The sequence below is a fragment of the Camarhynchus parvulus genome, chromosome 1 (genome assembly GCF_901933205.1).
Source record: "Camarhynchus parvulus chromosome 1, STF_HiC, whole genome shotgun sequence".
In the NCBI taxonomy this organism is placed as follows: domain Eukaryota; kingdom Metazoa; phylum Chordata; class Aves; order Passeriformes; family Thraupidae; genus Camarhynchus; species Camarhynchus parvulus.
In genome coordinates this window covers 83,170,288-83,307,450 of record NC_044571.1, presented here as the reverse complement: position 1 = coordinate 83,307,450, position 137,163 = coordinate 83,170,288, and the positions used below count along the sequence as shown (strand labels likewise).

Genomic DNA, 137,163 nt, shown 5'->3' with positions numbered 1-137,163 from the left:
CTGTAAAAAAAATACTGTCTACTGATCGTTAGGCTTTGAGGCTAAACATACCCTTCTATGCCAAACTCATAACCATGACAGGGGTGTATCTATTTCCCTCCATTTAGGGACATTTTCCCAATTGTTTTCCTTTCCAAGGCAACAGGAATTGTTAGTTAGAGTGGGGATTCTTGTCACAAGGGCCCTAACTGTTTCTACATCTGCCCTCACCACCACGCCCAGAGAAAAATTTAAAAATACAGGAAGCAACAAAGACCATATATTGCTGCTGGCTTATACAGAAACAGATGCAAAATTCATAGCAAGGAGTCAAAATTCTAATTATGCAGAGGATTTTTTTATTTGTTTTCTAAAAGTTGCTTCATTTCGTCATTGTAAATATTTTTGTGACACAGCTCATGGTGACAGCAAAGCATTCTCAGGTGAACCTAACTGTGTCTGTAGCACTTGCAGAGGAAGTTAATTCTTTGACTTTTAGCCATGGAACCAGAGCTCCCCAATACAATCTGTGGTGAAACATAAGCGTGAAATGCACCAGAGAAAACAAGCTCTCCTACCTATACTAGGAAGGACAAATTCGATCCATATTGACATGAAAATTTTTTGGCTCAACATTAAAAGCCTCAAGAAGAACCTGATTTAAAACTGCATTGTGGTAATGCTCTTTATTCATTCACCACCAGATGGAGCATCACCCCAGGAAACAGGACCATACTCTGAGAAGAGAGACCTTTTAAGTGAACCACTGATTTAACAATCGGGAACCTGTTTTCTGTTTCTGCTTCCAGCTCTGGTGCAAACCTTGCTGTCTGTGAGCAAAGTCTCTGCCTAAAAGTTAGAACTGTAGTCCAAGCCTACCTTTTATGCAATTTCTATGTGTCTGAAAGTTGGTAGAATAAGATGGGCTGCCGGATACCTCTACTCTTCAGCTTTTTTTTTATCTCTTCAGGGAAATACTCAGTGTGCAATAACTGATGGAATCAGCAACCTTCAAATTTTAGTATGCTCTTCATGCAAAGTTCATGAAGAAAAGACCTCTATAACAACACTTGCAGCCTCTGAAAGTTTTCTGACTGTTTTGACTGTACTGCAGTTAGACTGTTTCTGACTGTTCTGACTGTACTGCAGTTACTCATCAGCCTGAATTTACCTGTCCCTCACCTGTCTTGAGATGGGGAACAGAATGAGTCAATTATAGAATTTGCCAAAGAACAGACCTAAAGGTGGCCTGAAGACACTGGAGAAAAACACATGTTCTTTCAGGCTATTTTTGGTAGGTTTCTCCAATACTGGGGTTAAACCACACTTCTATTGTTGAAAAATTTAGGCACTGGCGCTCTTAAGGTATGTTTCACAAAAGTATACATTAAAAGGTTAAAAGGTTTTGGAAAATATTAAAGTCTTCTTTAAATTCTTTTGCAATGATTATAACTCTAATAGCTCTGTATCTTCCAGAAGACACACAATAATTTTAATCTTTCTCCTTTTTTTTAGTCTAGAACTAGGCAACTGTAGGAAGAAACCACTCTAATGAAATAAACACAAAAGTCTTATATCCATTTGAGCTTTATCAGTCTGCTTGTTGACAGAGACTTTTCTCCCCTGTTGTGTATTTTCAAAATATTATTAATTCTACATGCAGATGGGGCTGACTGTTGCAAAGAATTTTTTCTCCCCTTGGCATGTTACAGCTTTACTTACACAAGTTCTTCCCTTCATTATCCAATTTCAGCTCCATCCAGGTTTCTCAGGGCAAAGCTCCTGGAACATTTGTCTGCATTTTAAGAGGACAGTCTTCAGCACATTCCTAAGTTAAAACAGAAGTTAAAGCTGACCCTAACTTTGTTAGGCGTCTTTCCAGTCAAGCACCACCCTTCCTTTCCTTCCTCTCCAACAGAGCAGCTCATTTGTCAGAATGTACCACTTATGTCCCAAAACAACACCCATGGCTGAGAAATCCTTACTGCTTTTGTATCCCAATTCACTCTCCGCCCTGGCCATGGAAAACACAGAAGATGGTCTAATGCCATGCTGCTGTAAAGCATTTGCAAAGGCTAAGTGGCAGCAGCCTCCAACCCAAGTGTTCTGAGTATAACTAATTCAAGCAAAGCTCTTTCCTCGAGGCTGCAGGAAGCCTGAGCACTCCCACTGCCTTTCTGGAGTGCTCTCCCAACCACACCCCAGCCCCATAATTTTTCAGACTCTCCCAACCCCTCATACTTTCCACAGAATGACCTATGAGGTCTATGGACCACTGCTGTTGGGTAAACACTGGCTCATGCTATGCCAGAAGTTCTGTAAGTGCAAGAAGTTGCACATTTTCCCCAGGCTCCAGTCTCACCTGTCTCCCTCAGCTGATCTGTGTTCAACTCAGCAGGAATTTCTGTTTTCTCCCTTTGGTACTCAAGCTTCTACATGGTTCTGCCCAACTCTGGTTTTACACTTGGCTTCCGGACCATGTCCTCTTAACCAGACACTCATGGGCACAAGAAAGACCACACTGGCCATTTGGCAAGAAAAACAAGGTCCAAAATCCAGCCCAATTAACCACTAGTTTTGGACAGACCTGTGGTACTACTGCACTTCCCCAGTAGTAAGATCAAGGATTTAAAAGAGGAAAAAGGAAAAAGGAAAACAATCATATATTACAGACTAAAATTTGTAAACTGCTTGTCAGTCAGTTGTTCTGGGCTTCATTTCTTTCGGGTTCCCAAGGACACAAATCAAAACTATTTTAGTCACATGACTTCCAATTGAACAGGTAGTTTATCTAACCAGAGCATTTACAAGCTTTCCCAAACTGTAACAAACAGAAAAAAGCAATATCCTGAAAGATGAAAAGTCAGATATGCACTTAAGAAGTCAGCAGCAGACAGGACTACTTAATCTACTGATCAGAAAGGCACTGCAATACTGACAATGACAGTGTACTTATATTTACATCATAACTCAAAACATTCTTCTCAAGTAATATGCTATGTTAAAGGATAAGGGCAGGGAAAGGGAAAAGAAGTATGTAAATGGTTCGGCCTCAATATATGTTATTTACTTTCTTCCTCATTCAGGTGTACACAGCTACTGAGCAATGTCCTGGACCACTTTCTTAACATAGACATGAGCATTTCAGCTACCTGCTGACAAGAGACACACAAGTGTTTTGAACACAGATTATCACTGCTAATAATTTCTGCCATCTTATCTATTTCCCCCTTTCATTTTTATTAACTGTACACACATTTTAATCCTATATGAAATATGATTGATTTTAGAATTCATTATTCCTAAGGCAAGTAAAAACATTGAGGAGGTTATTTGGGAATACTGACAATAGAGGCAATTAAAATATATTTCCAAAAACTAACTTTTAGATAAATGCAGTAACTAGACAGAATTCAACAGAACAATGTGATCCATAAAACAAAGCCAGTAATGTTTTTACCCTACTAGTCATTAACATACAGGGTGAGAAGCAAATTCCAGTTTGAGATTACAAAAAATTAAATCAATTTCAATCTGCAACTAAATTAAAGAATGAGTTCAAAATATTTTTAGGAATTGTTTAACAATTGTTTATATTATATTCTTAAGGGTAGCATTTCCTTTGTGTTGTCCCTGAATAAAAGCTTCATTAGGTTTTATAAAGAAAGGCATAAAATACAACTGCAAGCATAAATATACCAAATTTCTAGCAAATTAATGTACATTTATGTGTTAACTCTAACAAAGAAATTTCCTAGGCCATAAGTGAAAGCTTCTTGTGGGAAATAATTAATATGGACAATTCAGAAAACTTTACAAAAATACTTCTTTTTATTAAAAGCAGCAATTTCAAGCAGAACAATACACAGAATGTAAACATCACTAAGTCCAGCTCCAGCCTGCCGAACCTTCAAGAAAGTCTACACTAAATGCATCTACTGTACTAGCATGTTAACAGACTATATTATAATTTGAAAATATATTTTCTTCTATGAATTTAGAAAAAGTACTTTATCGTAATCTGTCCCAGCGCCAGATACTGGCATCATCACACACAGCTATAAGGATACTGCTGTCCCTGCTAAAACTGGTCTGTCGGATGGCAGCAACACATTTAGGGTGAGTAAGAGTTGTACACCTAGAAAGAAAAGAAAATTATTCAGCTGCAATGCTAAATCTTCCTACTACCTTATGGAGCACTGTTTCAGTAATCCCTTATTTATGTGACCTAGGAGGAATTGAAGGCAACAGGATTATGGCCTTCATGGTGTATTTTGTATTCCAGATGAGGACTTGGGACAGTAGTTTCCTGTTCACCCACAGTTGTTTCTCATCCACCCAATTTTTATTGAAGCAAAGATTGAAAGCTTATTGAATCACATTGTTTAGTACTTCATAATCAGTGTTATTTCCCAGGGTTAGGAATGAAATATCAGAATCATGTGATTAAAGACTGCCACACTTCCAGGGATTTCATACATTAATGTATTCATTTATACATATTTACATGAATTATATATAAAAATATATAAAGATATGTATAATATATCATATAGGGTATATAAAAAATGCATAAAGTATTTATATATACAGTGTATATCCATTTTATATACTAAGTTTTTGGGGAGCGGGTTTGTTTGGGGCCTTTTTTTGTGTTCAGGCTTTTTTTGCATTTGTATGTTTACAGACATACATATGTACCTATATGTACCTAAGAGACATGCTGTGAAATTGCCTGGCAGCACAGCTGAGGAAGTGGAAAGCCACGGTACTATGCTCATAGCTCACCTTTACACTCTCCTTTTTTACTCCAGTCCTGTCACCTATCTTGCCTTTGTCATGTGCTACACCCACCTAGCACATCTTCTCCTAATGGGTTTGCAAAATTTCCACCCAATTAGCCAACACTCTGTGAGAAATAAATTGCCTTTTATTTTAACTATGCATGGTAGGCAGCACAATCCAACTGGGACCTCTTGGCATTAATATAATATAAATTATAAATCAGTGAGATATAATAAACATTAACCTTCAGGGGCTCACAATGTTTATTTCCCGACTAGTTAAAATGGAAAGTAAGTAGTACTGTAAAGAATTTCTCTATAATCAGGAAAGAAAAAAGGAAAGTACCCCAGGTCCCTGTCTCAGCAAAAAAATATAAAGTACTCACTTGGCTTTATGTGGATCCTCTATTTCTAAATCCCAAACATAAAGTTTGCCAACCTGATTTCCCAGAGCAAGCATCTTAAAAAGAAAGGAGAGAATAAAGAGGCTTTAAAATACTCTCTCAAAGAATAAAGTCAGAATTTTATAAAGGCTTTAGGGCTGATAAGTTGTGTGTGAACATTTAAACATTTAAACATGAATGACTTATAGAGTTTGTTGGAGGAATCAGAAAGGCTGTAGGATTTGCCTCCTTTCTTCCATTTTATCAATCTCTGCAGACAGGGGCTGAAGACATCAGGAAACTTATTTTGGTGGAAAATTAGTATTTCTTTTGTAGAATTTTTTCCCACAGGCAGAACCCACAATGAAAAATCTGGAGCACCTGCAGGTTCATATAAAGCCCCTTACAGCAAACCATTCTGTTTCTCAAACATCACATGAACCAAGACCCTTCCTATACACATAAACGTAATCAATGAAAAGCTACACACCTTCAAATACAGCAAAGTCAGACACATACCTTTTGCCAGAAATCCATTGAAAATCTCATGTACCATATGTCACACTGGCTATAATCAAATCTCCCAAGAATGGTCACGTTTGACTCACTGGGCTTGATTTTATCTATATCATCTTCCATCTTCCCAGGCTTCCAGCAAACAATAGCATTTTCACAAGACTGGAGTGAAACAATGAAAAGAAAAATCACCTGTAATTTATACTGCAGAATCAGTCCAACTAGAAGCAAACATTTCATCTCACATCTTCCCCAATGACCCTATGAAAAGCAGAACTGAAAATCTCACCTCTGCCCTTAGATCACAGCCACATCACCAATAATAATCACTGTCCATCGCTGGCAACCTGATGCCCTCCCAGCTTTGCCAGGTAATGGGACTGCAGGAACCCTCCCTCACCCGCTTCAGATGAAGTCACCCAGATGGCTCAAACACAATTACATAAGCAGCCTAAACATACATTGGTTTGAGGATTGTTTACCCAATCCCTTTGACTAACTCTCATCAGTGCACTCACCAATTGCTGGCATCAAGGCAGTTGGACTGCCTGCTTTAATATCTGCAAGCCAATGTTACAAATGGACACAGTACATTAATCAAAGTTACTCCATTACGATTATTCCTCATCTCACTCTTTAGCAGGACCCCTAAATAGTATCTCGAGATTCCCTTTCCATATGTTCTGTGTAGATCCTGGTTAGCCGGAAACTCTTTACTTGTAACAGAGTACGGCTGTAGTAAGAATTTTGCTTTTTAGTATAAGCTGCTTACCCACACATCCTGACAGGTGACAAAATGCCCAGCATACTCCACAAAATCCTTTGACACAAAATAGCAATTTAACCTAAGACCCGCACGCTAATAAAATTTCTAGGGTTTAGGATCCTCAGGAACAACAAATAAATGTAATGTAGCTGAAAAATGCAGCATTACCTTGGAAAGAATTAGGTCTCCCAGCCACCGTACACAGTCAACATAGTTTCTATGTATGTCCCTTGTAGAAAAGTCAGGAAAGTGAATTTTCTGGGAAACAAAAGGCCTATGGAGAAAATTGCTAAGTGAGGTTCAGAAAAACAAATGCAGAAGCGCAAGTGTAATTTTTAATACACAGTGTTAACATATTTCAATGTTAAAAGAACAAGCCCAGCTTTTCAACAGTTTCATAACAAAGTAGAATTTGTATGCAGTTTGTTTTTCTTTTTAATAGTAATAGGAACAGTCCTTGTTTTCATCCTCATTCCTAATGAAATAACTACGTTTCCCATGTAAAAGACTGTGCAGAGATAGTGCTGAGTAAAACTACTTCTTCAGATGCTGAATACAGTGCCTGTCACCAAATACTTCAAGAACTAATTAAAGCTCAGTCTTCCTGATGCTGCTGCTGCAACATCTAAATTGTTAAATAGAAATGCACACTTTAAAAAAATCATCATTTTAAAAAAAGCACGCTAAAAAGCATCATTTAATATTTGGTAACATTACCAAAAAAAGCCAGAGTATTTTCACAGCTAGTCTCATTGCTGAACATGTTCATTGTGTTTTAGACTCTTCAATTCTCTCAATGGTTTAACTGGAAGTTAAGATCAAAAAGTTGAAGAACTTCATAAAGAAGGATTTATCCATCATGTATCTAATTGCTATGTTTACTTGATAATTTACTCATATCTGACGTCAAACCAGAGAATGATGAAAATTAAAGTTATTAGTATGTAAACAGTGTTTTCCCCACCCCAAAGTAAAATAATACATGATAATTAACTACTCAATGTAAGATTATTTGACACATTTAATTACACAGATTTGACTCCCTTCTAGAAATTTTGAGATGAGATGATATGAAAAAAAGATACTGACATCTTGAAATGCATGAAATACAAGCTTTAAGATAATAATTCTAGACATTTTCTAGTCTAGCGAATAAGAAATTTAAAAATAAAAAATTTGGGAATTTGAATCAGAATTCAATAAAATTCCAGTGAAGCAAACAACAATAAGACACACAATCTAGTGAGATTCAACATCCACGTCACTACCCAAAGACTCCCAATAAGGAAAGGAATTAACCTGGACTATTGATAGGATTATTCATGTGTTGAAAAGACAGATGAGAAGATGAAGACTACATACCTGTTGGTTTTGTTTGGGTTGTACTCATAAGACTCTTTGATAGCATTAATCATTCTCTTGGAATTAATTCTCCAAAGTTTTAGAGAGTGATCCATCCCACAGGACATGATTTTTTCACCAAGAAGATCGTAATCCTATGTATATAAAATAATTTTGAGCACTCCCACCCTAGCCTGCATTATATGAACTCAGATTTTATTCCATCATTTCCATCAAAACATCATTTTATGCATAGAGCATGCAATAAAACTGAATATTTCAAATAGAAAAACACTAAGAATGTAATCAGCTCACTGCAAAGCAGCACAGCATCTTAATAATTTTATTTAATCTCTCTCAAGAAAGAGAGACATATTCAACAGCACTGACAGACAGTGAATCTACAGCTAGTTCTCCTCCTTCACTAAGTTCCCTAGGAGCAACTTTGGCAGAATTCCAGGGTTACAACATGGGTGATTAATACAGGGTCAGGTTTCCTACAGATGCACCCCTCACCTTTCACAACAGGTCAGACAATAGGAATGGAAAGAGTTCTCAAGGACACCATATTAAAAGTCAACTATTCTAGCTGATGTTTGCTGGGTACCAGTGTCTGTTCACAGACACTGAAAAACAATTTAACTCAAACAACTTCTTTCCTTCACCACCATGTCTCTCCAGGTTTATTTGTTTATGCTGCTTTGACTTGATGAGAACTCAAGACCTTCAGAAGTGGGACCATCATGAAATGTTTTTACTCTTTCTAGCCCCACAGAGCCCTATTTTGCTCATTTCTAGGCTGCTCCCTGACTAAACCAGCTACTGAAACACACAGATCCTGTCTGCAAGAGGTGGCCACATCAATCAAACCACCTGACATTTAAAGCTGTCTATCCCCTTAAAACAGTATTTATGCACTTCCAGGTGGTTATTTTTAAGTAGCTATAATATCTAAACAGTGCACAAAAGGATAGAAAGTTGCTTACTACCCTTTGTAAATCTAAATCACTGCCCCACAGTCTTCCACTTACTGCACTTAACACCTCATCCCTGTGCCCTTCTACTCCTCCAAATATTGCAACCAGCGTGTCTGTCTGGATGTTCCACAGTCTCAATGCATGATCTATAAAGAACAAATAGAATTACATGCTGCTTTTTATATGTACATTTGAATAATATATTTCAGCTTAATCACTTTGAGTAACAGGTGTTTAGGTCAACATCAAAAAAGCACTTAATTCTTCTTTTTTTTGGTTAGAAACAAAAGAACTGCATTAACTGAAATTGCTATTATAACTAACTTACTGTTAAAAGTAATTCTGTAATTGAAAAAGTGTACCTACCCTCTCCCCTAGGGACAATTTCTAGCAAAAACACACATGGATCTTTAGATCATTCAAAAAGCAAAGGAAAGTCTGATCTGACAAATATGCTTTTAGTCAATCATAAGAACAATTTTATGTATCAAAAAATGCTAGAATTCCTTTCTGTCATTTTAACTTCAACATTCAGAAAAGTTGTGATTTTCCATTCTTTAACCTTTAGAACATTATTCTTGGTGAACCACAGTCAGTAAGGAAGGGAAAAACTGTACATAAAACTTTACATAAACAATATGTATTCCAAAGTCAATTAGACTAATCCACTTATTTGAAGAAAGTTTTAACAATTTCTAATGAAGAACATCTAGTGTATCTCCCATTTGGAAATGGGAACCTCTAGTGTATTTCTCTGTTGGATTCCACAAGTACACTGCATTGAATTACAGCAACACCCAAAATCCCAGAAGGGAAACAGGTGGCCACGCAGTCCCAAATATTTTCCTCCCTTTTAATAATCTCTCAGTCAAGCAGTTCTAACAGCCCAAATATTCTCCTGCCTTGTGTCTTCTCAGCAATAGCATCTGGTCCAGAGATTGCACATTAAACTTGTAGTACTATGGCTGATGTCAAAACATTGTTACAAAGAGAACCTAAAAAATACACAGAAACTGGATGTTTACAAACTCACAGCACCAAATTGAACATTACAAGCATCAGAGAGCTTCCCAACTCCCAGCTATTCTCATGTAAATTCACCAGTAAGTTCAAATATACTAAAGTCAAAAGTCCCCTTAAGGGAATGTTTCCAACTCAAAAATTCCTCAAGGCTAGCTCGTTGTGGCAGATCATTCCCTTACTTAACAGAACAGTCATGATCAGGAAGTTGTGACTGTTAGAACTTTCTGGAAAAGCCCATAAGACACTACACCAAAAACTTCCTTTACTAAAATGCTTTCTACACAGAGTCCAATTAAAGTTCCCAAGCAACAAACAATCCAAGTTTTTCCCCACGAAGAGGATGGTGAATGCTGTCTGCAACGTTAAGACGTCCCCACTAGATGGCAACATGATTCAACAACTGAAAAATTTGCAATTTAACTGTCAGAAAGCAAAGAGCAAACCCAAGGCTCAGGATTCTTCTTTCCTAAAAAGCAGCACTATTCACAATCCCTTTGCACCATAGCTGGAATTATGGTTGTAGGCCATGGATTTAGTAACTATAAAATATATAGCCATGTAAAAGCATGATTTGCTCTCAACTTTCAAAGTGAACTTTTCAGTGCCATTCATAAAAAAAAAATTCATGAAGGTTTTTGGCCACATTCAAGACCAAACTCCAATCCAAAGTATCCTCATTTATACAAAAAACAACAGAGGTTTTTCCTCACCTTTGCTTACAGATAAAAGAAGATTTGGATCTCTTGGATGGAATTTCAGTTCATTGATTGCATTTCCATGGCCCACGTAGTGCTGGGATAGAATTCAGAGACCAAGTTACCATTTCCCCTCATGTTTAAATGTACTTAGAAGACAAAAGTGTCATACCTTACTAAAAGACAAGCTGTATCTTAAAGTTCTGAACACTCACCTTTATGCACTGCATTGTAATGGGATTTATTATCCTAATAATACCCCTGGATCCTGCCACAGCCAGAAGAGGATGGCTTGTATTGCTATCATATGTCCATGCACAGGTATAGAAATTTTCATCTGCCTACAATGCCTCAAGTTAAGGATCAGAGAACAAATAGGAGATTTTTTTTTAACAACATTTTATTTTAAACAAACTTGTAGCTATTTTATCTAAGTGCCCAGGAGTCTTTGCTGGATCCAATAAGAAAAAAAACACACATTCAGTCATACCCCTGCAAATACCAGCAATGTCACCTCTTCTGCAGATGTTGATTTCCTCACTTCTGTTCCATAACATAAAAGGAACATCTTCTTTTTCACGGCATCACCTTTGATTGGGAATAATGAATCATGACCAAGTTCACAAGTTAATGACTTGTGTATTACAAATGATCAACACTATTAATGCTTCAGAGCATGAAACAAAATTCTTATGCTTTAAACCCATTTCCAATTCACAGAAACACTGTAAAGCAGGGAAACATTATACAAATATTAGTGTTGGGAAGATTAAACTGATGGAGAATCAGTTTTCAAATATTTTAATACAGTCTGGTCCCTGAGTCTGCGTTTTTAACATTTTTTCAATAGGAGGGATTCTAGGATGTGGGACAGAGGCAAGACTTGGACCTAACATAAAGAATGCACCACATGAGCAAAGTATTAAATCACAGACAAAACATTTTCATGTTTTTTCCTCCAAAACCTCTTGATTTTTCATAAAGAAGAAGCAAACACGTGGGTATTTAACTTAAAAGGATACATCAGCATCCACATAAGACTGCAACAGACGGATTTCTCCTTGGGAATGACATTCATATAAAGTAACCTGGAGAAAAAACCACAAAAAATAAGTAAGTGGGAGAGACTGCTACTTAGTTGTGACATTTCAAAAGGAAATCACATGCACCCATCTATTGGCTGCCTGATGAGGAGAGGTAGAGTGCCTCTATGGTTTAGATTTCATCCATCATCCATTTGTTTACCAGGTGGAAATGGTTTGATAAAAGAATGCCCACAGCAGTTTCATTAAAGCGCCATTCCAGGACTTGTCAGCTGTCCTTCCCAGACATTGAAGTCTATTATTTGAATTGCCTTAATAAGATAAACCCTTGCTGGAATTAATTACTGAAGTTATCTCTAATGTGACTTGATCTTGTAATGAGTCATTGATACCTTGCTTAAACTTAGTGTTTCTGGTGACTTGCCAGGCAGAACAAACCTAGAAATGAAACACTTCTCATTTATTCACAACATTTGCACAAAACACACTTCTCAGGGGTTATTTTCAAGACTGAAATGACATCAAACATTGTTCAGAGGAAGTCTATAAATTCCCTCCACAGAGGCCATGAATTTAGCTACTGAGCTGGCTGGCATCAGCCAGCCACTGTTGCAGACAGCTCTCATCCTGTATATATGAGTACATTACTTTTAGATAACAATATTTATGAAGAGTAATTTTATTGAGAAGATACATTTATGTACCTCTCTTCCTTATCCCATATACATCCTACTGTAGGACTTTTTTCTTTATTACATAGCTTAATTACCAAATAGCTAACATGACTTCGTGGAACAATCCAAAGGATGCAGCTCTCCCAGATAACAGATGCTACATATCTTAGAAATACATCTATTTATATTAAGTATTGCATGTCCATACCAAACACAGGTAAAGGCATTGCTTGAAAACAGGAATGCATGCAGAACCACACAGAAGGGCGTATGATGAAAAACAGATTACTCACTCTGTTGCTGCCTACAGTGGCAAAAACAAGAGGATCACCTTCTTTACTGTGCCAGTTAAACTGGACTCCAAACAGAGGCTGGCCATGGTCCTCCTATACGTGTAAAGTAAGTTTAGAGATAAAAAACCCAACAAAACCCACAGACATATCATTGCTGTGAAATTCAACAGTTTCATTGACAATCTTCCCTCCTCAAACTAATGGGTTCACAGCCAGTATAACTTTAGACAGTAAACAATCATAGTTTTGTAACACCACATTTTAACTTGGCCGTCTTAAAGGGAGGTTAAAGGAATATTTTGACAATCACAGCCCTCCCTTTTGATTCTCCACCAACCTTTTTAAAAGTAAATGGAAAGAACAGTTGTCTCAGTCATGCCTAGAAGCTGGCAGAACTCCCAAGCTGTATTTGCAGCTCTAGTATTTTGGTTTACAATTTTCAGTAAGGCAACCTCTGCATCTAAAGTCATTTTCTATCATAATTACTTATACACACAGATTTGCAACTTCACAGGAAAGAATTACCATGAGAGGGAAAAATTATATTGGTATAAGGATGGAAAAGAGCCACATTTAACTATTACATTACAGTTAGGTCTTGTAACTTTGTCACAGACAGAAGGAACTCTCTCCACTGTGTCACAATACTGCTACAAAGTTCATGTCTACAAAATGTTTTCAGATCGCCTTTACAAATAGTTACCAGAGAAATGCCAAGTATTATTTTTATACAACTTACATCAGTTTGAGAGAAAAAAAGAGGTATGTTTATGAATTGTGATGAATATGGTGGTGCTTGTTAATAATTGATAACAGTATTTTGGCCTGTCCTGACAGGATGTTTTCAGCAAGAATAATGTTCATTAAAGTGCCTCCCCACAGGGGACTGTCTGGGACAGTGCAGGCAGGAAGGAAGTGTCTCATGATGGCTGTTCAGCAGCCTTCAAATGGCAGCACTTCAGAGACAACACAAGAAGTACCAGCCCTGGCAGCTCTGGCCTATCCAAAACCAAAGAATAAATTCAAGGAGGGGGTGTGAGTAGGGAGTCTAACATTCCTTAGAAAAAGAAAAGTAAAGCAAGTCTGGAAAAATTTTAAATAGCATTATTTACTGAGAAAGGCAGTATCTGTTATTAACAGAAATAACTAGAAAAGATAGAAAGAGAAAGTAGAAAATCTTTCAGAGATTAAGGCCCTTCTGTAATTCTTAAGAGAGATAACAACTTTCAAAGCTCAATACAGATTAAAAAGAATTGTTCGAAGCTTAAAGTATTACCCATCAGAACACAAAAGCACAAACTAATGGCTTCATGAGATGAGGGATATAGGATATTAAGAAAGCGAAAAGTAGCAGGGCTCTTAGCAACCCCAGGACAGAAGGAAAAAGCAGGAATTCAGTATCTGTAAAGTATTACAGTTGAATAGAAATGAAGAATGAGGAAAACCATAAGCCATAATATTGTATACACACGACCGTGCTTTTTTGTGTGCAATATATTTATTAATTTTACTTTTTAGCAATAAATTTATTAATTTTACTTGGTAGCCTTCAATTTTGAGTGTATTTAAGTCTTGTTTGAAGAGAATGGCTGAGAGATCAAATTGAAAATGCTTAATAAAGTTTTTCCACTAATAATAACTTGGTTTCAAATTTCTACTTGAAGGAATTCCTGCTTCTGAATAGTGAGTGCTTCTGACATATCACATGAAGACAATACAGGTAAAATGCATGGGCTCCCACTGCTTTATAACAGAGATATATTAGCAGGTTTTGCATTTGTTTTTCTGGAACAACCTTGTTCTCTGTTATATACACTGTTTCTGATAAATTTAACAAAACATGGAAAGTGAAAAGCAGTATGTTTTTTGCTCTCAAGATAGGATATTTTTCCAGCATACGTTGCAATAAGTTTCTGATTTTCTAGGTAGGACTCTGACTAAGGTGATAAGTAGAGCTATATAACAGAGTGCTACACTGTTTCAATATTTTTATACTTGAGTACATATCTAAAGTATTTTGCAAGCTTTTTCAAAGAAAACCTGTTTCCCTGGAAAAAATTACTCTGCAAGACAAAGGTCTTTAGTCTACTTACTTCACCCACTCTACATTTCTCACACCAAGTGCTACAATCTCCAGGAGCCTGACTGTACATATTGCAGTTTTGCTGCTGTTTGATGGATGAAGCAGCCAGGCAGAGGCTCCTGCAGGAAGATACCAGGGTATCTGCAGACGCTCTGCTCCTGTTTAAACTCCCAACATCCCCAGTGGTCAGAGACAGCACACAGCTATTTTGAAAATACTTGTCTGCTCTAATTTTTGTCCCAAGTGCTAAACAATGAAGGAGGTTTTCCAAAACATTGTATTCTAGGTGCCGTACATGACAGTTATGCTCAGATGCCAAGTATGTGACACAAATCTGACATTGCTTTGTACAGACAGAAGTGACCCAGATACCCGTCCAAAAGTAAAATTGTGAAATGCCATCTTGTCCCTGCTATGAATAAAGAGCACAAAACCCAAAGTACCCAGGCTCTTCATGCACTAGAGAAAGAAGGCAGAGAAGAAAACAGACCTATTGCTACAAAAGCAAATAAATAAACAATCAATAATGAGTTCCAGCCTTACTCACTCAACACCGACTTGGGTTCAATCAAAGAGTAAGATCAGATCTGGTTTCAGACAGAAAGCAGTGAAGTCATTACGATGGCAAAAATAATCACCTGCATGAATGCCTTTTAATCCGTGTCACCCACACTGCCAGTGGGGAACCAACAACCCACACGTGCATTTCCAGTTCCCAGAAATGGAAATAAGCCATTGTGGGCAGTGGGTTTAGTGACATTTAGTTTCCATTACACACACCAACAAGCTAGAATTCTGTGTGGCATTACATACCGGTTTCCAGGTCAGGGGACAGCAAGGAAAGGCTGAGACAACACCAGGCTGCTTAGAACTTAAGCACACAGTCTAAGCAGAAGTAAAGGGGAGGGGATATAATTGCATTGCTTTAAAGGGAGCACAACAAAGCAAAAGTTTTCTGCTGAAAGATCTATCAGCAAAATATAGATGGATATATGAGGATGTGCAACTGTGCTAGCTGTGTTAGCTGTATATGCTCATTTATAAACCCTATTTCCATTCAGTCCACAGAAAGCAAAGATTTCATTTTACAAGTAACTTACTACTCTATAAAGAAAAAAAGGTTGTTTTTCACTTCCTGACATTTTCCAAGTTTTTCCATTTTTTCTCCATTATTTTTGTTTTCCTGATGCTTAAATTTCACCCAAAATAACTCCCAAAGTAGTGTTTAAAACCCATATTTAGCAAGCACTGAGTTTTTCAGGCTGAGTCATAACCGTTTAACACTCAAAGAAGACAGTAATGGCCAAATTTCTTTCCCCAAGGAAAAAAACTAAAAACAAAATAAGACGGGAAAACCAAAAGTACGAAAGTAGAAAAACATGTAATTTATATACCCCTAAAGAATATTAATTTCTATGATCTTTAAATCATGTTGACCCTTCATTAACTTCAATACCTGCATCTTACAGCATAGTTCAAAACATATAAACTAGGGGATAACATGTCATAACATGGTACTCAGAGTCAGAAGTGTCTTTCTAAACCCACATACAACATCCAATCATTAGAGTTTTCTCCAGAGTCTCTGCAAAGTTAGTATGGTAGAACAGGAAAAGGAAGAGAGCCTTCCACAGCCATGAAGTAAGAAACAAATTTGGCTGCTACCTAGGTCTTCGTCTTAACATGCACATCTCTTATTATTACCATTCATTTCAGACCAAAGAGAAACAGGGGAAAAAAGCTAATAAAAATACCCCACTTAATTGAAATGTTACATTTACTCCCTCACAGCTTGATTCCACTTGCACAGGAATCTGTTCCCAGCCCTGATCCAAATCCAAGGAAGTCAAGGATTGCTTAGTTTCATAGCTTGGTCTTTTGGATCACCCTGCAGTGGGGTCTGGACTGACATTGGGGTGAGGGAATGTTTTGTTTTCCAAGAAGACAGTTGGAAAGTACTAACCCTTTCTGTCTGCAGACAGAAAATAAGCATGAGTAACAAAGCTCAGAACTTGTTAAAAGTTGGGTGTCCAAAGACTGATGTCTGTGCTTGAAGTAAGACTTGAAGCTGCAAATAGCACCATCCGCGGGGGCGATTCACAGGAACTGCTGCCTACCTTGGTGAAATGAAACAACTTCCCTTCCTCCTACGCCCTCAAAGGCATGGAGGCAATTTTTATACTTCAAGAACACAATAAGATCAATTTGTTTCCCAGATACCTTTGTCATTGTAACTTCGTATCTGCAATTTCTCCAGTGGCAAAGCTCACTTAGAAGGTTTCCATGCTCCAAACCTTTTATCCCCTCCAACTCAGGTACCCCAGCAGCTCACTACAGCAGCCAGAAGACAAAGCTCAGAAACAGACCTACATCAGCACAGCTCCACAGTTCAGCAGAGGGAGAATGAAAAAATACTCTTAGAGCAATTCTGCAGAAAATATTCACTGCTGACCTATCCTGACTGACAGATCCTCACAGAGTTTGCCGTAACTCCCATCTTGCCACATAAATATCCCACAGGAGGCTGAGGAATGAGAAAAAGAAGAACATCCTGACAGAGTAAAATAGTCATGAATGAGAAAACTCATTCAGTCCACCATAGTCTGTCACCAGTGCAGAAGAAAACAGCACTATGCTAAAACAGCAGAACAGGGAGTAAAGACCATTAATCCACATATCTTAAAACACCAGGTGTTACATGGGAAGACACATACTGCCTGAATCAGGTGCTAACACATGATCCCAACACTCACAATAAATTAACCAAACTGCACTACACAGTAGTTATGATATTGCCAGGGGATAGAAAATACCTGATCTGGTTAAGTGTGAGGAAAAAGCTACTCTAAGACTGTTGGGTGGATTTGTTATGGTTTTTTTTCCAACACATAGACAAATCTGAGCAGGTTCTGTACTTTGCATGGAGTTGTCACAGGTTTTGTTTTAGTTCAATTTGTTTATCCAACTTCTTATATTTCACTAGCATCTACAGCTTCAATGAAATACATAATCATAGCATCGCACAAAACTTTGCAAACTCTACAAAAACAAGGTTAACTGCAGCACTATCTACTATTTCCTATTTCTCAGTATCCTTTTTCTTCAAAACTTTGGCTACTCCAAGCAAGAAAGGTAACTGCTTCAAATCAGCAGGAAACATAATTGCTTAAAGATATTTAAAAGTATCTAGCTTGGCGCTGTCTCACAGCCAACATCAACATTGCTGACAGTAAGTGATGCTCAGCATTCCCTGAAGCTCAGGCATACCTACCTTGAGGCTATTTACACATTTGAAGGAATATTTGCACTTCTTTGACTTCCATTTTCCTTTCCCCCAGCTTTTTCTTCCTGGTGCATTAGGAGTGTTTGTTGGTGTATCAGGGCGCTCGGTGTTAGTACCACTTTCAATACTAACAGCATCATCCTGAAAACATGCAAAATTATACAGAATGTCACAGTGAGATCAAAACTGCTGTATAAATTCAACTGATCTTGCAGCACTTGGCCTTTTCACTTTTTCTTGTCATTCATAAGAACAGATCTCCCAGGACTTGGTGTTATTTAGATTCATGTATTTTAATCTAACGCCAGCACAATAGCATTCTTCTCTAGAAACAGAACATGAATCACATGCGGCTAATCCAAGAGGGAGAGATATGAACTGGGATCTAGTGATGTTTCTTCAGAATACTGGTAGCTGCTCTCAAGTAAATGGCTAGAGATAAAGCAGCTGCTTCCCCTAGAAAATATCTTTGATCCAGATGAAATGAGTACTTCTGAAATACTAAAGAAGAGTTGCTTGTATAAAAACATTGGGCTTGACCTTACCAAAAACCAAGCCATTCTGAGGCTTCTGTACTCACAGCACGGTTCTGCAGCGGGTCAGCATCAACATCAGAAGACAAAGTCCCTCCTCTCCCTCCTGCTCTTTCCCACAGACATTTACTTGTTTCCTCTAAAAGCTAAATTCTGATCAGCTAACTAATCCAACTGGCCCTCCAACCATTAGCATAAGATAAGAATGGGGAAAATCGAAAAAAAAAAGGGATACACAAAACACTCTGTCCAGCCGCTGAGAGATTTTAAATCAGCTTTGGACAATCAGCAGAAACTACAAATTCCTGTGTGGTCTGACTGCAGGGCACTGGTTAAAAGGACATTTCCCTGCACCACCCGTCACAGAGCACTTCACTTTCACCTGCATTGTACCTGCCAACCCTGCACTTCCCTATGAGTACGTTCAGCTTGTTAAAAAAACAACTTTCCCCATTTTTTCTGGCAAGATAGTCCATTCGCTTTCCATCACACCAGTGGGGGGAAAACAACTCATCCCAGGCCAGGTAAATTCTAGAGCTGAACTAAGGGAGACAGGCAGACAACAGCCTGTCACTGTAGGGGATTCACAAAGCTGCATTAGGAACTGCACTAGGAAAATGGAATGAGGTCAATTACAAACATTAATACACCAATTCCCTCCAAGCACTTATTCTTTGTGCCGGTTTCATGTCTGTATTATCAGAAGCCTGAAGAGGTGTACTAGTCTTTGTTGCCCAACAACTCTGAAAAATAGGACATTCAGAGGACTAAAAGGAGGAAAGATACCACACAAACCCGTAAGTGTACTGCCCAAATCTGGAGTCATTCCCTTCACACTGGACCCCTAAAAGAGCCAATCCTCCACTATTATTCAAAACCAATTTTACAGTTTTAAGTTTTCCTGTTTCTTCTCCTTTACCCTAAAAAAATTTCAGAGTTTGCCAAATTCTCATCTCCCAAGCACATTTGCCAGAACTTTAATGCTTGACAAGACTGAAGTTTTCTCTGGACTAGACAGATACTGCCAACGTGAGAACACCAGGCAGCAGGTGTGATGAACTATACCAGGTATCTGCAACCAACACATAACGAACAAACCCGCACATAGGACACCGGCAGAGCAAAACACACCCTTGATCCAAATCAACACCATTATGTCAACTTTTAAACAGAATCTCCCATCTTGCAGGAGTAGTGGAGTCCAGTAACAAACTCTTGAAAAAGGAACCCCTTCACCATTGAGGCAACCCACAGAGAATTAGAGAATTGTGTAATCAGAGTGGTTTGTGTTGGAAGAGACCTTAAAGATCATCTAGTCCAACCCACTGCCATGGGCAGAGATACCTTTCACTAGACCAAGCTGTGTAGAGCCACATCCAGCCTGGCCTTAAACATCTCCAGGGATGGGGCAACCTATTCCATGCTCAGTGATAGCCTCCAACTGACAACAAATTAAGCCTGAACGTCTGTCACCAAATTACACTTGGATCCACAAATGCTGCTGAGCTACTAAAAAAAAACAAAGAGCAGCAGTGTGGAACATCTCAAACCTGCCTGTCACTTCACAAGCACCATTTCCAAAGGTTGTGGAGGATGTGGTCCAGATCCCTCACTTGCTGAAAAAGTGCAGGAAAAAAAACTTCCACACACTACAAAATACACACACAGTAACTACACAACCCCTCTCCACACCAGTAACTACATAAAGTGACTGCTCGATACCTTAGGTTAAGTTTACCTTTCAGATATAAAGTTATTCTACATCAATCACATTACCTTTGCTCTGAGCACTAGAATTTCACCTAACTTAGAGTCTATAGACCCCATCCCTGCTGCCTTCTGCTGAGAGTAGTTTTCGAGCACCATCTCCTTCTTCTCATTCACAAAAGGCTGCACACATAAACTTGTGCTGCATGTTACTCTAAAACGTGACAGCGAAGACACACAAAGCAAAACTGCAAGAAAGATGGGAAATGCTGCTTGTTTGCAGGGAAAATTAAAAAAAAAAAAAAAAAAGTCTGACTGTTTGAAGCAGAGTCTGACTGTTTGAAGCAGAGTTCGAGACGGAGCCCGCTCACCGTTTGGGCCTCAAATCCACCTTCACCCACGTGGAGGCAAAGCGGGAGTCTCTCCCCCAGACCCTCCCCAGTCTCTCCCACCGGGGCCTCTCTCCGGCGGCCCCGAGGGGCGGCCACCGAGCCGAGACGGCCGGGCTGAGACCCCCTTCTCCCTCTGCCCTCTCACCCCCCTCCCGTCCGGGATACTCCCGAGGGGTCCCGGCGGGCGATGTCCCCTCACAGCGGGGCCGGGGGGGGGGGGGGCGGCCCCTCCTCCCTCCGCGCTCCCGCCCGCCCCCGGCGCGAGGCCCCGCGCCCGCCGCGCGCGCGCGCTCCCGCCGCACCAGCCGCCCCCCACCCTGTGCCGCCTCCCCCTCGCCCGGCCTCACGTTCTCGTCGCCGGACAGGTCCCCGGGGTTACTGTTCTCGTCGCTGCTCAGCTTCTGCTTCTTCGCCGGCATCTCTCCCGCCGGTGCCGCCGCCGCCGGGGCTTCTCCCCGCTCAGACATCTTCCCCGCCCCCCACCCACCGCCACGCAGCCGCAAAGCGCGGACGGGGAGGTCGGAACGGCTGTGCCGTAAAGCGGGCGCGCTGGCCGGGCCGGCGGAGCGGCGCGTTTCTCGCCGCTGGAACAGCGCCCTGCCCACCGCTGGATGATCGCCTTTCCAGCCGCTGGAAACGCGCCCTGCCCGCCGCCCCGGGGGCTCGGCGGGCGGCGGGCACCCCGCTCGTCCTGGGGACTCAGCCGGGAGTGAGCCCGCGTGGTCACAGCGTGGCGGCGCCTGCCCGGCGCTGCCTGTAGCCCGAGCACGCGTGCGATGGAGAAACAAACCGCCGCTTTCGCCGCGGGTGTCACCGACCTCTCTGCCCTTCTTTTCTTGTGCCCAAAGGGTTTCTGGGGGGTTCTCTTACTCCACAAAAGTCCTTCAGTCTGCAAATAGTGTTTCCGGATAAGAAAGACAGGCTCTTCTCTGCTTCCTACTTCTGTGCTCTCCGCCAAGCTCATTCTGCAGCTATAAATTAAATAACTTCATTTGCAGGTTTTTGTTCGTTCATTTATTTATTCGCAAACCACAGGTGCCAGGGTCATAATAGTTATGAAGAATTAAAAACAAACAAACAAACAAAAAAAAAAAACTTCTAGCAAAGGGAGAAAGTAATCTGCCCACAGGGACAGCATCTTACCTGCTATACTTGTAGAGGTAGAAACAAGTCTTTGTCCCTGAGGGAGACATTCCAGTCTCTAAAAAGCTTTGAGAGCAGTGACAGAAGTGGGCCATGCCTTGTGTATAAAATTTAATCTCACATGAACTTCAGAGATAAAGAGGAAGAAGAGATATACTTCAAATGGTGCAGGTACTATAGTGGTTTTAGCAATAAACAGTCTCAGTTCTGCTTAACTGTAGGCTCTAATGAAGCTTTACACAACATACAGCAAAAGGTGGTGCTTTACAGGTAAAAAGCCCTCCATAGGTCTGTGCTGTAAGTTTGAGGTTTTGTTAGAAGTGTTTGTGGGAAAATATACAGGCTTGTTTCTAAAATACAGCAGGATTTTTCTAGACTGGCGTCTTGTAATTCATGACTGTGCTGCAGATTTGTTGAAAGAAGGGCAGGCACAAAGTTTTCAGCAGAGAGAATTTTGAACTTCTCCCTGTGGGTGCCCTTGAGCTACTGGGGAGAAGACAGCTCCCCTTTGTCCTGCAGCTGTCAGCTGACATGCTTCAGGCCAGCTGAGCTGCAGTTCAGCTCCACCACGTTTCAGCAGCTCATCAGAAAGGGGAAGCCTCAGCCAGCCAGTGCTTCACGGCCAGCGTGCAGAAAGGTTCCTCACCCACTCCCAGAATCCATCAGTTGATCTCCCTCACAAGCGGCCATGGCCTGGCAGGTCTGTGCCTTCTCCTATCTTCTAGATGCTGGGGAAAAGGTGATAGCTTCCATCCCAAGGTGATAGCTCTGCTTCCCTCTGGAGACACATTTTAGTCTAAACCAATTGCTTTTGCTTTCTTGAAAGACATGAAAGACTGGTGTACCAGGGAACTCAGTTTCCAAATGTCATAGTACATTTCATCTAGCTTCTATTTAAAGGGTTTGTTGTGTGGTTAAACACAAGCTTGAAAGTTCAGGGAAATTGCACCAATTTGTGCTCTGCTGAGATTCTCTTTGGAAAGCCTCTAGGCTTTTCTCTGCCTCATTTTCTCAACATTGAGAAACAGTGAGAAACATTTCTTATATCCCAGAGGGGCACTATGAAAAAATATAGTTCATTTTTTTTTAATTAGTATAATACTGCTATATAAATACCATACACATATTATCTAAGAAGCAATAGAGCCTTTGATATAGTATATAGAGGAAAACAGGAGAACAATTTTTTTTTTAAATCTGCAGTCAGTTTTAGGTAGTGATTTAATGGTGGTGGATACTTGGGAGGCTGCATTTAATATATATGGAAAGACTCTGCCAAATATGAGTTCTCATAGGATTGCAATAATAAATGCCAAAAAAACTGGAATGCATTCAAGACATGGGGTCTTAATGGATAGTCTGGTTTTGGATTGTTGGGTTTTTTTAATACATACCACAATATTTCTGGATCATTCAGGGACATTGAAATATTTTTTTTTATATATGGGTTGAAAGTAAATCAGTCTCACACTTTTCATTCATTCTCTACCGGGCAAGATTCTTCACAGAATCGTGGGATCCTGGAGGTTGGAAGGAACCTCCAAAGCTCATCATCTCTATCCCCTGCTCAAAGAAGGGCCAGTTAAAGCCAGTTCCTCAAGGCCTCCTTGAGTCCAGTTACAAATTCCTTCAGCACAAGGTATTTTGCAGCTACTGTGGTCTTCTGTGTTCAGTGTTTAATTACCCTCATGGTAATAGTTTTTTTTAAGTTGTAATTAGTCAGAAATTCACATGTTTCAATTTGTGTCCTTTGCATTTTCCATGTCCTTTGTGACTGTGTCTGCCCTTTGCTCCATAGAGCAGCAGATCTGTATGTTCCTCAGCCTTCCTTTTGCTGCCACTGTACCTACAGAAGCCTTTCCTGGTAAAGTTCCCCTCTCTGACTGGTTTCGTCTCCCAGATGAGCTTTGGCTTTCCTATCACTGGCCCTACCCACTGAAGCAATGTCTCTGTATTCTCCTTAGGCAGTCCATCTGTGCTTCCACTTTCCATACATTTCCCTTTTTGTGTTGGAGCTTAGCTGGGAATCCCTTATACATCCATGCTGGTCTCCTGCCTCACTTGCTTGGTTTTCTGCACATTGGAATGGACTGCTCTTTAATTTCTTAGATGAGCTTCTCCTTGAAGATCAACCAGCTGTCCTGAGCCCCATACCAATTGGATCTTGCCAAAAAGATTCCCAAGTAGGCCAAAATCTACTTTCCTGAAGTCCAGGGTTGCGATTCTGCTACTTGCTTTTCTCATTTCTCTGAAGATTTTCGACTCTACAGTCTTGTGTTTGCTGCAGCCACGTCTTTGACCAGCTCACTTTTGTTTGTGGCAGGTCCAGCAAGACATGTCCCCTGGCATCTTTCTTTCTTGATATGCCTCAGGTACTCCACATACCTTCTGCCTTCTTCTAGTGGTGATTTTGGCAACCAGCTGCTCCAGGTGGCTGAGAACTTTTGTCTCTGAGAGTAGGCAGTAGATGATATGTAAGAAAGAATGTAAGAGACAGTGGTGTTCTAAAGAGCCTTAGAATTAGCTCCAGGTTTCTAACTGTGTGGGTAGCCCTTAATTTTGCCATCTTAAAGATGAAGGAGCTGTGCTGTGCTGGGAATGGAGGATATATGGAATAGTGAGCTAGTGGGCAGACATCAAGGAGTAGAGGCCTGGATAACAAGCTTCTTGTTCCCACTGACACAGGCAGCATGGAGAGTTATTTTGCCCAGGCAATACCTGTTTTCTTCCAGCCTCTCCTGTTACTCAGTGAAGCATCTGAGTCTGGCTTTTTAGAGCTCCTGCATTAACAGAGGGGCCCTGGCCTTTGTGCTGCCCCGACACTATGCTGCCTTATGTAGCATAGTATTTTACCTCTGTGCAGAGATGTGCCCCACAGCTAAATTACCTGATACCAGGATCTGCTTTATAAAAAGTGTTTCTTGATATTGTTACTAACTGGTTTTTATATGTCTATAGATCAGTACTACTGAATAAACTGGATAAAAGTAATTTTTAAAATTGTATTAGCTCAATGGGAAAACATAGCCATGGCAACTGAGGTGGATTCTGTTCTGCTCCGTGTATTGTCAATAGCCCTGTCAGTCCATCCCCAATTACAGAGGCTGTTTTACTGGTATTTTTATTAAGAGTCTGAAAACATGGCTGGATTTTCAGAACACCAGTTGAGTTTTTAAGTCTGACTGCTTACATAGTTTTTGCCTTATGAAAACAGCAACATTAGAAATCAACTGGAAAAGCATCCACACAAAAAACCGTAGCATCCCTTTTGTGTAATGGGAGTGCAACAGCCAGAAAAGGCTGCAGTCTTTTCCCCCCTCTCACTTTTGAAAGATTAATGGGTCAAACCTTTGGCTGACTCATACTCTGAAAGCAAGGAACAGCTCACACATTTAAATCTTGCTGCAGAAGTTCAAGATGATACGGATAAAACTTACATACGCTATCCATCTGCTAGAGCTAACAACCTGCATAAAAATGGAAGATGTATCTGAATCAGAAGACAAGACAGCTGAATAGATCTGACAGCTCAGTGATACTGAAGGAAGGATATCTCACCCACTCCCCTTTCCAAACCTTCTTCATGTTCCTAATTCTGGTTTTCCACCACTGCTCTTCCATGGGCTTTGCTTTTCAAAACACTCTCAATGAGCAAGTTCAGCTCAGTAACCCAGAAGAAAATTGATCAAGCATGAAGTAACTTGATCCTTTGTCTTTAGCTAATGGACAAAACCAGACAAACACAAATTCTCTGATGACACCAGAAAGGAAGCTGCAGCCAGGAGTGAAAGATGGCAGAGAAACAAGATCTCAGTAGTGGTGAGCTTCAGCTCAGCAATGTCCTGAAATCTGCCTGTGTGCCACTTCGGTTCATGGTTTATCTTCCATGTTGAAAGGGTTTGTCCCAAGGTGTAGGATTCTCTATGCTACTCTAACAGCACTGCTGCCATGATGACAGAGGGGTAACGTGCAGTTTTGTGTCAGTAAAGTATCATCTCAGTCTGTGCCTTCATGATCAGCAACAGCGTGGCACAGACAGTCCCATCCCACCCCATCCGCCTAATTTCTCCTGCTTCCACCTGCCCTTCTATTCTCTGCCAAGGACTGATTTACATAGCTGTGTAAAGAATCACACAAGTCAAGTGAACTGGCAGAAGAAAACAAGGAGCACATCTTTATTTTGTTGTATTAGATCAGTTCCCTTGTTTGTTCACAAAGTAGTACACAAACAGCTCTGCTGTCACAGTGCAGGGAGTGGCGCAAGAACAATTGGTGGGAAGAGAGGGAGGTGGCAGGAAAAAAGCCAGAATTACTTAAGCCAGTATTGTCACCAAATAAATCCTCATGGACCCGCAGCTCATGTGAACAGAGCCTTTAGCCTAGTTTAAATTGACCTTTCTTACAGAATAGCTTGTTCTGTATGTGAAGGAGCTCCCACTAAACCAGACAGGCACAATACAGTACATGAAACACATTTCCAAAGGGACTTTGGAGCCCAGTTTATAGAAGAAATGGGGGGACCTACAGTCCCACATACTGGCTGAGTGACAAAGTACAATAAAGATTCTCTGATGAAACCTCTGCCATCAACAGGAATTCAGCTGCTGGTGTGGCCTGAAACAGCAGCAGTCCTAAATATCCTAAATGTCCTAAATGCTGAGGGCTGCTGTCCATGCAATTGGCTATCCCAGAATTAGTCCATAGAAGTGTGAATATTAAAGCACTAAATCATCATAACACCGAAGAATCTGAAAGGCCAGGATAAGAAACTAACATTCAGCTAAACTGTATTTCACTTGTCATCTGTACAGTGAGCAGAAGTATGTGCAGCTACCTCCCTAGGATTTTCTCCCCATCTTCCCAAAAACACTACAAGGATGATCCCCACAAAGCTTTGCTTTCAACTTTGGAAAGATACAACACGTCAGGAGCATCCAGGGAAGCCTCATGCTTCCATTACCAGTTGGAGCCTCTTTGGCAGGCAGTTCTTGGCTTGGGTGTCTCCTTAATATCAGGCAATACTCTTAGAGAAGCCACCCTGCTACACAGCCAGTCTGTAGGGAAAATAGTACAGACTCAGGTCTTGTGCCACATTGTCTGTTCTGTAACAGCATCACTCACCAAAGGAGCAGCTAATGCAATAAATATTTGGATAAATTAATAAAATTTTCAAAAATGCAGCTTCTGCCTTTGCCTGTAACTTTTGCCTTTTTTCCCATGCCACACCCTAGTTTTTCTATGTAGTTCACCATGGCAATACACTTTCCCTTAAATATTTTTCTGTTGAAATAGCCATGCACAAGGCTTAGCCCAAGTGTTTTCCACTGAAATGCACACAGTCATGATGACTGTGTTGACATCATCTTCAGAAGCTACTCACAATGCTAAAACTTCAGTGCATCAAAATGTGATTATTTAGAAACGCCTTAGAGACAGTTATGCATTGTAATTCAGGCTTTCTTTAGCTGTGTGCTGCAGGAGTTATTTGCTGGGGAAAATGGTCCAACACCTATGGTTAATCTGTATTTAAATGAATGCTTTATTCTCTCAGCTCGTATTTCAGTTTCATTTTCCAGTAGTTGTACTGGAAAAACTCCAGAGTAACTGTGAAACCTCATAACAGGGTGAAGGCAGATTTGCCAGCAGTGCTTAAAAGGGCAACAGTCCACACCAGCAGCTGCTGGAACAGCTCCCATGTCCTATCACCTCATCACTTTTCTCTTGTGCTTTCTTTTCCCAAGAACTCTGCTCCTCAGGATCTGCCTGTCTCTGTGGTGACAGGCAGCTTTCAGTGCTAGAGCCATTCTTCTTCTCATGCCAGTTCATGTAAACTTGTTGTCTCTCTACAAAGAGGAAAGTCCTGGGTATTAATATTTATTCCTTCCCACTTCGAGTATGTTTTCACTCTATTCCAGTGCAATGCAGCTGCCATTCCACTGGCACTTTCTGTCTTGCCTCAGCTGTGTGTTCCCTCCCCTCCATTGCACAGGATGGCAAACCCATCAGCTGAACCCATTCATTTAAACTGCATGGAGCTGCACTCTTCCCTGCATGATGCTCCAGGCTGCTATAGGAGGTGGTGTTGCTAGAGCAAGGGAGCTGTCAGGGGATTCCTGCCTTACAAGCCTTTCCTTTGAAAGGGTGTGGTGACAAGTTCACATACACAAATATTGATTAATGGGGCTCAAAGCTGGGGGCATATATTGAAACTAAGTGTGAAAAAAATATCTAGAGAGATTGAGAAAAAGAAAGGGAAAGCTCTTCTACATGGACCGTTGAAAAAAAAATGGGGAGAGGGTCCTCAGAAGGCATCCTCTCCTGGACTTCTCTCCAGGCTGCCCTGTAGTGCTCTTACCATAGCAATGATATAAGGGTTATTGGGACCCACTCAAATGCTATTGGTTGAAACCACTTATGTTGTAGGTGGCACATGCTGGGTGGTTGTTAAGCGTTGTGCCCCCTGAAATGTAAACTAGAAGCAAAGGGTAGGAAAAGAGGGAAAGGAGGGGTGATTCCCACGCTGGTGGCAATCACTTCCCATGGGAACCTGCTGAGAACACTATCAGGGACTTGCAGGTGCAAGGTCATTAGAATAAAAACATGAGAACAACAGAGTAACAGCATGAGAACAACAACATGAGAAAAACAAGGGAAAGATACTGCCCCAGGAGCTCTGGGGAACATTGCCAAGGCAGCCAGTGTGAGAGGACCCAGCTCTGGGAGGCAGGATTGGAGTTGCAGATGGAAGGCCCTTAGCAATACAGAAGGCTGAGGCGCCTAAGGCATGGATGCAGCAGCCCAGGACACACTGCTGGTGTTTGCTGTGCCCTTTTGTCAGTCACACAGCCTCACGCTGAGCTGGTGGAAGGCACAGTAAAGAAAATGCTTCTCTGCCAAAACAGCACTTGCTTGACGACAGCCAGTAATGAAACTACATTTTCAGGAGCCTCTCTCCTTTGTCTAATGCCTGTCTTGTGGTCAGCCAAATCAGGGATCCAACCAAAGTCAAAATTAAGGGAGCCAAAAAGAACAGAATATTTTGAAATATTAGAGCCAGCATCAGAGAGAAAGCAAGGGCAGAGAGGTGCATGGACAATTTCTCCAAGCAGCAACAAGGGCTGAGTCTTCCTTAAAACCATTGTGAGCATACACTTCCAGCAATGCTTTCCTGTCCCTTTCCTTGTATGGGCACAATCTCCACAGTGACCTGGTTCAGAGCAGGCGTCCATCCATGAGCTGTGCATCTTCTCTTTCTACTGTCTTAGTTTTCCCCCAGCCTGGTTTGCCACAAAGGCTGTGCAGGGTACATGTGCCAAAGGGAAGGCAGGAAACAGAAAACGTGAACTTTTGCTTCTTTAAAACATAACAGGTTTAACTATGCCCCAAAATGTCTTTGCATCACTTTTCTACTTGAAGACCTTAAAAGGTTGGAGAAGAGCAATTTGGTCAATCTCTGTTCTGGGTATTACCAGACTAGGACAGTGCTGTCACAACTGCATTGCACTGTTCCTTGCTGCCATCCTTTATTAGTGCAGCGGCATTACCAAGTGGAACTTTCCCTCGTTAAGTCTTTTTCAATTTATTCAATAATAGTTTAGCTGCTGGAATGGAAAATGGGCACATTCCACATGGAAATGACAAAGAGGTGGGAGGGGACTGAAGAAACACTGGGGTATAGGATTAGAATTCCATACGCTCTTGACATATTTATAGAAGGGTCTGAAAATAGCTTTTTAATGGAGGTAAATTTGAGATACTGCACTTGGGCAGCAATGTTCAACTGCACAAGCATAAGGCAGACAACATAAAAGTAAAGACCAGGCCTCAAGAAGGAGGCTGAGGGGATTATAACATAAAGGTTTGAATAATGTCAACTACTGCAGCTAAGGTCTTATCTGTATATCCAGTTCCAGGCACTGCACTTCAAGAATAATTTAGCTCTGTTGGAGAGTGTCCAGAGAAGAACCATCAGGAATGATGATAGGTTTGAAACCATGACCTGCAATGGAAAAACAGAACAAACTGGAACTTCCTACCCTTAATAACAGAAAACTGAGAAGAGAGGTGATAACAGACATGAAAAAAAGGAAAGATCATTGAAGAAATAAATTCTTTTCTTCAGGAAAAGAAGCAACGAGCTTTAATTACAGTAAAGAAGATTCAGATTATATATAGGGAAAATATCCTAATAGATAATTAATAGGAAGAGGTTGTTGTTGAGGATAGTATATGGAAGCTTCAAGGTTAGAGAAATGTCAGTCATTAATATTTTAAGCATAAATGATCCTATATAAGGCCAATGAGGCCAATGGCCTCTCAAATTCTTTTCTATATAGGCATGTTCCAGATGCAGGGCAGACAAGGAGGAAGCACAGAATTAACAGGGATTAGTAGGGAACAAATAGTCTAACAGATTACATTGCAGCAGAATCAGAGGAAAGTCTCGCTGGCCTGTTTCCTTCACCCTTAGTGCCAAGGTAAGATTTGGGCTCAGGGTAGCTACATATTTCTGATAATCTTTGAGAAAGCAAAGAGGTAATATTTCCACAGTGTGCATGTTGGCTTATTGCTGAAAAGGGGTTTCTAAAGTTGGCTGGTAGGAAAAAAAGTTACTATGAAAACTCTGAAGCCTTCAAGTTCCTTTCTGTGTACCATGGCCTGTGCTTGTCTGTATGGTGTGACTCTTTAATGGGTGACAACAATGTTGTAATATTATAAAACATTGTTTTTAGTTCATCCTCAGACTGAGGGCTTGCTTTTAAGAGCACAGACAGTCCAAGACTGTACAAGCTAACTGTTCCCAATCATGATTCCCTGTAAATATGTGGGTGGCGCACAGGCACCAGCTCTGTGCATGCAGAGCAGCTATGCGGTTGTGTGCTGAGTTTCAGGCTGAGCACCAGGCACTTTGCAGCTACTCTTCTCCCACCTGTTGTATCTCTCATTTGCCATTGGGATGCACATTACCCACACTCCTGGCTATGGATTGACTCTGAACATCTTAACTACATCTGAAGAACATGATAAATGGTTGGAAATGTCACTCCAGAGGGTACCAGAAATGCCTACAGCTTTAGCTATACATTATCTGTCGTATGATTGTATTTGACAGAAAATCATCAGATCCAGCTATGACCAAGAGCATCCCTTAGCCCACTTCCTTCAGGATTATTATCAAGACAGCCACAGAAAAGCCTTTAGGAAAATACATTTGGTTTCTTGCAATAAAATACTGTGTACACAGTATTTTATACATATATATACTTCTATATATAGTATATACTTCTAGTATATACTATATATATACTTATATATATATATATATATTTCATAGTATATATTTCTAATCTTGTTGGATGCTCGTCTGACACACACAGCAGGATCACCCTCACTAGTTTCTGACTACCTATGAACAACTCACATTTTTCATTTCCATCTATAAATCTGAAGCAAATAATAATGAAGATTTCCTCACTAATGGACTTTGGGTCCTATTAAGGATAAGTTCACTTTTAAGTATTGTATTATAACTTTCAGGAGGAAAAAAAACCCCCAGCATTTTTAGGGACTTTAGAGATGAGTTGCTGAGAAAATTGCAGATTTAAGACTGCATCAAAAAATTGTTACTCAGATCTCATTCACATGTAGCATCTGTTGTATCTAACTAAATTAGCTTTTTTCTATTTACCTTTCATGTGGTACTAAGCATGCTTCTTTTTCCAATATTATTGTACTTCTGTTTTTATGTAACACAACTTGAACTAGACACAAAGAACATTGAATTGGAGATAGTCATAGCTGAAGGGCTTCAGACAGAGACAGGCTGACCTCAGAAGAGGGTTAAGTAGGAGCAAGATGCTGTCCTGGACACCAGAGGCTGCAATATTCCAGCCAAAACATTGCCACTGACAAGGAAAGCATAGGAATGTGTTCCCTAACCAGTTCCATAGTGGAGTTCAATAGCTGTTTCATTTACACTTCACTGATTTTTAAGAGTAGAAAGAGTATTATATGATCCAGCTTGACCTCCTGTTTAATAAGCACAACTGAGTTTTACTGAATTAGTTAGTGTTGGGCCCAAAATCTCATGTTTATTTAAAGTATTTTCCACAAAGGCATCAAATCCTGAGCTGAAGACTTGAAGAAATGGAAAATCTGTTGCTTCCCATGGTAGTCTGTTCCACAGATTAATCACTCTCACAGCTGAACAATTGTGCCTTATTTCTCCTGTGAAATGTTCCTGGCCCCAGCCGTTAGTGACATTAAGTGGCACCTGGTATTTCTTCCCTGTAAGAATAAGTTTTGTTATCAAGCCACTTCCTAATTTATCTTTGTTTTTTATGGGGATTGTTTTGCTTGGTTTTGCTTTTTTTTTTTTTTTGGGGGGGGGTGTCTATTTTTTTTATTTTTCAAAGTTAAACATAGCTCTTTTAGTGTAGAAACCAGCATACCTATGGTAAACAGCCATGACCACAAGCATACTTGCTGCCAGTATCCTGTGTGCCCAACCCACACCTCTTTCCATGTTTCTCCTCTGGAACTGCCTGTCTCTTTCTGCTGTCAGACCTGTCTCCCAGCCTGTTTCAAGCACAAATAGTTTGGTTTCTTAATTATTTTAATGGGAAGTGTCCTGGTTCACTGTGACCCAACAGGGCAGCTTTGCAAGCAGATGTCAGGCAGCAGCACCTTGTGTTGGGAGGAGGAGTCTGAAAGCAGCAGCAAACACTGCTGAGCACAGCAAAGGATCCCCATCCACAGGTGTAGTTGCCCACCTTTGGTCCCAATTAGGTGACAATTTAAACCTGCCTGATTAGTTCCTGCCCATATCATCCCATCTTGTTCCTAGTACCAGCTCTCCTATTTATATGTCTCTCGAGGACCCCACTCCAAGGCAATAAATCCACAGAAAACTTTCACTTATTTGACTGAAGTATTTTCCTGGCACCTTGGTGCCCAGAACCAGCTCATCAAGGGACTGGACAAATTCCAGTGTCAGCGCAATGGAAGACATTGAAATCTGTGTTCTGTGTCTGTAGGTGTCAGCCCCTACAGACATTTTTCATCTGCCTGTGCCCATGAGTCACAGCCCAAAGCTTCTCTGACCTCATAGCAAAATGCCACAGTTAACACCATCCTCACAATTCATCTGTAGACCTAAAACTACCTTAAAGCTGACAATCTTATGTATAAAGTCAAGTTCAAAACAATACAGACACACGGGAGAGGTAATATTAGGCATGCATTTTCAAACTGTCATTGCAATGAGCCCTGCCTACATCTTGGACTACAGACCACACAGAAAGCTGGAGATCAGCTTATTTTCAAGCTCCCTGAAGATACTCACTGGAATGCAGCCACTGTGTCATATACCTTATAGGAGACTAGAGGTTTAAGGAGAAGGCCTCAGTCAGCAACCTTGATTAAATCTTCAGCAGCTGCACATCAGGATAATGTATAGGCTTCTTCAGAACAGCATTATTTTACTCTTGGCTCAGCAATGAGATGTTTAAATGCTAGAAAATAAAAGAAAGACTGCCTTGTTTTTGTTTAAGAGTTGTTACAATGGTGATCACTTAGTCTAGCCTTTGTTTTGTTTTGCCCAGGGACACATTTAAAGAAAATGTAATATCTTAATGATACTCACGCTCATACATAGATTCCCACAGCAGCTAAACAGGCATTGGCCATCAGACTGCTCATTATGATCATCTGTTTTCCCCTTGTGCATGTTCATTTCATATTCTCTGTAGTTCTGATTCATTGCAATTTGTAAAGTAATAAATTTCTTACCAAAAGCTGGTGTGACATTTCCAGAAAGAGAAGTCTCAAAAGGTGTTGAGTAAAAAAAAAATTGCATATCTCTATTTTCTAATCTAATCCCAGGAATTATTATAGCTCATATTGGCATAGCTTTATTTTTTTAATAGATGTTGGAATACAGGCAGCTGCCACAAACAATCAAAACAGAGTTACTTACCTTGTTTCAGTTTCACTTATAGTTTGGCTGCATTCATGCCATGGAATTTTAGAGTTTAAATCTCTTCCATACCACAGGTTCATTGCTATTCCTTTAAATGAGAATGTTTCCATTTTTCATTAAAATAGACAGAAAATACTAATTAAAAAATAAAAAATTCTCTTTTAAGAACAGCTAGTCTCTCACTCTAGTACCTTGTAAGTCAGTGGGGGTTGTACAGTGTTTGAAATAATATTTCCCTCCTTCCTTTCATGTTCACTGCTATTCTCTTTCTGTGAATGGTGTTCTGTGAAAAGAATATGAATGGAAGAATCCCAATGTGCCTCTTTTAAGTGTTCATTTCATGCAATTCATCATAGTCTCCCCTCGTTGTCCTGCTACTAAAATTAAGTTTTAGTATTTTTCCTTTAATACCCATGGTTTTCCATTCTTATGTGAGTCTTACTGCCCATCTCTCAACCTTTTTCTTTTAACTATATCCTTTATTAGACCCAGTGGCCAAACTGAGCACATTATTTCAGAATATTCCTTCAAAAACTTTCTGCTCTGTCTCCAGGTCTTTCTTTCCTGAAATAATACTGACTAGTCTGCAGGTTTTGCCTTCCTGCTTCTCACCTCTTTCCAGATCAGAAACGAACATTCATAAATATATCCATGGTCACCACTTCAAACAAGGAATATAATATGAGTAACCCCCAGATGGCAATTTTACAGAAAATAATACAAGTTGTTCTTCTTATTACATAGCAAGAGTTTAGTTTGAGTAGATTTTTTTTTTCATTGAAGTGTGTTTTATGATGCTTTTCCTTTGGAAGCATTGTGGTAAGTAATAAGAGCATTTGTTCTCTCCTTTAGTCCTTCCCACCAGAACAGATGTGAGGATAGCATTGCTTCTGGCATTTGTGACAGAATAGGCAACACTGTCCCCACCATCTCGCCAAGTCTATATAACACATGATTTCAGGGGAAATGCTGTAGGACACCAAGCTGCCAGGACTGGAGTGTTGCCTGCTATTTGGCATTGCCATGCTGACTGTTGCAGCTTCTACTCCAAACTTTTGGCTACTCTGTTAACTCTTGGCTGTGATGAACATGGGTGGAGTAATTACTGATTTTTCTCATCTCTGGCCTCTGGTGGTATTTTACTTCTCTTGGATGGCTTAACTATTCAAAGGTTCATTCAAGTCCAACGTTCTGTCTCCTGATTCTTCCTCATTCATTTTATTGATGGATTTAGAGTACTATAATATAAGGCTGAGAAATAAATTTCCTTTTCAAAAGATGTCTAAGGGTTTATCATATTGGTATCATCTTTCTAGGGTGTCATACCATTTTGAATTGTAGCTTAACCTGGGTGTATCCCAGACACCGAAGCATGGTTTCACTATTAGCTGTGTACATCAGCCCTTTCTGAGTGGCACAGTTTCAGTCTGTGAGCTGACACCTTCCTCTAGATTCAGCTGTGACACAGGAAGAAGTTATCACTCCCAAATTTTCTATGTTGCCTCTCTTCCATGTATTCCTGGCCCTTCATATTTGTCAGATGACTTGTTTACGTAGGCACTTCCAAACCCATCTCTCTGGCAAAGTGACCTAGATTGTGAAAATGAATTATTTAAACTTTTTAAGCCAAGTTGTCCCTTTTTCACTTAAGTGAGTCAGAAATGTATTCCTACTGCTTCATCAGGAGAAACCCATGAAGTTGGTATTTTAAAAGAGAAGAAAGAATAGCCACTTTGGTGGGGAGACGTGATGACACAGGCAGCAGTGGCCACTTCTTCCACCACCAGCTGGCTCTGGCAGAGAATATTTTTCTACTTCTGCTTTCTGCATGCAGGGGATCTGCTCCCGAAAGATTACAGTGGATAAGACTGGGAACATCTCTGCTATGTGGATTTGCCAGTATGAATCAGCATTTCCTAAAGGATGTTCTACACTGTGCTCATCTGCACAATACAGACATTCAGGAGGGAGAGAGTGAGCTAGAAAAGCTTCATCTAAATCCAGCCAGGATCTTCCACTAGAGCAACCACTGGGCTGTTTTACACCTAAGAGAGCAGTGAAAGTTAAATGAAGAACATACTGCTGATGTTCCTTTTCAGAGACCAGTATTGAAGTTTCCAGACATAAAATAAATTTTGATTCCCCTGTCCTCTCAATACTAAAACACTGGATGAGCATTCAAGGGTGCTATATAGTTTTATTGGCATCTCATTGAATCTTAAACCCTTTCAAATCTCTACAGTGACTCTACAGAGTTTTTCAGTCATGCTACCATTTATTCTACATTCGTGAAACTTCCTTCCTTAATCTGTGCTGATAACCTCATTTTTTTCTCCCATTCTCTGCATTTCCCAGCATATTTTTGGTAGGAAACTGATGCTAAAAAATAACCTTCTTTCTCTGCACTGTCTTCTCATCCTTTAACATTCCACCCATTCCCTAACTGCACCATGAACAGGATTCACAGGCAATTTACCATTACATTTCCTATATGTCCTATGCAAAACATTATGTATATAGGCTGAAAAGCTAAGCAGATGTTTGATGGAAGGTTGTCCTAATTTATTCTCCCTGTATACTGCACATGTAGAACCATTGTGAAACTTCACCTCTCTGCTTGACTGCTCAGGCTGCTTGAGCTATAGGGACAAACTACATTCATTGGTAGTACAAAGAGGCAATTGTCCTACAGCAACTGTCATCATGCATACTCTGTGCTGGAACACAGTTACATGAGTGCTTCCAGGTATTTTCAGGCAAGTTAGATTGCCCCCAGTGCCCCATGTCCACAGCAGAGGTGACTGTCTCAGCTAATCCCCTTGGGGTCCATGTGCAGTCAGTAGAGGAGGCAGCACCATCTATCCACTCTGGTTTAGACATTTAATTTAGGATGTCCTGATTTTGGTCTTATGTGCCTGGCTATGAGTGTTGTAAAAGGATGCAATGCAATCCAAGACTAATCTTAAAATTGTAAAAGGAAAAAAAAGGAAAAGGTTAACTGAGGGCTCAATAATACAGTCTTTAGTGTTTCTCAGGCCACTTTCATACTTGATGTGAACAGACCCCTGTTGAGTGGATCTTATTAAATAAAGCCTGAAAGTTTCAAGTATAAATTGAAAAAGATTTGCCTTTTGGAACACTGCTGTGTTACATAAAGGTGACAAATTTCGTAGTGTTGCACAGACACTGTATCAAATCAAGACCTTGGTGAAGAGGAGGGAAGTGACAGTCCTGGAGCTGTAATAGATAAAGTCATGTACAGATGTTGCCAAAATGTCAGGATCAACAGACTCGAAGCAGCAACAATCTCTGCAACCAAATATCTTAACCTCAGATAAGTTCACTGCCTCTTGTAAAAGTTGTTCATGTGGATGATAAATCACCAAAGTGAAGATCAGGTGCTCCTCATAGACAAAATAATGGGCAGAGCTGGTGCTGAGCACTACTAAACACTTCCCTGGTCCGTGAGAAAAGGAGGGTTATTTCCACTGCACTAGATACTCTCCTCCCTTTTTCTTCAGAATTGATATTCTTGCATCTGCAGCCCTTTCTTTATCAGAACAAAACATTCCTGCCCATATGCAAAACCTTTCAGGCACCATGCCAGATCAACAGCATTTCCCAGCACACAAGGCATGTTTAGCACAGAGCAGAAAACAGTTATCCAGAGGAACAGGACACACAAGATAAGGCAAAGTTGTTGAGGTGCCTCAGAAAGCTGGCAGATTTCAGAAGGACTGCTGACTGATTCCACTGAGACAGAGCTTTGCATAGACTTTTATTCCTGATGAAACACCTATAGCCATCTATATTCTATTCTAGGCAGCTCCCTTCAGCCAGTCTGTGTGGCCAAATATTTTAATAAGGCATAAATAAGTGCTTAATGGTGACATGCACATGAGATAGTTCCCCAAATGACTGCTCTTTCATCCTGACAGTGACAAGCTTTCATATATTTTGGAAAAACAAGGTCAATGAATTCATAATTCTTGTGTCTTAGAGATATTTGCATTATTATTAATTACTGACATGCAGTAGTTTAATTCTTCTAGCTGTTATCCCCTGACTGAGATTTCACTGGAGATAACACAGAAATGAGACACCACACAAAGCAGACCTGAAGAAACAGTATCTCTGTAAATGACGCCCTGGTTTCAAAGGAAATGGCTGTTTGAGGGAAGGAGGAGGTCTAGAAGAACATTTTCAAAAAAGGATATTTATGTCCTGAGACTGTAATCACAGCTGTTACTGCTCTCTGTGGGCTCCAGGCTAGGATAGCTCTTGTCAGCTACTCCATAGAACCAGTGGAGGTTTTCTTTCTGTTCTGAAGTAATTCCTTATGAGGTGTTTAAACACCTATTTTCAAGCACTCCATCTAGTTAAGTAGAATGGTATTCTTTGGTAAAAAAAAAATACAACATTATTGATAGAGCATTGATTGTGCTCTTTCTAGACCAAGAGAGTTGGTATCTCAGGTCTTGGCTGTATATTACACTTCTCCTACTGTGTTTTACCTGTTTCTTGCTTCTATGGCATGAGGTATATTAGACATTTTATATACATTAAGTTTTGGGACATACAAAGGGGTAATATTTTTGAAAATTGTCTACCTTTTCAAACTATACCAGCTGATCCAACAAAAGACTATCAATAAATCTTGTGTCACCAATGTCCACTTGAAGTACAATCCTTTCTGTCTGAGCAGCAGATGGTAGAAACCTGCTACAGCCTGGAAGTTTTCTGCCTTACTTGAGCAAAATGATGGTGATCTTTTATTCTAAAGCATGGTATTTTACAGACAAAAACAAATTACAAGAACTTTGCCAAAGGGCTGCATGCTTGCAAAAGTGTTGGCTTCAGAACCTAGCTGAAGCTTTTCAGCCTAAAAGTATGAAAGAATCAAAACCAGAAGAATAAAGATTTTCTAACAAAGGAAGCACAGTGTTAGTGTTTATGAAAGAGGACAGTGCAAATCTCCACTGGAAAGCTTTTGTGAAATGTTATTTATTCTTAAGTTTTCAAAATTTTTTTTCAGTGTTATTATTTTTTTTACTAATACCTTAATATTTCTATTCTGTAGTGGCTTAGCAGAAGTTGAGCTCAGTACTGTATACATATGGGCAAATAGCTTTAGAATCTAAATCCAAGACAAAATACAAAAGACCTAGATGGAGAGTGAGGAAGCGATGCAACTGCATTAGCCAGCCAGACAGCATGGATTGCCAAGAATTTTCTAGCCATCATAGCCAAGGAGAGCTGCAAGAAGGAATCTGAATTAGAACAATGAATGGGTCTGAGAGATCATTAATAGGAATACTTTTTTTTTTTTTTAACATGGCAAATACGTGGCAAAAGCAGGAGTCACTCTTTCAGTATGCATGATAGGAAGAGAGGACAGAAAAGCTGTTAACCTGAGAAAAGAGATACAGCTGAGTTTGGATGAACACAGAAGGGGAAATCAGTAAAACCATACAGATGTGGCTATGCAAGTAAAGTATGGATTGTACATAAGGACTGCAAAGAAGTTTCATACTCTTTAGTAGTTGAATTTTAGACAATTTCTGCATCTTGCTCATGCAAAAGACCTAAAACTTGCACACAATTTTTGCTAATGAGATGTATTTTAAAGGAACTTAAACAATTGAATCTGTATTTAAATGAATTCAAAAGAGGGCAAAGAAGTCAAAATTGATATCCAGCATACGGGTCTGACTGACAAGATCGTGAACAGTACACAGTGATGAAAAGAGTACAAATCAGGTTTTGGTAGTGAAGGCTGGAACATCTTCCTTGGTCAGATGGAATATAAATCCATTACACACCCACTGAAGATGTCAAATCAATATGAGGTTTTACTTTGAACAGAAAGGACAAGGCTTGGATGCCACTATAACATATATATATAAATCCAGATCAGTCACCCAAGTTTCCTTCATGAATAGTAAAGATCTACTAAATGAATTTTAGACAAAATCCATTTCATCTAGGTTAAATATCTAACACAGGCCAGTTTTGAATAAAAAGATCCCTAATGTTGGTCCCTGCAAGTGTGTTTTTCTGTCCAGTGACTACAAAAAGCAATTCAGATGCCTGGTTTAGCTGTAGACATCTATGCTAGAGATGCCTAATGTTAGGTGAGATGACTCAGCCATGGAGGCAGATGTGGAGTAGTGACTGTAAGCCTCAAGAACAGAGATGGCAGATTATTATACATGTGAGTGTGAAGCTTCTCAGGGATAAAGGGCAAAAAACCCAAAACTCTGTGTATTTTTGTGTACAAGTGCTACTCATCAAGCTATCATGTATGGAATTGTTGCTTTCAGAATGGAAAGCTTCCTGCTCTGGAGGAGGAGGCTAGAGGTTCAAACTGCATAGCACATTGGCTATGCTAGCATAAGGAAAGCAACAAAGTGATCTCTCTCCCTAATGGTTACAGTTAAGTCTAGTTCCAAGAATACTGTCTGTGTATCCAGCAAACTCTCTTGGACATGTACATTTCCTCTGGCTCTGAAGTACTAGGCTACAAAATACCATATAAGTGCATGAAATGTCCAGACTTTTTTTTTTTCCATGAAAAGAAAGCTTTCAGCATTGGAAAGCCGAGTACAGACATTACTATACATCTTTTTTTACTGCTGGCAAAGACCAGGTGGGAATTCTGTGTACATGGCACATCTGCAAATAAAACAGGTCTGGCATGCACTTCTAAGTTGTCTCTTATTTCCCACCCAGATATCTTGCAGCTGCAAATGAAGGGTATTTGGTGATAAGCATGTTTGGAAAATAATTCTTTGATAAAGAAAGCCAAAGCTCAACATTTGAATTAGAATCTCACCACTGCAACAAACTGAATTGTGCCAGGATGAACCTTTGAATGGATAAATAAGAATTCTGTGGATAAATAAAACAATAAATGCTGCAAGGCAATGAATTTAAACTCTGTGGTCTCATGGTAAATCACTGTATTGTGCCTATATGCAGGGAAAGGATAGAAAACACTTTGTGACATGACATTTGGCCTCTACAAATAAATATTCATAAGTTACAGGCAAAGGGGAGAAACAAGAAACAAACAAAAAAAAAAGAATTTGTAGCTGCACTAATTCCTGTGGTTAGAAATTATTTGGATAATGATGGGATGTCAATAATAACCAGGAAGCAGAACAACAACATAAAAAAGCAAACTCAAAGGCAGTCAGCCTGGAGTTTTCCATCAAAATCAGCTCAAAAAAAAAAAAGACAGATTTTAAATAACTATTGTGGATGAACTCATCACTTTGTTTCTACAGGCTGATGACATGATGACTGCTTTGATTTCAATGTGATGTAAAGCCAAACCAGCACACTGTTGACATAGACCCATTGTCTCATACTAACAGAAACACTTTTCAGTTAATGGGCCAGGTCCTGACTGATTCAGACCAGAATCTGAGACTGGAATAAGCCAACTGAAGCAGATTATTTGATCCTAGTGGAGAACTTTTATCCTCTCTCATCCCCAGGCCATAGATAAAACAAGTATCAAGTAGCCCAGTGAAGGACCAGAACAATGAGTGGCACATGAAGGTTGTAATGAAATCCCTGAGGTCCACAGAATTTTCCCTTGTGCAGAGACAATACAGGATCCATATATGTAAGTCTGCAGGATCTATCCTGTAAGATCATAAGGTTAAATTTGTGCTGATGACAGTGCAGGGCTGGGGTGAAGAAGTGTGCTATAGCAGTTGAATGTGCAGATCATGTAGCTGCTGTGGGGATGGCAACACATGATAATGCAGCCAGAGACAATAGATGGTATCTGGGCAAGGGATCCCCTGTGCCAAGACTCATGTCAGTGATGTCACACCCTTGGCAGAGAGAGCTATGTAGCATCTCTCAAATCTCTGTTTGGGGATGCAGACCACAGCTTTGGCCTGAATCGCCTTCAGTATCACAGGGTCATGAAAATGCCTTCAGATAAAAGAGGTGTTTCATTGCAGCACAGGGGCTGCCCATCTCCACCCAAGAGGGTGCTGTAAAGCAGTAGCCCTCCTTATGTCACATCCCCTCATCAGCTTCTTGAAACAGAAAAGCCCCACATACTCACAAATTAATGTATTTATTCTGTTAGAATAGCAGATCCCCTTGTGGCTTATATTTAAGCACCTACCTATGAATTTGGAAAAATCATAGCAATCTGCCTTTACATGAAATCCTACCAAACAGACGTTTCTTGTTGCATTACTCTCAGTTATCTCTGCCTCTAGGCTGAAACTTAAAGACATTCAACTCAATACAGCATTTTTATTTGTGTATTCTCCTGTATCAAGGCCATTAGCAGGCTATATAAGTACCTAAGTGAGGCCCATGAGCAGTTTTAGCATATTACTGAATCAACATTAAGTAAAATATATTTTATGTTCAACTGCAATAGCCCAGCACCAGAAATAGGATGTTTCTCCCTGTGCATACTAGGAAAGTGCTAGGTCCCTTTCAGAAAGGAAATCTAAATTCATCCTGAGCATCATTTGGATGTCTGAGAAAAGGTTTAGTAACACGTCTAGCCAAGCCACAGAACTTTTTCACATCTGGATGTGTCCCATGTGCTAAACTGCTTCAGTCTGTGAACAATTCCAAAATACACTCGGCTTTATTATTGCAAAAGAATGTAATGTTATATAACCAAACGTGAAAGCACATATTGTGGAATATTTCAGAAAGAACAACATGTTAAAATTGCACTTTTAAAACAAGGTCTGAATTTAATAGAGAAAATGGCCTCAACTGGTCTGCATATGTCAATAGTTTACTTTACGTAATCGGCTGAAGGCAGAGAAGCCTGCCAGGAAAACTGCTTTTAAAAATAAAATCACACTGGTGAAATGGGCTTTCTTCAGAGCAGAGGTGGGCCTCAGCTGCAAATATCGTATCTGGCTTTTTCAGAAGTTTGAAGCACTTAAATTCTAAGGTATTGCCCCACTATGTCTTTGAAACAGATTTAGAAGTTATCCTCAATTAAGAATTAAGAATGTTTCTCTCTTTATACTATGCAAAGACATTCTGAAATATTATAAAAATAGGATAATGGGATGAGGTGGATTTCCTATGAAATATTAGCAATATCAAGATGGACTTTTTCCTGCTTTTACTGAATGGCTCTTTAGGGTCAGAAAATCATCCCGAGTTCTTCTTCATCCTTTATTTGGTTGTGGACTGCCAAAGTAACAACCAAGCTCATGCCACGCCCAGAGATGTAGGTGTGTTAAGAAAGGAGATTGTGGTACTGTGGAAAAATGCCAGCCCAGACCTCCCAGAGACCCTTAGGAAAGGCCTGTCTCAGATTCCTACCTATAAAAGAGTGAACTTCAGAACAGTGCTGTGGGAATATGTGAGAAATATGCCTTTGCTTGCAAATGGCACCACTTACTGACAAGGCACCATGGCAGAGAAACAGAAAGATTTTGTTACTCGTGGAGAAGCAAAAGGTTTAATGTAAAAGAGAGGAGTGGAAGTCCGGAGTGGACTTCTTTTTAATTCTTCAAGATTAATTTCACAGATCATAAAGATTAATTTTACAGATCATAAAGATCACCTACAGTTTGTTTGTCCCTTTGGGGTTTTTTGTCTTTTATTATGCTGCAGAATTGCTGAGTTTCATCAGCTAATCATGATCCTCTCTGTCACTTCTAAGGCTTGATAAAAATAACCTGCGTTTTCTGGGTAAAGAATGGACAATAAACAATGCTCAGGATAACACCACTCCCTATTTCTGCACTGCTGTCATCCAAGGAGGGTAACAGCAAGCTTAATAAACTGGGGGCAAAGCCTGCCTCATGGATATGCAGCTTCTCTTGAGTGCCTTGAAGAGTGTGGATGCAGTTCACCTTGTGCACACATCCCTCACTCGCTGCATTTCAGCAGCAGGAGATCTCTGTAGGGGAAACACAGCAGTCTTTCCCATTCTGTGCCACCAGGATTACACAAAGGAAGGGAAGTGAGCAATACGTCATCCAGCTGAAACTACACAGAAAATCCAGGAAGAAAGAAAAACATCTGAGCTGGAACACAGCCACATCTCAGAGGTTAGCACCCTACTTCTGTGAAAAGTGGCGTAGTCATAACGATAAAAAAGTGGTCAAGTCCTCATGTTTCATACAAAGGGAGGTTTTTCAATTCAATTTCCATTTTAAAAACTCAAAATTCAGAGCAATGCTGTTCTTTCTAGGCACTCTAAAGTTCTGGGTAAAATCTGCTATAAATAGGATGCCTTTTTTGGTTAGGAAATCTTGAAAAATGTGGTGTGTGTCAGAATCCAGTGAGTAAATCAAGTAATAACTCTCAGTCTATGGGTTATTTGTGAATCATTTCTTTGCATACTTTACTTATCCATTACTCATACTGTGTGGCCGCTTCCTTAAGGCTTTATCTTCACTGCAAAAGGGATCCATTCTTCACTACAGGCTACCTGGGCCAGATCAGCTTTGCTCTCTGCAGCTGTATTTTTCTTTGAGTTGACAGAGACAGAAACTGCTGAGCCTCACTTCCATTAGGATTTAAACTGGGATAGCCAGTTGGAGAAAGACAGGGATTTTAATGGAAAAAAAACCACCGAGCTTGTTTTGGGTTTTGTTTGCTTTGCAGAGAACATGTCATTTTTGTCCAAGACATTGTTTCAGCTCCCTAATTGAATGACGGAAATTTTTTGAGCAGAACAATGAAATGGCCTTCTTGTGAAAAAAATTCTGGTTGCCATCCAACAACTTGCAAATAATTCCAATTGTAGAAGTCAGAGTAAAACAAACTCTTTAAATTATTTATGAATACATTTGTATTTTGTATTTTTTCAATAGGTTCTGCTTACTACCACACTTGGGCATTGCTTTGTGAAAAGAAGAGGATCTTATTTCCTGTCCAGCATCACCAATTTCTCACCTATTTGGTCCTACTCAGTATATAAAGTCACACACCACAGCAGCTCAGCTTTCCTTCATCTTATGCTCCGTGAGGCTTTAGCTCATTGTGATAAGAAACAAGATATCTAGAGATAAGCAGGAGGGCCTAGCTAAAAATATAACTGAATTAAAAGCTTGCTTTTTGAATGCCTTTTTTGTTACTTAAGATCTGCCTGTCAAGTGAGGTGACATTCGGCATGAACTGGATCTCAGAATCTCAGCCTTAGTCATTTCTGCTTAATGCAATAACATTTTGAATGAAATAGTTTATTTCCTGGCAAAGGGCTTAACAGCAAAATTAGACTGTGTTCTGGCATGGCACTTAAATTGGCTTCCAGAAAGCTTGTGATTATCTTCTGAAGCTGGCTGAGCCAAGGGTCTGTTCTTTATCAGTGCTTCTTGGTCTGTTCTGCCCTTTTCATTCAAGGTACAGCCTCACCAGTGCTCAGTAGAGGAGGACAATCCAAATTCCTGCCCTGGTCCTGCTGGCCACACTGTTGCTGACACAGGCCAGGATGCCATTGGCCTTCTTGGCCACCCGGGTATACTCTGGTTCAGGGTCAGCTGCTGCTGACAAGCACCCCCAGGTCCTTTTCCACTGGGCAGCTTTCCAGCCATTCTTCCCCAAGCCAGTAGCACTGCCTGGGGTTGTTGTGACCCAAGGGCAGGACTGAGCACTTTGTTTTATTGAACCTCATACAGTTGGCCTTGGCCCATCAATCCAGCCTGTCCAGATCCCTCTGTAGAGCTTTCCTGCCCTCCAGCAGATCAACACTATCACCTAACTTGGTGTCTGCAAACTGACTGAGGGTGCACTCAATCCCCATGTCTATCTAGATCATCAATAAAGATGTTAAAAAGGACTGAGCCCTGGGGAACACCACTGGTGACTGGCTGCCAACTGCATGTAACTCCATTCCCACCACTCTGGGCCATCCAGATAGTTTTTAACCCACAGTGCACCTATCCCAGCCATTTCTCCAGGAGAATGCTCTGGGAAATGGTGTCAAAGGCTTTACTAAAGTATCAATGTGATGGAAGAGATGGTAAAGCTTCCATTGCTGCTGGTTATGCAGTTCTTGTTTCTACAATGTCTAAAATTATTCATTATTCTGTAAACATGAGCTTACGAGGTCTACAGCCTAAAAAATCTGAGTTTACAGGTCAACAGATGTAAAAGAGAAAACAACTTTCATTATCAAGACAATAAATGAATAACAAAGACCTATAAAATTACTTTCTTCTGCCCTTGAGACAAATACTCCACACATAAATGTGTAGGTCATCTCCACACCATTCATTTTTTAGTCCATTATCTTGGAAATGTGAAAAAAATTATAGAAAACACCATGTGGTCTGAGGTTTGTGACAGACATTCACATGTAGGTCAATGGGAACACAAGTGTGAAACATTCTTCAGTGTACCACTGGCTAGTCTTGAAATCACTACAACCTGCAGCCTAGAAGTGAATCTTTAGGAGGTGAATAACTTCAAATCCCTTTTTATTAATCCTTTGAGCTGATCATGCCCTTTCCTCTCTTGGGTATGAATGAAAATATTTATTTTCCAGAACGCTTTAGACAACATGTAAGTATTTTGCATACACAGGCAAAATGTGCAAAACCATTAAAGCAAGAACAGAGAAGTCCAGAAGAATGTGAGCTATTTAAACTTAGGAAGTTTGCTAGAGAAAAAGCCCCTTGCTCTGCTTTGTTCCATGCTCCTGGTGAAGTCTACAACAAGAATACCAAGCTGTCTCATTCTGAAGAGTGATCAATATAGGACAAAGTTCATACAAACTTTTGTTCAGTTGATTAGAATCATGGAATTGTCTAGGTTGGAACGACCTCTAAAATTGTAGTGTCCAACCATTAACCCACTACCACCATGTTCACCATGAAATGTTGTCCCCAAGTCCCACATACACATGCCTTTTGAATACTTCCAGGGACAGATATTCCACCACTTCCCTGGGCAGCCTGTTTAAATGCCTGACACGGGCTATTGAGTTAAGGGAAGGAAATGGCAGGAACTGCTGCTCATATGGTGTCATAAGAAAGATGCTTCAATTTTGATCTGAATTGCTGACAACTCTGAAAAAGTTCATGCGTGGCTGGTTCCAAAGCTGAAGTCTACAGAGAAGTTACTGGCAGTGTGCCAGGAACTTGATCTCCTCTCCCTTGCTTTCCAGCCACTAAATTGCTTTAAAGGAGAACCTAAAAATACATCAAATGCTTCCTGATAAATAATTTTCCACATACACCATTTCTGTATTTGTTATAGAGCTGTTATGAGAGTGAAATGATCTACCAGCCACTCACTCTCTGCTAAGGTGCCCAGTACATAATGACTGTGTTTGAGAGCCTGGGATTTGAATGTCTGTATATCCAAAGCAGAGGAAACCCATAGAACTTCATAGCTCTAATTGGGATGTGGGAAAGCTTCCTGGTTTAAAAAAGTAATAATAATAAAAAAGCCTGTGAAAACTGGTAACTTCACATTTATGCCTGGTGTTATGTGATCCTTCCTCCCTTTGAGGTACAGAGGATACCTTGTTCTACCTTCGGAAAACATCCGGCTCAGTGGAAGGAGGATGTTTGTTCTGTTCTTCTGAAGAAGTTGGAAGCAGAGCCCAGTCTGGGGCCCCTGATGAAAGGCTTCATGATGCCACACTCCCTTGAGGAGATTTTGAAGGAACCTAATTTGCTGTGAGATACAAATGAAACCATTTACAACTAGCAGGTTTTTCCCTTTTATGTGTAATGCAATACTCCTTTTAAGCTGGTGGATTCCTGTCATCCAGTTTTGCTGAGGCACACACTGACTTGTTGTGCGTATCCAGTTATAATGGTAAAAATATTGAGAGCCCTAACTAGCATGGCTGGGTTATTTGCAATTACAAATGACCCTAATTCTCAAATCTGGTGGACAAAATTTTGGTTTTAGCAAGATGTTTCTCAGGTGAAAATCTAGGAAGAGATTTTTAAGCCTGATGTCATTCTTTGTTGTTTCACGATAACTGCGGAAGATTTAAAAAGAGTTTGTCTGGTTTACATTTATGCCAGAAAAGAGATTGGGGAACTTGCGTAGGTCTTACATGAAGTAAACAAAAAATGGGTCTTAACCCATTTTTAAAGAATTTTGTCTACCATTTCAGGTAGAATTTTCATTTATTTCTGTTGTTGCTACACATTAACTCCAGTTTCTGACACATATCCTGAAGAAAACCATATCTGTTCAAGATCCCATGCTGTATATTTATTTTGATGAAACTGCTGAAAAATTCTCTGCCGCAAGAAAGGAGAAAGCTGATTCCAGATTTTTAAAAGATAAAAACAATCAAAAAATTTCCAAACAAATAGATTGTGATGCCTCTAAAAATACACAAGTTAAATCATCTCTGTCTCAGATGCCAGGTTCCTGTACTGTTATAACCATGACAGTTTATCTTTCTACACTGCACTACTGTGAAAAGATTAGTGGTGCTGTGTGTGTATCAAATTCTCCCAAAACTGCAATCTTGTCTTCCTTATCTAATAACCAGACAGCTGAGGCCATGCTTGGCTGCTGTTGACAACAGTGATTCTGATGAAAGAACTAAATAAACAGTTAAATGCCCAAAAGTGCTCATCCATGGCAAAACATCCCAATAGTCAGAACCACTCCAGCTTTACCACAGCAGAAACAGGGTCAGAAACTTGTCTCATATAATTCACATCCTGCTAATGATGAGTTAACTGAAGATGGCAGCTTCTGATTCTAAATGAAGAATAGAAATAAAACAGATATCTAGACTCCTGAGGTTTTTTTCAGACTGTGTTTGGTTTGTAGTGATGGTTCTCATATCTATACTCCACTCTGGTAAGACCACACCTGGAGTACTGCATCCAGCCCTGGAGTCATCAGTGGAGGAAAGGCATGGACTTGTTGGAGCAGGTCAAGAGAAGGGCCACAAAAGTTATCAGAGGGCTGGAGTGCATCTCCTGTGAGGAAAGGCTGAGAGAAGAGATTTTTCAGCCTGGAGAAGACAAGACTTCAAAAAGACCTTATTACAGCCTTCCAGTAAAAGAGGGTTTATGAGAAAGCTTGAGAGAAACTTTTGACAAGGGCATGCAGTGCAGCACAAGAAGAAATGGAGTTTCTGAAGTAGGGCAGGTTTAGATTAGATATTAGGAAGAAATCATTTACTGTGAGGGTGATGAGACACTGGCACAGAGAAGTGGTAGATTCCCTATCCCTAGAAAATTTTAAGGGCAGGCTGGATGGGGCTGGAAGCTGGAAGGAAAGAAGGGCAGGAAGATGTCCCTGCTCATGGCAGGGAGGTTGGAATGAGGTGATCTTCAAAGGTCCCTTCCCACCCATTCTCTGATTCTATTCTTCCACACCTGATCAGCAGGTGCCAAGCTCACTGCCTAGAAAAAAGTCAAACTGTTGACATGCTCCGCTAGTACAGCCTGCTCCTGTAAAGCCACTTCGGAGCAATCTTGTATCTACCACACAGCTAAAAAGGCTTAAGAGCATTTTTATCAACCAAAATCCTTGTTTGTGAACTAGAAAATGAAGTGGACCAGATTGTTTTGATTCCAGCTCCAGTGCATACAGCTGTTATTTGAGCTTGGCATGTTCTTTTCAAGCCTGGCTGTGTCAAAGTGGTGACTTTTTTTTGTTTATTTGCAAAGAGCCCTTTTAAATATATCCACTGCTTTATTTGTGTGTAATTTCACAACGTTCTAACACCTTAGTTTTTTATCCTTCTCTCATTGCAGCATGGGAAGCTACAGAAAGCTAGCTTCACTCCTGGTATATCAAGCAGGAACAGTCCACATCTGGGTCTGAGTTATTTTGATGATATGCAAGAAATTCCATTGCTCAAGGAGTTCTGTGAGGAAGACAAAAATCAACATTTCATAATGCCTTGGTCTGGATGTCTTGGACCAGGGGACCTAGTCAAAAATACTGCCTTTGATATACACAACATACTCAGAGCCCTTGAGCTCCACTGAATTTTGGACTGACAAGGGTGACACAGGTGCATCTCCTCTAAAAATCTCAAGCCCAAAAGCAACTACAGCCAATTTGGCCTCAAAAATAGTATAAATCAAAGCAAACTCGGAGAGACATCAGCTCTGTTGCTCATTACTATATCAATACAACCTTAGAAGCAAATTTCAAATTTGCCTTTAAAAGAGTATTTATAAAGAGTTTAGTCTCATTCAAGTGGTGTAAGAACATCTTGATAATAGCCTCTATACATTCTATAGGATGAAAACACCTGATTAAATACCTTACATAAACATGCTCTTAGCTTTGTGGTTTATCCATTGCAGTATACTGAAAGAAATGCTATGCAAAAATTCACTTTAAATATTTCATTAACCTTCTTAACTCTGACCCAGAATCATGATACATGCTGAGAAACTAACAATGTATTTTACATAGCAAATGTATGTCTCTGTACCAGTAATTTCTGAACAGAGAATAAATAAATGTCGATTTTCCAGCTGTACCAGCTGAGGAAATTATAGACCCTCCTCAGTAAAACACTTAGCATGTTGTTAATTTGAATAGCTCTGAAGGAAAGCTTTAAGCAGAATAAATGACCCTTTCGCTTAACAAGACGTAAGGGGCAGCAAATGAGCAAATTTGCATATGGAAAATACTTACTATTCACCAGCACTAAATGTTTCCTGTTCAAACTGGCAACAGAGAAGAATCTAATTCTCTAGAATATTTTATTGAGGAACTAGGAAGTTAATGGAAGAGGGAAGATACTACCCATGTTTACCTCAGGAAATAAGCTAAAGTCAGCATTGATAATTCTGCTGAAGTGCTCCCAATTTCCATATTAAAGAGGTTCTTATTTGCTTGCTTAAATCCACATCTAAATAAGACAGGTCTGATGAGGCTTCAGGATTAATGCTTGTAGATTCTAATAATTCAAACAAATTTGCAGGGTCTTTTAAACATGCATAATAACTATATGGTCAAAGAATAACTTAGCCAAGATTTTTAACTGTCTGTGATTTTTGTTACTGCCCATTTACTTTGTGACAACTGGAACAGGTTCAGTTTCACAGAAGAGGAGCACAGTTTTTCCAAAAACAGACTTTCTGAGATATTTTGTGGAGGCTACTCAGATATTAGAGATGTTAGTGCATTCAAGTAATCTGTATCTTTGGAAATTCTTAGCTGCAAGGGAACTGGCTTCTCAGCAATGTTGCAAGCTGCATGAGATAACCAGCTTGGCTTTAGTTTTCTGGCTAGCTCATAATCCAGCCCCTTCTGAAAACAAACTATGAAAACACAGTCTGCTTGAAGTATTGCAAGAGGCTGTACCATTGGGGAAGCAGAAAAACCTTATATTCCCCTCACTGCATGACAAAATCCAACTGATAATGCTCAGATGTCCTTTTTAAGCGACCTAAGAAAAGCTGCCTCACCATTTTGGCAGCCATCCAGAGTGTGTATTTTGTGTCCAGAGCTGGGGGAAAAAAAAAGCCATAGAGGCAAATGATTTTGCAGGAAGACTGACACACAAAAAAAAGCAATTGGAGTATTTTTAACAGAAGCAAATGTTTCACACTGTTTTACCTTCAAAGGCCTGACTGTGGCTCTTGTTCAGTTTCTTTTGTACTTGGCTGGATCCCAATGTATGATTTGAAGAACATAATCTGCCTTTCCTGTACCTATGGGTTTTTTGGTAGCTCCAGATTAGCATCCACTGAAAAAAGCATTTTTGAGATCTCAAGGCAGCATATGCAGTTGCACTCACCAAAACCTATGTAAACAAGATCAATAGCAGTGTGTCGTACAACCCAGGGAATAGTTATCTTGGGCACCTCATCAGTCATTAGCAGTCATTGGAAAACCCATGGGATTCCAACTGTGGCTGCAGGTAGATATCAAATTTAATTGCAGCCAGAATTAAGTGTTTCAGGTTGGCAGGCTTTTGTTTTAACAGCTCTGTAAATGGCATAAGACTGGCCCATTACAGCTACATAGCTGTTTCACATGGAGCACTGCATGTAAAAAATACCATAAAGGAAACCTTATCACTCTCTACAACTGAAAGGAGGTTGTAGTGAGGTGGGGGCAAGTCCCGTCTCCCAGGTAGCAAGTGACAGGATGAAATGGCCTCAAGTTGTCCCCGGGGAGGCTTAGATTGGATATTAGAATTATTTTTTAATCTAAAAGGTTAAAAATACATGTAGATGTGGCATTTGTGGATGTGGTTTAGTGCTGGGCTTGGCAGTTCTGGGTTAATGGGTGGACCCATTGATTTTTCCCACCTTAGTGACTCTATGATTCTGTGAAAGTAAATTATCTTCCTGTCAGCTGCTCAGGTTCCCTCCACAGTGCATGTTGGCTGCCCTATTCCAGTGATGCACAGTAGCTACAAATCTGCTGGGATGACCAATGTGACATGAACAGCAAGCACAAGGCAGCAAGGATGTTCTGTCTGAAAGCCTGACTCAGAAAAAGAGGACATATATGCATGCATAAGGGATGTGAAGAGAGTTTGTGTAAATGCTGTGCATTTAAATATGCAGAGAAAGCATCTCTGCATATTTACATGCAGAGTTGTGTAAGGAGTTGGAAATTCCACTACCACTACATCATCGCCGTTCCATCTGTGTCAGCAGAAGCATCCCACTGCACTGGACAGACAGTATGGCCTTGGTGGGGAGAGAGGTGGAGAAAAATGAAGCTGTGAATGGAGTGCAGAGACAAAGAAAATATCTTCACGCCATCCACACCTCTGTTTATTTATTTGAGCATTGTCTTTATCCCCTTCCTGCATTCCACAAAAGCTTCATATTTTTGTGCTCTCAGCAAGGGAACTGTTCTACACTGACTATCCAGCCTAAATCCCACAAGGCCTGACAGCTCCCCAGAGCCTGCCTACAGTTTCTGTGTGACACCAAACAGACACACTCTTTAGGCCACTGCCCCTTTGAGTGCAAGAGGCCATGAGGTAAAGTTAGGAGAGGCCAGGTGTGAAACAAACAACAGGAGATGGATCTTCATTTAATGGTTTGGCCACTGTCCCTTTTGTCCCTGTGTCTTAGGGGATGGGGATTAGTCCAACTCTGACACACCATCAATGCACTCCCTCAGAAACTAAGAAGGGATGAAAAAAGAGAGAAGGCAGAGAAAAGGAGAAGCCAAAGGACTGGAGAGAACAGTGTCTGAAAAGTAAGAAAGACATGGCAACAAATGGTTAAAAAATTAAAAGTAAGGAACTGCAGAGGGACAAAGAGCAAACAACTCCCAACACTTCCAGCATTCTGGTGGGCTGCTGGAACAGCAGCGCTGTTCTGTCCAGGGGCAGAAGGACAAATGAAAAGAAGCTGCATGAATTTAGAGATCAGTGAAGCTCAACCTGTTAATGCAACTGACTGGCTTGGCCAAGGCCAGAAGGAGGTAGGTGAGGAGGTCCAACACTGTGGTGGGAGTCTCAGCTGAGACAAAAGTAAATAAAAAGGTGAGGGGAAAAGTGCAGCTGCAGGGAGAAATTCTATGGGAGTAAAAAGAAGGAACACTGATTGACAAGTCTTATCTAAATGTGTCATCTTACAGAAAAGGCATAATTCTTCTTATGAGCTGCTCTATGAACTTATTTCTGTAATAGAACCACAGAATAATAAAATGGTTTGTGTTGGAAGGGACCTTTGAAGAACCTCTAGTCTAAACCACCTGCCATGGGCAGGGACATGTCCCACTAGACCAGCTTGCTAAAAGCCCTGTCCAACCTGGCCTTGAACACTTCCAGAGATGGGGCATCCACAACCTTTCTGAACAACCTGTTCCAGTGCCAGTTCCACATTTACTGTAAAAAATGCACTGCCTGAGTGGGATTTTTCCACTTTTTGTCCACAGTGATCAGACATTAGATCAGAATATAAACTGAAACATTGGATATCAGGTTAAATAAAATCAGTGAAGAAAACAGGAAGAGAGGAAGAAATCTCATTGTCAGGACAGAACATTTGGACTAATGACTCTCCTGGATATATGGAGTGGAGGCACAGAGCTACGTGAATGATGACTGGACTCTTTGCATCTGTTTTCAACAGAGCTTGACACTGCTACCATTACAGTTCTGGGAGTGCTAAAAAGTCAGAGATCATGGCTGGGATCAGGGCTGTCTGTATATGCCAGCTGGTTTTATTTCTCAAATCTGAACACAAGAAACAAGAAGAGACAGTAGACAGCAGCACTTTGAAAGAAAATGGTAGGTTAAGGAAGGAACACATATCTATCTTGTCATTAACATTTAGAAGACATCTATCACCCTTTTTTCTAAATTCCAAACAAATTTGCAGAATTACAGAGTTCAGAGGAACCATGTATTTCTCTCTTCTCTTCTGGAATGACAGTGGTAAGTCAACTGAGTGTTAAATAGATAATGTATAGAAGCATCTACTTCCTTTTCCAGAATTTAGGGCCCTTCCTGAGACAGTCAGCTGGATGGAGGAAGACTAGTTTGTGGCATAAATTTAAGTGCAAGAACACAGACTTTCTGCTATGTACCAGTGTCTTGGTTTGGAAAGACAGGAGTCTGCTAAGGAAGGCAGGAGCCTCCCCTGAAATTGAGAATGTAAACCCTCCCCAACCCCTCCGAATTGCTACAATTTTAAATTAAGGGGCTCTCAGGCAAAGATATGGGAGCAGGCAATAACAGTTCTTTAATAGGGAAGAAATAAAAAGGATAAAATAAACAATACAGTCCACTGGAACAACACTGACAGAGTCAGAACCCAACCTGACACCCTGTGGGTCCGGGTGTTGGTGGCAGTCCGATTGAAAATGTGGCTGCAGTCCTCTGAAGTATCAGGTGTGGTTCTGTTGGAGCAAGGGGGTTCTGTAGAGAAGGATGTAGTCTTCCTCTGAAGATCCAGGAGGAAAAGGCAGCTGCTGTTCCTCTGGGGAATCTCGTGGAGAACAAAACTGAACTGCAATTTCAGAATCTCAGAGTATATGGGGTAGCAGTGCTTGGCTCCTCCCTCTGGGCGGAGCATCTCACAATGGGATGTTACAGTTCTTATCAGTCATGCACCGATATTCAATAGTCTGTTATCAGCGGAGGTCCCCTCCCGAGGAAGGTGTGAATGTGGTCATTCAAAGAGAGAGATAAGGCAAACTGCTCACTTGACAAGGTAATCAGCCATACAGATGGTAATGGAAAACATCTTGCATGCAATCTTCAACAACCAGTTAGACACTTTTTCAGTTTTGTTTTTTTTCAGTACAGAAGTTCTTCATCTAACATAGAATTCATAATTCTCTTGGGGAATCCTATCCAGATCCCACAAGGAATGTATTGTCCTAAGTGGGTGGGGACAATACTTCTCTATTGCTCTGACATTCCCACTAGGATATAAGTTAGAGGCCCTGTTTTGGCCCCCACCATACTTGGACAGCATATCTTATTCACTGGGAGTCAGAGTCTTTGCAAATGCATTCCAAATTCTCCTTGATTTAATCAGTGGAATTTTCTCTTTCCTAATGGATTGGCCTTTCCCTCTACAAGCCAGGAAAAATTCAGCTGCAGCAAGAGCGGAGAGGGCTCACTGGTATCACAGCAAACCTTCCACCATCCTGCTTTTCATGGTGTTTGTTCCTGATACCTTAACAGCAGCCCCTCCTCTCAAGGTCCACTTCAGCTCAGTGAACCTGACACCCTGTCACTTCTCACAGCCTCCTCACTCTTCTTGTAAATACAGGCTCCTTATAAACTCTCTGTCTCTGCAGTGACAAACTGCAACCTTCAACTCAGACTGATGGAAAATTTCTATCATCACAAAGCTCCCTCTTACCCCTTTTTGTCATCTCCAGGACCTCCCAGAGACCTCATCTCCAAAGGTTGTGGCAGAACTGCTTTTAAAAGGCTTCAAGGAATGGGAGGAGTTTGTCCCAGACCAGTCCCCATATCTTGACTTTCTGCCCCCGCTTTCAGCTAGAATTTAATAAAATTGGCTCTTTTCCAAGAACAAAAACAAAGGAGAGAATATTGCCTTTAATCTCCGTGTCTTGCTTTAATTGTCAGTAAAGGAAGGATAATAAAACACATTTGCATGCTCTGAGGGGAATTGTGAGGGATAAATTAGTCTGTAACATATCTGTAATTGCTCAAAATGCTACAACGAAAAGTGTGAACAGCATGTGAAAAAAGGATCACCTTTAGAGCCCAAGTGATGCTGAGCTGAAGCCTTGCAGCAAGAATAATTTTAAGAATAAGAGTGCTATGTACTGAGCTCATTTTTAATGCTGATGAGAACACTGCAATTGAGAAAAGTGGGGGAAAGCCACCACCTGTGAGATGTGCCATTCACATTGGCCTAAAGCTCTTCCTTTACTTGGAAGGAAATAACTAATTGTGGAGATGCAAGCAGTGCCTACCTGACATGACTTTTGAGAGGTAAGCAGGTATCAGGGAACCTGTTGTACTACTATTAAACAACACAAACTGTGCACTGGGTCTATGACCAGATGTGAAAGAGTCTGTGGGACTATGCAAAAGACATTAAAATAGGACTATCAGAAGCTCAGATCTTAAAACAACATGACTCATATTTCATTACCATGAAATTTGTTTAAAAATATCACCATTTCCTATAGGTAGCAATTATGGACAGGGGCTTCCCTTCCTCCTAACTTCTGAGCCCTGAATTCAGAAGTCCTTTCTTCACAAACCTGAACACTAGAAACCTTTCAAAGAAATAAACAAAAGTTGAATTTCTCACATAACCACTAAATTCCAGGATCTGGGCTTTAATGTAAAATGCAAAGAATAATAAATGTTAACAACAGAGCTATCAGCTTGGCAAACTATCCTCTGTTCTTGGCAAAGGCTCCCTCCAGGTGGCAAGTTTGAACTCTGCTCTGTCTGTGTCTCGCAAGGCACAGAAAGGGACAGGTTGAGGGAAGGGCACCTGTCACAAGATGATCCCTCAGGTGCAGCAAGGACTACTGCTAAGGTATAAAGGCTGCATTGACCTGTACTGATTTGCTGAGCAAGTGAACTTCAGAAGTGGGCATGGCTTCTATCTGTCCTCACATTTTTGAGTCATTAGACTGCAAGGCTGTGAATCAGTTGCTTTTGTGCTACATGGAGAGCAATATTTACAGCACCCAGAAACAGACTGAGGAGGGGAGACACCCCATCAGTATGAAAGGCAAAGAGCTTAGCCACTTCCATAATTATAGTTTTAAGTACATGCAGTCACATCTGGAGAGCAAAGCAGGATATGTATTCTCCTCCCCCTTCCTCCTCCTTTCCATGTGAAAGGTATGGCACTATGATGTACTGTCCAAGGGCTAAGGTCATGTTTGCTTTGATCTGATAACAAATTGTATAATAATAGCTGGTTGGCATTCAAGGAAAAACCTGCTTGTTTTAACTTGTGGTTTATCATCAGAAGTGGAAACAAGGATTACTTCTTTTCAGGGAAACACCAAATGAAGGACAGTTTGCAGGAGACAAATTCCAGAGAGCTGGTCCAGTGTGCAGACACAGCTTAATAAACTCCAGCTTTTTATACAGCTTCCAGCTACCTCTCAGACAGGAAATTCTGATAGTTGTGAGGTGGCATGGGCTTGAATCCCAGCAAGACCCAGTGTCTATTCTTACTTCTGCTACATGTTTGCTTCTCAATGGCTCACAAGTTTCTAGAGGGAAACTGAAGAGCTTAAACGTACTCAGAATAAATTCCAGGGCATATCACATTTAGCAAGCTTCTTTATGGAGATAATAGTGTTTACTCCTTAGCTTTATGAGGGTATTTGAGATGCTATTACAACTGCAGTACTTTGACCATGTAAATGCTACGTTGTCATAATATTCTCTCCTTCGCTCTGTTATGTCTAGAACAGGACTTTGAGATTTATAGGTGTCTCACTCATCCTTCTTTCCTGGGTGTCAAAGACATCAGGAAATCATACTCGCCTGTGACAAAGGCTTGTGAGTCAATATTAAATACAGCTGAGAGTTTGACTCCTTGTTATTACTTCACTAGGAGAACAGGTAATGTAGCCAGAAGCCATAGATCAAGGGTACATAATATATCACCTGCTCTTTGGGTACCAATGGCACTCACAGAATCATCTTCTTGGAAAAGCTGGCCCTCTGACACTGTTGAGTATATTTCAGAGCCAATGTTATGAACAAACCATTATTTCCTCTTTCAGATGCAGATTTTTACTGCAAATAAGTATGCTTTGAATTGTGTCATCTTCAGAATTGTAACTCATATTTTATTGCTTGGAAAAAAAAGGTTGTTATCAGCATTAACAACAAAGTCACTGACGCTTTGACTACAAACTCTCTCCAATGCCATTATATAGAACTATGCAACCTCTTGGATATGGTCAAAAATTCTTATATATATATAAAAAAAATTCAATGAAAAGCTTGCTTAGGAATCCTGGGTTTTAAATGTTTCAAGTCGTTCTCACTGTTTGAAATTTTCTAAAGCCTTAAATCTAGATCACCTTCTTTCTTCCTGAGCACAAGTCCTGCTACTTTTTAGTCATTTTGAAAGGATGAATTCTCACAATTTCATTTAAAAATGGAGGAAAAAGCAGTGGAGTATTCTGTTTTGCATTTGTGAAATACATAAGTGATATGTTCAGCCACTGGGGAGGAAGGAGGGCTGTCAGATAAATTGTAGTGGAAATTCAGTAACTGTGTTTCTCTTTTAAAAGAGGCTTGTTATAGTTTCAAAAGACATTATTTATAGAGCACCATATGCAGTAAGAGTTTAACAGGCAAGGCAGACAGAAGGTATCAGTCCAACAGCATGGCTCAATATTCAGTCACTGGACACCAAAGACCCACGGTTTTCACATCCCTGAACTCCCACTCCCACCTGAACATTCCCACCTCTCATTGTCTTTACTCTGCTGACAGACTTTGGAGCCACACCACAAATTGGAACGGGGAACTCTGATCCAACTGAAAACGTAACACTGCAAAAAAAGGCCAGATAAACATCAGTCATACTTTTCAGTCAGGTAAGTTCCCTGGTCAGATTCATCACCCAGCAGCACAAGAGCTGCAAGAACAAGGGTGGTGCAGGAAGAAGAGGTGGCCATAGTGGGAAAAGAAGAGGAGGGTCACAGTGTCTGTTTAAGCAATGCAAACAGGGTGATTACTAAACTGGTCCTCTGGTGCCTTCACCCTAATGGCTTGAAGGCAGGCTTCACTTTGGATATGGTGAATCACTCCCTTTGCTAAATGGCACTATTCACAGCAAAGAAAGCCTAAGGTTGTCCCCAGTTCTTGTGATCTTTGTGGGAGCCTGGAGTCATGTTAGACATGTGAGAATCTCAGCATTCCTTTGGAAAGGTCAGTTTAACTTGAATACCTCCTGACTGTGGAGGAAAGAGGCATGAAAGTCACATCATAACAGCTAAAAACGTTGAAAGCAAAGAGAAGAATCTCAGTGCCATAACAGCAAAAAATGTAATGGTTCCATAGCCCTTGCTATGCCAAATGATATGATAATGCTCAGATAGCTTCTTTAGGTAACCTAAGGGAAGCTGCCTTACCATTGTGGGATCATAGCTAGATATTCACATGTTCCACATAATCAGTGGAACCCTCTAATTACACAGAGGTGCTTCAACATGATGCTGTGCAAACTTCACTTACAATCATCAAAGCTTGTTCTGTTCCTGTGCTACAGCAAATGCCCTTGCTGCTTCTTAGTACTCAGAGAAGTGTCAGCACAGCTCTAAGGCAGAGCATGTGACTCCTGAGACTTGTGTCCTGCATGGAATCAAAGGTCTGTCAAAAGCTCTTATACTCATGGGAAATCCTCTTCATAATTAGCATTTATGTAACGACTCCTTTGCGAGCCAAACATATGTTTACATTCCTCCAGTCTGTTTTTTTAAGAGACAGTGCTGGCCAGATGTTTTTGCTAGAGCACTGGCATTATGTCTTTGTTTTTAGATCTGCTTCATCTACCCATGCAATGTCTCTAAGTCTCTATGGGGACAAATGCTCCCACACATCCCTTTGTTTACCAAAGAGCATGGATGCATTCTGCTTTTCTTGAGAGTACATATCACGGAGATGTGAGAGAGAGCCTGTGGAGTGACTGAGTCATCCTACCTCCCCCACCAAAGGAGTATGGGTTTGGTAGAAAAGAGATCTTTGAGGAACGATGCCCAAAAATCATGTCTCACCTAAAGAGGTCACAGCTCTTTGGAGTGTTATGCAAAGGGAATCAGTGGCTCTGACTTGAGGAAAAGCAAGATTTCTGCCTCACCATCTAATCTGCAGGGCCTTTCTTGTCTTTGTGCCTCATGTGTTGGTGTTTATTGTCTGTGAAATGGAGGAGCCATTATAATCCTCACCCATTGTGACTACAGAATACATCTCACAGACATCTGAAAGATGGAAGCTGGTAAAAGAGTAAGGTGCAGTCCAACTGGCTTTTCAGTAACTCTTCATTGCAAGTTCCCCTTCAGACTGGCTCACAGCCCCAGGACAATAACTTAATTTTGGTCAGAACCCCTGTTTTGGGAACTGTTGCCTAAGGGTGCTCATGGTATACTGTGGTTTCTGAAGGCAAATTTTTTAACAAGCAAACCATCCATGCAAGGGAAACTCAGTTCTCTGAGAGGATGAGCTGTATTTTCTAGGAAACAAAGTGATCTGGACTAGAGAAACACCAAGGGATGTGGCAATTTAGACAAGTTCTGGAGGTAGCTGTTTCTTCCAAAACCATGAAATATTGTATCTGGGAATGAGACAGTTTTCATAATAAAATTCTTGGGAAAAAAAAATTTCTAAAGACAGAAAATGCCACTAAAACTAAATTTGGTAGCTGTCTGCACACAGCCCTCTCATCCACGGGCCAGTGTTACCCAAGTTGAACTGGGCTGTCTACAGAAAAGTGAATGGGGAGAGCAGCTGCCACATGAACTAATTTAATCCCCCTCACCTTACTCGCAGGAATTTGAACTACAATTTAAAACAGCAAAGCTTTGCAGGGAAGATAGCAATGTCCTTCCTCAAGAAATTTCTCTGGATTCAGTCCTCACTGCCTCAGTGAAACTGAAAAATCAGTTTTACCTTTCTGTAACAGGACTGTTTTGAAAGCCACATTTGACTTCATCAGATGTTTTCTAATTGGGCTTTTCATAAGTTTTTCACAAGAGTTTCTTTGCTTAAGGATGCACATCTGAAAATGACAGAATTCTGCTCTAAAATTTTAACAAGAAAGTATCTGCTTAGGAAGACACTGAAGTTCCATCATACACAGGCAGCTACTACATCTAGTCTAGATTTTGTAAACACTAATGATGTTTACTCAGTTGATGTTTGTTTCTGTTTAATAAAAAATTTATCCCTATCATAATAGTATACCTCTAATCTAATCAAAACCCTTTTAATGCAAATGTGAACATAGAAATTAAAAAGTGGTGGGTTTTAACATCTTGACAATGGAAAATGTTCACTCCAGTTGAAACACCTTGAGATTTCACTTGCCATAAAAGACTGGATTCCCAAATGAACAGAACTGTTCATAGGGGATTATGTTAATCTCTGTCAGTAAGAACACCAGAGTTTGGCTGAAGGACCACTGATTTCAATATGTAAGCAGTATTCTTCAAAATTTTCATGTCACCGATAATCACTTTGTTTCTTTCAGTAACCTACAACTTTAAAATTGTGCTCTTCTGTTCTGTTAAAATATGTGTGCTAATCTCTGGTAAACCACCGTATTTGATTTAGTTGAATATGTTTTTGGTAACATTTTAAGTTAGCACAGTTAGTTCATGTGCCAAGTATTACATTTTTTCATTCCCCACAAAATCAGGACAAACTGTACGTCTCCTGCTGTGTCCGAAGCTGATTTGGCTAACTTTCAGCTATGTTAATTAAAGAATTCAGCAATCCTATTTTTATATGATTTTAAAATACTACAGATACACTGCTGGCAATTTTGCTTGTTTTGATGCAAAATTCCTTCAAAACAAAAAAAGTTCAGTAGTTCATTTTATGCTATTCATTTTCACATCCATGCACAGATACCTGCTATAATGCTATAATCAATTACAAAGATTTATCAAATCCACTTTCAGGATAAGGTTTAAGAATATAGATTTGGATAAACTTCACTAAAGTGAATATCATGCAACAGAGGAGGAGGTAAAAAGAAAGAGAATACAAATGAGAAGGTTCAAAGGTCTTGAGCAAAACTGGCTGCAATATCAAAAAGTTCTGGTTTGAAAAGAATGTTTCTAATGCTTTTGAAAACATTGGTTAGCTATTTAAAAAATTATTTACCAAATAAAGTTTATTTGCAATAATCACTTCAGCCAATGGACTGTAAAATATTGTGGACCAAAAAAACCAATGGTTGATATAATGTTCAAAGAGCAAAAGAGTTTTGTTTATTTGAAAATAAAAGGATTAAGATTAGGCAGGCATTAATTTCCAGCACCAACTCCCTACTCTTCACCCATACAATTTATTTCTATTCTGCATTAGTATTGCTGGCCATACTCATAGCTTAGAGGGACAAAACTTATTCTGTTTGAAGTCAGTGGGCATTTTTCCATAGATTCAATAGCAACAGAATATAGCATCTGAAAGTATACTGCCATGTAATGAAATATGGACCTGCAAAGTATTTGATTTGTGGTTTTACCTGCCCACATTACTCTTTTCTTTACAACTGTTCTTAGTAAAATATTCTTTTAGGCATCTGATCTTTCAGGTCAACAAGATGTTGCACAAACTACTTATCTTCTCCCCTTTCCTCCAACTGTGTTATCTAATCTAAATAAGTTCAATGCATGTGCTATCCATTTTTGCTCTTTATCATTCACTGATTTTTTGGTTGTGAGGGTTAAAAAACACAGGTGCCCAGAATCATCAGCATCTTACTTTTGTAGTTCTTCCTAGGTTTCAGCCGCTATTACAATGCACAAGTCTTCAGCAATGCACAGGCTCTCTTGGAGAATATTAGAAGTGAATACCAACACATGCGGGGCTACTGTTTGACTTGAGAATATCCCAGTGCAATTTGAGAGACTGTAATAATTTCTTTTGGATCATTACTCCTTCTTTACTCCTCTGGTAGCAAGCACTGCCAAGATATCTGGATTTCCGTTGAAGAGGGATGCTGTATGAAAGGCAAAGGCATGCTTAACTGATTACTGAAAGCACATGGAAGTGGTACAGAGAAGAACTGGGAAGGTGGACGCACAAAAACCACAGATCCTCTACTACCCTTTATTACTGCCTTCAGAAAAAAAGTGATCAGTAAAAACTGTGATGATTTTGTGATCCATAGAAAGTGAGTTTGTTGGCCTGCAGCCAGTTGCCAGGGGAGAGATCCACATCAAACAGCTTTCAACACAGTGGGTGACTTATGATCTGAAGTCATAGAAGTTTGTTGCCAGATTCACTTGTAGCTTTAAACTGATATGGATTTATTGGGAGGCTACCAAGGAAATTTTACCCTTCTTGTAGCCCCTCTCCCACTGCACTGGTGTAGTGCTAGCAATTCCCTTGTTCCCAGAGGGGATATCATCTCATCCCCTCTCTGGTACCTCAACACTAGCCACAAGCAGTGGGGAGTTGTAGAGAAAGCACAGCCTGAGTCAGGACTGTGAGTATGCATTCTCCTGCATTTGGCCCTCCACTGTGGGATGTCCTCAAGGCCTTTGAGCTGTCAGAAAGGTGAGTGCCCAACACAGAGTTGTGAAGGGAGTCCTGTGTCCCTGATATTAACATCTGGCCTGCATCTGTCCCTGATTTCAGTAGAGAAGACAAGAAAAACAATTTATCCAATCACTTCTAGACAAGGCTTGTGGCTGAAGCATGTTATCAGACAAGCCTGCTGTGCCACTACTATTAAGAAAGTATTGCTTTTTGAGTTCTAAGAAATAAATCTAGGAAACACAGGATGACAAAGAAGGTGAGAACCTTCATTCCAATATTACTCACAATTCTTTTCTTCTCGGACCTTGAAAAAGAAAGCAACTTTAAATTGCCATTAACTTATTTTTTATGCATTTCCTCCAATTTACTAAACAGAAAGCACTTTCATTTATGTACTTGTGTTTACTGGAATGAATTAGGACAAATCCTCTATGGATTTTAAGATTTAGAATAGCTTATACACCATCAGAATGTTAGGAGGCATTTAGTTAATGTTCTTTTCAGTGCAGTAGTTTGATTTAATCAGCATGAAGTCTTGCCCATGTGTAAATGCAGTCACTGACCCCTGAAGCACAGAGCCAAACACCGATAGCCTGACTCATTCCAGTGGGCAAGACTCAGATCTCACATAAAGACCAGAGAGTGGAACCTACCCATACAGGACTTGAAACCAACTCACTGGCATAAATGGATTTATTTGCTTGAGGAAGAAAATCAGTTTTACTGCACAGACCTGATAATGAGAATACTTTCCACATGTAGGTTTTCTTCTGGGTGAGAAGCCCCATTCAAGTCAGCATTGGCAGGCCCCAGCTATTTACTCTCTATAGCTGGCATTGCCAGCATCAACATTTTTGTTTCAGCTCCACATCAAAATTCATGTGGGTGTAAAGCTTTCCCAGACACAGAGCATGAGCACATGATCCTCAACATTAATGAGGGAATTGATTAAGCTCTGCTGCACGTATATGTGTGCAAAAGTGTGAACATGAGTACCAATTTTAGCTTGGCAGCAGTGCCTGTTCCACTGATACCCTGCCTGTTTGTTTGCTTATATCTTTCCTTAAAAATATTCCTTTGGGGCTGGAGTGTGTTCTGCTTGCTTTTGGCTCAAAGGTGACTGAAGGAAATGATAGGGGCTGCTTCCAAGTTACAGGAGCCCAAAAGGAATGCAGTTCCTCCTGTACTTGCCCTGCTGGCTTGGTGTTTGTGAACTGGCAGGGGGTGAAATGAGAGACAGTGCCCTCTCAGAGGTGCCCAGAGAAGGATTCTTATCAAATACTGTCTCCTGCCAAGTCTCACAAACACTGCCAGCCTGCAATGATGGGGAGAAGCATTTGGCAGCAAGGCCCTAGGTTTTCAACATCAAACTAGGAAGAAGGGATAGGACAAGTGTCACTAGCAGGGATGGGGACACTTTTTTTTCCCTGTATGGAAAATTTTTTTTTCCCTAGATGGTCTACAGAAATTTTGGGCAAGTGTATAGGTGCACTTACCATGCCGGTGATGCTGTGTTGTAAGGTTTGCTTTTCCTTGTTCAGTATCTGAGTGAGTTACTGTGAGAGCGCCCACTGCCAAGAAAGGATGTGTAAAAAACCACAGTAGGAACGAGAGCAGCAGGAGTGCATTAGGAATGTTTGCTGATGGGCAATGCATGGCAGGTGCAGAGGACAGAAAGCCTCTTGCCCTTCAGAGGTGTCAGTGTTTGACACATCCACTGGGAAGTGTGAACAAAATGCAAGGGAGCTCGTTTCCTTTCTCTCTCACACTCAAAGACATTTACTATGTGCATTTGTCAGCCAGGTAGGAATCCTGCTCACAGCATTAATGACATGATCAATCTTGCAGTGTGCAAGTTTCATGTCAGGACAAGGAGAGAAAGGTGTTAGAACACACAAGAGGATTCAGAAGCATCACATTTGTTGTTGGTCTCTACTTAGATACTCTCATGAGGCCTGGGAGCTCCTACATAGATGTCCTGCTCCTAAGTGAAAAAAATTAGTTCTGATTGCTCCCCTCCTGTGCAATGGTACTGACTCACTTTTGTTCCTTCCTACGTGCTTTTATCATGTCAAAATCACATTAGCTTTTGGACAGCTGCTTTCTTTATTGACAAAGTCAGCTTCTTTTCAGGGAACAGCACTGCAAGGGACATTGACTACTAGATAACTGGAGCTGCATGAGAAGGTGCCACAAGCTGCAGAGCTTAGAATACTGTGTATGAGAAAGGAAGTTGGATATTTGCCTTACTGAGAGAGGCACAAAAGAGAGAATGTAAAAGAAACAAAAGAAACATGAAAGATGTCACTATTTCCAGAAAGAGGGAAGAGAATTGGGAAAGAGATCTCTGATTCACTATGGACTTGAGGAAGTTGTCTTTGCAAGGAGTGAGTTGGAATAGATTTGAGGATTGATAGATTTGGAATAGATGTGAGGACAGTGTGGAACTTGAAGAAACATAGGTGATATAAGAGGAATGGAGAGCAAAAACTGAATGTCACTTTCAGCAGGAAAATTCTGGATAGACTCAGGGTGGGTATTTGGATGGAAAAGGGTGATGTATTTGAAACAGGAATTAACATGAAGTAATGATCATTATGAAAGGAAGGAGCTGAATACTTAAAGTATGAAGGACCAGAAACTGGATACAAGTGAAGCAAAAGGAAAACCTGTGGACATTTGGAGTAGTGAAGATGTATATCACTTTAAAATGTATCCTAACTCCACTGTGTTTCATGACTATTTTGAAATATTCCAGATTGCAGTGATAAATGATCTTGTTGCCTCCTTTCCTCCTAGCCAAGCAACGTGGCCACCTAGCCGACCTCTGTTGGCTTCTGGTCTTGTTGGCAGCACGAATGAGTAACAAGAACCATACTCCTGGACTACTTCATTTCATTGTGCCACTAACAAGCATTATTTTAACCATAATTTTTCTTTGTTCCACTTTAATTTACTTCATCTTCTTAGAAGCATTGCTGGAAAAAGTTTATCATTGTCCATAAAATTATTTGTTAAGTTGCTATGGTGATGCAAATTATATTGAATTCTTGCTATAGTCACATAAAAACAACATTGGGTAAATCTTTGCCAAACTCTTTGAACATGGTTTTGAAATTAATACTGGAGTTAAACTGGCACAGTTCTACTAGGCTGGGTAATATTAGGCTACTCAAAAGCACATCACCAACTGTAGATTTCAACTGTAGATATGGTCAGTGAGTAGCCTGGTTCTAGCTGTGCAGCCACTCTGTAGTTCTCTGTTGCCAGAGGTGCACAAGAAATGGGACCATATAGTGGCCACGGACATGGACAAATGTCATAGAGAGCTACATTTGGAAAGCTGGTGTTTTCTATTTCCTGCAGTCTATTCTACATCTTATGTCTACTCAAACAGATGCTGAATTCCTGGAGCTGATATCAAAACCACCTTCCCTGAAAAGCTGGGGAAAATACTATAACCCTTAAGAGCAAATGAACCTGCAGTGATCCTTTAAATGGGTCATGGGAAACACCTGGATTGCAACTTATTTCCAAATCATTTATACAACACTGATAGGGCATTTCCCAACCTTACAGAGATGGCTTTGCTGCCTTTGCTTTTCCTCCCCATTGCTTCCTTGCCCCATCACTCTTACCATTTCCTGTCAGTTGTTCCAGTACCCAGCCCTATTTCAAACTCATTCTCTCTTTTCAACTTCTCTTCACTAGACCCCTTAGCTTCCCAAATTATGGTTGATATGGGTTTTTTTGTTGCTTTAGCAGATATGGCCTCAGATCCTTGGTAATGAACCTGCAACAGTTTATCAGTATATGCTCAGCTTTGTTCCTCGCTAGTTTTGTGGCTCAGATGGGCTGATTTCTAATAGACTTGAAATTCAGCCAAAACGCCTGGCTTAGATCTGAAGCAATTAATAGTGCCCCCAACTCATGGCTCTCCTAATAGTGCTTCCATGAAGCAAGGAGGAAGAGCATGGATGCCAGCAGCACTGGGAACACCAGATCACCCTGGTGGACTGCAGGCATTTCAGTGTGACAGGCCCTCACTGAGTGGAAATGACATTGTGGCAAGAAAATGATATACATAATAAATTACAGAGGTCATGCTGAGGTTAGGTTTTCAGTACTATACAATACACATGGGAAGAAAAAGATCTGTTAGCTTGTTTGTTCTTCCAGGATAGCTGAATACCAGCTAAATACTGTCAATTTTGGGGAGCTTGTGAATGCATGATGCAGCACTTTCACAAGAGCTAGATCCAGATTCTGGAAGAACTTTTCACAAGAGAAAAGAATGTTGTTTAGGTTTGCTGCTTCACTAAATATAGGACTCCTATCTCTGGAGTAGTTTCTCTTTAGATATGTACTCCTTCCTCCTTTCATTCTCAAGCACACCCCGGCACACAAACAAAAACAAATGAGTTACAAGCTAATCAAACTTGTTTTCTCCAGGTTGGAAAGGAAAAGAGATAATATTTTGATTTCAATTTCCAAATCTTTGGGAGGTGCTCAGATATTATCTATCATAGTGCTTCAAGTTTCTTGCTGTAATGGCATCAAGTGCCTCCCAAGCAACAAATAATTATCAAAATAAATTTTGCCATCAGTTCTCTCATCCATTTCTTCTTATGAACAAACATTACAAGCAGAATTTTTAACTGTGGAGTAAAACTGTGAGCTTTCTGTGAACAAGAAGAGCTGCAAAAAAGGCAAAATTTATTTTTAGTTTTGGACTTCTAAGATTGAGGTCACTTTTTGTTCCCTTAGGAATGAGATATTTTGTCCAAATCTGGTCTCAGTAACTCCTAGAGTCACAAGCTTCCTCTGTTTGGATAGTTCACTGCTCCCGGAGAAAGTGACAGGCATCATCTAAGAAGAACTGATGGAGCCTAATTTACTCAGGCCAATTCCATGGAATTTCTCCAAAAATCAGCTTGAAATGGGGTGTTGAAATCCATGCCCTAGCTGACGTTGGCATAAAAAATACCAATGTGTGTTGCTGTATCAGTAGCCTAGAGCAGCCCCTGTGCTTCCATAGTGCGAAGCTTTATGCTAAAGCTGTCTTATGCCAGAGTCTGCTGCTGTATACATCAGTGATTTATTTCCCCAGCTTGGATATTTGGCAGTCCTAAAGCAGCTCAGGAGGAGCTAAGAAATACAAATACAGCAGTATCCTCAAAGAGCTTGGCATTGTGAAGAAAGCAAGTTCTACATGTTGCTAGTCTTCCTTAGAAACACACACACAAATGGCATTATCTGGGTTCAGCTTTCACTAGATGTTCTTCCTCTGACACCAGTTCTCCTTACATATTATAAACAGATAATCCTACTTACACATCCTGTCAAGCAGACAGAGCTGAATACCATTTGTATACTGCTTCTCTTTAAGTTGCCCAATAAATATTTCAGTGGCTTCATGGATGGGGGACACTTACAAAGCAGCTCCTTAGGAGGCACCTCTAGGGGAGGAAGAACTTTGTCAGCTGGAATCCTGTGGTTTTGCCGTGTTATTCACGGCTGTGTGTTCGGGGAGGAGGAGAGGAGCGCTGCTGCAAGGAGCAATGGAAGCTGCAGGGAGCTGGGAGCCTGGGGGGGCTCCTGGGCAAGGGGCGGTGGGAGCTGAGGACGTCAAGGAGCTGCTCCCCACCATCTGTCACACGTAGCCAGGCTTACAGCTGTAGGTACCAGGCGGGGAGAAGGCGCCTTAAGGAACTTTTTTCTGATTTTTATGAACAGAAACCGAGTACAAAATCCCAGGCTGACAAGGACAGAGCTACTGAATAGGTCCAAGAAGCATTAGCTGACTAGCAGAACAGTGGGAGGCTAATCATGAAAGACCTGAAAACCACCAGTGTTTTTATGCTAGCCGTGATGTACATTCGAGAAATTTTTGGCGAGCTTTCAAGTAACAATAACTCCGAAGAGAAGCCCGATCGCAGCAACCAGCCGGCTCCGAAACCTTCGCTGCCTAAGAACAGATTTTTTTCCCTTTGAGCTTTCCCTAGCCTAAGGTGACACCAAAGGAGTTTCCACAAAAACTTTGCAGGCTGAGAAACACAAAACTACTTCCTTCAGGGGCGAAGACACCCCCCACTCGCTCCACGGAGACTTTACCCGGCGCTGAACCCGAAGAGAGGCTCACCGAATCTCCCGAGGGGAGCCTGCCCAGAGGAACGGGAGGCTCCCTATGGGGAGGCTCCCCAAGGGGAAGGGCCGCCGGGAGCAGCGGAGGGTGTCCCGGCCTCAGGGATCCCGGCAAAAGCGATCCCGGCCCGAGGAGCGGCTCCCACCCCCTGCCCCCGCCCGCCGCGCTGAGCGGGGCGGTGCGTGTCACGCGGGCGGGGCGCCGGGCGGTCACGTGACGTGGGAGAGGCCCGGCAAGGCCCGAGGAGGAGCTCGGCCGCCGCCATTTTCCTGCGGCGCCCAGTGCGTGTCCCTGTCCCCGGCCGGGCGGGCGCGCAGGGGGAGGGGACGGCGGCCGGGGGAGGGGGGCGGGAGGAGGAGGAGGAGGAGGAGGGGTCCCTGCTCGGGTGACAGGTCCGTCCCTGAGGGCGGAGCGGGGGCCGCCTGCGGCACGGCGGGGTGAGGAGCCCGCGCAGCTCCATCCCCTCGGCGACTCCTCCCGTCCCGGCCCCTGAGGAGGGAGCGGAGTCGCGCTCGGTTCCAGCGCCGCCAGCGAACCCGCCATGTCCGGCCAAAGCCTCACCGACCGCATCACGGCGGCGCAGCACAGCGTGACCGGCTCGGCCGTCTCGAAAACCGTGTGCAAGGCCACGACCCACGAGGTCATGGGCCCTAAGAAGAAGCACCTGGACTGTGAGTACCGGCAGGGAACGGCGGCCCGAGGATCTCCCCGAGCGTCCCGCCGAGGAGCGGGATTGCCTGGCCTGTGCCAGGGTCCCGCTGCGGGGCTGCCGCCCATCCCACCGGCCTCGTGGGGACGGCAAGCCTCCTCAGGCGGGGGAGCTTGGGGTTTCAGCGTAGGGCATACCCCGAGGGCGGGGGCGTAGGGTCGGGGACGTGGCGATGGAGAGCCTGGGAGAGGCTGTTCAGTATATCTGCTCTCCAAAAGGGGCCTTGCCAGTCTTCCTTATGCACAGGGCCCCGGACAATGTGAGCTCCTGAAGGACAGGACCTGCTCCGTACCCCTTTCATAGGGAGAGAGAGAACCACGGAGGCCAGGCAGAGGAATGGGCTGCAATTTCCTTACTAATTGATCTCATTTGCGTCGTGCTAGGGCAGCACTCCCCCATTCTCTAGAGGAGGTGCAGGAGTTTCAGGAAGGAATAGCTCATCAGTTATCTTAATTATTTTCCAGGTACTCTACCAGGAAAAAAAAATCCTTTAAAAATAATGTAAATCTTCCGTATAGGAAAATATATGAAACGACTGTTTGAGGAGCAGATCTCTCAGTGAGGATGTTCCTAGTCTTCTTTCTATTCTGTCTCATTCACTTGGAAAGATGTATCTAAGAGGACTTCTTTAGAACTTCTGTACCTGGTCTTAACATACCATGCGGGGTCTGGCCATTTTTCAGCTTCTGTTAAGAACAGATCAAAGGTGGGAAGGCTTAAAAGGTTTTCAATCAACTGTGATCTGTCCAGGTGATTATGAGGAGAATGATGAACACCAAAGTTCACATTAGCGTTTCTCCACTAAGCTGTAAGGTCACAGGACTGAGGAAGTTCTTGTTTTTAATATCTTATTGTCTTGCATCTGTTTATTCTGGGCCTTTTAAGGACAGCCTCCTCCCCACCCCTTTCACTTTCCCAAATATATAATAAAAGATACTGGAGAGATTTGTGTGTCTATGCCTTCTATATGTGTGCTTTCTCCCTTCCTCCCACCCACATCTGCAGGAGAAGGTTGAGTCTTCATGAGTCTTGAGTTTGTGCCTTCTGAATTGCTCTGTATCCAAATGAGAACACCAGATGATAGTAGTAGGATTAATTGTATTGTAGTTCTTTCTTCTTTCCACCAAAACGTGTGCATGTTAAAGGTTTAAGAAATTCTTGTTCTGCAAGTACCTGAAAGCAATGTGATTAATTTTTTAGGGTAGTACCAGAACAGCTGCCACTGACTCTTTTTGGTATGCCCTCATTCATTTCATCTTTTGGCTGAAGATGAGAGTAACTGAGTGGTCTTGTTATATTTGGTTAGTTGAGGGTGTCAGAACACTGAGGAAATCTTTGGGCTTTGAGTAACTTATTGGCAGGTAGAGAAAACCCTTTGTCATATGGCATATGTATGAAATCGTGATGTTACTTGATTTCACACAGCAGAAGTGAGGCTTTCTGGAAAACAAACTTCTGTCAGGTTTAGCCTGTAATTGTGCTAAAAGTACGGTTTCAGTAATGAGGCATTTAGGAGCTGAATTATTTTGTGGTATAAGCTTTGTTGAAAAGAATATGAAGCTGGACAGAGAGCTGCTCTTCAGGTGGGGGGGGGGGTGTTTGTGTAGAAGGGTGATGTTCTGGATAGGGCTGCTAGGCAACAGCCGAATGGAGACCTCCAGGGTGCTGCTTCAGAAGGTTGCCTGGACTTCCTTAGAAAGCTGCCTGGTAGTTGCTGGATGAGAAGATCAATTCTGTGCTTCCTTTTTCTACTCTAGACTGTCACGAGTTTTAGTTTCTACCTCTCTGAGAATTTTTATCAGAGAAAAGAAAACTTGGTTTTTTAAATAGTCCCTCTTTTTAGTGGTTGAAATGGATGTTTTGTACCCTAATATATTTATTAGAAGTCTCTGTTCCTGGCATCAGGAAATGACACATGGTCTTGTATTTTGAACTTTTCTTTGTTCATACCCTTTATGGTTGTATACTTTAAAATAAATATTTTTTACACAAGCTGTGACTCAAGCCCCACTTCTGAACTATTTGTACATATCTTCCTTTTCCAACAAACAGTTTCACTTGGTAAAGCCTGTGAACTGACATCTCATTGTAAATGACAATTAATATACCTGTCTTCATAGGCAGCATGCTGCCTTAATATTTTTCTGATTATTGCTTATTATGATAATACAGGTAACACTTACTCTAGGTTGTGTCCTGGTGAGGGGATGAGTTGAGTTTTCCTATACTGTCCTGTAATGAAGTCTTAGTCTTGTAGCATGGTCTGTGACCATGACATACATTAATGTTGCTGTATTTCTTGTACAGATCTCAAGATTTCTGACTGTCCTGTTAGTGAAATTCTTTCTTCATTAAGCTTGAGCTGTCACAAACAGATTTAACTAGCTCAGCCTCATGTTAACTCATAAAAATGGGGGGAAGTCCAACTTAGATACTCATGAACTTAATTATTCCTATTCTTATTTATCTTGCTTCTGACAGTGTGTGGAGTTTGAAAACTGAAGTGCTCTCCATCCTAGGTTACCTCTATTTCCCTGAGTGATGGTTATCTTTATCAAGGAAGTTAAAAAGGAATTTTTTCCTTAGCTCATAGTGGTTAAAATGTAATATATTTCAAAGAATGCTTTCTCTCCCATTACAAAGCTTAGTTGTTTGGTTTGGGGGAGAAAGACTTCTAATTTATAAGTGGACATGGCTTGTGATAGGTAGTAACATCATCTTGAGGCTATATACTTGAATCCATGATACTGGTTTTTTCTTCTATTTTGAAGGTCCAGCCTTAGAGCTTAGAGCTGGGTTAAGGATTCTGTTTGCTGCTCTGAATGCTGTGCTTGTTGTGATGGATTACTTGTTTTACAGAAATCAGGTTTAATAGCCTTGGAACCCTCAAAACATAGTTCATTAATTTCTTTTATGGAAAACCTAGTTTCACTAGGACTTTGTCCCCATTTTTACACCTATCTGAGCAGTGGGAGCTCTAAACTGATTTGTGGGTTTAACTTGCACGCACAGATTGGTACAACCTTTTCTTTCTAGGTAGCTTTTTTGTCCCCACGTTGGATAGTGATGCTGAGAATGAGTGCTTTAGGTTGTTCGAATATAAATGGTGCTGGGAAACTTGTTGCCAGATTTCACTCCTCCTTTATGTGATTCTGGGAGGGAGGTGTGCTTGTGTTGTATGTGTGGTGGATAATTAATATTAGGAATATCTGAAGTTAATGCCTAGTAAATTTCACTGGGTTGGTTCTGTGAAGCTGCTGTAGCAGCAGTAGCTCAGTAGCATAAAAATGTTTGTGTACATGTGTGTGTTGTGGAGTGTGCTTAAAACAGCTTTGTTGTGATACTCGTTTAGGGTTGGCCTCTTGAATGAGTGTGGCATAGTAACCCTATCTGCTTGTAGCTAATGGAGTAGCCCTCTTTAAATGAGAATGTGGAAGGGTGACTTGGAAGGAAGTTGTGATGCTGTAATTACCCATTCTTAACAGGAAATATCTCTATAATTAAGCCAGAGTGTAATTTCCTTGATTTCTTATTGTGAAAGAAAACATGTATTTTTAAGGAAGACAGTAAACCAAAACCCTGCCCTGTGTTGAATAGATGTCTATGAGAAGCTGTGTAAGGCAAAGTAAACTTGAAGGAGCTTGTTGGGAACTTAAATCCTAAATCACTGATGTCAGCTGCTTTGGTTTTGTCCAGAGGCTACTACTGGGATAGAGAAAAGCCCAGCAAGACTTGCTTCATGTCTGTGCTGGGGACAGCTTCTATTTCAAACTGGGATGGTATAAAAGGGTAACTTGGAGAACTGAGTAACAAGGATCATTGGTTTTCTCTGGATCACCCAAGAGATTTGTAGAAAAGCTGGGAAAACCAGCGTTGTGAGGTTTCACTTGCCTTTATATGCTAAAGTGTACCTGGGTGATGAGGTGAATTAACTCCTAGTTCTGTGGGTACTTCTGTGTTCTCCAGTTGACACAGATTATCCACATTCCTTTTATGGTATTTTAGTGCTTCTACTAACTCATATTTTGTCTCTGGTTTTGGCAGAATCACCTGAGGTTTCTTGCAGCTTTGCTTCCTTTCTGTAATTGACTTAAATTTCTAGAGGCAATCCATTGTTATTTTTGCTTAGAAATGTTCTTTGTAACTGTAATTATTTCAAATACAGATAATTGCATTCTTACAACTTTCTTTTGAAGTATTCAGTTTTCTTTCTGAGTTTTTTCTCTGATTCCTTCATAGTTTCTTTCTTTAGCCAACTTTCTTACTTTTTACTGGAATTCCTTTGGAATATTTGTTCGTGCCTTTTAGTAGAGTATGAGAACTATCATACTCCTCCTGGCTGCCAGAGGGACAATTTTCTACTACAGCTGCTCATTTGCAGAAAGAATAGCTGTGTAGCTGTGCAGCTGTTGTTTTATTTTACTTAGCCTGAAGCAGTATTCTGCTTCAGATGAAGTAAGAGGCAGGAGCTAAGGAGGAGAAGCTGTAGGACACCTGCAATCAGCTTCCTGTGACTCTTCATACCACCATTGTTTCCCAGTAGCAGTGATTATTCAGGTCTCATGTAACTTTGGGCTATAGCCCTCGTTGAGATTTTTCTTAATTATTTTTTTTAATGGTGCTGTCATATCTTGCATTTTCTAAAAGGGACACTTGGGAGAAACATTCTTTTGCCGTTCAGCCTGTGACCTAATGATCTATTTCAGTCTACAGTTCCTAATCCTAAAATCAGTTTTTGATTTGTAGACGTGAAAATTTTAAGTTGTCCCTAACGACTTGTCTTACAAAGTCATGGTAGTTTGCATAATAATACAAGAGATGACTTATCCAATGTGGAATTTAAAGCTTCCTGACTTTTGCATTTGTTGCCTTATGTAAAGTACATGATTTGTTGGTGATGGTAGAATTCTGGGAAAGTTCACTTAAAAAACATTACTGGTCTCTCACTCCCTCTGGAAAATGCAACATTATTTCTGAAGCCAAGACACCTTTTGTATTTGAAAGCTTAATTTATTAAACAGCTTTCTTAAATTGAAATTTCTCACTGCTGTTAAAACATTTTCACTCAAAACATCTCACACATCAATTAATGCTTTAAAAATAGCACATAGTAGCTTTACTGCTGGTGGGATATGTCCACTTCTCTGTAAACTGAAGTAGCTCTTTCTCAACACGATAGTAGAAATCAGGTAAGGATTGGAAATGACTTGTATATAAAGTCTTGAAGCCCTCTACTGGGGCAGTTATTTAATATTTTCAAGTAGTTTGCAATACAAGTTTAAAGCAATAATCTCAAGTATGTGTCCTTTTGAGTATTTTAGCAAACTCTTCTGCTGCAAACTTTGCTTTTTATTCATGAGTATGTGAATTTAGCCATTTAGAATTCCTGTGGGTCCAAGTCTTAACTCTGGGAGTAGTTGCAATTTGGAGCTTAATGTTATCTTGCAAAGACTTGGGTACGAGAGAGATTTTATTACTGATTGTATCTGCAGCAGATTAAAAGTAACCAACAAGTAACTAACAAAAAAGAATGCAATCAAGTGGAAAGAAGCTTTTGTTGCTATAAAATTGTTTGGCTTGGTGTTTTCCTTGCTCTTGTGGCCATTTTCTCCGTTGTGAAGTATGATCATGAGTGGGCAGATTATGAACTCTTAGTAAATTCAAAGTAACTTCAAAACTTGAAGGAGAAATATTGTTCTATTTTGTATTTTACCCCTAGTTTATATCAGAGCTTTATCAATTGACTGGTAATTTCTAAACTTAAAAATAATGTTAGTAAATTCAGTGCTAAAGTGTAGTAGTCTCAAATCTACTGACGATAAATCCAAGTTATGAGTAATATGTCACAAATCGGGTATTGGGAATTTAGAAATTAGGGGACTAAGCTGTATTTAACTGTGTGAGAATAACTTAATGAAGTTAAGCATTTCATACAGATTCAGCAAATACGCTGGATTTTCTGATTGTGACTAAAAATCTCCTGTGCTATTTTGCTAAAGGAGCTTTATTAAAGTAATGCTTATCTGGATCATTTGCAACATTATAAAAGGGTAAATTAGGCTTTTATAGGTTTTACCTCAGAAGAGAGGGTGAAAATGAAGAAGATCTACATCAAAAGCATAAGAAAATTTACTGGAGTGAACAGTGGTGGCATAAAGGGAAACCTTGAGACTGTTATGCAGGTCTTGACATAAGTAGTCTAAATTAAAATAAATTAAAAACCTCCAAAAGTGGGGATTATACTCATTCTGAGATCTCCTATGTACTTTCATTCATACCAATGTTAATTTATTGAGTTCTCCTCATCAACTCCTTTTTGCCTTTTCTCCTGAAAAGACACTTTTGAAATCTTTACTTGCTGTCCTTTATTGCTTCCTCCTAAGCCAGCAGGCCTTCAGTCACAACATTCATATGCTCCAGCAGCGGTGCCATTCTAGCAGGAGTGATTCTTTTGCTGATGTGGGAAGTGAGAAGTTTGCATGGGTTGAAACTGCTCTGGCATTTCACATATTTACTCTAAATATGGTGCTTGCAGTAGCTCAGCTATTCCAGTTGCTGGCTGTGTGTTATGACATCAACAAAGTGCCTGTATTGTTTGTAACCTTTCTTGATTTTTTGAATAGTTAATTCAATAAAATTTAAAGCATAAATTGTGAATCCTTAGTAACACTGTGTCCTAGTTAAATAATTAGTATATAAACAAATTGTCCATGTTAACAACTTGTAAAAAAGTACATTCTTTTATCCATTTACAAAAAGGTGATAATGAGGTTTATATCATTCCTTAATTACTTTTGCTCCAAAAAAAAAAAAAAGAAAAAATAAACCCAACAAAACCAAACTAACCCACTTGTATTTGTCTGCACAGCATAAGTTTCTAAAGTTGCCATAGTCAACTTGATTTCCAGCTCCAAGTGTGTAACATGCAACGTTTTAAATTAAACTCAGGCTACAAAGCTATACGCAGAATTAAGCATGTTTTAAATACTTATTTTTAATTTAAAAAAAAAGTATTTACCTTCCCCTGGCAGTAAATCCACTCTGAGCAGCTCTGGTTGTTTGTGATTTGTTACTCTGCCAGGTGAGAAGGTTGAATGTCTTGGCTGTCAAAAGGTAGACATTGCTGTCTTCGTGTTCCTTGGGTGTCCTTAAGGGCTGCTTGTAACTTGCTTTGCTGTTGGTATGTTTGGGCTTTTCTGGGGTGGATGCTGATCTGTAAAGTGACCCGAAGTGTTTCTGTGCCTCTCTTTTGCAGTTCAAGTGTGCACTTTTTGTCTTGGGTTTAGTTTTGTTATGTAGCATGTCCCTCCCTTCCCCACTTTGTCCCGTATGTTCAGAGGTTGCATCACCATTTCAGCTACATTTGCCTGCAGTTGCTCTTGGTTTATTTAGCTGGTACCTCCACTCTTGCTGACCAATGGGTCAATATCTATTTGGAAATGGGGTCACACTTGAATTTGCTTTATCCCCTTTCCTTCTCTTTCTGCCCAGTATTATCATAGTAGTTTCAGCCATCATTGCAGCCTATTTCAAACATTATGAATTTTTCTGATCAGCAACTCTGTATTCTGGATCTGACCTTATTTTTTATGTGAAGTGTAAAACCTCGTTCGAACTGTTGTGATGGCTGTCTCCACACAGGGGAATGGTGGTGCTATTTGATCATGTTTAATTCTGTCCCCTTTTCTATTTGCCAGAAGCCATTGGTGTTCATAATTCGGGATGTATGCTGTTATGGAGAGATTCAAAATAACTTTCATTTACAAATCAGTTTGTTAGGAGTATTTACTTGATTATGTATTGCAGCCTCATGCAGTTATAGTTCCCAAAGCAATTCTTCATTTCTGGGTTGATGTAAGGCTGGTTTCATCACGTCTTGCTTAGTCATAAAATGCATTCATTCTTCTGTCTCACAAGGGGCACTTGAATTTAATATTTATGTAAGCAGTTAAGTCAGTTTGTAAGTTTTAGGGCTGAACTTCAGGTATTTTACTTGCAATTACTTTTTATTCATCATGAACCATAACTAGTTCAAATCCTAGTTGCAGATAAAAAAGAAAAATGTGTTTTTGAACAATATCCTTGTGTTCTTTTATTCTCTTGAGAAGTGAAGTTTCTTTACTGTTTAGAATTATACTGGAATCCTTGGGTAGATTTCAGTTTTTAATTAATTCTCTGAATGTCCATGTCCCTTAGCTTTCATTGATATAGCCATGATTGGATCAGCTGGTTTTTATTCAAATGACTGAATTTGGGTTTATTTTCCTTTAAATCAGTTTTTCTGTTATATGTTAATAACCTAATGTCTTAAATTCATTAGAGATTATTTCTCCCTAGAGTCTTTGCATTTCAATCAGAAGTGTTACAGTGCAGCACTTCAGAATACGATTGAATATCAAAAAATATATGTGAAGTGGATTTTAATCATAGGAAAAAAAGAAAAAAATGAACCCACATATGAACACCTCTGCATTTGTGGACTGTAGTTATTTCTAATAAGGATATTTCATGCTTAGTAAGTTGTCACATTTGATTAGCAGATGAATGGAAAAGCTCAGGATGCACAACTCTTAGCTATAAGCTGTTTGATACACAGGGACTAATACAGAATTTGTTGAGCTTTGAGGAAAAATGGTTGTCTGGATACAGACTTTTATTTTTAGGTTCTTGATAGTTAATAAGGAGCTAGCCCAAGCTTTTTTCCTGACCTGTTCAGTTGAAATGCCTCGCCACTATGTAGCATCATTTAAGCCTATCAAAAGTAACATAAATTAAGTCAATTTCCAAGCAGGTTACTTTGCATTAAAAGTCTGGAATATATCAAGTTCGTTTCAGTGCTGAATTTGGTGTGTAAGCAGATGGAAATCCAAAGAAGTTTTTGTGTTAGTTCTCAAATACTAGGGAGCAGCACAGTTAGTATAACTTCTGAAATTTGGGATTTCATTGTTATGAATTTGAATTGAATATGCTTGGGATTTCATTGTTAGGTGTTTGAAGCTCACACATTTCTACGGTCTGATTTTCTCTCTTGTTTTGCTGGGGTTTTTTTTTGCTTTTTGTTTACACATGGTTTATGAGGAGACTTTCTTCATATTTAATGATCTGTAAGTAAAATACAGCGAGTTGGAGGAGATGCTTTCATCCTTATTTTAAACTGTTAATGAGGAGTCTTTGTAGACAGGAATGTGGTCAGTCTCTTGGTATATACTAGGGCTGACACAAGATGTCTTAACACCTAGTTTTACCAGAGTTCCACATTCAGTTTAGCTCTCTGAGGGTTTAATCAATGAACAACATTACTTTGAAGTAAATGGAATAACTAATTCTTTTCTTTTTTGAGCTTTTCTTATGAAACAGTTTAATTTTAAGCATATAATCTGGCTGAAGGTTTCTTTCCTTTTACTGAAAACCAAAAGACAGATGTTATTTACTACTTCTCTTGGCTTTAGTTTATCTTAGAGGCTGTTTGTGATAGGGACATGTCTTTGTTCATGGTAAACAGAGAAATTCCCAGCTGAAAACTGTGGATACTGAGGAGTCTTTCTGTATACAATTTCCCTTACCCATCCAGTTTCAGACTAAAAGTTTGAAACACCATATTGGCTCTGAAGCTTTGTGAAATTTCCTGACTCCATGGTCGCTAATGAAGGGCTCAGGAACAGTCTCTAAAAGTGAGGCACGAGGGAAAGAACTGATTTGGATTTATGAAACTCAGACATAACAGTGTTGCTGTAAAGAGGATGTGTTCCCCTTGGTAATATCCTCTGCTTTATCTACTGAGAATTGGTAAAGCTTAGTGTATGGTCTTGGAAAAACTCAGCTTCCTCTTTACTCTACATGTTAAGTGAAATTTGTTCCTGCACCATCCTAACCTCTTATCACAGTATGTTCTAAAATTTTCACTCTGAGCAGCTTGGACATGCTCTGTGAGGGTTGGTTTTGTTGTGCCCTTGTAAGAGAGTGCTATTCAAATGTGCATTGAAGATGTGCCTGGGACGAGCCAGGGTGAGTCTTGTTTGGTCACAGAGCTCCAAATGTCTCATGGGAGATGTTAGTCTAAATTGAAAAAGGAAGTAAAAGCTAAATTAGGCAAGCATTTCCAACATTTCTATTAATAGGATGGAAGAATTTAGCTGTACTTTTGCTTGACTGCCTCCCTTCATGGAAGAGCTTCACAGTCACAGTAGAGGAGTGTCACTTGAAACAATTTTGTGGTGATACCTCTGTTTTTATAGGTAGAGAGGTTGGTTTTGGTTGTTGGGCTTTTGGTTTTTTGGGTTTTTTTTTTTTTTTTTTTGTTTGGTTGGTTGTTTTTTTTTTTTTTTAGCTCTTGTGCTCTGCTTCATCCAGTTTTCTAACAGTTCATGTCAAAATCTGCTCCGGTTTTGGTTAAAAGAACAAAAGAAAAGGTATGAAAGTGGCTGCCAGTAACAGATCTCCTTTAATGAGTTCACCTAATTTTAAGTACAACCCGTGAAGTAGATTGTACGGAATTGATGGAGCTTGTGTTAAAGTGACTGCGGAAGTGCTCTAAATCCGTGTATTATGAACTTCCCTTGTTACTTAAGAAATGGTAGTTTTTAAAGTAGTGACACTTTCGTAACAGAATGACCAGAATTTTGCACATCACCAAATACATTGACATGGAAGGAGTAGTTTCTTGGTTTTTGTTGTACTTCTTTCTCCTATTCCTAATGGCAGAAATTAAGATTAGTCTCACTTAGGAATTAGACAGAAGTCATATAAAAATGTCTGATGTGCAGAGTTTGGTGGTTTTTTTTAGTATAGAGAAAGTTTTGCACAATGTGGCTGAATTTTGTCTGTTTTCATATAACACCAGGGAGTACAACATTTAGCCTATTTGATCTCTGAGATACCAGCTCAAATACCCAACTGTGTAAACCTGTGCTGGCCTGTGTGATTTTCTGCCAGTCACTTTGTAGGAGAAGGATGATGTTTGATTTTCGCTGAATGATAAGTATTTGAAGTTTAAAAATGTGCTGCTTTGATCATTCAAATAATTCAGATACTTTGTCAGGAGTTTATTTTTTTTTCTTTAAGAAAATTCATTATATGATATAATAGGCAAATATTCTAAACTGATTTCCTCCTTGGTCTGTTAACTGAAATTTGGTAAGGACATTTTTGCAGCAAGTGCAAAAAAAGTGCACTTTGGGCAAGTGTTTATAATCTTGAGGGTTACTATTTTGAGCTTCTTGACCAGCTTCTTCTATAGAAACTTCAAGAAAAAAGTATTCCTCAGGAAATTTCCTTCATGAAATCTGTTTTGTTTGTCACTTATTAGCCTGGTGATTGAATTATCTTTGCCTTATTTTCCCTTCCTTTCAGGTTTTTCACATTTGTTGGTATGCTTAGGTCATTGTTTATAAGCCTTTAAATCGGAGCTACATTGAGACCTGTTAAGCTCTGTTTAGTCAGCTAAAAGAGTGAGTGATTATCTGACAGGACCCTGCTGTATGTATTTCCTAAAGAGACCCACAGAAAAGTAAGATACGTGCATTATCCATACAAAATAGGAAATACTGCATTAGCTGGATTGTAGTATGATGTGTGTGACGTTTATTCATAATAAAAATCTGTTTTAAAGCTATAATCTGAGGAGGTTTTCTCCAGTAGCTGGGCATTGTACTATTTATAAGGAAAAGCATTTGCACTGTTTTGTAATAAATAGTATTAATTTTAAAAATCTAAGTAATTTGGACTTCTATTTATTTTATGCTAGAAAAGCATCATATGCAGCAGTAATTTTATATATCAGGCTTTTGATGCCTACTATATTAAAACAAATCCAAATGAGTAATTTTTGCATCTCTATGATGTTGGAAGAACATGATGTAATAAACCATTTTAGAATATGGCTTAAACCTTTTTGGTCTTGGATGCAAAAATTTCCCAGTTTTTTCCTTCCCTTTATCAGGTTAATTTTGAAAATATATGTAAATACATGAGAAGCAATAAAATGTAGAATGTTGTTTTTTAACCAGTATACTACAGGGGCAAAAGAACCTGTAGTAGATGCTGACACACCTTTAGACTTCCTTGACAGTACAGCTGTTTTGTACAACATATTAGCATGGACTCTTGACAAAAGGGAACCTATTTCCACACAAGTTTAGGTTTTGGTTGGGGTTTTTCCAGTGGTTAACCAGGCAACCCAGTTTTTTCCACTAGTTATCCAGAAGCTGTAGAGGGTGGTATCTACCAAGAAATGTGTCCTACCATGCATCAGATACACACATCTTCACTGGCAGTTTCAGCACTGGTGGAGGAAGGCAAATACAGAGGCATAACTCCTTTAACTTAAATACATGCTTCCTGACAGCTCCCAAAGGCATTCAGGGAAAAATGTGCTATTCATGCTCAGAGTTAGATTTTGTCCAGAAGGAAATCTAATTTCCAAAATCTTGGTTTAAAATGGGAGAGAATGACACATATTCCAAACAACTTTGCTGGAGTAAGACCTTTGAGCTACTGAAATGAGACAAGTATTGAAGTAGGAAAACCTCAGGTCAGATGGCTTTGGTTTTCTCTTATCTTTGGTTTTGTCTATTAAACTACCTAATTAAAGATGGTGCACTGCTGCTGTTCAAAGAGAAAAGAATGTGAATTACATGTGTGTGATTAATTCCAAAGTAACAAAGGTCTTTGGATTTCTTTGGCTTGAAGATCTGTTCTGTGGGATGTGGTGGCAGGAGGTCAGGTTGGTGTTAACGCTCACTGGTTTCAGTTTCACTGTGCTCTACTGTGATGGTACATCACTACTACAAAAAGGGAAGGTAAACATCTAAGAAACACCTAAGTTGCACTTGTGTGGCTACTCTATATTTAGAAGATACATATATTTAGATTCAGGAAGTGTGCTAGAAGTGTTTACTGCCAAAACATACTGTGCGCAAAGTCTGGCTTTTTCTGTTTGCTCCTCGGTAATGCAGGATTAAGGAAGTCACAGATGATGGAAGTTGGCATGGGCTGAGAGAGCTGGAGCCGTTCGGTATGGATACAAGAAGGCTTTGGGGAGACCTCTCTGCAGCCTTCCAATAGCTGGAGGAGGCTTGTAAAAAGGAGGGAGGGGGACTTTTCATATGGGTAGATAATGACAGGACAAGGGGAAATGGCTTTTAACAGACAGAGGGAGAAATTCTTTACTCAGAGGCTGGTGGAGCACTGGAACACATTGTCCGGAGAAGTTCTAGATGCCCTATCTCTTCAGGTGTTTAAGGCCAGATTCGATGGAGCTTTCAGCAGCCTGATCATGAGTGACATCCTTGCTGTGGTGGGGGTGTTGGAACTAGATGATCTTTAAGATCATTTCCAATGTAAACCATTCTATGGTTCTGTGATAGGTACTTTGACAGTCTTTGGGTATATTTTTTAACAGATATCATCAGAATGCCATATAACCAGGTGAGCTAAAGTTGAGATTAGGAGTTCCTTGCAGGATTGAGGAGGGTCAGATATTTAAACAAACCCTAGTTATGTTAAAGGCTTACCCTCTTGAAAAGATAGAAGTTGGCTTGCTGCAGAACTACTGTAGAGTTGTGCTCATTGAGGATTTTTTGTTCAGTGGTGTCTCCTATTAACAAAATTGTTTCCCTGTTCCAGTGGGCTGAACTACTAATGTCACTGTACCACTGCTAGCAAGCTGTCAGGTGAGGCATTTGTTGGTGCTATGCCTGCATCCCGGAGGTACCCAGAGCAATCTGCAAGGATTGGTTACATGCTATTGGCAATACAACAGCTGCTTGTACCTGTGTTTCACAGGCCTTTTTTTACAACCATGTCTGTTGGCATAATTTTAGCATTGTTTTTAGCATTTTTTTAAATTGTATGGAGGTGCAATAGCTATAGAATATTTACAGGTTCTTCAGAGCAGAAAGAGAGGGCTATAAGTGCACACTATAACCAAAAATTTACTGTATGCAAAGGCAGATGGCTTGGGCACTATTCCTGCCAGGGAGAGAGAACAGTGTGGTAACATTCAGTGTGTACGTGGTGATGAGGAGTCCCGAGGGTTAGTATCTCTGGCCTCACATACTGATCTCTCATCTATCTATAAACCATGTTATGTGCCTTCTCTATGCATCATAAGGTGAAATCATAGGATAAACTCACATATATGCGGGCTGCTTGAAACACCTTCATGTTTTTAGTAGGATATAAATGCAGTGTTAAAATTATGCCATTTTCAAAGTAATTAGTCTTCATCAAAGTTAAAATGTTCCACCTAATGCAGTTCATCGTGCTTCCATTCACCCATGATGTGTGACCATTCACACTATAAATATTATATTGGGTGCTTAAGTATTATAATAAGTTATTCTCATATTTAATATAGTAATTTAATATTAGACACTAATATATTAAGTATTGATTTTAATATCAAACCAATGGCTGTCATTTGTGAGAACTCTGCACATCACTTCGGATGTGAGGAGTCTCCCGAGACCACGTCGAGAGCCGAAACCCCGTCGGGGGGCTCAGAGGTCTTGGCATGATGCCCGGAACACTTGGTGGCTGGACTTTGATCCTGCAAATGAATTGCCAGTTTGGTATCAGGGCTGGAAGGTCACATGGGTTTAAAGGGTGTTTTTACAAGGTGTACACAGGGTGAAAATATAAGTTTTAAAATTTTTGGTATAAGGGTAATGGGGACAAGATGGAGGGAACAGGGTGTGTCTCGTCCTTCTTCTTTCTTCTTCTTGTTCTCCATCTTCTGCTGTGATGTTGGCACTTGGGGATTGGTTTAGAATAGAAGTGCACTGTCTAATATGGGTGATAGGTATTGGAAAGTAAAGGTAAATATGATATACGTGATTTGTAGTATAAAAGAGGATGCAGCCTCGGGGGCGGGCAGAGAGCGTTGCGGCTGCCTTGCTGGTCAGACCTCTGTCTGGCAGGGAGAAAATTTTGTAGATAAGATTTAATAAACAATCCGAAGACCGAACACCAGAGGGTCCAGTCTCATTCTTCAGAGCCTGGGGTCGCTCCCTCACCTCGGGGGCAGAGAACAAACAGCCGACCCCGAGAGTAATTCAAAATCAAAGCCTGTCCAACCACCTGTCCTAATGTATTCTTAAACAGCAGTACTCATATAGAACCCTTAGGGTACATACCTGCTTTCTTGCTTATCAGAACCTGAAATAGGGTGCATCCTCAAGTGTTTGCAGCCGTGCACTCTGGAAATACGGACAATCTTCAACAGAGAATTATTCATAATTTTATTCATTAATGCATTGAAATTAGCATGTGATTAGTGAAAAAGATTATTGATTTTTCCCTGGTTTAATTAGGCCAGTGGGTTAAATATTCAAATTGAATATACAGCTTATGCATGAATTGTCATGTTAGTTGGCTGATAGATATAGACATTTTTCATCTTTTAATCAAGAATCATCTTTAGAATATGATTCACAGGCTTGTTATTAAGCATGTTTATAAAGATAGGATCAAGGCTCTAAGTTTACAGATACTGTTCAGTGGGAATAATGTGCTAGTGTACATGTGGGAGATTATAATTATTTGAACTAGATTTCTTGATAAAATGCTTTTAAAGGGTATGTAGGAACTGAACCTAGAGCAAAAGTATTCAGTAGCTTTGGTATGTCTTGCATATTTCTTAGTATTAGGGAGCTGAAACAATTGTTGATTTGTTCTGTTTTGAGGAAGAATTTAGTCTTAAGAGTGAGTGGCAGCTGGGAAATTAATCCTTAGAAAGGAAACTAATAAATTTTAGCTGCTTTTGTATTTATTAGTATTTTAAGATTTTAACAAAGATAGTGCTCTCCTGTTATAACAACTGATAGGTACAGGTAACAGCCATGGGTTTTAGTGTGTTTTTTCTTTGATTTTCAAACTTAGTGGACCCAGAGAGGGCTGCTTTAATACAGAGTGCTTATATCCCTTAGCCTACAACTGGAGAACACTTAAAGTTGAGAATATGTCCATATCTAGTTCTAATGATGTTTTTTGTTAGAAAAACTAACTAACTGTAGAAAATCCAGAGGTGGTCAGATGAATTAAGAAGACTGAAAAGTTAGGAAACATTCAAAAGAAGTTATTTATTAAGAAAGAAAATAGTTTTTTCATTGTGTTGAAGTTTTTTATGGGGATTATCAATACTCAGTCTTCAGTGAGAAGCACAAGGGGAGTTTCTTTTTTTAATCTGCACTAGAACACCAGACTTTGGAATATTAATGTAAGAAAACTTGGAACTGTAGACATGTACAGTAACCGCTGAAGCCAAGGCAAGACATCTTGAAAGAACAGAGGATGACTGTAGTGGGATGGTTGAGTAGCAGTGACTCACTGGTGCCAAGGGTGGAAGGTATTGTCCACTTCCCTTTTTCCTCTTTCTTCTTACCTTTGCATGTCAATAGTCTCCTTTTCTTGTTGAAGCTTTCGCCTGTTTTGGTATTTTGTGAGCCATTTTTTTATCAGTTAGGATAATGAAAAAACTGTGCTGTGTTTTGTCCCCTCATGTGTCATCCCCATTATCCCATCCAACACCACTGAGGTCAGGGGGTTTTGTGCCTTTTTTTTTTTTCCTACTATGAGAAGTTAGTATGGTTCAGAGAAGTGCAGAGAAGGGCTGACATGACATAAGCATGTCATCAGTGGAAGTGTGTCAATATTTGCAGGTAGAGACAGGAATGGGACCACCCAGATTTGTCATGAGTTATCATGAAAACATATCCTGTGAGTTATAGATCTTATGCATTTGTGTTGGTCTAAAAGAATGAACTTCTGCCATGTGTTAAACTTGGATGAAGATCTAGGTGAGTTAAGTTATGGTTTGTATTCAGCTTGAATGTATTTGAAATGAGAATGTTATATTTACAGTCTGTGGCTGGAGCTGTTGAGGCAATATTTAGCAGTATTTTCATGTTAGCCTTTAAAATGTGATGGGGGTATTTGGCAAGGTTAGATGAAAGTGATGTTCAGGTCTGTCTTGAGAAATCAATTCTCCAAAGGTAACATAGCCACACTTTTCCACAATATTTGTGACTGGAGAAGTTTGAATAATCATTATGAATATTAAATGACGTGTTAATGTGGCACCTTCAAGTATTTAGGAATTGAGATAAAAAAAAGAAAAAGGAAAATTGTGTACCTAATGGTTTTAATTATTCTTCCCTTATTTTTAGCTTCTTTTGCTGTTTCATTTACCAGTGCTTTGTTTGTTGAGGAGTTTTGGTAGACACTACTAATGTTTTTCAGAGAATTCTTCATTGAAACCAGTTGTTCAACTGAACAAATTTTTACTCTCTTTTTTGCAGAAAGTATATTAATTAGTTTTTGCAGTTCTCAAACAGAAGCAGTAAGTTGCTCGAAGTGTTGCCATATGAGAAAAATATTTAAAAGATACCTGAGTCAGTAATGCTGAGTTCACAGGGTTACTGATAGAGATTTAAAGTAATTTGTAAGAATTCCAATTAGAAACAGTGGTTTTAAGTAGGAGAGAGAACATGATAGTCTCATTTGAGTTCGAAGAAAAAGACAAGATGTAGCTTGATTAAATGAAAATATAAACCTGTGGCTATAGAGCAAGTTATTCAACACTATAATAAATCTTCTTTCTGCATTTTTATCCTGCTTATCTAATATAAATTAGATTAAATCATAGTTCTTTTTAAACATGGAAAGCTCAGAATAGAATGAGACTTCTCAGGTTTCTTTAACTCTTCCAGAAATTGTTTCCTGAGTCAGTGCATGTTGCTGTTTAGATGCTGTTTGTATGCAGAGAAAGAATTCTCAGTGGGAATTTTTCTCGTTAATTTAAAAATGTGTGGTCTAAATTTCCTTCTCCGCTTTCTCAAAGGGACTTTGGTGAAGCCATGGGGCAATCTGATGTAGTAAACTACTTCTGGTAAAGTGGTTTGGTTCAAATGGGTTTATTCAGAAGATAAACCTAAATTTAAAACCAATAGTTTTTACAGCATATTTTGTTTTAAACTGCAAACGTAGGTATTTTCTGTTAATTAGGAAAATACTGAAGTATTCACTCAGTTTTCAAATACATGCTTGCTATATATTATTCTTCAGATTAAATTCAGCAGACTAAATGTCCTTTAGTGAGTGGCTCAGAATGAAATTTACCATCTCTGTGTTTCATTTGATCACTCCAGTATGTCATTTGGGGTATCCTTGTTTTTGCACAAGCTTAATTTTTGGTTACAAATGTATTGTTTAAAAATTACAATTTTACCACTTTGCATTAATGTTCAGAATTATTCTGAGTATTATTTGTAGACAAATTGCTTGGTTCTCTAATGAAAGTACTTCTTTACTTCCAGGAACATTCAAATCCTATTTCCCATATTTAAATAAGGACATCACCTGTGGAAGAAGTGGGAAATTATTTAGAAAGTTACCATATGCTTGCATTAAGTTATCTACTTTTAAAATGTCAGTTGGAATGTGTAGAATCAGGTCTGAATGTGTCAGGGTTTGTAGTTATCAGAACTGTTAATCTGTAGAAGTAGATTTTAATTATAGATTTTACAGAAAACCTTTTCTTTTGTTCTGATTTTGGTATTCTGATTTCTTGAAGTTTTTATAGGTGTTCATTCATGGCGCAGTTAAGTCCTCCAAGTATTTAAATACTAGAGAAAACTGTCTCTATATGTTCTAGAAATGTTTTCAAAGCACTTTGCTAGAATAAAACTGTTATGTATTTGTGAAGTCATTTAATTTTTGTTAATTTTGTAATTGGATAAAATTAGAGCACACTCTTCATAGTCATTGTGTCAAGGTAAATAGAAAAAATAACCTCCATAGTCCAAAATACCTGTTTTCATCTGTAGCCAGTTGAAAAACTTTACTTGATACTTTTTATTGAAGTTTTGAAAATAAGGAACTACCTTGATTTGCCAATTATCCAAGGAAGGAAGATGATCTTATAGAAATTTGAAGAAAAAAAAATACAACTGGGAAGAATATCTAATATACAGAGGTTAGATATTTCTATTATTTTATGTTACGTTTTATGCAAACCACTCTGGTTAAAAAGACACTTCCAGTTCAGTAAATAACAAAATAAAAACAGACCATGAAAAACTTCATTGATACTAAATTCAGCTTCTCCTTCATTTTTGATCTGCTGACAAATGTTGCATTACTGTAGTTGGAACATGCTTATTTCTTTAATTCCCCCCCCCCTTCTCAATAACCCATATTTTCCCCCCTCTTGTGAAACTTTCTCAATGTCCTTCTGGGAAGGAAAGATGTGACAGGCATGTGTGCTTTCCCAGAACCTGTAACAGGACTATTTAAAATCTATGTGACCATATAGATCATGAGCTCTTTAGGGGTAGGCAGGGGAATGTTGGTCTTAAACCTGTAAAATTTCTTTAGAAGTAGTAAAAGCTTGCTGTAACTGTATTCCTAACAAAAAATCAAATGAAGGAACTTTTTGTCTAGTGGCTGACTCCTCAATGGCATAAAACCAGACATTTTTCACATCATTAACCAATTTGATGTGAACTTGCTGACTTCTGATCTTTGAAATTTTCACCAAATTCCTGAAGTTGTCAGTGTTAACTGGTGCTACATGGTGTGTCATTGCGTGACCATTGGGAAATGGTCACATTGCTGCTTTCTCACCTATCCTTTGGAAATGTTTTAGCTGTTTAATAGACTTTTAGATTCAGACCATTTGCATTTTGATTAAGATTGCTGACCAAATGAGGGAGCAGCTCTGTTCCAGTGATCAAATATTTGTGTAGAACAAGAAGAAAATGAGACCCTGACATAGAGGAAAGTGGTATAATTTGAAAATCATTGTAGGAATTGAAATCTAGGCAGCCAGGAAAGTAATTTAACTTGAGTATTGACAGTGTAGATAACCATGTCTTTTCCATTAGTATTTTATTTTTGTTTCAGGATTTTGGGTTGAGACACCAACGTTTTTCCCACTCATTTCCAAAGATATGATAAAATGAGAGTGTATCAGCTTTGAAGGTTTTGTCTCGTTGAGGAAATGGCCCCTTAAGAGGAAAGCAAAATAGCCCTGTATCAATAATTATTAAATCTTTTGCTCAAATCTAAAAATCATTTTGTATGGCCTTGGGTGAAAGAGGAATTGATCATAAGCAGATGCACACTCTTAAGTAAAATTATCTTAAGGATAGACACTGTCCTGTGTTCCAGCATTGTGACTCACCACAAGTGTTCCCTCGTGAGTGGAGTGTCAGTCACTAGCATGTTTTCTCTTCAGTTAGAAGGTACTAAATTAACTGTGTTCTGTTGAACTCCTCTATGTGAGCATAAGTTGTGTGAATATTAATTCATGCAATAAATGTTTTATATTTCCTTTTGTATTAAAAAAAAAAAAACAAGTTTGCTATATTGACTTCAATTTTAGACTTACCAGTTAAGTAAACATAATCTGATGTGTATTGGCTTGTGCTTTGGATCCACCAATATGCATTTAAATATTCTTTTATTATTCTTGTATTTTTTAACTGAAGGATGTAATGTGTTTAGCTCTTGGCACTATCTGCCTACTCATGTTGGATGATCAATAGTTCAATTGCTTACTGAAAGGATACTGTCTCTCCCATTATATATATATTTTTAAATGGCACAGCTGTCAATAACTTGCAGGATATAGCCGATTACTTGCTTATTCTAGGTAGAGTCGTTGGTGTAAAAGATGAAAAAGCAATAGCTAACAAGATGGATATCTGTCACAGTTGCTTGACCTATATTGAAGTAACTGGGGCTTTCTGGCCTGGAAGATCTTACTCTTGTAAATATTTCAGACTGATACCTTACAAATAAAAATATTGTTCAAAATGAGAGATACATGTAAAACATTGGAAATAATCAGGTACTGCATGTACATGGGGTATGTAAATCTGGCTTATGTTCAATCTGCTTGTCAAGTTACGACAAATGACACAGTAAACTGAAACTGGATCTGAAACTAAAACCGTTAATGAAAGCTATTCTCAACCTGGTTCTTTATAATCTTACTGTGAATTCATATGAGTAAGATTCTGGGAAAAAAAATCATAAAGAGTCATTCAGGATACCTTGTGGTTCTTTTTTTGTCTGGAAGGAAACCAGTTTTTTACAATTTTGTCTTAGCAGGCTGCCTGGTGCAGAACTCTGCAAGGAGTTAGGTCACAGGCACATGCTGAAAGCACATGCATTCTCTGGGGTCATTTGGGACAGATGCCTTTGATGCTTTATTATACAGCCTGACTTCTTCATGTTTGCCGTGGGTCAAGACTCATGATCTCTTGCCATGGGTTGCCTAATCCACATCTACATGCCTAATGTGGAGTAGACGGCATACTTTATCATCATAGCCTTGTAGTCACTGCTTTGTGTAGGTGATTGCTGCTTCTTTCTTGTGTAGGAATCTTCAATCTTGCTCTGCTTTTATTCTACTTTGCACCTTTATACTTCTTTCACCTGATTAACTATTAATAGCATAAGGCAATGAATCACTTGGCTCTTTCCTGTAATGAAGGCTGAGTGGTTGAAAGGCTGTAGAACTCTTGGTTGGGAGTTGCAAGTATATTATTTTCTAAGCCTGAGCCTTGTACAGTATGGTACTGTATGTTTTGCAGTAGTTAACTTGAACAGGGTTAGGCAATATGCTTGCTTTGGTACAGGTGCAATTGCAAATCTTCAAGTATTGCTGAAATGTCTGTTGGCCAGACCTTTGTTATGATTCCTTGCAAAACCCTTGTTTTGGTGGAAAGAGACCCAAACAGAACTGAATTATGTGAAGGTCGCTTGGTGGTGAAAGCTTTAACTGTTACAACAAAAATAAAATCTAAACACTGTTTAAAAACAAGCTACAAGTGTTTTCTTGGAAAATCTCGTTTTGCCTCTGAAACCTCTGCCAAAATTTGATACTGTAGGTAGGTTAAGTGGTGTTCTCAAAACATGTTTTGTCAGTCACAGAAGTCTAAGGTTTTTGATCTTAGGAATACCTCTTGGACTAGTCTTTCTGACTTCAACTTACTTTGTAAGTCACTTCTCTGTTTTTGCCTGCCTTTATTCTTTCTTTCTATAGATGTTGTATAGATTTGTAAATGGCTTTAGATTGGAGGGGATCTCAGGTTTTGTAATGAACTCCAGGTTTTAAACCATGCTGAACATAAACAGATCTGGCTGTTTACAGGCTCTGGTGCCTGACCATTTTCTTTTGCTTTTCGTCCTTTTTCTGTAAACCTCCAAGAGATACCCAATTGAAGGTAGTCTTTATATTCCCTCCCTCCGCCTCCAGCCTTCTGTTTTGCTGGTGGAATAAATCCACCTCCTTCAACCACTTTTTGTGCATTTGTGCTTTACACCCTGGGCAACCTGGTAGCCTTTCCCTTGGCTGTCCCCAGCCACATCCATAGATATGACTGTGCATTTGTTGCTGTCTAAGCTTCCCTCGTATAAGTCTCCCAGCCAGCTGCAAGCTTAAGATTCTTGTTGCTAATTGCTGCCTTCTTTGAAATAGGGGATGACTTTCATTATCTAACACCTGTATGCTGTGTGTCTCTTACAGTGAAGGTTTTAACAGATTTTAGAATTGCAGAATTCTATGATTTTAAGTGGTTTATTTCCCAGGAGAGTATTTCTTTTCCTGCTTTGAGGTATTCTGGGTCTTAATGCAGAAGGTTGACACATAAAGTGATTTTCCTTTCTATAGTATTGATGGGAGTAACCACTAAATCTTTCTCCCTGACTCCCATGACAAGATGATCAATGAAACAGGCATATAACTCTTTCACCAAGGGTTATCCTTTGTTTTCTTGATGATTTTGTTTGTTTCTATTTGTGCCCTAAGATGAAAGCTGTTCCCCTTAGTGCTGTACCCTTTGGTTATACACCTGCCTGTGGTATTGCTCATGGCATTTCCAGTAAGTAGCAGTCTAGAGATTTGTTGCTTTGGGGCCCTTAGGTTTCCAAACACAAAGCTAGTGTTTTCGTAGGTGGGTGTGAGACAAGTTGTGTTAAGCGTAGGATGTGAAAATAACGATATATTTGTTCCTCTCCTTTAATGAAGGGTGTTTGTGGGAACAGGATAAATAAGAACACTGTATATGTAGTGTGGGATGTAGTGCAGGAGTGTGGGATGAATGATACCATCTTCTGCTGTCTGTACTATGCTGCTTATAGTATAGTTAGCACAAAAATTGCTGTTCTAATTCGGCTGTAACTGTGCAAATATTTCTTTACCTATTTAGCATTGCTTATGAAAATACTTTGAAAAGAAATTTTAGAGAGATGTAACTTTTCTGAGATGTGTATGGTGTAGGTACTTTGAGGTATTAATATATACCAGATTGTTGTGCATCTGTTCGATCAGTATTTTGGAGAGAGAGAAATTTCCTGTTTTACTAAATTTAGCTTCTAGTAACTGTAGTATTGTAGTGACTCCCATGTTTGCATTTGTAAATTTACTTCCACTGAAGGCTGGAGTTTCCTCTGTACTTTGCTTCTTGCTTGTGTTCTCTCCCAGTTGGTCACTGGTTCCTCATAATGTGCTGGCAGTCTCTCCCTCTGCCCCCCTGCCCCCCAGGTTCATTCATATGCTTTTCACAGAAGCACTCATCAGTCCTGTGATGATGATTTTCTGAGGGTTACAGAGCCTGTTTTCTTTTATACACTGCAAGAGATAATGATTTCAAAGTAGAGTGGCATTTCAGAAACCATTTCTCCAAGCACAAAATATCATCTACACTGGATATTTATTTTGGGTGGGGTTTTTTAAATGATTTTAGATTGTGAATTTTCAAGTGCCATCTCTTCTTTTGTATTTTTTATTACTGTTGATTTGCTGGCAGGTGTTGTATTTAAGAATAGAAATTCTCACTTTCTAATATGCACTTGCACCTCTTATGCCAAAATGCATAACTTGACATCCAGTGATATGTGTACCTTTGTATTTAATGTATGTTCCTGCCTGATAGCCATGCACAAAACTGCTTGTGTTATTATTTAGGAGGGAAGACCTGAAGGTGAAGAAGCTGCAGGGCTTGGTTTTGATGATGCAGTTCAGAGCACATCTCTTGCTGAGTAATATCCTGGCATTGTCTTAACAGCCCCAAATCATCATCCAGTAATAGATAACCATGACTTAGAAATGAGGTCATGAATGCCTGTAGTCATCACAATTTTACTTGTAGATAAAATAATGTTTATCTCTCCATCTCATTACATTTATGAATGTGGAAATCATTTCCTGCTCGCTTCCTTTAATACCTAACCATGTAAATAGCAGCTTTTTCAGTTCTAACCATTCTAGTTCAGAGTGTGTGGTAGCTGTGCTTACCTGCTGCTCTGGTTGAAGGAAGGTCCTGTCTTTCAGGAGTCCTTCAAGGTGGATGATTGTTCATAGGAAGATACAAAACTGTCTTCAGAAGTGAAATGTTTGCCTTCAGATTAAATGGGTGTTTCCAATATGCCTTGGTAGTCCTTAGTCAGGAAGGCATAGGACATTCTGAAGTCTTGATTTTTATTGAGCTACAGCCCTTGGCAGGGCTGTCAGTTTGAGAGAAATTCGCTGGTTTATTTTTGGAGTGGTAATGGTAGAAAAATTTCATCACTGCTATGTTGCATTAAGTTATGCTTCATATTAAATAATAGCATGCATGCTGTATAATCCTATAGTTGTTTCTGTTGTATTTGTCAGCATAGTGTCGTGATCTTAAGTCATCCCTTCCTTCATTGGCCTTTGGAAATAAGTTACTGGATGATGAGACATTGTTCTGTTGGTTGTACTGAAAGTATAGCTCCCCATGTTTACACAGGTGGGACAGTAGTCCAGGCTGAACAGAGATTGGAAAACTTTGTTTTAGTTAGCCAACCTCAGGTCTTGTGCTCCTAACCATCTTTTTGGTTAATGATCCAACTTTGTTTGAACTAAATTAATCTGTCAGTTTCTGGCATTGTTGCTAGGGAGGGGCTCCTTTTTCTACTCAACATTTTCTCTGCCCTTTTGAAGGTGTTGATTGCATTTTATCAAGACTAAGTAGTATTTGAATCTTTTGTTACTCACTTTGAACCAGTGCTGGAAAGTATTTACTGATCCATTAAGAGGCCAGAAATCTGAGATTACGGTTAATTCTAGTCATAATCTTCCAGTAAAACTTAATTAAATGGTACCATGTAATAATTATTTTGCTATTTAATGCTTTAGGTGTTGGAAAGCTGACAGTTGTTAATCAGAGGTAGTGTAAGTCATTATGGTACTTCTGTTCCAGGGCCTTCTAAGGCAGCTGCAGAAGCAGTTGAATCTTGGCTGTGAGCAGAATGAGCTTTGTATTATTAACTTCTGATAGACCAGAGCCATGCTGCTTTTCGATATTTATTTTGCTGGAAAGCCCCTCAGTTTTCATCAAAAACATTACTACAGAAAATTAATATACTGATTTTTTTGGGGAGCATGATTGATCTTCCTTTACAGAACTGATAATAACAACAGAAATTTTTGTATTACAGATTTAATCCAGTGCACGAATGAGATGAATGTGAACATCCCACAACTGGCAGATAGTTTATTTGAAAGAACTACCAACAGTAGCTGGGTAGTGGTCTTCAAATCTCTTATCACAACCCATCATCTAATGGTGTATGGAAATGAGGTAATACCAAAATGATGTATTATTTTGAGAACAGTTGCAGTCCCTCATTCCTGTAAATGTCACCTAAATGCTTCCAGTAATTCTTTTTGTAAGACAATCTTCAGGTTTGCCTTTTTGGATCCTACTCTGAATGAACACAGGTTTCATTTTCTGTTTGTTTCCATTGTTTCTACTTCCAAGTGTGCAATTCTAGCGTCAAAAGTAAATGTCTTAGGTAGTCATAGGTACTTTTTTCCTGTGTTCATATTCTAATGGTGAAAGAGAAAAAACCCAAGAAAAACTACCTCACATGGGATTCTACAAGCTGAAAATAGAAGCATTTTTGCCTTCATGCTGTAGCTAACCCTCTGGTCTTTTCTCATCGATAACTTTATTCTAAAGTAATTTCTACCATCACACCCTAATCTTTTACAATTAAAACAAATACGTGCCTATGACTTGGCTTTGAGGGTCACCCTAGGACAGGGTGAAATAACACCGAACTGTTAACAGTTGAGCAGTTTAACAAGCATAGCCCCAAGTTACACAAAAAGGAATAAACCTGTTTTGTCTCACAATTTTAATTCCTATGGGGCCTTATTTTTTGGAATACAAAGCCAAGCATAGCAGCAGCTTGTATGCTTTGCCTTTAAAAAAAACAAAAAAAAAATATTTCTAAGGCTTTCTTAGAAAATGTTTGTAAGCATTCCTTTTTGCTGCAGAATAAGGTAAGCTATATGAACTTTGGAATTGAAATAGCTTTAGCAAATTTTTCATTTGAGTTTGCATTCAGAGGAGCTGCTTCCTCTGACTGACTTGTGTGGGTGGGTGGGGGAGGTTAAGTTTTTATATATGTACTGGTTTCACTTGCAGGTTATTGCTGGTCTGGGTGAAAATCTATTATGTGAAGCTAACTAAGCCACAAGAGGGCAAACTTCTGTTGTTGGCTTGAAGCTTAAACTTTTTCATTGGGATAATTGGCATTTTTCAAAACACAATCTGTACACCTTGCACTTTGAGTCATATGAATCTTAAACTGATACCAAAATAGTTCATAGCAATTAAAAGTATTTCATGGGACTACTGTCTGAAATACTTTGCATTAAGGATAGAATTTACAAACAAATTTTGCTTGCCAAATATATTACAGGAGTATGGAGGGAAAGATTGCTGCTCAAAATGAAATTTTTCACAGTCAGAAATAGTACTTGAACAATGAGAGTGCAAACGGATTATAGCACCATTTAGATTGCATAGGACCTTTAAAATCAAGTCCAGCTGCTAACCCAGCACTGCAAGCCCACCACTAACCCATATCCCCAAATGCCACATCTGTGTGTCTTTTAAATACCTCCAGGGATGGTGCCTCCAACTTTGGCTTAATTCCTTTATAACTAGGTGTTATAACTGAGTGCCTTTACTCTTCTCCAGTCTTTTTTCTATGTAACCTATGTATGCTAATGAAAGTAATGAAGCAGTAGATGTTACACTAATCAACACTGCTTTTGTCTTTTGTCAGAATGTTTCTTGCAACTGAATGATTGGCTTATTTTTGTAGCAGCTCTGTACAAGTTTTTTTTCCTATTGTGTCAACAATCTTAAATGTGTCTTTACAAAATGAAAATAGCATCATTCACCTTGTGAAACATAGTTTGTAATTAAGTATAATTAGAAGTTGTGTGATACAGTGTTAATGCTTTATATGAATTGTTATGTTTGATATTTGATTTATAAGCAAACTAACATTTCCATCACCTAGATTCATATTTAAGTACCATTACTGTTGTATGCTGAGTAAAGATGACTTGGCTAATTAGCATTATTAAATCAGTTGTTATAAAATTGAAGTCAGTGAAACAACTATGAGCGCGTAAAATGAGAATGTATTTGAAGGGATTTTTCAGAAGTTCAGAGTTCCATATTCTAGCTTAAAATAAACTTCAACTAAATGAGGCCTTCATACAAAACGCTACTTGGATTTTTTCAGAGATTTATACATAAAAAATAACTAGCTTACTTCGATAGCTTAGCTGGTTTTGTAATAGTTTCCAGATTTAAAGTCAGTCTTGAGGCATAAAAGGGGAATTTTGTAACCTTGATAAAAAGTTTCTGGTGTTGTTACTGCAGTTCCTTCTCCTTGGTAGCACAGTAAAAGTATTCAATTTTTTCTCTTTCATCTAGCGTTTTATCCAGTATCTGGCGTCCAGAAACACATTGTTTAATTTGAGCAATTTCCTAGACAAAAGTGGATTGCAAGGTAAGGTGTCTTTTATTCATTAGAAGTTAGTAATGTGCTGAGGAACAGCAAAGACGACTTGGTTACTCTAATGAACCCTGTCATTTAGGAAGTAACTTTTCTGTCCCTTTTACCCGAGCTTGCATTTCTTAAATAAAATGCTGTAATGGTGTGGCAGGAGCTATCTGCTGGAGGACCATGTTGAATCTTTTCTAACAGGCATACTGAAAGGCTTCTGACTTCCTTAGACATACAGATCTCAGTATCCCTCTTATTTCTATAGAGATAGACATCTCCAAATGAGGCAATTTTGATTATTAATTTTTAAAAAATGCATCATATGTACATACAACAGATCAGCAAGACAAGAACTGTCTCTAAAAAAAATTAAGGTTAATTTTTTGGGAAATTGATCAAAGACTATTCCATTTAACTTTGAGACTAATTCAGTGGGCAAATAACTGTTTCTCTGGTTCAAATTTTTCAACTGAAATAGTCTTCCAAACTCTTATGCTGCAGTTCAGTGCAGTTCTGACCATACCTGTAGCTGGCATTGTTTTTTCTCCTAAGATGGTTCCTTACTTTGTCTACTGCTTCTTATATACTTCGGATCTTTGCCACAAGTGTGCTAGAACAGGCAGCCAAAGTGGTTGCCTGAGGACAGAAACCTTCTCAGTTATAACTAAAGCTCTACCAAATTGTCATTTTTTTGAGTTTTAACTTCTATGGTCTCAGCATAGACTATGAACAGATCTTCTTCTTAGTCTGTACCCCTAGATTGACAGTTAATCAAAATATTTCCCATTACTGCTATCTTAACAGAGAAGAATTTCTGTCATATTGTGGTGTTTCCATCAAAGCCTTTTTTTTTTCTGTTCAGTTGCAAATGAGACAGTGTGTTGCTGAGCTGATGGGAATGCCTTTGTGAATGCATCATTTAATTTTTTTGATAGTAATTTCTATTGTAGTATAAAAGAACTTGCATAAAAATTACTTCATTTTGCTTGTGGAAGTGATTTCCTTAGGAAGTGAAGTGTAAACTTTAACATACTTGAGGTTGTCTAGATATTTGTGGTATTGTCTGTTTGATTTACATGGTGAATACAATGACGTATGCAGTTATTGTCAGATTATATTTTTGCACAATTTTGCATAGTCAATGGAGCTGTCTTGTGCTAATATTTTGCACTTTATTTTGAATGACATTCTTGTTCTTTGATTAGGTAAGTAATAAACCCCTGAAACTTATTTTTTAGGTTATGACATGTCAACGTTTATCAGGCGGTATAGCAGGTATTTGAATGAAAAGGCAGTTTCCTATAGACAAGTGGCTTTTGACTTCACAAAAGTAAAAAGAGGGTAAGGACTGCATTTTGTTCTACTGATTTTGAGGTTTTGTCCTATGTCCTGTAATTCTAGTGAAAAATATCGTTGTTAGCTCAGGCTTAATACAGACAATAATGACTCCTTTTCTCTTTTGAATATCTCCCATGACACGCAAAGGCCCAACAGCCTGAAAGTGTATATAGCAAAACATTTTTTACTTCAGTTGTTGTAATTTTTTATCTTTAAACATCAAGAGTTTAATATAAAAAAAATGAAAGATGGTATGCATGGAAGTCTATCTAAAAAAGTAGAAGTTTTAACAAATCTTTCACAATAGATTATATACTTTGCCTCTTATGTAATATAGCAGACTATGCAATTTATTTGTGCTTGTAGCTGTGGAAGGTTTAAATGACAGGTGAAGCAGCCTTGCAGTCCTTCCTGGTGTTTCTCTGTTCTGTCACAAAGTATCTGTGTGAAGTTTACTACCTTTTGAAGGTAATGTAAATTTGTACTTTTAATAGTACCTTACAGCAGATGCTATCCTGAGTTGGTTGACAGGAATTCAAATTTTCCCTGGAAAGTGTGTTCATTTAAGAGGAGTTATTTTGAGATTAAGTACCTGTTTACGTGTAAAATAACACAGTGCAGAGCACCAGTGGTTTGGTAAATTATATGTTATAGTGAATGATGGAATTAATCTGGAGCTCTTCTTTGGGAAGGCTGGAGAAAAGGTACCAATCACAGTTGAGTCTTTCCATCTTTGTCCATTGTCTTTTTATATGGTGCTTTTTAGGGTTTAAAAGCATAATACTAGTTTTAGATTTGGGTGTCTTATATATATATATATGTGTGTGTATGTATTTGTGTGTATATATATATGTGTGTGTGCGTATATATATATGTATATATATAATATGTATATGTATATATAGGACACCCAAATCTAAATCATATATCATCCATATAGGTGAAATTATATTGAAACTAAAAACTTAATGTTTAATCCACAGAAATCTGGATTTAATACTATTGAATGAATTAATTGTAGTAATGGGCTGTCTAATGATATTTTGCATTAATGTTGTAAAGGCATTTGTAGTGCGCCTCAGAACACTGTCCAAATCCCTTCTGCCTCCTTGCTAAGACTGTAGAATCCATTTTGGTTTGAAGTGTGATGGTAGAGTAAAAGGAGGATGTCTGGGCTCCTTTTGTTCGTTCTGCCTTTAGAGTTGCTTGGATTGCCAACAACACAAAACAGTATTTTCCACACCTAAGATTTGTATGTGGTAAGGTGGCTGCAGCTGCTCTGAAGAAATACACAATTGTTTTATCAGGTGTTTTAGGTCTAATGAGATGAATTATTTAACCTGCACCATGTGCCTTGAGGTCCTTCTGTGAGCCCATAGGAATAACTGTTCTGATCGCAGCAATCTGCCTTTTCTCAGGGCCCTCACACCCATGCTCTGCCCCATTCAGTTTGTTGCATTTGCTGTTTGCTGTTAGGAGTAAATATACAGCACATGTAGAGAGCTGGAAGCAGCATGCTCCCCACTGCTTTCCAACCTGGAGAACAGCCACAAACTGTTCTGTGAAGATGCACTATGAGATTTGCACTTGCAGAAGCATTTGGTTTGCTCTGTGCGTGCTGATGAACTGCAAGGCTGTCTGATTTGTCTTACAGAAAGCAGTTGTTTCATGTCCCTGAGTGGATTTAGTCTCTTCCTCAGCTGTTGCATTTCTTGGGTGTTTTTGTTATTCATTTGATGGGTTTTTCAAATCTGCAGCCAATCTTAGTGTATTCAATTTGAGTAATTAATAAACAACCAAATATTGGTGGTCAGCCTTGAAAAGGAAATTTCATGTAGTCTGTAGAATCTTTCTGAAAAAGCTTGAAAAACATACTGCTGCATTTTTTTATTCTTTCTCACCTCTTTAAGTTGAAAATAATTCAAACTGACACAAAATAATAATTGGATAATTGGAAAAAGAATACATTAAAAATTGCTTCAAAAATAATCTTTGGAGCTTTTTTTTTGTTACCTGATGCATCGTAGCTCTCCTGTATTTCTAAACACTATTTGTTTCATTTTCTCTGAGTAAAAATTCATCTTGAAGTCACATTTTGACCAAATAAGTAATTGTATTTCTGTGCTGCAGTTATTACAGTTATAATGGCTAGACACCATTCCTAAACACCACAAGGATTGCTTTGTATGGCAAAGACTTAAATGGTTTCTCTGATGAACTGCTATATTTTCTGTTGTTTCTTACTAAAAATTGCTTTCAAGATTCATGTGAAGAATTTTCTTTGTTTTTTTTTCCTCACAACAGGGCTGATGGAGTGATGAGAACAATGAGCACAGAAAAGCTCTTAAAAACTGTACCAATTATACAAAATCAAATGGATGCACTTCTTGACTTTAATGTAAGTTTAGCAGCACATACATTTCTAACATACCATCAACTTGTTGTACAAACACATAAAATAGGTTAAGATTAAATGTCTTGCACTTGGTTCCGTGTTATCTGCACAGTTTAAAGAGCACAAATCATTTTGTTCATTGGTATATCCCCAAGAAATCAGAAAAAATAGATACAATGCTCACTAGAGAGAATGCTTTGTGCTAAATGACTGTGTTTTTGTGTACCTTATGTAAGAGTTGCTTGTTTGTTGAAAAGCTGATTATTTATGCCCTCTGTCTTTTAGTTATGTTAGTTAACATTAGCATTGTTTAACAAAAATGTCTGCCAAAATGATTTGACTTAATTCTGTGATGAGAGAAACTGTTGGTTAGTTATGGTGTTACTTTCTGCTAACAGCCAGTGAGATGACTGGAAAGCCTGTCATGAGATAATGTTCTGAAGTTTAACTAGAAGTTTTCCAGTAAGAGATCAATCCAGTTCAATTAACTTTTTCTGATCTTCCTAGGTTAATAGCAATGAACTTACAAATGGTGTAATTAATGCTGCCTTCATGCTCCTCTTCAAAGATGCCATTAGACTGTTCGCGGCATATAACGAAGGGATTATTAACCTCTTGGGTAAGGACAACTGCTCTCTGCAATGCTCAGCTCTGGGGGGGTTGCTCAGTGAATGATTCACAAGAGCTGCTCTCTTGAGAAACTGAAAAAGTCTTAGTGTAAAACATCAAAATTTTGCTGTCATTTCCAGTGTTTGTCTATGCAGTCGCATTTGACGTTGCTTTGTACCCAGGGATAGGTAAAATCTGAAAGCAAGTCCATCCAAGATTTTATTCACCTAATTTTTTTTCTTGCACTGCTTTGTTAGGGATTTTTGTGGACATTGGTTTTGGTTTTGGTTGGTTTTTTTTTTTTTTAATTTTGTCTTATTGAACTGCATGACAAACCTGAATTATAATATTGATGTTGGTTGGGGATTTTCTTAAGAAACAGTTTGTGTTTCCTAGTAAAGGAATCAGTTATGGTCAGTTGCAGATCTGTAGTCACAACGTCCGTAATTGCTTGGCTATTGAAACTTCAGTGTTGCTTTGTTTCCATGATTGGTTGTTTTATGTTCCTAGAGCATATATTATATATTAAGGAGAATTAAAAATTCAGGGTTAAGGCCCTTTCACTTGCACATACTGGAGATGAATTTTCCTAAATTTAGGAAAGAGTTAAGTTGAAAGTAATCAGTTGACTTACTTGATTTTGTTATATGCTGTGATTAAATTAAGCTCCTGATTGCTGTCATTACCCAGTGCTTGCAAAATGAAAAGTAAAATCCAGACTAAGTCAGTAAGGGACAATCTGAAGTCAGTCAGTCTTCCAGTGTGTTGCTCCTGTCAGCTTCCTTTCCCTTGGTAAGAAGTAATATGCACTTGCTTTCAACTTAGGCTTTGAGTGAAGTTTAGTAAAAAAGAAGAAACAGGCCTTGAAAGGGCTTTTTGAAAGAGGAGTGGGACCTTCTTGCTTTTCAGCACTGTTGTTTTCTAATCAGTTGTACTTCACTGCCCCAGACCATAGTAAGAGGCATCAGTTTGTCAGAGAAGATCAAAATCTTGCCTGATGTCTGGCCACTGGAATAGAGTAGATATTTGACTACCAGATTGTAAAACTGCCCTTTTTTTGTTTGTTTGTTCTTCTTCCCAAGAAGATGAATTTACATTTCTTTGAGTGACCTATTCTTTAACTTGATTGTCCTCTTCAAGGTGGTTGTGCTTTCGTGGTATCTAGTACCTGCAAGGTAAGGTGTATTTTCATGCATGGAACCAATGGCTCACATTTGACAGAGCTTTTGTCATTTGGTGCAAGTTAGGTATAGTGACTTCTGCAGTTATCATAATAACAGATCAGCAGGTATTTTCTGTTTGTCTTGGTTTATATGCTTTTACTTTGCATATCCTTTGCAAATCTTGATTTCTTATTTAATGCAAATATTCTTACTGTTTCTAGAAAAATACTTTGATATGAAAAAGAACCAATGCAAAGAAGGCCTTGATATATATAAGAAGTTCCTCACTAGAATGACACGGATCTCAGAGTTCCTTAAAGTTGCAGAGGTAAACTTAAGCCAATAAACTTAGCTGTTTATTTGAAACAGCTTATAAAGTGCTTATTTTATCATAAAACAGGTGCTTCTTCCTTCCTGCTTATTTGCTATTCTCTCAAGGGTCATCTTGTTTATCTCTACCCTGGTGATTAGTTCATTTGAGGACTGTATTGGAAAACCTAACTGTGGAGTGCTTATTGGTCTTTTGTGGAGGAGAGTGTATTAATGTGCATTTTAAAAATTCCTTGGTTATGGAATACTTGTGAGCTTGCTTTAAACAAACAAAGGAACTTCATGGTGATCTGTTTTCTATGATCCTAGCTGTATTCTAGTTTGAAACCCACAATTCTACCAGAAGTTTTAGATGAAATAACAGCTTCAGAAATAGGCAACTGAGACAAACAGATGAACATGGGAATTCTTCAAGATTTTTTGCTGTAGGTGTGCTCATAGAGGGAAAAGCAATTACTTTGCAAAATGTTTAGTTTGTGGGTTTTTTTAAGAAATGCTTAGTCTGTTGCCTTCTTGTTTCTAGAGCACTGCTAAATTGATGTCCTAATATTATGGAATTCCTCAGTTGAGGTGTGCTTCTCTTCTTGTTTTTATTTCCTCAGTATTCAAATCTCTCTTAACAAAATAATAAGCCTTCAAGCTTGGCTTGCTGTCTGTCCTGGCAGTGTGTCTGTCAGAGATCCTGTCTTCAGCTGATAAAACTGTCAATTGAAGTTGAGAGTATTGATCTTTCTGTTGTAACAGTATATGTCCTGCTGCAAACTTCCTAAATTTCATCTGCATTTTAGAAAAATGTTTCTTTATAAAACTTCATTGATGCTTTATTTCATCAAATATATCCTGTGTATCAGTAGGTCTGAGAGTTTGCCGCGTAAATTGTGAGATAGTCAAACTTCTTCAGGTTCTAAAACACTGGGTTCTTGTTTCTAAGCTTCCATCTGTTGAAATATCTGTGTAATACACCTACTTCAATGTGTATACATTTAACAATAATTTATTACAACCAACCATTACAGAGTACAGACTCTGGAGATTAAAATTTATATTGAACAAGTTTGTGCTTTTTGCATTACTTCATATTAATGTTGTTTACTTTCTGAGTATCTCTGCGTTAAAAAAAAACAACAAACAGGTTCTAAAGCTCATTTGTTTTATTACAGCAAGTTGGAATTGACAGAGGAGACATACCAGATCTCTCACAGGTAGATAAACCTATTATGTGTTTGCCAGTGCATGTATGTGTATTTTTAGGGTTGCATGATCAGAAATGCCATTATGGTACTCACTTAGGCATTACTGTATATGTTGTCACCAAGTTATCTCTAAGTTTGTGATTAAATCCAAGCTCTGTCAGAGCCTGGCCTTTATATTCAGTGATCCTGTTGTAAAAAATTTATAACATTTCTGTCATTCTCTAATTGACTTTTAAGATAACCTTATTTCCATCATGCTTGAAGACACAGTTTATATCTGTGAGGTCACATAATGAAAGTCTTACATGATATTACAAAGCTGTGTTTTTTAGCAGCCTTGCTTTTGGCTATATGCCTATTGAAGTTAGTGTGAAGTTAATGTGAAGGCTTGCAGAACATGCACAGAGAAATTACTTTAGGTACAATTTCCTTCTTAGTGCCTCTTAAAACACTGACTGCTTCCGATTATCTGCCTGCTGTTTCCTAGCAGTTAATTTTAACATTTCTTGACTTATTTCAGTCCTTGCTGATAAATGCTTGTGAGGGAATAATGTAGTGAGTAGAATAGATCACCTTATACTTGAAGTCATTAAAAACATACAGAATGCCAAGAGGGGGTAAAAGTATTCAGAACTCTTGTACCAGTTGCCCTACAGTTGCATTCTCTGAAAATATTTAAGCTATTGGTTTCTTCAAATGTATTCCCCAATGTCTCTCTTTGCAGGCACCGAGTAGCCTTCTTGATGCTTTGGAACAACATTTAGCTTCTCTAGAGGGGAAGAAAATCAAAGATTCCACAGCTGCAAGCAGGTGCTTATATGCTTGTCCTTTTGGACAATTGTCAAATCGAGTGTTAAATCAGGTTTTTTTTCAATTTCATTGTAAATTAAGATTTGAGGAGGTTTCCTTAAAGGCATTGTATGAGCAATGATGGATTAGCAAATTGTCATATCTTAAAACACCTTCTTCCAGGTCAGTAGAACTAGAATCTAAGGATCTGTAAGGGCCTCCTCTAGCATCCCTAGTTACACTTTTAGCATTTGATCCTGAACTTCTGAAGAGAATCTAAGTTTCTTTCACATACTACCTGTAAATGTTCATTTTCTATTAATAATTAGACTTCTGCAAGGTATGCAACATGAATAAATACATGTCCTTAGACTTCTACATCTCAGCTTTAATCCCTGTTTTGTCAAAAGCAAGGAAATGCTTCCAGGAAGTCCTTACATTAAGAATGAATTTTGAAAGTAATTGGAAGTGAAAGCCATAATGCATATGGTATAAGGCATTAAATTATTGTGAGTGCTTTCTAAAATACAACAGGCAATATAGAGAAGTCCCCTCTACATGACAAATTTAATTGTTCAAATTTAACAAAGCATAATCTTGGGGGTAAGACTTGTAAAATTAAATAGCATTTCTTTATTGCACGTTCAAAAACTGAGGCAGTAATATTTTATGAGTTCATTACGGCAGTGACTATTAGGGCACTAATTTTTAGAATATTTGCTTTCTTTTGTAAGATTACTCTGTTAAAATTTAAGTATTTGTTTTAAATAATTTTGCATACTGTTAAACATGATGATAAATTAAAAATTTCCTTTGGGATATATTAAAAGCATTGATAGTTTGTTCACTAAGCCTGTTAAATTAACAACAATTTGAAATGGAGCCCAGATGATTGGAGATTGCTGTATGCCTACAAATAATTTCATTTTAGGCAAACAGGAAAAGAGCAAAGGCTTCAAATGTGAATTTTATGATGCAGTTTGGACAGGAAGCATTTAAGGTGGAAAATCCAAAAGCCGGTAGAATAGATTGCAAGGTTTCTGGGCATTTTTAATTGTGCATTTCATATGATGTGTCTTATGTAAACTTTTCACTTATGCAGTGTAGATCTGGCCAATGTTACAGAGAGCTCAGAAGGAGACTGGGTGGATACGAGCAAAGTGTTCTTCAGACGCTGATATCACGTGTTGTGTTTTAACAGCCAGCTTTTCTCCTGTCCAATTACTTTAGGGCTACCACCCTCTCCAATGCAGTCTCTTCCCTTGCAAGCACTGGCCTGTCCCTCACAAAAGTGGATGAAAGGGAAAAACAAGCTGCATTAGAGGAAGAACAGGCTCTCTTAAAAGCTTTAAAGGTAAGCGTACAGAATTTTTAATTGAAAATACTTTTCCTGTGTTCTTTTTGATAGCTTATTAGGACTCTTAAGCAAAGGGGAAAACAGAGGTATTAATACCGAACATGTACTGTTGGCAAAGTGCTGGAAGTAGAGTTGTGTGTACTTAGATGGTATAGCTTGTGGAGAGTTTGTTAAAATAGTTTCCTGAAGCATTTGTGGCACCACTGACTCTTGTAATTACAAGTGGCTAACACTAGTGTGTGGAATAAATAATTCTTTAGTTCTGCTTTATTTACCTCCAATGTCATACACACAGATGTTCAGATTTCTTATGCCAGCTCATCTTCCCAACAGGAGCAACGTCTAAAAGAACTTGCAAAGAAGCCTCATACCTCTTTAACCACAGCAGCTTCTCCTGTGTCAACTGCAGCAGGAAGCATAATGACTACACCAGCCATTGATATTTTTTCTACCCCTAGCTCCTCTAACAGGTATGCAGAATCCTCCACTGGAGATGTGCTTCAGCAAGGGTTTCCTCTAAACTTCTGCCACAGAGTGTATATTGCACAAGATTGTTTGGGTGTAGAGTACATTAGCAATGTGATAAGAAATCATAGTGAAGCTGATGAAAAATAGCCTTTTGTAATAAATAACATAAACCTATGTTTTCATCTATTTGCAGAAGTTTCTGGTGTAAACTGACTGCTGACAGCCCTTGTAGCTGTTATTAGTCCATAATCCAGACAGCTGGAACTGTAAAACACTGTAAAACTGTAAAACATGCTTTGTCCCCAAGGAGCATTGCAAGTAAATTTAAGAAAAGGCAAATAAAAGTTCTGTTTGAGAAGTCATAAAGAAAATGCATTTCTAGATCTTTAAAGGTAGAGTGGCAAATATTCTGTCTAGTTTTTCAGAAAAAGAAAAGCCTGAAACAGGGTTTGAAATGAAAGGCAGGTTTTGCAGTCTTGTGTTGTATCTGGAACATTTCTGCAAGGACCTGCAAAGAAAGTGCAAGAGTACTCACTGCATGCTAATCCTGATCTTTGACTAACAGGAGCTGTTGGTATGAGCAAGTGTGTGATCTTCATCCTGTAAAATACCTGTCAAACTAAGCAGCAGTGGAAGCTACAGTGCTTTTATCAGGGTAGAAGGAATCCATACTCTGAAGTGATATTTTTTGCTTTGAGCCTGATCCTAAACCTGAAGGGATTGCGTAGTTGTTCTGTTAGAGCTCACACAAGAATCTATTGCTCTTTTGACAGCTTTCTTTCCCATTAAAAAGCTATTGTAGGAAATTACTTGACACCAAATATGCAGTAAATAGCTGAGTCACATATAAGGAGCTAGAGAATCTGTCAGTGTTAGTAACTGAAAGACTTCCTGGTAAAAAGATTTTTTTAAAATTGCTTTTGAGAGGCCAGAAAACTTGAAATGGGTGTGTGCTTTGAACTTGAGTATCTGATCTTTCTTCTTAAGAAGTCTGAAACATAGAAACATCTGATAAATGTTCTTTAAACAGACAGAAATGCTGCATAGTGAGGACAAGAGTGTTTTCTTGTAAAAAACTCCCAAATGCTACTTTTTCTTGTTCAAATTTCCTTGCTGGCAGAATGAATGCTATGAGCAAAGAACAGTTTTTAAGCAGGAGTTGTCATCAAGGGGATATGCTGGGTCAGAAGTTCAGTGGCTTGCCATTAAATGCAATGTGTCTGATTAATCCCTGTCATTATCTTGAACAAGCTTTACCTTGAAAATTATCTTTGTTCAGCTGCTCACATTACAGGGCAGTGCCAGACCATGCTGCTTTTTAATAGGAGCAGTAGTGGAAAAATGTGATTTCAATCACTGCTGAAATGAATCATGCAATACCAAAAACTGTGAATTATACAAGTGATTGGGTGAGCAAGAAAATATACAGAGATCTAGGATGTCACTACTGGCCGTTAAACTCTTGTGCTGGTGTCATTTAGAGAGATGTTTGGATGTCACAGTGATTCAGCTTCTGTGCGTAGTAGAAGACATATGTGCAGATTTGGGTTCATTTCATGTCCTAAAAGTTTCTGGGAGAAGACCAGTACTCTTTTTTTTTTCTTCTTTTTTCTTTTCTTTTTCCCCAAGACTTATTTAAAGTGTGAAATGGACTCTCTGCAAGAGGATGAATTTTACTGTTCTTGTCTGACTCTTTAAATTTATGCAGAAGTTGTATATAAGCCTTCACTCTTAATTTCCATGTGATAAGTTCTCAATTTGATTTTGAATGGACTAAAATGTGCATTTAAATATGTTTTCATTCACATGCCTGATGTGTGATCAAGTGTTTCAAGGCCTCTTTCATTTTGCTTTTCCCAAAGGTCTTTAATAGCTCATGGTTGTTATGTAGTTTCTCAGCAGTGATTGTGGTGGAAAGATCAGAGTTGTGGAATTTAGAGTAATACTTTGGTGGTGCAGCCCATTAGAGTTCATTTTGTCTTTTTTTTTTTTTTTTTTTTTTGGTTGTATTATAGAGTTTTCATGAGGTGAGCTTTAAAAGTTGATGAAGGGTTCTGAATATAACATCTCCTAGCCTGGTATTGGACTGTGGGGACACCTGTCTTTTTCTTGGACAGCTTTGATTTGACAAAAGCCCCTTGGTATAACATACAACTTACCTTGCTAAATTAACACTTTTTTGCAGAATTGAAAACATGGAGCTCACCAGCCCTTCTGATTTTGGCTCAATTTTATCCATTTTGTAATAACCATTTTGTAACAAAGCTTTCATTACTGTTGACAGTGGCTACTATTTGCCTATATTGAAAACTGTGATGTAGTTCAAACAGTTGTATTAATTTATCTTTGTAGCACTTCAAAGCTGCCAAATGATCTGCTTGATTTGCAGCCAACTTTTCATCCGTCTGTACATCCTATATCAGCTGCTCCACAAGTAGGAAGTACCTGGGGAGGTAAGAATTCTGAGTTGGATTAAGGTTCTAATTGCTATGGCCATGTTCCTGTACCTGTTGCCCCTAGTCTGGGGGCTAGTTCTTCCTTAAAGCGAGAGATCTTAAGACATTACAAGTGAATAAAGGGATGATAAAAAGTAAAATATGTGTATACATTAAAATAATGTAGCAGTGTGTGGTGATTCTAATTTTTTTCATATGTTTTCTTATTAGCAAAGTTACTTTAATTGTTGATGAGATCTGCCAGCCTCATAACTGCTCTCTTCAAGATTCACATAGCCAGCTGCAGAAACGTAGCTGTTTAGAAGTCAGTTGAGTGAAGATGTCTAAGAGGTAGACTGTTCTGCAAACATAGAAACCTGAATGCAAAATCATTTTAATACATATTCTAAATTTTGCCTAATATTAAATCAAATTTTCTGGCGATGATAATGCAGAACTTGGATGAAGCCTGAAAGGAGGCACTTGTGACAACTGTGCATTGAAAGAAAGGTGGGAGTTAGTTATTGAAATAATAATAAGGCTTCTCTGCCTTATTAAATTCTCTGCTATATTTCATTTAACTACAACAGCAAATCAGCAAAAAGCTGTGGTTGGATCTCTTAAGTGAAGAGACAAAATTTATATTCTTGCCTCTGAAATGTGCTCTGGAACATCCAAATTTTCATTCTGCCCAGTTTCTAGGATGGACTGAGTAAGTTGAAATGATCTTATCGGTACAGTCGAGTCCTCAAACCAAGGGGTCAAGAACAAGAGTTCTCGAAAGTCATGAATTTTCCTTCAAGATTGGTTTGAGTGCTGGAGCATTTTGATATTTACTCAAAGTTCTTGGCTGCTTTGTGGTGTTCCAGAATAATTCAGATACAGTATTATATTGCCAATATAACTGTTGGTTATACTGGTGGAGAATTAAAGAGTTTTATGGCAGAGAGAGAGGGAGGTAGTGTTGGTTTATTTTTCTACATAAATGATGCTTAATAAAATAGTAAACTCCTGAACTATGTGGCTATTTCCAGTCTATTTTTTTCTAAACTAGATGCTTGCAAAAATGTTTTATTTTATGATGCAAAAAATTGGTAATTGCTGCTTCAGGAAGTTTCACAGGCATCAGAACAACCCTCTTCTAAATTTTTACTTCCCTGTTTAATTTTATGAGCTAGAGCTTTTCTTAACATCTTTCCAGCTATCTAATATATCTTCATAATAAGCTGTGTATGTATTCTGCTTTCCTATTTACTTTTTGCTGTGTACTTTGTTTTCTATACCTTCTCACATTTGTTTGTAGGGAAATAACACAACTTTGAGTGAGGAAGGCACTACTAATATATGTGACAGCCTCTAAAATAAATGAGTAATTTGCTTGTTCTTTAGTTCTGCTGAGCAAAGCATCTTTGGAGAAAGACGTAGTGAGGAGTGTATGGAGTTAGGCATACAAATTTCAGTGCTATGATAGGCTTAGAGTTTAGAAATGGAGAAAAATGGTTTGGCTCATCTTGATTGCTTTCTGCCCAATACCTTCTGTTTCAACTTGTCCTGTTTGTTTCATATGTGAGGTATAGAAGGGGAACTATTTGCCTCTCAAAGGTCACATCACAATTCAGCATTTCTTCATGAACCTGAAAGTCTGTTTGTTCAATGTTGTGTTGCTTGTGGTATGAGTCTTCAGTACTAGTTGTTGATATTTCTGCTTACTGTTGACACATTTCTAAATACTTATAAGACTTAATTAACTGTGAAGATTTTGGATTGTCTGCCAAAGTTTTAGGCTAAAATTCTGGGATTACCATTTTTTGTGTTACCTTTCATCAAAAAATCCCCAGCTCTTCAGCTTTACAGACATAAACACTCACTTCACACAGGTGAGGTAGATAAGAAGTGCTTTCCACATTTTACAGATGGGGAAATCTGAGCAGTTAACTGACTTGTCTGAAGTCATACGGCAAGTCAGTGGCAGAGCCAAGAATGAAACCTGAACTATTTCCAGTCCTGTGCTCTAACCACTGCACAGCATCCCTCCCTTAGGTAATTTTCTGACATGATGATCTTTGTATTTTGTGTATATGGTGGCTTTGAGAAGAATATCAGATCAGCTAAAATCAATACTGTTAAAAATTTTATGCAGAAGCTCTTAGGTGTCTAATAAAACAATAAATTGTTACAGAAGTGTTCTTTTTGGGTCACTGCCTTTAGTTTTGTGCTTCCAAAAATGTAAAAACTAACAAGGTTAAACTCCTGGGGAATGAGTTCTGTGATTGTATATTTTCAGTTTACCTATTCCAGACTATAAAAGATGCCATTGAAAATCATTTGTAACTGTTTTTTCGGACAAAATACTTCTAATTGGATAACTTAAAGGTAGAAATTTGAAAATTTCAAACTACTCTTTTAAATGCACTTAAATCATTCATGCCTAATGATGGCAAGCTGGTGCAGAGTGATTCCATTGACATAAACAGATGCCATTTGTATTCAAGGATGAAATTGGGCTTTAGAAACATTGAGGTGTTGCTGTCAGAACTGACAGCAATTTTTAAAACTTGAATATAGAAGGATATAAATTAGGATATAAAACCCAATTAATTTTTGGTTACTTTTGTTACTAGCAAATTTTTGATTACTTTTGTTTGCAAGCTCTGAGACTTGGACAAGATTGGACATGCTGGCTGGAGTTAGAATGGGGTAGACAAGCAGAGAATCTGAGAAAGGGTTAAATTTCTGAGAAAATCTTGATAATCTAAAGTTGGATTTTATTGTCTTAACTAGTCAAAACACAGGAAGTTCCATATACAACCTTGGGAATTGGGAGCAGAAAGTAGTTTTGGGTTATTTTATGGATGAGTGCATGTGTAAAATAATTTTACTGGATGGTAGATTCAGACAAATACAGTTAAAAACTTGTGTTTATTAATTTCTTCTGTATTGTTTTATCTGCACTATTTATTGGGGTTCTTTGGAGATCATTCCAGCTGTTTCTGGTACATTTGCCAGCTGTCAATTTGTACCTAAACTTCAAAAGCAAAACAAATGTATCAGTGTGGAAATTAACATTTTGACCCATCTGTTTGAATTTTTTCTACTTATATAATATATATAAAGAAAACCAATAAAATAAGCAGAACATGAAGCAGCAACAGAAAGAGCAAGGAAGAACTGATGAACAGATAATCTGCCCTATTTTTATTGACAGATTTGTTTGTTCTACATCTTTTAAAATGACATTCAAAGCAGAAAGCAGTTTTTAAGGAGTCGCTGAAACAAGGACTCAGCTTCAGGCAACTGGCTGATTGGCATATCCTGTATATAAAACCTACATGAGACAATATGTAATTTTGTATTCATGTTATATATTACAAATATTATATCAGCTTTTTCTGCTTATCTTTTATTCAGTGTTGGACACTGTCATTTTGCTGACTGAATGATTTAGGAAAAGGTCTTTTAAGGTATTTCACTTGTTCTTGCAACATAGCCAAGCAATTTGGGGAAAAGTCAAGTCTTACCTAATAACATGCCTTGAGCTTGCAGTAAATCAAAGCATGCTTTAAGCCTGCAAAGAATAATGTAGTTATTTTGTTTGCATTAGGACTTTTGTACAACTGAGCTCATTATGAACCTGTGTGGAACTTACAGCTAAGAATCAGGAGGTCAGATTCAGGGAGAGAAAATAACTTCCACTTCAAAACTGCTTCACGCATCACAATAGTATTTACAAGAGTTATGGATAAATGCATAAACTGGCCAGGTTAAAAAAAAAGGCTAGGAACTGAAGTATTTAACACATCTTACCTATAATTATTATAATTATTATTCAGAAATTTCTCTCTAGTGGCTTTGTCTAGAAGATCAAGCTGCAGTTCAGGCACAATGATAAGTAGGGCTAGATGCAACCTTTGCTGATCTCACCTAGTGAGTTCTTGAGTTTTCCATCAAGGGTTCATGGGCTCTGAAACCAGACAGCTAAACCACAGCTCCTTCAGTCAACAAGTGTTATAGTTGCCTTCTGTATCCTGTTTATCTGTCAGATTCTGAATTACAGGAATACTTGAGCTTGGCAACTGCATCCATTCTCAGGAAACCTTGAAACTGTGTCTTGGGAAGCCACATGTATAGATCCATGTTTCCTTCATTCCAATAAAGTCTGACTTTTTTTTAGTAAGGAACGTTTTCCTCCTTATGGCTTAGGGTCCGTTTTCTGTAAAAGCAGAGCAGTCCTTTGCTTGCTTGCAGGTAACAGCATACCCACAACAAGCTGCTGTTCCTGATGCCCCAGGTACCAAGGAAAGTGCTTATGGTCCTGTATGTTACCTTGGTATAATCATAGCTCTTGAAAATTTTGTGATGCTCAGTAACAGAAAAACCCCTAAACACAATTTAGAGAAAGAGAAGCTCATCTCAGTTGGTTTTGTTCAGGTTTTTAAAGTTGTCTTGGGGATGTTATTGCATTGAATCCTCTCATAGCACCTTGGGTTCTGTAGTGCTGACAGGCGTCCTCTGCTCCAGAGACTTTGCTGCAAATGTCAGGACAAGACTGGCAGAAACAAAAAGTGATGATGTTTAAAGGGGAATAACATAGTTAGTTTCAGTCTAAAACACACTCAGGAAGAAGCACAGTTTATAAGGTGGTGTTATTAATTTAAAAATTAAAAAAGAGGAAATTAGCAGCTGGTATCTGCAGTCCTGGACTACTTGAAAGTGAGATCAATAGCTGGGTCATCCCAAGCTTAGAGATGTCAGGAGAAAACTAAATCCGTCTCCCTTTTCTTCTTTCTCTTGCTCTCTGGAATTGAACAGATCCTTTTTCTGCTACTGTTGATAGTGTTGATGATGCCATTCCAAACCTAAATCCTTTCCTTACAAAAACTAACGATGCTGCTCATCTGTCTGTGTCTTCTGATGTATCTACTTTCACCAGTAGGACACCCACACATGAAATATTTGTTGGTAAAGTACCATTTTAAACTAATTTCTTATTTCCTAAAAATTTTATCATTATTTTAGTTTCTAAAATATATTTTTTGCAGCCTTTCAGAAAATAAAAGCTGGTCATTTGGGGCTGGTTTTTTGCTATGTTAGAATTTGATTTAGTAGCTCTACAATAAAAATGGTGTTAAAATCCTTTCTTGGCTGCCTAGATGAGATTCTAACCTGATGTAAAGAAACAGAGCAGTTGCTTGAGTGCAGTTTTAGAGTCTCTTGTACTTGGAAATTTTAAGGTAAAATGCTGCATATGCCTGAGACGGAGAAGAAAATGCTGTTACTTTCTTCCTCAGATTGAAATGCTCTTTTTAAACAAATTAGTCTAATCTGATTTTTTTGATAGTTGATATTTTTTTTCCCCAGTCATGTAGTCATTAACAAAGCTGATAAAGTCATGCACATATTGATACATAATCTACTCAGGCTATGGGGCAATACCTATGGGGCAATAAACTAATAACTCACCTGTTAAAAGCTGTTCGTATTTTACTTTGGAGATGGTTCAGCATGGCTGTCTCACTAGAGTCCTTCCAACATTTGTGTTGGTGCAGTTCTAGAGTAATAATTTAATTACTTTTCAATATGAAGATTTAGTTTGTTTTCGTAGATGAAAAACCCCTTAATTACATGTCAGTTCTGTTAAACAAAGCAAGTTTAAAGACAGTTGTACATCACAGGCTGTATTTATGCTGGTTGAACCTCACTAGAATTGGTCAAAGAAAAATACTGACTATTAGAACAAAGAGGGATTTTTAATACCTCTGCTACTTGTTAACAGAGGTAAAACAAAGGGATTATCTCTTTAAAGATATTCAAACTACCTATACTTTGTCAGCTTAACTAACTAGTTTCCTAGCCTGTTTGTCTTTATTGGAAAGACAAAACAGGAAAGATAAATATATCTTTAAATATAAAAAAAATAACTTTAGTTGGTACTGCTATGTGATAATCTGTCTTTTCCATGCTCCAATGAAAGTGTTATGGTTCATGTAAATATAGAATGATGATTTGAAATACAGCTGGGGTTTTTTTTGTTGTTGTTGTTGTTTTTTTTAATAGGATGGTTATTTAGTCAGGTTAGTTTTCTCTGTCTAACTTGTTCTGCAGTCACATGAAAAGTTGCAGCAATACAGAGCTGTGAACAAGGACCCTGGTGGGCTTTTGTGGTGCTTGCTGGTCTTTGCAGTATTTATCACATGACTGCTCTGAAGTCACTGGAAATGGTTGGCATTGATTTACATTCCCTTCCAGTGTCTCTGCTCTCAGGATATATCTAGAATCAGAGGGTGACCTCCTTACAGATTCATGTGGGACATGTGGATGCAGTTTTAGTTGTAGCATGATCAAGGTGCTACAATAATGTGAATGTGGGTTTAAAATAACTCTTTCTGGTTCTTTAGATCATTACAATCCATTTACTCAACTAAATCCCTTTGTGGCAAGCAAATATGAATATACTTCAGGTATAAGAAAAATGCCTTGAAGCTTTTACACTCATTTCCTCCAAGGGTGTAAAACATGGCATTTGATTGGAAAAAAAGATCCTAATATAGCTGTTCCTTGGAAACTGTGCTTTCCCCTTTTGTGTTAGAGATTGTGTAAACTTGTTTCTTACAGTCTGTCTGATGTGTATTGATTTCATTCCATTGGTTCTATGTTATTAGACTATATGTGGATTTACAGACTGATGTGAAATTAAAGTTTTGAATAGCAGTGTATCTTGGTTCTCTTTCTGTAACTCTCCCTCTTCTCCTTTCCTGGCTTTCTCTCTTGTGTGATACTCCTTATCAGATTCTTTTTGTGGTCCTCAAGCTTATCCTAACGCTTCTCATTTCCGCAATGAGCCTTCTTCTGTAGCTGGTCTATTTGGAGGTAGGTAATGGGATGCAGCCTTACCACACACACAGAAGTTTGAATTGTTGTGTGCCTAGAACTAGTAGGCATGCTGCTGACTACGGAAGTGCCTTGTTGTAGTGGCTCCAATTAAAATTCATGTGCTTGTGGCAGGTGTGTGGTCACGAATGGTATGAATTTTTTCAGTTTCTGCCAAACTAAGGCTTTAGTCTAAACATGAAATGAGTATCTCCCCATTTCAGGATCTCTCGTAGTTTACTTGTTGCTACATACCACACAAAAGACATGCATGTTTATAAGTAGCTTCTCATCTTGCTCTACCTCATTGTTTTTAAGATAAAGGGATTGGGATGTTCGTGCTGCTTATGGCGATTTTGTTGATATATTACTCTTAAACAGTGCACTAAACTAGTATTAAGCTTTGCAACAGAAGAGGAGAAAGAGGTCTCTGCTGCACTGAAGTACTGGCTAATCATTTGTGCAGCTGTGTCACGTCTGTGTAGTAACCCCATACTGGTTCTGATTCTGGAACATCATCCTGTTAGTTGCTAGAGAGACTATGGGCTGTGACCGGTTATAATCTGTCCAAACCAGGTTGAGCAGGGTATGTAAACATTGCTGCAGTGCAAAGCTTAGGCATACCTTCAGTAAATGGTTTGTGGAAGGCTTAGTTCTTAAAAGCCCCATAAAGTCACATTTTGGTTTAGTATCTTTGCATAATAAAAATCAGTGAGTGTCATTTAGCAGAAGTTAAATGCTACAAATTACTGTGTTCCCTTTGTTCCTTATTAAAAAAAGCAGGATTATTAGTTTCTGTCAAGTCTTGATGCTCAAAGAAGCTCCATTAAAATACGGACCTTTGCATTGCACCTTTCAAAATATCTTTGTTAAACAAACTGCCCTGAGTTGGTGGTTGATATCAAGAGTAGGATTTGATCTTTCTCAGGGGCTGATTCAAAGGAGTCCTGTATCTTGTTTTGTCTTGGAGATGGTCTCATCTTAGTTTCATAAAAGTTGAAACTTCTAAAATGTGAGAGAAGGCAACTCAGCTTGTTTTGGTTGAGGCTGATTGCTAAAGCAGAAATATGAGCTATTGTAAGTCAAGTTTTCTATTGGTACAGGCACGGTTTTAAGAGTTGCAGGACATCCCATCAAAGGAATTCCCATCTGAAGTTCAGAGTCTCTGAAATGGCTTGTTACAGCTTGATGGTATACATGTCATAAAGATACTCATTTTGGTTTGTTGATTATTTACTCTCTCTTTTCCCACATTACTGCTTCCCATGTTTTGCTGTATGCAGTTTACTTTGATTTATTTTTCATGAAAATTACATTGTCTAAATTTTAGTCATGAAGTTAGGAGTCTTATGTTCCTTTAAGACAAAAAGAAACAGATAATCCAAATTTTCTTTTTTTTCTCTGAAGCTTATGTTCAAAAATAACATCCTGTAGTTACTAATTGTTTTAGGTGAAATGTGACTTATTTCTGAAAAACAGTGAGATTGAAATGACGTGCTGTCCCAGCAAGCAAAATGGAATCCAAGAAGTTTTCTTTTTCAGTTATTTTTACCCACTGCAGTGTTTTACTGCTGTAGTAGTTGTGATCCTTTCATTTCTCCATGTCATCATACTTTTTGCTAGAAACCAAAAGAGCTAATTTTCAAGGTGGCTTCGCTTTTTTTTTGATGCTTTTCATATAAAGCAGTGATTACTTCTGTTACTGCCTGAATACCAAGGTGTTGCACATGCACGGGCTTGTGTGTGATCATATATAACATTAAAAAATACTACAAACAAATGGCTATTACCTTCTTTATTACTGAATAATTGACTTATGCTGCTGAACATCACATGCAATGCTTCATGCTGCAATAAAATTTGTAGAACACTACAGACACGTGGAAGACGAAGTAAGTTTAGACAGCACTAGGAGCTGAAATGTGACTGTACGTCCCCATATCTTGCCATAATTTCTAGAAATTTGACTGAAAAACATGGTCAGCTGCAAAATGTGTGTCCACCAGTCACTAAGAGCTATGAAAATTATTTATATTAAGTGTGTCTCATCAAAGGCATTACTAGTTCAGGCACCTCGGGATGGTTTGGATGGTTTGAACTCCAGTTGTAGCTAAGAGAATTGCTGGATTAATATAAACTGTGGAGGAATAATCTTCAGTCAAATAATCTTGAAACAGATTCCACACTAGCCAGCTTCTTTTCCTGGAGAAGCATTGTGACTTTTTCCTCAGTAATTTTATTGTAAACATATGGTAAAAGAATAAGGAAGGTGTTCAGAGATGAAGTAATTGCAAGGGGACTGTCTTTTATGGCCTGTTAAATTTTTGAGACAAAATCTTTCTTTGGACGAGTAACTTTGAATAAAGACCAAATAAACTGCTCAGTGTAAGGGTGTAATCTGGGCTTTTGAGGTATTTCTTGTATTTCTGTAGTGCTGAGATATTTATTTGGCTTGTCTTGCATAAAGGTGGATTTATGGGAAATGCTGTATAAAAGCATAAAATTTCTTTCTTTTTTTCCCCACAGGGTTCACTCCATCTCCTGTTGCTCAGCCACAGCCATCAGCTGGCCTTAATGTTGACTTTGAGTCTGTGTTTGGAAACAAATCTTCTAATGTTGTCCCAGATTCTGGTGGTAAGACACTTGCTAAAATAAATAACATATATCCTTTCCTTTAATTTATTTTAGTCTTGAGGTATAAATCTCTTAATATGTATTTACTTACACTACTGGGATAGAGTTTCAGATGAAGAAAAGAAAGCTGATTTTAAAAGGTCAATAACAGCATTAATCAAATAATTTTTCTTTACAGGCTATTTCTACACTCTACTGAAATGTTTACACTGATTTCCCTCACTTAAATATTTTGTACGTTAAAACTTCACACAGTGAACAGCCTTTTTTATATGCTGTGAGCTGAAATTAAGTCTGTATTTGTAGAGTGTGGCTGGAGGAGGTAAAATTACATCTTCATTTTATACATTTGCAGCATGGTTTTTGGCACTCCTTTGCCTCCTCTTTTGACATTAAGATTGCTTCAGAAAATGATCAGTCAATACAGTTAATTTGGATTGAAGTCATAGTGCTCCTTCTGTTCTTTTTAGCGTCTGGAAAATAGGTATTTTCTGATCTTTTGCATTAGACTCTTGACATCAGATTTTTTTTCCTACGCCATTGATTTTGCTAAAAGCAAATAGATGTTTTTGTAAGATTGAAACACTTTCTATATTTTTTTTGTTTTACGTTTTGACTGCTTTACAGTCACTTTGAATCCATTCCATGTAAAATTGTCCCATAGGTTAAACCACTGAACTGAAATCTTATTTCTGTCGTAAATGTCTTTTTTATCAAGAGGCATAATAAGTTTATCCTTCCTGTATAGGATAGCATCACCAGGTTAGATTTGGATTTTAGCCATTGTCCTGACTTTGCTGTCGAATTGAATGTCATGACATTTGTGGGAGGCCTGTGATTCAAATCAATTATGTTTCTCATTCCAAGGCTTTGATGAACTCGGTGGTCTCCTAAAACCAACAGTGGCCTCTCAAAACCAGTGTCTTCCAGTTGCCAAAGTACCGCCTAATAAATTAGTGTCGGATGATCTGGATTCATCTTTAGCCAATCTTGTAGGCAGTAAGTATGGAACCACTAACATGTAAATACTTAGTGATTTCTTTTAAACAAACAGAATTTCAGTAGTCTCTTTTTCTCCCTTGTGACAGATTTGGGCATTGGAAATGGAACTACTAAAAAGTGAGTATGTTTAACAGAAGTTGAGCATTCGGATTTTCATGATAGTAAATTTTCATGAATGTGCATGTTGAAACCTGTGCATACCAACATATAATGTTAGCCTTCAGAGCACATGTGGGATATACTAGGTGTAATGAATTGTTGAGAGCTATTGGAAGGTGACTGTAAACTGAGTGGCAGTGACAATGATAGCAACAGGCAAGGTGTCCTGTCTCTGATTCCTTTCAGACTTCAGGTATATTAAAAAAAATAGTTCATCAAAATGTTTCTTTGTAGTTGCTGCTGGTAGTCGTAGCACTCCTTAAATGCTTGGTATGACCTGAGTGTGAGCAGAGCGGTTTTAAAGATTATGAAACTGCAACCTCGGTCTTGAGGCTGACCTTTAGACCAGTGAATTCTGAAGCAGGGTATGTGTATTTGAGGGTAATGAACATCAGCTCTAGCAGCAAAGCCATGAAATGGAATTGGCAAATTTCGAGTTTTTTGGGACCATCTGTGCCAACTCTGAAATCATGCAAAATCTAATATGCTGTCTTGAAATGTTACTCAAATGTCTTGCCCTGGGTCAGATACACTAACTTACCTATTCTGGGCAAGTTGATTGAGATGCTGAGGGGGCTCATTTTTCTGAGCCAAAACATGTTGTCATGAAATTTTTTACCAACTCCTTTGCTAAATGAGCTTCATTAATAAAGAAGCCTCATTCCCAAGTGGAAATGGTGTTTACCTGAGGAAGTTTTTTAAGAAAGTCCAATGTTTTCTAACAATTTTTAAAAAAAATTTATTTGAAGTGATGTAAACTGGACTCAGCCAGGTGAAAAGAAACTAACAGGTGGTTCCAACTGGCAACCCAAGATTGCACCTACAACTGCGTGGAACGCTCCAACATTGGTAAGCAAATGCTCGTTTTAAAATAGTGAGTTCCCTGCAATTTAGGTCTGCAGGGTGATGTATAATGGATGAATTTGAAAATGGTCTATAGTTGCAGTAAAAGGGTGATAGAAGATTGAAGTAGTGGTCTGCTGGAGCTGTGTGCTACTGGGATTTGTTTTTCTTGGCTGTGTGATTCTAGAAAACAGTTTGTGATATGACGTGCAGGTTTAGCACCAACTTCAGTAGGGTTTGAGCGCCTCTCTCTTGGGAGGTAGGGCTTTCTGGGTTTCACTCAATGGACTTTTCAAGTGCTTATTGAGACAGGACAGGGGTCAGTGGCTGTGAACTAACAGAGGTCAGGTTTAGATTAGATATGAGGAAGAAATTCTTTACTTTGAAGGTGCTGAGGCACTGGCAGAGGTTTCCCAGAGAAGCTGTGAATGCCCCAGTCCCTGGAAGTGTTCAAGGCCAGGCTGGATGGGGCTTTGAGCAGCCTGGTCTAGTGGAAGGTGTCCCTGTCCACAGCAGGGGGGTTCAAACTAGGTCATCATCAAAGTACTTTCCAGTGCAAAGCATTCTATGAGTTTATCACATAAAACTCTGAATTCCAAGGAGTGAGGAGGCATTTGACAGTCTAGTAAAGTGTGAATGTGTCCTTCGGGTGCACTTACAGGTGCATTTACATCATTACATTGTAACTTGGCCTGCTCTGAGGTGGGAACTGGCCCCATGGTACTTGCAGAGGTGTCTATGGCTACAGCTTTATTAATGTACATAACTACTGCTTTCCCGGCCTGGTGTGTGCACTTGCTTTTAATCCGTGTCAGTTTTGATGAGCAAGTTCATGTCTATTTTAACAGATAGTATTGGCAAGGATTTTGGGGTATCAGTGTAGGGGGAGGGCTTTTAATTACATGTTAAGGCTTTACAGAAGTAGTTTTCACAACGTTCACAGAACATTTTTGCATGTGAATCCTACTCACCCTTTCACCAATGACCTGGAGAGGTGTACATGGACAGAGCAGGTAACAAACAGCCCTCAAGGATTTATTGCTTCTGATTCTGACTGGGGGAGGTTGAATTTGCAGTGCAGTAATGCAGCATTGTGGATTTGGAAAGATAGAACTTGTCTCCCTGGATCTGCCATCTCTTCCCTACCAGGTGTCCCCTATCAAGTCCTGCATTTATTTAGGGAGAAATATGTTTGTGGATCTTACTGGAGGATGTGTAGATATTGAAGAAATTGTAACTACTTACCTGTGTTAATGACTAGTGGTTTGAGTTTACCTGTGTGCTTGAATCTGTTTAATAACTCATGTCTTATATCTACATCTTGTGATGATAAGTCATTACAATTAACAATTTTTACTATTGAGAGATACTGTTGAGACACTTCTTGTGAAACTGTTCTATAAACATAAAAAAGTTGAAAAAGAAATAATGTGAGGGGGGGAAAAAGCTTTGTTTTCCTCTGCTGGTCCATTTATTGTGGAGTTGCTGCTGCTTGCTAATTAAATATGCTTTTGAAAATCTTTGATGAAAAAGGCATATACCAAATAAATGGACTCTGCAAACCAGTGTGAAACCTAGTACCAATGACAGTATCACAAGTGTGTTGTCTCAGTGAATGACTTGAATTACAAGAATGTGTTGGAGTAAACATTTATTGTATTTGTGAACTAAAATGCTATCTGTGTATATTCTGTTGTGTAAGTATTTGCTTCTAATCCAGTGTTATTGCATTATGTAATTGTTCTCCCTGGGAAATACAGAATGGCATGCATTTTCCACAATACGTAAGTGAAACAACCCACAGCCTTTTTGCAATCGACTGGCATGCTGATATTAACCACTGCTGTTGCAGAATCTCATAACCTCCTCGCTATTTACACATTTCTCATTTGAAAATCTTTGGTGTGCCAAAAATTGAGCTTTTCCTAGCATACACAAACTTCATAGGTGGTGTGCAGGCTCTTGAATCGAATGATGGCATGGGAAATACCAAGATTATTTTTCCTTGCTTTAAACTGTACCATCTGCTGCCAGAGAGCTGGGGTGTGTGTCTGTGCTGCCTTTAATGCATTTGGTGGATTCTGAATGAAGATAAAAATATTGTGTTTGAATAACTGCATGAAACCTCACAGGCTTCTGTTATACATGGCACTTGATCCACATTTATGGTAGATTTTGATTTTTAAATTTTTTTTAAGTGGGGAGAGACCAATATGTCATGAATACTCATATGAAGAAAGAAAATTAATGCAGATCATTTACAGAGGACAAGAAATAACCTGTGCTTGCTCTCTGAGGAATGCAGGCTTTCATTTCAAAGGACTTTTTTCTTTATGTCAACAGTAATATTGGTCTTTCCCTGTACTTTGTTTTAATTCCAGGGTAACTCTGTAACTAAAGGGTGGTAGGTCCATATTTGAGCACTCAACAATAAGTTTATTCAGCATGTTTGTGTAGGTGTGTGTACACAAGCAAAAAAAACAAAAACAAAAACTTGTAATTTTCAGGATAGCTTTGCCTGCTGTGTGAAATATATGGCAAATATGTTGTCCAGATGATTTTCTGTCTGTTCTCATGGCAATTGAAATGCCAGTTGCGCTGGCTCTACTATATAAGAAAAAGCAGCTGATTCCTTAGAACTGAATTCAGAAGCAGCTTTCCTGATGCCCTGTTCCTGATGAAACAATTTATCTGCTTTAATTAATGTAATATGATTAATGGTTTATGATTTGCCTCTTTTCTGTAGCAGTAATGTTTTGTGTACCAAGAAATGCTTATGGTGTTTGTCTTGAATAGAAATCCCCACAGCAAAAATATGAAAATTACTGGTTTTTTTCTAAAAGGGTAGACTAACAGGAGCTGGAGTGGATAGACAGCAAGTTATCTAAATATCTGTAAGCACCAGTTTAGTCTGGAAAAAAATCCAACTTTTTGTCCTTAAAACAGTTAATACTAATTTAGAAAGTGGATCATAAACTGTAGAATAAAGAATATGGCTAAGAGATTAAGAGCTGTCTTTATTTAAATTTCTAAGAGTTATCAGCTGTTTTTCTACCTATATATTGCCAAGCTGTTTACAAAACAGAAGTTCGCCCCAGTTTTGACAGCAGTTGTGCTGTACCTTCATAAATGTACAGTAAGCACATCAGGGTAATAAATGTATCTGCCAAGTACTAAGAGGACTTTTAGCAAGTTCAAATGCAGTGAATGGAGTGAGTGAGGGAGAGGGAGTGCAAACTGGCAATTCCTGTGAGAGTCTAATTTATATCAAAGCCTGCTAGGAGAATCCTCATAATGTGTTCATCCTGGCTAAAGAGAACTCCTCTAAGTGTCAGCAGAAGCAGTGGTAATTGGGTCTTTTGGTCTTTCAAATTCTCTCTTAAGACTCATTGTGTACCATTACTTTTGATACTGAAATATAAGTATATACTACATGGGATTAAAAATGTGCTTCTGCTTCATAAATATTTTCTCTCAAACTTCTCTGAGTCTTCTTGTACTGTGTTCTCTAAATAGGATGTTGAGAGAGTGGTACTTGCAGTTTAGTTCAACAGCCAGAATCCTAACATGATAAAAGCAAATACATTATTAAAGATTTGCCAAGATGGCCCATAAACTTTAGCTTAGGTATTGTACTCCATCTGAAATAATTAAGATACACTCTTAACACCAGACTGCAAATCCTATTTATTCTTTGCTATGTTCATAATAAGCTGAGTGCTGCAGGTGATTCTTAGAAAACAATGTGTTAGAGTATGCAGCTGATGTCTTCTCCTCTCAGTTCACCACTGTTTCTCACACCAGGCACCCCCTGTAATGGCCTATCCTGCCACAACGCCAACAGGAATGATGGGCTATGTGATGGTGAGTGCAATTCCTACAGCTCCAACCAGGCACATGCTGTATTGTTGTTTGATTGCTTATAGTTTGGTAGCTCTTGTTTTCCTGAACTGTTCTACTGAAGACTGAATTTCAACTCCCATTCCTCACCAAATTATTAACTTCTGGTTTTCTGAACCACTTACATGCTGTTTGTCTGAACTTAAGTCTGCCCTTCCTCACTTCACTTGTTTTATTCATAAACTTCTTAAAATGGAAATAGATCATGTTTAAGGTCCCTTCCAACCCAAACCATTCTGGGATTCTGTGAAAATTACACAGTATCTGTTCTTGGTGGTCCTTATTGGCATGGAAATAAGTTTAGCATACAAGTAAGTTTATTGCGTCAATATAAATATCTGCTTTCAGAACAGAAATGTTTTCTTTGTGAAGTGAAGCCTTCCTTAAATACCTCCTGCTGAGGTTTGGAAGCAACAATCTGTGATGCTTAATGCTACAGCAGCGCAAGTTTGTGACACTGCAATATGGTGTGGTTTTGGTTGAGAATTGGATCTGTTAGTGACACACCAGTGCCTCAAGGCTTTTGACATAAACCTGACCTTCCTGCTTTTTGCTTTGCAAATTTTTGTTCTTATCTTAAATTTTAAAATACTTCTGAAATTATATGCCTTAGCTCTTTTTATATGATTTTGATGCAGCACAGCTTTCCTGGGTGAATAAAAGGCAAGAAAACTTCCTTCAAGCAGTTTTTCTATTAAATGCTCACAGATTAAAGGAAACAAAAAATTCAAATCTTTCATCATATAACCGAATTAGTTTAATGACTTATAACTTATATACACTCAGTAAGTGAACTACAGAAGTGTCCAGCTATATTTTTGAGGGTCTCTTGGGAGAGTATCATATATCATCATATTCCCTATTTCTTATCCATGAACTTCCATGTTCTTGGTCAAATTCTTATGCTTAAACTAACATCAGTATGGATTCAAACTTGATCTACACAACTTTGCCCCTATGGTACTAGCAGCATTTTCATGGTTATTTTGAGTCAGCAGCATATGTAGTGTACAAGAAGTAATCTTGCTCGTGTTACATTGGTGTGTTATGTTTAATTGTGGGGTTTAAATGCCAATGTGAAATAGAAACTGGAGTTAAGGAGACAGAACTCAGTTACCCTGGCTTGCTGCTGCTTGTTCAAACATGTCCAGTATCTGAGCAGGTGGGTGAGGTGGGCCATTACAGAATGACCAGTGGGCTCCGCGGTACATCCTGAAATCTTCCCTGGCTCATTTAAACTTTACTCAGGACATTTACCATCAGGAATATCTGAAATGTTGACTCATTTCACAGCCCTTGCTGTTAAACCTTTTAGTTTTTCATAAAAGCAATAGTGGGGACCAGAGTTCTGAGGATGGTCCTGTCTAAGTGCAGGCTTTTCCCTTATGTTTCTATATGCAAGCTTGCTGGGACGGGCAGGTTGTTTAGTACTGTAGCACAGTGCCTGGGCATTCCCTGGCTGCTGCTTCCTTTGTCTTGGGCCAGCAGTTGTTCAGTTGTTCTTATATTTTTTTTTAATAGGGTATTTTCATTAGGGTCAGTTTATTGAATAGGTTCACCCTGTGATTGCCCAAACAGCTGGTTGGCATGATAGAAGGAGTACCACCACCACCAGGATTAGTCAGGGAAAAGCTGCTTGGTGTGGGGATTGCTTCAGTAGGACTGCTGCTGGCTGTCAACCCAAGCCTGAGGGGAATGCCAAAAGCAGTGCCAGAGATGGGCATCTGTGTTAAATATAACCTGACTTGTAAGACCATTAATACCCATTAAATTTGTAATTTGGCTCAGCTGGAATGTTGGTAACACTTTGACTCTGATTACATAATGACTTAACATTAATTGCACATACGGCTCTCAGTTTTAAATTTTGTCCTGAGCTCTGTCAGCACTGCACTGCTGTCTGTAAAACTGTGTTTGTGCTGTCAGAGGCAGTCAGGGAGGTGCTGTCAGACCTCACGTTTGGGAGCAGAAGGACCAGCACAAATTCTTGTCTAACAAGTGTTTTAGTGCTTCATTCAGATCTTTGCAGCAAGAGATTGAATGGCTCGGTTGTTATTGAGAAAAATTCCTTGGAAAGGCTCTAATGTTCCTTTCTGGTAACCTTTATTTGCAGAATATTGTAGAAGGATCTCACATGGTTGCATATCTCACATATGACCAAGACTTTTCACCCATTTGCCGTTTTCCTTTATCTCCTTAAATACTTGAATTGTATTAATGGTGTGTGTGATTTGATGCTGTCTGGGTTTTTTCAGCCATCACAGATGGGAGGCATACCAGTAATGACCCAGCCAACTTTGATATACAGTCAGCCAGTCATGAGACCACCAAACCCCTTTGGCCCTGTACCAGGAGCACAGGTGTGTATATTGAAATGGTTGGTGCTGGGAATGAATTACATAAGGCAGTTTCTTTATAAGTATATTAAATATGTTAATTTTATACACAGATATAATTAATATCTCTTATTTGTGTTGGGCAAATTATTGCACAAGTTCATGGAAAGCTTGCTTCCTATCTGCTTGTATCCATGTTGACAGCAGCAAGTTTGTGTTACCGAACCAAAGAGGATAGGTCTTTTTCAGGCATTGTTTTTCTGGGAATCTGACAATGACAAAGAATAGCAAAAGCTGATGTCTGTGCCCTTTGCCGAAGATGAGCTTTTTCCCCAAAGTTATTTTCCATGCTGCTTTACCCTTAGAGTGTGTTTATGTGAGATTGGCTATTACAGCTTTTTCTTGAGTATACATGTCACTGTTCTTTTCCCTGTTACATTTGAAAGTATTAGATTATAAAGTACCCAAAGTACAGGGTGTGTGCTTGTATTACAGCATTTTGCAGGGGCCAGACAGGGTGTGTGTAGCCTTTTATGCCCATGACTGGATTGCATGGGTTTGAAAGAATTGTGGCATCAAACTTGGTGAAAACTCAACCCACCACCCCATCGTTGGTCCTGACCACCTCAGTGGTCAGAGGCACATGGCACATCCATCTAGTTTTAACCATAGTCTCCAGTGGGCTTTGTGTTCTTCCATGACTTTGCAGGAGACTGCATTTGCAGCATAGTGAAGATGTGCAATAGCAATACTGATCTACCTGGCCTTTACCTGTTAAGTGCTACCTTAGGTGGAGTGTTCCTTAAATCCCCTGGTTATCTGTTTCTCAGGATGTGTTGTGTCCAGGTTGATTACCTAACCTGCTGGACTGAGTGTGTCAAAGGGCCACTCTGAACTAACTGCATCAATACTGGACTTAAATACATACCTGTTATTGATTTGCTTTACTGTTTGTTTTACAAATATCTGTCACTGGGAAATTTCTGTCTGAACTCACTTTTATAACCCAATAGGCATCTTAAGAGAGGTTTTTCTTAATGGTAAGAAAAACATTTTAAAAAGTAGGAGGAAGAGGGGATGGATACCCTGACCACTTTCATACTATTTTTGGAAAATTCTGATATCATTAAGACTTTGTATTTGTGAACTGCAGTTAAAGGCAGAGCCAAGTTTAACTGGCAGACTGAAGCTCCAGGATTAAGTGTGGATTTTGCTCACCTATCACATGTCTCTTTTTCAAAGTTCACTCTGCACATCAGACCTTCTATTAGAAAAATGAAATATATTGTGCCTGTATTTTGATCTTACTATAAAGAACTCTGTTTCTATAGGTGAATGTTTAAAAGCATTCATGTATGACTTCACCTAGGTATAGGTTGGTGTAACTGCAGTGTTTGGGACTAGACTGTGGAGGGGAGAGAATTCAGCAGTAAGCTGGAACTAAAAAGAGCCTCAAGCATTTTCCAGTGCCTCAGTCTGATCCTTTTATGAGTAGGATTCTGCTGTGTGCTCCCAGTGGGCTGTATGCCCATTGTCTTCTTCAAAATACGGCCTTATTAATAGGGTTTTTTTTTCTAAATAATCTTCTTTTAAATGCTTTATCTGAAAGAGATGCTGTTAGCTATCTTTAGCTAGAAAGAAATCTTTAGCAGTTCTCAAATGGCTTTATCTTAGACTTCTGAGACCTGCTTTGCACCTTCACTGTCACATAAGTGATTTGGTATTTTTCACATGGATTTTATACCATTTCAAGAGGACAAATAGTGTTTATGACAGTTTTTAAATATTGACCAAGTAAAAGGATCCTCAAGGATAGGAGTTTTCTCTACGTTAAAATACAAAATTGAAATGATCCCAAAAAAAAAAGGCCTGCCTACCCGCCTGATTCAGTTATGAACAGGTAGATGGGTCTGAATAGCTCAGTGAGCCTTTCTGCTTCATTTGACATTGCAGGGCGTAGCCTAGGTTGAATTCCAGCTGGCTGTCAGAACAGGAGAAAGAGGAATTAGTCACAAGTGAGGTGTGTGGAGCTATATTTATTCTCTTACCTGACAATGTTTGGCTCCTGTGAGAATTAATTTCATTGAAAACACACCCTTTGAGTCAGCATTTGCTGTGCCCAAGAAGGGTTTTCCCAAGACACACAGTCTTTGTTGCTGGAAGGTGTCAAGTTTTCAGAAGCCTGATGTCAGTAAAGCATATTAAATGAAACAAGGGCTGCATGTGAGAGCTTCCCCATACACAGCAGAATTTATTAATGTATAGCCACGGAGGGGCATTACACTTTTATCACACTGAATTTACTGTGTGCTGAGTCTTGAGGCTTTTCTGAGAGCATATTTTGCACTTTAAGTTTAGTTAATGCTCTTGTTGTGCCAGAAATAGAAAAAGGAAAGTAAAAGAAACAGAAACGTGTTCTTGGGGTCAGTAAACAAATCTTAAAGAATAAATAATGGTTATCTGAAAGGCACACAGCTATACCCGCCCACATGGATCACTGTAAACACCATTATTCTAATATTGGTTTTGTCCATGGCGTCATCGCTTGCCAAAAACGAAATTGTTTTTCATATTTAATTTAAAGCACCAGATTATATCACCTCCAGTCTCCTGATAGATCTTGGGTGTTGTCTACAGTGAAGAAAGCTAAAGGTACTTAAAAGCATGATGACAGATAAGAAGTTGTTGCCAGTGTTTTTATTGCCAAGTTGTAGTGAGTTGAGAACACACTGGGAAAATAGACATCTTAATGTTGTGCAGTTTCCATATAAATTAAACTGTTGTTCGTAACTTGATACTCTCAAGGATTAGTCTTAATAAATAAGTTTTTTCTATCTCTAGACATACCTCTATTGCTTCTCTTCCGAGTGTTCTCTTTGCATGCTCGCAAATTTTTTCCTAATTGTTGCAGTCAAAAGCAAAGTGGTTCTTAAGGGCAAAATAATTTGAAATAATTGAGAATGAAACTAGAACAGTCACTTCTTTGGAAATCTGAGCACAGAAGGCATTTATAGTTTTGAAAGGTGTATAATTTTTCTTTGAAAATGTTTATCTTGCAGTATTTCCCACCAGAGAAAGAAAATAAGTTTTCATCATGATAAAATAGTGGGCATTACCCACTGCAACTTCTTACATTGTGCTACCCAGAACAGTGAGAATGGTTGGAGTTGTTTGATGACATTGTAGCTGGTGAGGGGGGTGTGTGTGTGTGTGTGTTTGTGTGTGTCTGAGGACGGGGCAGGCTGAATCAGTCGTTCAACCAGAGGGATGGCAGATGTGATACAGTACAGCAGATGCCAAGTGTCCCAGACAAGCCAGATTTGACTGATGCACAGGGGCTGGAATGTGTCTGCCCATCACAAGGCCAGAGTATCCCAATGGCTGTTGTAGTGTTGTGATGGCCAACGTAAAATGGTACAATTAGGACAAATCCGCGTCCCTTCACATGTCACGTGTTCTGGTGTGATGTCCCCAGAAGGTCATAGCCTTAGGAGGGGGAAGCAGATGGGTAGTGCAAAATTTAAGATTTAAAAAAGAATAAAGAAATCACTCCACCCACTGCCAACATCGATGTAAATTGTAACACAGCCAATTGTACATGGCAAGTAGCAGGAATGATCACCTGGGTGATGGAGAATAGGTGAATGTGCAAATGAGTAAGTTGGTTTGGTGGATCTGTTTTGTGGTTGGTTTTTGGCTGGGTGTGGGGGGGTTTGAGGGGTGTTTGAAACTGCAAGAACAGGGTAGAAAGTTCAGGACAGACTTATGCCAGAAAGTAGACCTTAAAGATGCTTGCTTTGGCACGTTACCCCTAAAATATATGGTAAAACAGCTTGACAGACTTGTTTCATGGGAAACCAGAATGTAGCTAATGGTGGCAATCAGCCCAGTGCTCACTTATGGACGGGTTCTTAGGTTTTTCTGTGACTCCAGGGAGCTTTGTCTTTGTTGCAGGCAGTGAGAAGTGCCGGCTGATGCTGGAGGTGAGACTAAGCTGTCTGAGCAGTGCTTTTCACGTCACACCAACTCTGGGCAGCAGGGACACTAAATCCACAGCTCCAGTTAGATCAGCTCTAGAGAAACTGATGGCCAGTGCTGTTGTTTTAAATGCTTCTCCTTAGAAACTGCTAGGAGTGGTCCTGGTGTTCAGATCTATTTATCTAGTAATCTGGAGAGCTGCAATGTAGGAAACTGTCTAACTATACTTCCCATGTATTTTTTTTAGGTCTCCTTTTTAATAATTAGAGGAATTTTGTTAAAATGTGTATTTACTGCAAGTCTTGTCTGAATTTAATTATGGCATCTAGGTAATAGCATTATCAGGTTTTTTCCTCAGATTTTAACTTGAACAGGCTTCCTGACATTTCCCCTGTGTTTTGTTATGTGCTGATGTTGCACAACTGGCCCAAACCTACCAGTCTTCCACACTGCTTTCAAATTGGGATGTTACTTTGGACTTGATATGGGCTGGAGATTTGCCAGCTCAGTGTGATAGAAATCTATGTGACTTCAAGGCATTTGACCATGAAGAGGAAGAATGTTTCCTGAAATCAACTGGCAGCAGCCATTCCTTGCTGAAGTTAGGACTCTGTTGGACCATATCACTAGTGTGCCTATGGTTTTCCGAAGGGAAGTACCAAGTTTAAAGAGGGGAAATTCTGACATCCTGAAACTGCTTCTCAAGCATTTCCCATTCTGTCTCATGACTTTTGCATTATTTATTTATGGTGACTGGATCTGAGTGCCCCATTGGGAGTGGGGTTTCAGGAGGAGATGAAGATTCCAATGCAGATTAAGTATGTACTGAACCTGAAGGACGTCCTCCTTCTCATATGGTTTCCGAAACAGACGTTCATGTGAAAAATTTAAATGTGCAATGGCAATATTTACACTCTGAGCACTTGTGCAAGCAATTCTCATAAGCAGATTTCCTGTCATGCATAGGTTGGCAGATGCCTGGCATTTCCAAAGGAAAAGGTCTTCATGCAATGTTTTTTGCCATGGGCATGGAGTGCAAGTGACTCAGTTCTGAACAAACTTGTTCCAGTGAGGAACCCAAATTGGAGGATGCTGACTTTGATTTATAAGTGCAGAAACATGCATGTTCTACCCAGGGGGAGGGCAAATAGGATTTAATAAAACACCTTTTTTTTTTTTTTTTTTTGGTTAGGAAAAATACTAACACAGAAGGAAAAATAAATCGACAAATAGCAGATACTCCTGCAAGTACAGTCTGCAGATTATTGGTCTTTCCCAGCAGCAGCAGTTGGAATGCCAATATTACCCACCTCTAAGTTATGTGCCTTATATGACCTTGTTTGTAGTGTGCTGCTTTAGGTACATGACTGTAGGATGCCATTTTTATGACTGTACAGACTATCAGTCACAGTCTTCACTTCTCACCTAAAATAGCCACAGTAGCAGTTGAAACTCTCATCTTTTTTCCTTTTTTTTACTTTTTTCTCCTATTCACAGAATGTATCTCGTGTTCTCCTTCTAGGTCCCACATTGAAAATTTTCTATTCTCTGCTATCCAACCTCTTTTTATATGCATCCTATTTTGACAAGAAAAGATGCTGAGAGCTATTCCTTCTGGAGAAACCATCTGGAAAGTTGCCATGCTCTGGCCAGACCCCAGCATCATCTCTCCCTGCCAGGCTGTAGTTTTCCCAGCAAAGCAGGGAGAGGACGAACCTGTTTCACAGAAGTCAGGCTGAATGTTTTGTATCTTCCTTTGAAGAAAGCTGCTGTGAAAGTGTATATCTGCTTGTTTGGCAAATGCCACCAGCGTTTCCCTTCTGGAGGGTCATGTCCAGCTTGTTTCTACATTACACCAACCATTGAAGAGGCTTTGTTTTCCATATGACCAAACACCTTATTTTAATAGTTGACTTCTGCCAAGTGTGCCTCTTAACCTCCCCTTGTCCTTTCATTACACGTTTAGCTTTCATATTCTGTCATTCTGAGACCTTGTTTTCTTTTTCTTTCCCTTTCTCTGTCGTCTTTCTTACTAGCTGTCTGCAGCATCCAGCCCTTCCAGTCAGAGTCCTCACAGAGCCTCAGGAAAGGATCCCTTTGCAGAGCTCTCTCTCCAGGATTTCTTGTAGAACAACTTAGGTATTGTCCATTATTCTGGGGAGATGCTGGTGTTTGTGATATGAAACAAAGAAGTTCTAATTCAAATTTTATCAACATGGCTAGAACTGTTTCTGAAGGAAATAAAACCAAATCTTGTTGAGTTGGAAGCACTGTGGAAGTGAGTTGGAAACTCTTTGTGTTTAACTTCAGCAGTTTACAGGCTGATTGAGTGGTTTTGACTCAGTCCATTGGAAATAGAGCCAGCTCATGTGGTACTTGCTGCAGTTAGGGAGAAGGAACTGATGCTACCTGGTATTACCATTTCATCAGGAAAATGTTCAGAGTTCCCCATTAGCAGCAGAGCCCTGAGTGCTGCTGGCAGGGTGCTCGTGCGCTTCCCGTTGCTTGGCCAGAGAGTTCCCTTCATGCAGGAGGAGGTGCTTGTTTCACATGTGCCAGAGATCCATTTTGGTACAGAGATGCGGTGGAGGAGATGGGTTGGTTTTGACCAGTCAGGGGCAGGTGGGAATTAAATAGTAAAATGAGTGAAAACATGAAAAAGAAATTTGAGAATTCATAGTATAAAGAGAGAGTAGGCTTATTGCATACAGCAGCTGCTTTTCTTTGTGCACTTCTTCTGGTTCAACATGAAAAATGACCCTGAGTTCTCTTCATAATGGTGTTGGTCTGTGTTATGCTGCCGCTGGTGACAATATTGCATGGATAACTAGGTGGGTTTTATTTTTAATGCAGAGCTATTCCAAAGGCTGGTGTTGTTGGAAGAACATCCTGATGGCTTTTGGTTGTTTCCTGGCCCTGATTTTTAAAAAATATTTTATTTCTGATCAAAACTTCAGATCATGGGGTAGCTTGGGCATCAGAAGAATGGAAATTTTTGAAGAAAAAAGGTTTAGAGTGAAGTCCTACTTCTGTTGCATGTTAACCCCAGGGTTTTTCATCTTTCCAGATTCAGTTTATGTAACTGTGTTAGATGGAAGAGAAAGGAACGTTTCCAAAAAGATGTGCTCAGCAGTAAACTCCCACTTCCAGGAAAAAAATGAACTTCAGTCCCTCAAAGTCTCCTCTTCCATTAAGTGATGCAGTGAAATGATGAAGACCAATGAGGGAAGCTGGGACACCTCCATAAGAAGACATCAGTACACAACACAAAGCCAAGAATTGCCATGAATTAAGACCAAGACCTATTTTTGTCCTGGTGACTAACACGTCAATACTCTCAGCTTCTAATAATATCCTTAATTGGTAACATACGCAGAGAAGCCTTTATTCTGGAAATTGATATTGTTGTTTGGAAATGCTGCCTGGATTGGAGATGTGTCCTTTACCGTAACTCAAAACAAGACTCTGGGCAGGGGAGGGTCAAATCCTAACTCTTAATTCTGCAGTTACCTTTTCAGTCCTCACAAATGTAGGCACAGCAGTAATGGAAATTAACTTTTTTTAAAAATTATATATTCAGTTTGCAGTAGACATTCCTTATGTATTATTGTTTGTATTTATTTATGATTATCAATTTAACATTAATATTGTATCAAAAAAAACCTCCTTATGAAAATGAGTATGGATGTATACAGTATGTCTGATTTTTATCCACAAAGAATGAATCTGATTCAGAATGCTTTTCAGCTGACATACAGAGCACTAAATATTTTAAAGGTCTGAATCTAATGAATTCTCAGTATATATGGGAATTAGGGAAGAGCTGTAAAACGCATTAATCCTTATAGTCAATTCTGTGCCTAGGATTTTGCAAAGGAACAGTTAACTGACTAGAAGAAGCACTACATTTTTAATTCAGCATTAGTGCATTGGGAAGGAACTTTATTGCTTTGTGCTTGGCATGTCATTATTTTTACATTTGACATTATAAGGCCTTTCCAAGATGAATGTGAGGAATTGCTTTCATTTTTAAGACTTTCCTTCTTTTCTGTAAAAAAAAATAAATTGAGGTGTTGTGTGTTGGGGGGGAAAGCCTTTTCATTGGGCTCGTTCATGATCATGTACCTTTTAAAAATAAAAAGGGGAAGTAGCTTCCTTACATATGTCTAGTGGGTATTTAGTTCACAAGGAATTCAAGTAGCGCTGTTGATCGGTGCTTTGTGTAAATACACCATAACTTTTGGGTGGAGTGCGGCCTTCAGAAGGATAGTCACTGATACGAAAGCAATTCTGTACATGAATTAAGCATACTTGCTGCATTGTCTCTGCAGATTCTATTTTTGTTTAAAATATTAAAATGTATGTTAGCAAAAATGGGTGGATTTTCAAATAAAATGCAGCTTCCACAGAACTTTTGTTACGGTATGAAAGTCTGAGGTGCTTCTTTTCTTTTTGCTGCTTAAAATGTGCACTGATAATTGCATTGTTTACTTAATAAAATACCAAATGTATTTCATATGTCCATATTGTATTGCAGGAAGTGCAGCACGCTGAACCTGGCTGACATGATCCATGCAGCCTCTTCCCTGGGCTGGTGTCACGGACAGCCTCAGTGGACACCTCAGTGACAAGGTGTCTCCTTCTTCCTGACCTAATGTGATATTTCACCACCTTCTAGTTTTTCTAACTGTTGATGGCAATAAACTTGTACTGTTCATAACTAAGCAAGAAGCATAAATATGTCCCCAAAAATTGTTATTATCTTCCCTAATTTTACAGCGGAAGGTAGTGCTGGAAAAGCTATGAACAGTTTGCTGAGACCACCTTCTGTAATTAGACACAGGAAGAGTTGATAGAAGTGGAACTTTCCTCCTCACAATGACCTGAGGCTTGTCCTGGAGGCCAGGGTATCATAAACTGAGTAGTACAGGTCAGTAGATTTAAAATTTCTTTCTCAAAGCATGAATTAAAAAAAACCCTGAACCAATTACAGAGTATGTAATACACACACCCAGATCTGGGGAGTTTCATACACATTTACTAAAATTTTGCCTACCTACCGCTGGGGCTTTCTGTGTGGGTCGGTTTGCTTGTGGTCAGAATATAAAAAAGGTGTGTTGTTTGAGTTGGGGGCCAGCTGGAAAAAAGGTGCACATCTGTGACCTGTTACCTGTCTCAGTAAGTACCAGGGTACAGATTGTTCAGACCTTGTGTGAAGGAAGAAGGTAGACCTTCATCCTCCTCCAGAGCCTGATGAGCTGGGTTATGATAAAACAGATGCTCATTTTCTTCTTAGGTCTCTGTTGCTCTCTGCAGAGTCTAACTTGAGGCTTTTGGCTGAGGAGAGATGTGTTCCTAAATCTCTTTGATCCCTTGGACTCTTTGCGTGGCTGTGGACTTGAGGCTGCAAATCATGAAAGCACCAAAGAATTGTGAACACCCAAACCCA

At 39.1% G+C, this 137,163-nt stretch overlaps 2 protein-coding genes across 6 annotated transcripts; one reads left to right on the top strand and one right to left on the bottom strand.

The window, feature by feature from the left end:
• Nucleotides 1–3,788: 3,788 nt before the first annotated feature.
• EED (embryonic ectoderm development) lies at nt 3,789–20,966 on the bottom strand. The gene is made up of 12 exons (XM_030953053.1): nt 20,820–20,966; nt 17,829–17,981; nt 12,475–12,567; nt 11,487–11,552; nt 10,680–10,805; nt 10,480–10,561; nt 8,801–8,892; nt 7,791–7,924; nt 6,597–6,702; nt 5,666–5,824; nt 5,150–5,223; nt 3,789–4,117 (listed from the first exon to the last, which is right to left on the bottom strand). The coding sequence occupies exons 1-12, from the start codon at nt 20,937–20,939 to the stop codon at nt 3,991–3,993; spliced, it is 1,332 nt and encodes a 443-aa protein (XP_030808913.1). The 5' UTR covers nt 20,940–20,966; the 3' UTR covers nt 3,789–3,990.
• Nucleotides 20,967–69,715: 48,749 nt separating this feature from the next.
• On the top strand, nt 69,716–136,144 carry PICALM (phosphatidylinositol binding clathrin assembly protein). Of its 5 annotated transcripts, none has more exons than XM_030962623.1 (21): nt 69,716–70,031; nt 95,543–95,685; nt 97,846–97,921; nt 99,157–99,259; nt 101,561–101,654; nt 102,159–102,270; nt 103,645–103,751; nt 104,914–104,955; nt 105,671–105,756; nt 106,966–107,089; nt 107,426–107,562; nt 109,913–110,013; nt 119,389–119,496; nt 120,364–120,495; nt 120,585–120,615; nt 121,407–121,506; nt 123,261–123,284; nt 125,305–125,364; nt 127,656–127,760; nt 133,751–133,853; nt 134,782–136,144. In XM_030962623.1, exons 1-20 carry the CDS (start codon nt 69,902–69,904, stop codon nt 133,841–133,843), a joined length of 1,908 nt encoding a protein of 635 aa, XP_030818483.1. In that variant the 5' UTR covers nt 69,716–69,901; the 3' UTR covers nt 133,844–133,853; nt 134,782–136,144. The 5 variants fall into 5 exon arrangements, with proteins under 5 accessions (XP_030818483.1, XP_030818518.1, XP_030818491.1 ...); XM_030962658.1 differs by lacking the exon at nt 123,261–123,284 and adding an exon at nt 114,805–114,954; XM_030962631.1 differs by lacking the exon at nt 123,261–123,284.
• Nucleotides 136,145–137,163: the final 1,019 nt, after the last annotated feature.

What these genes read in the sequence shown, in the direction of transcription:
- PICALM (XM_030962658.1), top strand. Translation starts at nt 69,902, where the DNA reads ATGTCCGGCCAAAGCCTCACCGACCGCATCACGGCGGCGCAGCACAGC. An exon ending in TGTTGTCCCAGATTCTGGTG is followed by an intron (nt 119,497 to 120,363) that starts GTAAGACACTTG and finishes TCTCATTCCAAG; the next exon opens with GCTTTGATGAACTCGGTGGT. An exon ending in TTTAGCCAATCTTGTAGGCA is followed by an intron (nt 120,496 to 120,584) that starts GTAAGTATGGAA and finishes CCCTTGTGACAG; the next exon opens with ATTTGGGCATTGGAAATGGA.
- EED (XM_030953053.1), bottom strand. Translation starts at nt 20,939, where the DNA reads ATGTCTGAGCGGGGAGAAGCCCCGGCGGCGGCGGCACCGGCGGGAGAG. An exon ending in GGGATGAGGTGTTAAGTGCA is followed by an intron (nt 7,925 to 8,800) that starts GTAAGTGGAAGA and finishes TTATATACATAG; the next exon opens with GATTACGATCTTCTTGGTGA. An exon ending in GAGGATCCACATAAAGCCAA is followed by an intron (nt 4,118 to 5,149) that starts GTGAGTACTTTA and finishes TTTTCTTTCTAG; the next exon opens with GTGTACAACTCTTACTCACC.